This window comes from Archocentrus centrarchus, unplaced genomic scaffold (assembly GCF_007364275.1).
Source record: "Archocentrus centrarchus isolate MPI-CPG fArcCen1 unplaced genomic scaffold, fArcCen1 scaffold_71_ctg1, whole genome shotgun sequence".
Classification (NCBI taxonomy): Eukaryota; Metazoa; Chordata; class Actinopteri; order Cichliformes; family Cichlidae; genus Archocentrus; species Archocentrus centrarchus.
The window spans coordinates 459,531-585,319 of record NW_022060286.1 but is presented as its reverse complement, the minus strand read 5'-3'; the positions used below and the strand labels follow the sequence as shown (position 1 = coordinate 585,319).

Here is a 125,789-nt window from a genome sequence, read left to right as displayed (position 1 = left end):
CCATATAAGGGTATCTGTGATGAGGTGACATGAGCTTGTCATGAACGATTATGTGTTTTATGTTTCATGTATTCCTCAGGATCCACTGAGTTGTTTCCTCTTTCAGTTCTGATGGATCTTCAACATAAAATTTGACTCCAAAGTAGAAAATGTACGGCGGCCAGGCTGGGACAAAAACAGAAAAATGCACTTTTCAATTCAAATCATTTTTTTATATAGCACCAAATCACAACAAACAGTCACCTCAAGGTGCTTTATATTGTAATGCAAAGACCCTACTTTTCTAATCAGATTCTGAGGATAAATCAATAAAATAGATCAGTGAAGTTATTGATGACATGAAGAGCATGAGAATACGCTGATGTCAATACTCACCAAGCTCTGGGTGCTGCGACAGAGTCTTTGAAGGATCCAACCAGACTTGAAAGAAACAAAGACAGTCATGGTGCTGCCACACACAGTTTGGACTTCCTGTTTTTGTTCCCACCCGTCTGCTGCCGATCATCACAGAACTTCAAACCAAAGAACTCATTCTCGACTACGCCGAGCTCAGCGAACACCAGCCGCAGGATGGACACCACCTTTGACGACCTCTGAGGACAGAACACCACATCATCTTCATCTTGGGGTGGCTGTAGCTCAGTAGGTAGAGAAGGTCACCTACTGATCGGAAGGTCAGCGGTTTGATTCCTGGCTACTCCAGGCTACATGCCAAAGATGATCATTTTGATTTACAAAAAACATCTTACATGAATAACATGTTAATTTTCTTTATTCATTATCAATTTTGGATAAACTACTAGCATGTTTAATCATTTGGTAATGTAACCCCCCCACTCCCCACAAATCACCCAACAACCTGCTTTCTCTACCAACCAGCAGCGTTGGCCTGTGGAAGCAGCTGCTGGGCAGTGGGTGTAGTTTGAAAAAATGAAGCGTGCCAAAAAGCGGACACCAACAATTTTTCATTGTTGGTCCACAACACCCCTTGTAAAAAGAAAAATCAAAATGAGGTAAATGTAAATGTATTGTTAGCTGATGATTTAATAACTATGCCGCTGTGTACCAGACACACTATGAATACCGGTTCAGGTATTTTAGCTCCGTTAGACCTGCTGCTCCTAATCTGACAATGAGTCAAAGAAAAAGAAGATAAAAGTGGTTATTTGCACACATGCGGCTCAGTACAATACCTGTAATATGTAATAAACTAAACTCATTATAGAAGTATATAGTTTTACTCAAGTGAACACACACAGAACATTTTATGTATTTAGTTAGTAATGACTAATAATAGTACTGATAACAGGACTGAAGATGAGTCCCAGAACGGTCCAGGATGAGACTCGTTATATTTTAAACACATCAAGTTCAAACCTTTTTCTCTACAGAACGTGTTTAATAGTAAAGATTGCATTAAACTCTCACATGCTCAGTGGAGGACAGACTGCTGTAAATTATTGTATTTATTATATTTGGCCAAATTAAAACAGTTTCTTTAAAAGTGGAACAAGGGGCTGCAAAATTGGTAGTAAAACAAAATAGGTTCATGAAAGATATTTGTTACTGTTGGAAGAAAATGTGAAAAATGTAAGCCTTTTCTTCATTGTTGAAGGTGCAGAGTAAATACAAAGAAAGTTAAATAAATACATAGCAAAAGCATTACAATGTATTTCTAATACATTTCTAATTAACCCAAAATCTCCTGAATCCTTTTAGAAAAGTCAATGATTTAATAAATAAATAAATAGGCAGAGAGCTTAACCCCCCCAATGTTGGACCCAAAGTTACGCCCTTGATGTTAGATAATTAAAGCACTTAGCTTAGTTAATATTGGAAGTGCTTGTATGAATGGGTGTGCATGGGTAAATGTAAAATGTGTTGTATAAGCACTTTGAGTGCTCAGACTGAGTAGAAAAGCACTATATAAGAACTAGTCCATTTACCATCTTCATTGCCTTCATTGCTCAAAGAGACAGAAATCTGGAAAACCTAGAGTACCTCGGCTCTAACGACCCTGTCCTATTGGCCATATCCTAATGGTCCTATTGCCCCTATTTGACCTATTGGACCTATCAGATCTATTGACCCTATTGGAGCTATTGGCCCAATTCTATCAGTCCTGTCAGCCCTATCCTATCAGCCCTTTTGACCCTATTGGATCTATCGGCCCTATTGGATCTATTGGCCCTATCTGCCCTTTTCTATCAGTGTTTTCGGCCTTGTCCTATCACTCCTATCAGCCCTGGGCTACCAGCCCTGTCCTATTTGATCTATCAACCCTATTCTAACTGCCCTATCTTATTGATCCTATCCTACCAGCCCTATTGACCCTATTGGATCTGTTGACCTGTTGATCTGTTGGCCTTATCGGATTTATCAGCCCTGCATCGATAGGTGCTAGCGACCATATCCTATTGCTCCTATTGGCTCTATGCTATAGGTCCAATTGGCCCTATCCTGCCGGCCCTATCGCCCCTATCGGATGTATCAGCCTCATTGGATCTATTGGCATTATCGGATCTATCAGCCCTGTGCTATCGATGCTATTGACATTATCGTATTGGTCCTATCAGTCATGATCCTGGGCCATTGGCCCGGTGTGCCTTATGTATCGTTGAGCTGTATTTTGAGTTATGAATTAGGATTTTAGGTTATCCCGGTTTTTGGTTATACTTATCGGTGTTTTTTTCCATGTCCTCCTGTTTTGTCATTGTTCTTATGTCTGTTTTGTTCTCATGTCTTGCATTCAGTTTGACTTCCTGGTGTTTCCGTGTGTTGTGTTTAGGTTTCTGTTTTGCTCATGTTTAGGTTTCCTCTGTGTCAATCTGCATATACCATGTTTAGTTAGTTCCTGTTTTATTGTGACAGTCTTGTCTCCCCTGTACTTAGTGTTTAGTTTTGCTTCCCCCATCCCGTTTCCGAAATTATGTTCAGCTGTGATCCCACCTGTTGTCACTCCACTCATTACCAAGTGTGTATATATTGTCTGTGTTCTTGTTAGTTCCTGGTCAGTTTGTTGTGTTTAAGTCTTTGTTTCCTCCTGTGCACCTCATGTTTTATGTCCATGCCAAGTAGCCAAGTTTAGTTCAGGAATTGAAGGTTGTGCTGCTGGCTCCCGTCCAGCCCGTGCTTTGTTACACTCCAGTTAATAAAGCTTAAATTCTAAGTGAAGCTTTTGCCTTTGGTGTCCTGTTTTGGTGTCCTCATCCTTCCTGCTAAAGCAGTTCATGACACTATCGGCCCTATGCTATAGGACCAACTGGCCCTATCGCCCCTATCGGATGTATCAGTCCTATCAGCACTATCCTACCGGGCCGATCCCATCAATCCTGTCCTATAGGGGCTATCGGCCCTATCGGATCTAATTTAAAGTATTATTTTTTTCAGCCTTTTTTCAATCAGAGTAATTAAACTTTATTTTCTACTTATGCAGTTTTTAAAATCACCATTAAGACCAAAGATCATAACAGGAAGTTTACAGTAATAATGGGGTTGCAGAATAACTACCCAGCTAACTGCTGTGAGGTGTTTCAAGATGGCCGCAGACTGGTTCAACCCAGAGGAGAGATGAAACGCCCAAACAGGATGTCGGCACTCACCTTGATGCCCTGCTCGACTGACAGCATCAGCTTCCTGTTGTCCAACAGGAGCACTTCTCTGTAAAACTCCTCCCGGTTCCCCTGGAAACAAGCCATCATCTTCACTGAGGCATCAGTCAATCATGAGCAGAGTTAGTCTGATAAAAATGAAGGCCCAGCAGAGTGGATACGTGGGTGAAGCAGTGATGAAGAGTAGGAGGTCAGGTTGAGGTGAAGCAGCTCTGATATAAGCCACACAAAAAAACTGACTGCAGCATCATGGGAAATGAATACAGCAGCTCCTCTTCCTCGCACGCTGCTGATCCTCCTCTTCCTCTCCTTCCCTTGTCCTTTGTCTTTTCTCTCCATCAGCTCTGCTTCTTTTCCTTTTCCTCTTCTTTGGTTTCTCTGGGTTTGAAGGAGATGACTCCTCACCCTCACCTTTGATTGCCTGTTCATATAATTTTTTTTTTATTTTAATCCTTGTTCTTCCATGTCCATCTTACTTTCTCTCAAACTGTCTGAATTAATTTTAGATTAAAAATTTTTTTTAAATAAAAATCAAATGTGTCTATACAGAAGTATTTAAAATAAAACTATTTCAACACAGACCTGTTAAAATGTTAGAAGTTCCATTGATGATCAGATTTATAATCAATCCATTACAAAAAGTCTGAGGCTTCATTCTTCTTTATTGAGCTTGAATCAGATTTTCTGTGTGTGTGTGTGTGTGTGTGTGTGTGTGTGTGTGTGTGTGTGTGTGTGTGTGTGTGTGTGTGTGTGTGTGTGTGTGTGTGCGCTGCATTCACTGCCTCATTAACCTGAGTGCAGGATTAACAGCTGAGGTGCATCCCGTGAACGCTGCATCAACAAAAAATGACTTTCAGTCCTTTTCTGATTACCGATTAATGATAAATAAGATTAATTTAAAGAACATCTGCAGGTTTATTAAACATTTCTTCCCACAATAAGCTTTATTTCACTTTAAATAAAACATTTTTACACAAACCTTCATTAATCTTAATTAATTACAATTTATATTTTTGTAATTATTTGTTTGTATATTTTATTTGCATTTCACATTTATTGCTAATATTTAGTCAGTATTCTGTCTTATTATGTAAGAAAGAAAATGAAAGTTACAGTAATTAAAAATAAAATTAAAGTTTTCTCTGTTGAAAGTGAGTTTTTTTTCTGTGTAATCAGCTGATGGCCTGTTTTTTTTTACAGTGTAATCAGCTGATGGTGGAGTTTTTTACAGTGTGGGATTAAAGCGCTGTTATAAATGTTTCGCTCAGATCAGCGTTGATGCTGCGACCACTGTGTTTTTGTCTTATGTTTAATCACTTTTTTAGTTCTCTGTTTATTTAGATTTTTCCATTCAGGTTGTTTTTTTAATTATAGTTTTTATATTTGTAAAATTTTCATTTTTCATCTTTAAAGTCATTTTGTTTATCTCAGTGTGACAGCATACACATTTTCATCAGGATTTCCACTATAAAAAAATCTTTTCTTAAGAAACTTGTTTTCAGATTTAAATTTTGAATTTAAATCTGAAATTGAGCGCTCTGATTGGCTGCTGAGGTTTGCAAAGGATTAATCATGTCAGCTGACTCTGGCCCTCCCGTTTGCATTCAGATCCTCTCTGTCATCATCCTCCTCTGTTTTGGACTCTACAGCTTCATCACGGTAACCATCAAACTATTGATTATTGATTTCTGGTTCTGACATGACATTATGTCATCCCTCGTCCTCCTCCTTCTCTCTGCAGGGAGCCTCCTCCTCCTCCTTCAGTTGGTGGTCAATTCTTGGAGCCGCCTGTCTGCTCGCCACCGCCTTCGCTGCCTTTCGCCTATATGAGGTCTCCAGGAAGGAGGCGGAGGAGGAGGAAGAGGAGGAGAGATGAAGACGAGCACAGAGGATCATCTGAAGAAGATTGATGACGAGGAGCTTTCAGCTTCAGATCAATGATTCTGAATAATAATGCTCAAGTTTCATTTGTCGCAAACAGCTGATGATGTCACACTTCCTCTCTCCTGATTGGCTGCTGGGTGTAGTACACTGTAAACATTTATGCGCATTCAGAATTAATTCATGTTTTATTTTGATAGGATCATATTTTTGATAGTGTTTTATGTGTGCTCTTATTATTTAAACTGTGTTCATTGATAGAAAATATTGATTCTGATCAGATCAATAAATTTACATTTTAATCAATTATTTCATAAAAACTTCTACCCTGATTCCTTCACAATAAAAGTCAGTCATGTGGTCAGAACTGGGAGTTTCAAAATAAAGTTCAGTAGCAATGTGCAGCTCTACCTCTAAATCCACTCTTTCAGAATAAAAGTCTCTCACAAGGTAAACATAAAATAAAATAAATTACACCTGCAGATTTCAAAGTAAAAGTCCCAGCTACAAACTGTCTTCAGTTCTAGACTTTCACAATAAAAGCTTCACAGTAGAGTAAAATCTGTAAATAGTAAATCAGATAGAAAACTGCTGCTCAGACCAACAGTAGTGATAATATTTGCATGACTCATTAAAATAATCAGTCACTGGGATGGGCTGCTGAGGCTCCGACTAGTCGACAGGAAGTTTCCCATGAAGCTCGGCACCTGAAGACCTGTTGCTATGGTGATACCGCCACACCAAACCTGTGACAGAGATTTACTGCAGTTAGTACTTCAATACATACAGAGTACTATGACACAACCAGAGTACTGCAATACAGATTACTTGAAAATGTCCAGAGTACTGTGATGGAGTCAGAGTATTGCAGTATAATAAGTTACTGTATGGTGACTGTACAGTGTTACTGTAGAATTACCGAAGTAGTGTAGTTTTATCACTGTAGTGTTACTGTGCAGTGTTATTGTTATTATACAGTAGTGTACATTAGTGTCTAGTAATGCTAGAGTACTACAATACCACTTCAATACTGTAGTATTACTATAATACTCACAGTGAAGGCGGGGATGAGCGGCTGGCTGAACTTTGTTTTGAAGGCGTGAAGAAGACGAAGACGATCAACATCAATAAACAATAAATCACCTGAAACAAACAGGAAGTTGAATCTGAGAAAACAAACACGTGTCAAAGAGCGCCCGAGAAATTTTTTTTTTTCATACCACTGTCGTAGTCGCAGTAGATTCCGATTCGCTGAGGCAATGGCCAATCCAGGGTCTTCGCTCGGTTGTTGTGTTTGGCGGCGAGAGAGCTCTGCAGCCATTGGCTGGCATGGAGACACCATGAACCAGCGCTCTTCCCTAACTGGTCAAAGCGTCCCAGGCTGGCCCGATACGCCACACCCACACTAAAAGACTTCCAATCAGCCAGGGGGCGGAGCTCCCAGTAGTGACAACCATCAGTCATCTCCTGGTCACCTGGGAGAAGGAGAAAGAAAATTTTTTAATTAAATGTTTAATAAATTTAGAAAAATTAAAAATTTTATCATAAAAATGAAACTAAAATATTAATGTTTGAAATTTTTTACAAATATATTTAAAATTTAAATCTAAATTAAATCAAATTAATTACACTTAATTTTAAAAATCTGTTTGATAAAAATCTGACTGTAGTTGAAGTAGTGCTGTAATATTAGCCCTGCAGAATGAGTGCAGTATTAGTATTAAGAGTACCCAGCACTGTGTACGACTCCCCGGCAAATCGGTCGCGTCCTCCACGACTGGCGGCCGTCTTGTTGGGCGACGGCGTGGCGCTCCGGCTGCTGAAGCAAACACGTAAGAGCGTTACAAAATGTCGACGTGGCGAGGAGGAAACAGTGAGGTTTAACAGCCAATGAGGTTGTACCAAAGCGATAATGCAGCAGAGAGGAAGATGAAAAGCGTTTTCATTGGTTAAACGATGAAAAAAAAAAGTTTAAGTTATGACATCATTTCCTTCAAACATTTTTAACCCTTGAAGTGCCTCGTTAACAAAAACAGGTGCTTTATTTTGAAATAAAAACACAAACATGAACATTTGTTAAAACAGGAAATTAAACTCTGATGTGATGTCAGCAGTGATGTGAAGATGGCAAATGGAGAAAGTGATTGGTGGTTGCTAGGTAACCATTCAGCCATGACAGTTTCTACCTGAGCGAGTCGGAGAGGATGCAGGACGAAGACTGAGGAAGGACAAAAAGGTCAAAGGTTATTTACTGAGGTATGTGTGTACAGGTGAGACAGGTGAGCGCTGTGACCTCATCACCAAATCATACAGTGATACAGTGAATACACCAGTAAGCATTTAATGAGGGGCGTGGCCTCCTGACTCTCCAATTCTTTTGAATCAGCTGACCTTTGGGGGCGGGGCCAGTGCAGTCAGCAGGTGAAAGAGAAACAAACAAACAGGAAGTGAAGATTCTACGGCGCGGCGGTGTACAGCAGCAGGCGGAAACACAAAAGCCAGCAAAGAAGAGAAGAGGTAGAATTAGCTGTTTCAGAGGAAGTGAGAGTGCCTCCTGATGGACATTAGAGGGGCTTCTGTCGTTACCTGAGCTGTACAGCTAAGAAGATGTGTTACTCTACAGGTGAGGAAAGGGCCTCTTCCTGTCCTTCTCTTTCACAGTAAAACCCCGTGAGCTCCACACTGTTGGTGATGATGAACTTTATCGTGTTTTTGAGACGAGTTCATCAACAAACCAATGACATCACTAACACCTGTCCTCACCTGCTTTTGTTTTCTTTGCCTCTCATTCGGGGATCATGACCTTTGACTCCCTGTGGCTCCCAGGTCACTGTGTCACCTTGAACCTTCAACTCAGTGTGAGCGGTTGAAGCATCAAAGCCAAAGTTATACGCTGCAGAGAAAAACAGATCACACGATTTAAAGCTCCGCCCCTCAAACAAAAATCTAAATGACTCACACTGTGTGCTCACCTGGCGTTTCTATGGCAACAGGGTCTGAGAATTCACCAGCGGCCGCTTTGTTTCTTGCTCGTACTCGAACGATGATGAAGCGTGAATCGAACTTCAGACCTGAAACACAGAAATAAACTCTTCTCTTTGGTTTAAACTCAGTGATGTCATGGCCATGCTAATGCGAATAAGCTAACAGGCTGCAGTAATGACCTCTGACCCCTCACCTGAGATGGTGACCTGCATCTCTGTGATGTCACAGACTTTCTCCCAGCACGCCTCTGCTGCTGCTCGTGGCGCACTGTCGCGTTCCGCTTTCCGGTATTCAAGCTCGTAGCGTTCAGTCGGTCCGCTGCTGCCATCGCTGCTGCTGTCCACCTCGCCGGGCGGTCGCCAGGTGACCGTGATGGCGTTGTCACGGACGATGCAACTGGAGGCATCAATTTGTGGCGGTCTGGGCACTGAAAAAAAAAAAAAAAGTGACCTCTGACATCACAGAACAGAAAAAAACAGGCTGTGTGTCAGCTGACCTGGCAGGAAGTGAAGTCGCAGAAGCCCTGCCCTCTCCTCACTGAAGTCCACAGTAAACTGCGACATGTGGTCCGACACCGCAGGCCGAGTCGTCAGCCGGAAAGCCGGCGCCATTGTTACCCTGGCAACAGTGAGGGGGGCGAGCACCAGTAGAGGAGGCGGGGTTAGGTGTTAGTATTTGGGGGTGGGGTTTGGAAGGTTGGGGGTGGAGTTTGCATGCAAATCATTTGAAAGCTTAATTTGAAGTTTGGTGTTAGTTTGTTAACAGTTTGCAAAGAATCAATGACAACAATTTCAAACAAACATCGTAAACAAAAACAAACAAAAACAAACATCTGACATCATCAAACGTGCACAAACAGCCAATGAAAACAAGCTTTCATTTCCACATAAACACGATAAATGAATGCAGACATACCGCTCTTTGATTTGTTTTGCAGCCTGAAAAACAAACACAAACATTTTAGTTTTTTTATTGGATGAACTGATGCTTCTTCCTCTTCCTCACTCCTCACCGTGAGAAATTCTTCTTCATTGGTGATGATCAGCGTCTGATTGGCAAAGTCGAGAAGCTCCTCACATGACAGCAAAGCGAACTTTCCCTCTGACAGCTGCTTCTGAAAAATCACGGAAAACAAACCAATCGATCAATTGATAAATAAACCTATATAAACAAATGCATTCATCAATATAAATATGAAATATTCTAAATATGTAAAGTAAAAAAAAAGAATAAATTTAAAAACCTGAAGCTCCATCTCCTTCCTTTGCTTCTCTTCTTTGATAATATCACGGAGCTCCGCCCCCCTCTCCTCCAGAGCAGTGTATAACTGCTCAATTTCCGCCTGCAACTCTGACATCACCTTGCATGACTCCTCCTGATTGGATAAAGGTAACTTTAGTTATTTAGCCTTTAATTTGTCTTGCCCCGCCCACCTCGCTCCCGGTTTTGCTTCTTCAGACAATGAATGAGCTGACCTGCAGGCCTGTCAACGTGTGGTCGACTGATTCCAAGAAGTTTTGGAGCTCCTCGCTCTTATTGGTTAAGGTGCTGATGATCCTGCGCAGAGCTTCCTGTTTACAACACATACAAAAAAAAAAATTTAAGACATTTTTCTCAAACCTTTATTTTTACAGCACTTCCTCTATGATGGTGAAGCTCAGCATGGACTAAACCAGCGGTCGAGAATCCTGACCATCATCCTCATACCGTTCGAGTTACCAAGACACATCTGGCGAGACCATTGGCTCCGGATGGGGGGGGGTTAAAGATCTCTGTCCCTACCACACCTGCCAGCTCCACCAATCAGCTGCTGTTGTCTGACCTGCAAAGATCTGCAGCTGCCCACAGACAGGAACCTCACAGGAACCCCACAGGAAGTCCAAACACTCCAACAGAACAGTGAGCGGGACTCAGTCCGCCAAAATAAAAGCTGAGAGCAGAGAAATCTGCTTCATCTGGTCGGTCCAACACCTACCTGGTCAGTTGCCGGTTTGATGAAGACTCTCTAAGAACAACGAACTGATTGAACGACAGGTGTATCAATCTTTGTGTGATTGTGTTGTGTTTCTACTGATGAAGTGTAACATGCTGCTTTTGTAATGCTGTTTTCACAAAATGTCAGTGAAACACATTTGAACTGAGAGGTTCCAGAGCCAGAGACACCGGAAGCTTCTGCTTTTACTTTGAAAATAAATGTGCCTGTAAGGGTTTTATTTTGAAACTCGGGGTGTTAACAGAGCAGCTTCAAGGTCTGAACAGCCTGAAGAATCATGTGACCCCGACCTGCGCTCACCCACTGATCAGTAATTATTGATTCAGAGCTCCCGTTGACACTGATGCTAGCTCGACCAGAGAGAGGAGCTAACAGCTAATACTTAGCAGCTAATCCCCCCCCTGCCCCGCCCTCTCCCGTACCTCCGTGCCCCTCAGCCCCTCCCCTCAGCACTCACGTCAGACTGTGTGAGTGATTGATTACCGATCGATCAGACTAACCTTTTGAGCATCCATCACCTGAGACAGAAGTAGCCGGAGACGGAGCGGACGGAGGCACGGACCGGAAGTGACAACACACTCCTCCACATCCGCATTTTGTGTCACAGTCAAAATAAGAGCGGAGAAACCTGACGTCACTTACTGGGGTTAGGTTAATTGGCTATTCTAAATTGCCCATAAGTGTGAATGTGAGTGTGAAAGGTTGTTCGTCTCTCTGTGTTGGCCCTGTGACAGGCTGGCGACCTGTTCAGGGTGTACCCCGCCTCTCACCCTATGACAGCTGGGATAGGCTCCAGCCCCCCCGCGACCCTGAACAGGATAAGCGGAAGCGAATGGATGGATGGAAACCTGACGTCACATAATGTATTGATTAGCGAGTCTGTGCAATACTGTGCAAAAGTCTTGAGACAGACATTTTGGTAATTTTCTAAGTGCTCTTGAGCAAACTGAGTTGCATTGTTACTGTAGGAAAAGTATACAAATAAAGTTTTCGATTGAACAGTTTTCTGAAAGAGTAGTTGTAAAACAGCTAACTGATCATTTGCTGAGGAACAGTTTATTTGGAGAGTTTCAGTCAGGTTTCAGAATTCATGCCATAGGTATTAAATGTACTGCACTGCAGTGTAGGGTTTAATATTTTTCCCGAAAATGACATGAATCAAATCCCGGGAAATGACGAGCCATTTCCCGGGAATCCCGGGAAAAAGTTTATTTATTTATTTATTTTAATTAGCCCTTCTGTAGCCTGTGTCGGCCTTAACCTATTCTGATATTGTAGAGGTAGCTTTCCAGCTATGTCCTGTTATGCCCAGTAGGGGGCAACGTCGGCTTGATTAACGCAATAAAACCTACATCTGGACATTCGAGTGCTCGAGCTATGCGGTGTTGTATCGTTCCTCAACACTCCCTTAACAAATATAATTCGAATATTCCTCCATTGTACATGGAATTATACCAAGATATTTTACAACTGCTGGTGCAAAACAATACGGCTCAGCCACGCTGTCGTGGCGACATCTGTTGCGCTATATCTCCACCAGTGGAACGCTGTAATAGTCATTGAAAAGTTAACTACCGTACTACACTATAATATGGCATAACACAGGGCCTTGAGTAATGCACCACGACTTGGTCATTGCCATTCTGGCAACAGCAAATTTTTAACACCGTGTCTGAGGGTTAAAGTAGGTTCGCTGTGAATCGTCTTTTGAAAAACTGGCCAATCCTTATAGCCTAAAAAATATACATTTTACTCAACTCCATTTTAAAAGCGAAATATGTTAAAACAATCTATTTCATGATAATTTCTTCACACATTAGGCCCGTATCCTAATTCATGATTGTTAGTAAGCGGCTGCAAACGAGGAAAGGAAACACTCGAAGTTAAACAGATATTTCTTTATTGTTCAGGGCAGGCATATTTTATAGGCTATATAATGCAATATAACAATATATAATAATATAAAATTATATAATACAAAATACCTTAGGGTAAACACATTGCCTACGATTTCAACAAATTAAAGAGGAAAAAAGCACAACTGTGTAATACCTCTATTAAAACGCTTGAGATGAAGGCTGAAGCCTTAAACGGAGGCTGAACGTGCCTGAAATGAAGAGTAATGCTTTTCGCATTAAACGAACCCTTCTCTCAATATTTCCTTAAATTTAACTTTAGCTTTCTTTTCTTTCTGAAAGTCAAATCGACGCGCGCGACTTTTTTCCCGGTTTCCCGTCTAACGTTTCCCGGGAAACGGGAAATGGTTCTGATCGCATTTCCCGGGAATCCCGGATCCCGGGATTAAACCCTACTGCAGTGGTTTGAATCATATTTATCTAATAGACTCCAATTTGTTCATGTAAATGGACCAAATCACCCCAACAGGATCCTTAAGAGTAGAATGGGAGGCAGAGCCTTCAGCTTTCAGGCCCCTCTTCTGTGGAACCAGCTCCCAGCTTGGATTCAGGAGACAGACACCCTCTCTATTTTTAAGATTAGGCTTAAAACTTTCCTTTATGATCAAGCTTATAGTTAGGGCTGGATCAGGTGACCCTGAACCCTCCCTTAGTTACGCTGCTATAGGCCTAGTCTGCTGGGGGGTTCCCATGATGCACTGTTTCTTTTCATTCACCTTATTTACTTTGTTTATACTCCACTCTGCATTTAATCATTAATTGATATTAATCTCTGGCTCTCTTCCACAGCATGTCTTTTCTCTCCCCTCAGCCCCCCCTCAGCAGATGACCCCCCCTCCCTGAGCCTGGTTCTGATGGAGGTTTCTTCCTGTTAAAGGGACTTTTTCCTTCCCACTGTCACCAAGTGCTGCTCATAGGGGGTCGTTTGGACTGTTGGGTTTTCTCTATATTACTGTAGGGTCTTTACCTACAATATGAAGTGCCTTGGGGCAACTGTTTGTTGATTTTGTGTGAAATTGAATTGAATTGAATTGAATTGGAGACCTTCAGAGTTCTTCTTTGGCTGCTCTTCCTCTCATCTTCAGTCCAGTCTGTGGACCTGACCATTTTCACAGGAAGGTTGTTATTTGTTAAGCCTCTGAACTCTGACCTCTGACCTGTGGCTCATTCAGGAATAAAAAGTCTCCAAACTCAGGGATGAACCAGTGTTGTGTCTGCACATAACAGTCAACTGAGCAAAGAAGCAGTTTAAACTGTGTCTTTAGGCTCTTTGTTACTTTCAGCCTGTCACACAAACAAATCATTTGTTCCACTTTGGTTGAATCTGTTAAAAATGCCAAAGATAACTCAGTCTGACAGCATCAAATAGGATTTTTTGCTTCAACAAGCTGATTCCCAAACAGCTGTTAGCTTAAGACTCGGCATATCTCAGCATGTGTACAGTGTGTCCTTAAAAATGTGAGTAAACTGGACATGTGGAGGTCAAAGAAGTGTGAGGCCTAAAAAACTCGACAGCAGATGATCAGAATCTGAAAGTCACATCCTTCAGAAACAGGAATAACAAAGACCTGACAGGACCTGAGAGCTGCATCTGGATCTTCATCAGCTGTTCAGTGAAGCCTCATCAGAAACGCTTTGAGTGGAAAGGCAGTTGTCAGGAAGCCGTTCTTTAAGAAAGGAAACAGGGAGGAAAGGCTGAGGTATGCCACATTACACAAGAACTGGACTGAACATCAGTGGAACAGGTCTGATGGAGCGATGGATCCACATTTTTGGTTTCAAATAATTATCAATATGTATGGAAAGGTCCAACAGTCCGCAGCATCTGCAGAACAACGTGGCGGCTCTGTCATGGTTTGGGCTGCATCTCAGCCAGTGATGTTGGAGATCTTCTCAAAATTGATGGAATTACAAACTCAGAAAAGTACCATCAGACTTTGATGCAGAGTCCCCGTCTGAGCGCATGCTGTCGTTGTGTCCCTGGGCAAGACACTTAACCCACATTGCTTAAGTGTGAATGTGGTTGTGTGTTTGGTGGGGTCAGAGGGGCCATAGGCGCAAATTGGCAGCCACGCCTCTGTCAGACTGCCCCAGGGCAGCTGTGGCTACATTAGTCGCTTACCACCAGGTGTGAATGAATAGTGCATGAAATTGTAAAGCGTCTTTGGGTGTCTAGAAAAGCGCTATATAAGACTAATGCGTTATTATTATTATTAAACGTCATGGCTCGGTCTCCCAGAGTCTGGACTGCAGAATTACTGAAGCAGTGTGGGATCGTCCTAACAGAGAACCAAAGGCAAACATCTAAAGAAGAGCTTTGAACGTCCTTCAAGAAGCCTGGAGAACTGTTCCTGAATTAAAGTAATGACAGGAAGCTGCCCCAGAGGTCACACCAAATATTGACTTTCAAGCTTGTTTTAGCCTCATATACTACATTTCCATGTATTCAATTCAATTCAATTCAATTCAATTTTATTTATATAGCGCCAAATCACAACAAACTGTCGCCTCAAGGCGCTTTGTATTGTGGGTAAAGACCCTACAGAGAAAACCCAACAGTCAAAACGACCCCCTATGAGCAGCACTTGGTGACAGTGGGAAGGAAAAACTCCCTTTTAACAGGAAGAAACCTCCAGCAGAACCAGGCTCAGGGAGGGGGGGTCATCTGCCGCGACCGGTTGGGCTGAGGGGAGAGAAAAGACATGCTGTGGAAGAGAGCCAGAGATTAATATCAATTAATGATTAAATGCAGAGTGGAGTATAAACAAAGTAAATAAGGTGAATGAGAATTGCTTGCAGATTTCCCATTTTCCAAGTAACATACAATGAAATGGTGTGGGTCAAGACTTTTGCACAGCTTCATGTGTGCAGCTTATTGATCAGCTGTTCATTGATGGATCACCTTGTGTGTAAGCAGATCATTTGTACAGTAAAAGTGCATTTACAGGTTGAAAATTTACTGGTTCTTGCTGATGGTTAGAAGATCAGCGGCTGCACACCTGAGCTCCTTCATGTTGGTCCCTCTGACTCAGGTAGCAAGTTCACACCTCAGACTAACATGCTGTCACTGCTTCATGAGAACGTCTGGAGCTCCTGCAGGCTCACAGACAGGTGGAGATGATCAGAGGCTGAATGAGCTCTCACTGAGTTTGCACAAAGTTTCAAAGAGTTTGGGAGGAGCTCAGAGAGACCACAGAGGAAGCTGAAGCTGTTGCTGGGCTCACGTGCACAAGGAACCATCAGAAGAAGCATGAATGTTAATGAAGCGATGAAAACGTGGCAGCAGGGTTTGGTCGAGCCTTCGGTGATCCTCACTGGACTGCCGAGAATCGATGTTTGCAGTTTTAAGATGATTAAAAACATTAAAAGCCCACAGAGACACCGCATGCTGCTGTAAGCAGTCACGTGACCCAGCTGTCAGATCCTCAGGTGAATCCCTCAATCGACACATCACTGTGCGTGACATGTTCTCTCCTCCACGTTTCCAGCTTGTGTCGTTGATGCAGTGTTTGCTGACAGTTTTTTACCCGTTCTGGGTTGAACTCGTGTTTTGCGTTTCAGATATTTCTCGTCTTGAAAGGGTTTCTTTATAAAGTTTGTAATGATTATGTGACCGGATTCCTCCACCTGATCAGTCACTCAGACATAAAATACGATTGGCAGTGATCAAGTCTTCATCAATTCCTGTTTAAAGCTGAAATGAAGCAGCTGAAAAATTTTCCACCAAAAAGCCCTGAAGGTCACGTGAATATTTTAAACTTTATTGACAACAGATTTAACTCGTCACAATCGGAACAAAGACAGGAAATGGATAAATAAAAACAGGAAGCAGTCATCGTGTTGCATTCGTTTTAATGTTCAGATTTAAAATCAGGAACCAAACTCTGCTTGTTTAAATTATGTGCTTCAGTTCAGAGTTTACAGCAATAACTTACGGTTTACAGTGTTATCTGTTTCCACGGCGACACACAGGAAGTCTGCTGCCGAGCCTCAGGGACCGTCTCGGGTTTTCGAGTCGGCAGTGGACTTCCTCAGAAGAAGAGAGAGGTTCTGACAGAACAGGTGATCACCTGAGGGGAGGGGCTGTGTGACTGGCTGGAGGAGGTTGAATGTGATTGTGTATAAGTTCAGAGGATCACTGTGATTGGCTGGGGAAGGGGCTCACTGATTGGATGGATCAACTTGTTTTGGTCAGAACCAAACTCAATTCAAAAAACATAAAAAACTATCGAAGGCGCAGAATCATCATCATCATCATCGTGTCCATGGTTACTGTCATGTTAGGGGGCAGGGCCATGCGGGGTAAGGCGGGGGCGAAGCTAAGCGCTACACATATTCTTTAGTGGTATAAAAACATAAAAAGTTCATGTTAGAGTTTCATTGGAGCTGACAGACAGCTGGCAGGAGCCAATCAGGAGAGAGGAACAGGTGAGGGGGGTGGGGATAGCACTTAAATACACTCACTTCCTGTACAGCTCATTTCATAAACACTTCCTGGCGTTCCTCCATATTTACACAGACGTCACGATGTATGAGCCACGTTCCCCCCCGCCCCCGCTGCTGCCGCCACCGCCCCCCTCTCCACCCTTTGGCTCACGTTTCTTGGTGATGGGGGTGGGGATAAGCGACGGCCGTGTGGGGGTAGTAGAGGATGTTGTGGTGGTGGTGGTGGTGGCGGCAGAGGTGGTGACTTCCACGCTGCTCTTCCTTGGACTCGGTGTGTAGTTGAAAGGGCTGACTCGAGCCGCCACAGCCCCGCTGCGCTGCTGACCGCGCTGTGGCTGGGGCGGTGGTTGTTGCGGTTGGCGTTCAGGTGGTGCTGGCTTGTCATCAAGGCTCTCGCAGCTGCGACGCAGGTTGAGGTTGGAGGAGGAGGAAGATGAGGAAGAGGGGATCTTGGAGGGAGCGGGGCTGTCAATGATGGGCGGGGCGTTGGCAGCCGTGGGTGAGCGAGCAGAGCACGCGGACGATGAGCGGGGATTGTTGACGGGACAGTCCTCCAGACGGACCCACACATCTTCAGGCTTGTCCATGAAGCTGCGGTTGCCTGACGGGTCTCCACCATTCTTCGTCTTCCTCCACGTTCCCTTTGACCTCACAGTGCTCTCCTCCTCGCTCCGCCCCTTCTCGCTGGACTCGGAAGATGCCGACAGCACAGACGATGAGCTTCCTGTCCTCTTCCAGGTGCCCACGCGTGGGAGAGATGTTGAGTGTTTCCCACCACTTGCTCCTCCTCCGCCGCTGCTGTTTTCCCGCTTCCAGGTGCCAGTGCGGCTGAAACGAGATGATGTCACTTCCTGTGGGCGTGACGGGCTCTCAGAGTGTGAGCGGTTGATGTCGTGCCTCCGGGCGGTGGGTGGCAGCGGTGTATCAGGGCTGGACGGCGACTCCAGCGCGGCTGCCACTGCTGACTCCTCCAGCTTCCTCTTCAGTGTTGGACTTGGAGCTTCTTTGATGAAGGTCGACTGTCTCACAAGCGCTGGCTTCTCAGGCTCCGCCTTCTGCTTCTTGGCGGCAGCAGAGCTGCCAACTCTTGATGCAGATTCGCTCCTCGGGATACCGCCACGACTCTTCGGGGCCACACTGGGGTTGGTGTTCCTTGAAGCGGAGGATGATGATGCACTTCCTGGAGATGCCGTGCGTGGCAGCTGCGATAGCTTCCCTCCCTTCTGACTGGGTGCTGGGGTGGAGCGAGATGGAGTGGAATCCCGAGAGGACCCACCCCCTCTGTCTGCATCGCTGCCTCCGGGAGGTTTGGCCACAGCGGCTGCTCGGGGTTTGCTCCTCCCCCTGGCTGCTTGCTCCACCCTCGGCTTGCCCGTGATCAGACTCCTGTACACCTTCTTCCCACCCCTCACAGCCTTTGTTTCCTCATCCTCCTCTTCCTCTTTCTTCTTGGCTTCCAGTGTGCTTCGCTCTCCGGGCTTCAGGATCCTTGCGCCTCGCCTTGCCTTCTCCTCTGGCTCCTCCTCTGCGTTGTTATTGCCTGTCGGAAGGTGGAAGGGCGAGCCGACGGACTTCAGTGACAGGACCGAGTCAGAATCTGAAGAAGGCTGACGGGACAGCGAGGAGGCAGCGGCGGCAGCATTCAGGCTGCTGACGATGGAGTTGGCTCCTTCTTGGATGGCCTTCCAATCAAAGGACTCAGAGTCCGGGGAGGTGGGGCTCCGAGGTGCCTCTGAAGGCTCCTCTTCAGCCAGAATGCTGTCTTCGGCTTTGGAGAGAGGAAGTGGCGCTGCAGCTGTGGAGGGTGCAGGGAGGCTGGCGGCCTTCTTCTTTTTCTTGGGCATGGCAGAGCTGATGCACTCCTGCAGCAGGTCATCCTCTGAGTCGATACTCAGTGAACTGAGTGATGAGTTCCTGGAGAAGCAGACGGGCGTGTCCTCCACATGGAAGGCTTTGGGGGCGTAGCCACTGGCTGCAGGTGGGCGGGGCTTCAGCTCAAGCTGTGAGGGACAGAAGGCCAACACATATGACTGTGAAAAACTTTACTTTAAAAAGAAACAGTACTAACATCATAAATACTTCAATAATATAAGTAATGTAACCTCAGTATAAAATAACAATGTAACCAATATAATCTGTGAACATGCAGTGCATCAAAGTAACCTGATGCAATGTAACCCAGTGTGACTGAATGTGTGGCTGCTTTCATAAACACGAATACTGATAATACTGATAATGTGGAGGTGTTCTGATCATATACAGCGAGTAACTGCTGCTGTTTATGTTTCCAACCCTGAGAAAACTACTCTGTGGGGAGCCAATAATTTTACCCAAGTATCTGGACCCACCTCTGCTGGAGGGGGAGGGGATTCTGCTTCTGCTTTGCCTCCATCTTGCTGCTCTGGCGGTGGTGGCGGGGCAAACTCCTTGTTGTTGTTCTCCTGGTCGATGTCACTCAGCGAGCTCAGCGAGGAATTTCTGGAGAAACAGACGGGCGTGTCCTCGATGGCGAACTTCTGCTTCTCGTCCGTAGCTGTCTGGTTGGTTGGTGGTTTGGTGCGAGGGAAAACGGCCGCAGTCTGCTGCTTCCTCTTCCTGCCTTCTTCTTCTTTTGCCTTCTTTTCCTCTTCATCCTTCTCACCGCCATCCTCTTCATCAAAGTCAAGGGAGCTCAGTGAGTCGTTGCGTGAGAAGCAGCATGGTGTTCCTTCAATAGGCGTGTAGTGGTGTGGTGAGTCAAAAGCGAATCCTGGCTTTGCTTTTGCGGCTGCTGTTGTGCCGACACCATACGGCGTTCGCTGAGGCATCGGCTTCACGGGCGACGTAGGCTTCTTCTTTTGTTGCTGCTGCTGCAGGCTGAGGGGAGATGGGGCTGGAGGAGGAAGAGGAGGAGGCAGAGGTGGGGCTTGTAGGTGTTCACTGTTTGCTGCTGCTCTGATGGGCTTCCTGGGTTTGGCTTTGGGCATGGCGGCACTGATGCACTCTGCAAGGATGTCGTCTCCATTCTCACCCTCAGGAAATCCCGCCCGCCGCCTAGGCACAGAGGTGGGCTGGGCTACAGGTACAAGGGCTGTTGCTGCCTCCTCATTGGGTGGGGAGTCGATAGTTAGGTCACTGAGAGAGGTGGCGGTTGAGAAGTTGAGCGGCGTTCCTTCCACGCAATAAACTCTTGGCACCTCCTCCGGTGGCGGGACGTCCTTCCTCTGCTGCGACTGGCCCCGGCTTTGAGGTGGGAGTAACTTGTAGACAGGAAGCTGACTCGGTTTCCGTGGCGCTGCTTGCTGCTCCTTCTTTGGTTTCCGTGACGATTTAGGCATGGCCATGTTAATGCACGCCTCCAGGATCTCAATGTCATCATCGTCATCTGATTCGTCGAGGATTGGTTTAGGAGGCTCCTCCTTCCTTTCCTCAGCCCCTCCCTCCTTCTCCTCTTTCTTCTTCTTCTTCATCTCTGCTGCAATGTAGGGCTCATCCAGACTGAGCGCGCTCAGACTAGAGGCACGGGAGAAACCATGTGGCGTGCTCTCGGTGGCAAAGTGCAGCAGGACATCGGCGCTGCTCTCCTCCTCATCCTTCTTCTTGGACTTTTCCTCCTCTGTTTTTTGCGGCGGTGGTGGCGTCTTGGCACGGCTCGGTGGCATGGTCTGACCTGGGCTGTCAGGCAGGTCGCTGGGGCTGACCACGCCACTTGGCATGCCGCTGCAGGGCTCGCTGGAGCGCACGGAGCTGGCGATGGAAGAGGTGGAGAAACTGTCGAGGGAGCTGACGGACGTGCAGCGGCTGAACATCAGCGGTGTCTCCTGGGCGTATGGCTGCTCTGGTGGGCTTTTAGGAGTCCTGGCACCTGATGATGTCACATGGTGGTGGTGGTGGTGGTGGCCGTGGTGATGACCACGACGCCCCCGTATGGAGGGGGCGGCGGTGGTCTGACTCTCAGCTTCTTTCCGCTGCTGCTGTTCATGTGCGTCCTTCTCACTGACAGGAAGTGTTGGGTAGTCATTACTGCTGCCGCCACCGCTCCCACCTTTCCTTTTCCTCCCAATGACATCACCGTCGACTTCCTCCTCCGAGGACAGCGATGACAGCGAGCTGCCTCTGGAGAAGCAGATGGGTGTGTCCTCCACACAGTACGTCTGGGTCGATTCCTGATTACTTTTTGGTGCTGTCCGAGTGCTGGCGGGAGGCGGGGGGCGGAGCTTGTTGGCAGAAGCTGATGGGGGTGGGGGCATAGAGGGGGCAGGAGTGTCTTCTGGCTTGAAGAGTGGTTTGCGGGCAGCATCAGCACCGTACTTCAGGCTGTAGTCAATTGGCTGCTCAGGTGTAGAGTCAGTGCCATAATTTGATGTCGCTGCGACAACAACGTAGCGTGGAGGCGGAACTGCTGCGATGTGCCCGCTGCCGGCTGCTGATTCGCTGCCATCGTTCCTCCTCAGTCTAGTGTCCTGCTCGCTGTCGTCATCACTCTCAATGCTGCCACGGTGACTTGGGCTCTGCCGTCCAGAATTCAACTGCTCGTCGGAGTACTTCAGGCTGTAGTTGATGGGCGTGTCCAGCTCGCCGCCGTCATCGTCCGCCATGTGATTGGCACTGCGAATCTTATGGGCCAGGTCAGCCGGGTACTTCCTGTAGACACAGCATTTGTTGGCACTACTCTCGTCAGACGAGTAGAACGGTTCAGAGGACGGTTTGGTCTTCCCTCGGTTGCCATAGCCGTCGGCACTCGTCACACTATTGAGGCTGTCGCTGGATGCCCGCACGCTGGGCGGGAAGACTGAGCGAGTGTAAGCTGCCTCCTCAGTCGTCCTCTTTGATCCGTCTCCGCTCTTTGGGCTCGACAGCACCGGTGTATTTGTGTACGAGCGCGTTGTGCTGCCCGCTCCTCCTCCAGCACCGTTGCAGCCCCGCCCTTTCCTGTGTGCCGCCTTGGGGCTCAGGTTGTCGATGTTATCGAAGGTCTCTGACAGCTGCTGTGCATCTAGCTCCTCAAATAGCGCCTTCTGTTTACGGGCTTGAAGCGATGGAGCACCGGCGCCAGGCGACACCACGCTGGCGTCCTTGTAGCGTGCTGGGCGGTTGGCCATCAGATTACGCAGGGCTGCAGCACTGCCCATGGCAATCATCTTGTGGCGTGAGTGGATGAGGTTACGCAGCATGCCCACCGCACCCAGCTCCCATAAGGCCTCCTGGTCTTTGGCGTCACGGGCGGAGAGGTTCCAGAGTGTGCCGCAGGCGTTGGACACGATGGTGAGGCTGTGAGATTTCAGGTGTTGCAGCAGCGTCGGCAGGCACCCATGTTCCCGCAGAATCTGCCTGCAAGTTGAGGAGCGGGGAAAAGTCAGAGGAGAGGCTCTGAGATCACAGCTGAAGCTTTGTTTACCTTGTTTGTTTGTTTACCTGTGCGCCTCGTTGGTGGCAATGAGGCTCGACACATTTCGCAGGATGCCGCCGCCGCTCTCGATTATGGCAAGCGTGTTGGTGTGGCTGCGATGCGTCAGTGTTCCCACCAAAAATGCCAGTGCGCCATCCACAGCGCAGATATCTGCCTTGTTCTCTGTGCAGTGAGCCGACAGGTTCCAGAGTGCGCTCAGCACGGACTTCAGGGTCGACTCCTGAAGGAAGAGAAGAAGAAGAAACGGTTTGAGAAACGCTCAGTGCAGACACATTTAAAAAAAAAAAAAAAAAAAGCATTTACCTTCTGAACTTCGAGAGCACAGCCCATCAGTGCTCGCACACTGCCCACCTCACGCAGTGTCTTCTTACTGTTGACATCAGCGCGCCACGACAGGTTCCTCAGCACGCTGGCTATCACCTGGAAACACAGCGAGCTATGAGTTCACCTGAGAAACAAATGAAGCAACTTCCTTCCTGCTGTGGAATGAAGGCAGAGCAGCAACCACATACAGGGGGACTACTCTGGTGACATCACAGGCTAGAGGTGGAGCCACGAGTGCTTACCTGCTGCAGGTCCTCACTCTCAGACTTCAGCTGAGCAACCATCGCTCTCATGCAGCCCTTCATAGAGCACAGCGTGGCCTGATGGGAAAAGACAGCAGCAGCATCATAATGCTGTCATCTGATTGGTTAATCAGTCTATAGAGTAAATTAACATCCTCCCACCTTATTGGCTACGTCTCCAAAGGTGAGATTGGTGAGGGCCATGCCGGCGTAACGCCGCAAAGTGATGCTGTAGGGATCACTGCTCAGACCGAACATCTCACAGTCCACCTGCAGCAGCTCCGCCACTGCCTGCAGACCACCTACAGGGATGGAAAACCCACAGAGTGAGAAAAGTACACAGGAAGAAGCATGATGACCTTGTGACCCCCGTGAAACTCACCGAGCTCGTTCATGGCGTGTCGATGCTCTTCATCGAAGGAAAGCTTCATAAGGACACAAACCGCCGGACAGATCTGATGATCCACGGGAGACGGCACTAAGCACACAGCACACATGTTACACACACACACACACACACACACACACACACACACACACACACAAAAAACACCTGCTGACTGCTTATTGGTTGGCATGTGTATGACATCACTCACTGGGATTGTCCTCCTGGTCGATGCCCCTCTCGTGGTTCTCCTGCCAGGTCCAGCAAGCCTCACAGTAATGGCGCACCTGCTCCAGCAGGTGGAGCACTCTGATCTCCCTCCTGCCCCTCTTATCGTCGGGCTGACTGTGCACGATGTTGTGGAGCGCTGCTGACGCCCGTGCACGTGCCTCCTTACTGCCGCGGGAGTTACCTAGGCAACACAAACGGGTGAAGACACCTGACAATAGGTGTGTTTATCACTGCTGTTCAACTTGACTGTTACCTAGTAACAGGGAGTCCTTGTCGTTGCCATGCAACAGTTGGATGAGCAGCGGGAGGCAGCCGGACTGACGCATGGCGATGCACGAGTCCTGCGAGCTCGACATGGCGAGCAGCGTCCGCGACATGTCGTCCTTATCGTGAGTCCCCAACATGGACAGCAGGCTGTACACCATCTCCACCTGTGGGGAAGGGGGTGAAACAGGTGTTATTAGTAGGTGAAAACTGGTTCAACACCACACCGCTAAAATAGTTTTGTTGCTGGGGAGACTTACTTTCGTTCCCAGGTGGCTGGTGATTCGTCGAGGCACAGAGTAGCTTGTCTCATTGGAAGGGTCGTGGTCCAGTCGGGTGCCTGTGCTCTGCAGGAAGAGCTATGGTTTTAAAATCAGAGAAGAAGAAAAGGCAGCCCTGGTAAGTGACAGACTACAAGGTGCTCACCTGTGCTCCAGCCGATCCACTGCTTTCGCTCACCCCCTGAGCACCTTCAACCTGGAGAGAGTGGAGACAAAGTGAGGTGCTGCCCGGGTAACAGGTAAGAGCGTGAGGTGAGGTGAGGTGTTGGTGTGCAATCCTTACAGGTGAGGTTACCTGCAGCCGCACTCCCAACCTCAGGATGTCTTTCTCTATCTGCTGAATCCGAGCCACACGGGTCTGAAACATACAGTGTAAAGGTGTGAACATCACAGAGTCACACAAGTACAGGTAAATGTACAGGTGAGCTCCTAGAATACAATAGAATAGAATGTAGGGCTGCATAAATTGATTATTTTAGTAATCGAGTATTCTATCGATTATTCCATTGATTAATCGAGTAATCGGATAAGAAATACTTTTTTTATTAACAGTTTATCTGCATATTTTAACTTCCGTACTGCAGTTTTTTGCCGTGTGGATGGAGCAGCTACAAAGTTCTCTTTTCTTCACCTTAACACTTGCTGATCAGGTGCTTGATGAAGGACCTCCAGCTGTTTCACAGATTTAATGGTGGTTACTAAAAGAAAAAGCTGCTGTTTTGGACGCTGGAAAAACGTTTCCTTTTGCACTATTTGAGCTCACCGTCTCTGTAACAGCTTCGCCTCTTTGCGCTTGCGCAGTTCAAACCGCTGCCTGCTATGAGTGTTCTGAAAAACTAGTAGCTGCGGGAGCCATGGCGCATGTGTGAGTAATGTTGTAATGCTTTATATTCACAAGCATTCTCGAAAATACGTTTCTACTGCAGGTCTGTATTTAGTCACTAATAAGGGATTAAAGTATAAAAAATATTTTGACGGAGCCTCTCGGTCCTGGGGGGCAGGCCTTCTGGTATCGAACCATCACTAGTGCTAATGGCCCGCGCTCGCTAGCAAACCAGTTCTGGTAGCTACAGCTGAAGTAAAGACAAAAATAACAGCTGAGATTGTCAGCGAGCACAACACACACAGAGAGCAGTGGAGGCGTGGAAATGCACGTCAGCGATAGTTGCCACCCGTCCCGTAAAGTACGGTGTTACGTTCCCCGTAAAAAGTCTAGGGGGTTCGGGGGAAGTAACAAAAAGTGACCGGGTTGACAAAAGGAGACATGAGCAAAATTGGTAAAATAAAAGGTCTTTATTAAGATTATAACAAAAAGAGATGGACACGCCACTATCACCTTCAAACAAAGGAAAAGAAAACACAGGAGTTATTTAACAAACATAAAATGACCACCTAAGGCAAGAAGCCTCATGCACAAAAACAAAACACCACCCTCCTGTCTACTGAGCAGGAGTAAGAAGCTGTAGCAACACACCGTTCACAAGTTGTGCCACAAAGGCAGGCTCTGGCATTCACTGGCCTGGATCTCTCCTCTCTGGCCTTAAGTACCCCAGCTTGATTGCTGAGTTGGGTCAGCTGTTCCAAAAGGGGTGGCACCCAAGGCTGGAAAGCACAAGCCACACCCAGTGGGCCAGGAAGCCACAGCAGGCCCGGCTAGGGCCGTAACACCCCCTCCCATAAATACAAACCAGTGGTTTGTTATAGAGGGTCTCACACACACCCACACACTCTAAGTCAAATGTTCAAACAAGTTGTCAGATGTTTGCCATGCCATTTCAATATAGAAATTCTACCTTCACCAAACACCAAAGTGGCGATTAGGCATAGCACGTGGGATTGGCCAATAGCTTCTCAGTGGGCCCAAAACACTAAAAGACGTTTGCCCAATGTTGCCAAAGTAAGGTCCCACAGGACCACCAGCAGGTTTTTGAGCCAGGGCAACAGGACAACAATGGGGGTTGCAAGGAGGCCTCATGCAAACATTCTTCATTTGCTTCTCTACCAGATCAAGGCAATTGGCATGCGGGTTAGCCAGACCTGCAGATCTAAATGATTGAGGTTCAGGCAACACATCACAGGGTGGATCAGATGGACCAGGCACGTGGTTGACCAGTGAAAGTGCAGAGTTAGCGAGCCTCTGAGACTGTGACACTGAGCAATGTGGCTGTTTTCTGTCACGCCAAGCGTCTTTGTCAGTTTGAGAGCCACGACTCACCATCTTTCTCAAGATAGGCTCTTTCTTTGTAGAGCGTGCCTGCTGTCTAAGTCTTAATTTTGGACAGCTGGCAACAACGTGGTCAGATTTACAGCAAAAGAAGCATAGTTTATTTACCTTTGCCACCTTGCCAGTCTTAGGCTTTGCAAAAGGGTCATTGCTGGCCCTCTGAGGTGCACTATGAGAGGGGCGGTGATTTTCTGCAGAAGTCATTTTGTGGGACAAGGTAAACTCATCTGCCAGGGTGGCAGCCTGCTGCAAAGTGGAAACCCTCTGTTCACTCAGACACAACGCGATACACTCAGGCACGGAGTTCTTTTTTTTTTTTTCACTTCCGGCGCCGCGCGAGCAGGCAGCCAGTTTCAGCAGCTCCGCACTAATTCCGTGTTTTTTCTCATTTTGTTTAGTATTAGATGTGTTTTTGTGTTTCTGTATCTTCTGCTCTTTTTCCTCATGATGGAGCAGACTTTTTTCTGGAAAACTTTGTTTTTATTTACCCTTTTTATGGTGTTTATGTTTGAAGACTGCGAGAGTGGCCACGCTCCTATTGTTTACTCTTGGGACCAGCTGATCTCCATCGGGAGCTCCGCTGTGCCTACTCCTGCAGAACGACTCGATATTCCCCGCGAACTGAGAAGGAAGAGACGCGGGAGACGTGTGGGCATAGGTCGTTGTTGCCAGGGGAGAAGGTACAGGCCCGTCATCCCGTCCATCATCATGGTAAACGTGAGATCTCTTCCCAACAAAGTGGACAAGCTGGCGGCGCTAACGCGACATCAAAGGAGCTACCGGGAGAGCAGCCTCATGTGCCTGACGGAGACGTGGCTAACCGAGCTAACCCCGGACTCACACATAAACATGGACGGCTTTCATTTGATCCGTGCCGACAGAACCAAGGAGAGTGGTAAGAAGAGGGGCGGGGGTCTGGCTGTGTTTGTAAACGATAGATGGTGCAACTCCAGACATCTATCCATCAAAGAGACGCTCTGCAGTAAGGACATTGAACTGCTCGCTGTTAGTATGAGACCGTACTATCTTCCTCGGGAGTTTTCACATGTTATTGTGATAACTGTGTATGTGCCGCCCTCTGCTAACGCTGCTGCAGCCTGCGAAGTCCTCCATGCTACTACCAGCAGACTCCAAACACAGCACCCACAGGCCCTCTTTCTGATCTCAGGGGACTTTAACCACGTCTCCCTGTCCTCCACTCTCCCCACCTTCACCCAGTATGTCACCTGCCACACCAGGAATACCAACACACTGGATCTACTGTATGCCAACATCAAGGAGGCATACAGCTCATCGCCTCTGCCTCCCCTGGGGGGCTCAGATCACAACCTGGTTCATCTCCAGCCTGTGTACAAACCCTTGGTACACAGAGAACCAGTTGTGACACACACAGTGAAGAAATGGTCTGAGGAGACTGAAGAAGCTCTGAGAGACTGCTTTAGCTCCACTGTGTGGGAAGAGCTTTGTGCCCCTCGTGGGGAGGACATCGACAGCATCACGGACTGCATCACTGATTACATCAATTTCTGCGTGGAAAACACTGTGCCCACCAGGAGGGTACGGTGTTTTTCAAACAACAAACCCTGGATCAACTCTGAAATAAAGGCTCTCCTGAAGGAGAAGAAGAGAGCCTTTAGATCAGGAAATAAGGAGGAGCTGAGAGCCGTGCAGAAGGATCTGAGAAGGAAAATCAGGGATGGAAAAAACATCTACAGGAAGAAGATGGAGGACCAGCTACAGCAGAGCAACATCAGTGGGGTTTGGAGGAGTTTGAACTCAATTTCAGGCCACAAACCAAGCCCTAGGATTGTGGGAGACTTAGAGTGGGTGAACAACCTGAACCAGTTCTTTAACAGGTTTGACCAGCCACCCACCCCTCCCCCAGCCCAGTCCCCCCTGCTGTCAGCCCCACCATCTTTAATGACTGCCAACCTTTCTTCTTCTTGGGACCTCACACCTCTCAGCTCTCAGCCATCACCCACCCCCTTCACTTCTGAGGACTCCATCTCACAACCCCCATCCCCCACCTCCATCTTGTCCATCTCAACTCATCATGTGAGGAAGGAGCTACGTAAAATCAAGGTGCGAAAGGCTGCTGGTCCAGACGGCATCAGCTCCAGGCTCCTGAGGTGCTGCGCAGATCAGCTGTGTGGCATCATGGGATACATGTTCAACCTGATCTTGAAGCTGGGGAAAGTACCACAACTGTGGAAGACCTCCTGTGTGGTACCGGTACCAAAGACCAAACATCCAAAGGATCTTAGCAGCTACAGGCCGGTAGCCCTGACATCGCATCTAATGAAGACCCTCGAGAGGCTGGTCCTCAACCATCTACGCCTCATGGTGTCGTCTTCGTTGGACCCGCTGCAGTTCGCCTACCGGCCTGGCATCGGGGTGGATGACGCCATCATCTACCTCCTGCACCGAGCTCTGACCCACCTGGAGAAGCCTGGAAGCACTGTGAGGATCATGTTCTTTGATTTCTCCAGTGCTTTTAACACCATCCAGCCAGGACTTCTGAGAGACAAGCTGGAACTGTCAGGAGTGGACCACCACATCTCCGAGTGGATACTGGACTACCTCACTGACCGCCCACAGTACGTGAGGACACAGGGCTGTGTCTCTGACAGGCTGGTCTGCAGTACGGGGGCCCCACAGGGAACTGTGCTGGCACCGTTCCTCTTCACCCTCTACACTGCAGACTTCTCCATCAACTCCCCACGCTGCCATCTGCAGAAGTTCTCTGACGACTCTGCCATAGTTGGCCTCATCACAGGTGAGGATGACTCAGAGTACAGACAGTGGACTCAGGACTTTGTGGGCTGGTGCCAGCGGAACCACCTCCTGATCAACGCCGCTAAAACCAAGGAGCTGGTGGTGGATTTCCGCAGGCGCAGACCCACCACACAGACACCGGTGAACATCCAGGGAGTGGACATTGAGATAGTGGACTCTTATAAGTACCTGGGTGTTCACCTGAACAATAAACTGGACTGGACTCATAACACTGATGCGCTCTACAGGAAGGGTCAGAGCAGACTCTACCTGCTGAGAAGGCTGAGGTCTTTTGGAGTGCAGGGGACACTCCTGAAGACCTTCTATGACTCTGTAGTGGCATCAGCCATCTTCTATGCAGCAGTATGTTGGAGCAGCAGCTTGTCTACAGCTGAGAGGAAGAGGATAGACAAGCTCATCAGGAAAGCCAGCTCTGTCCTAGGATGTCCTCTCGACTCAGTGCAGGTGGTGGGAGACAGAAGGACTCTGACCAAAATAACATCACTGATGGACAAGGTCTCCCATCCCATGCATGAAACTGTTGCTGAGCTGGAGAGCTCCTTCAGTGACAGACTGCTGCATCCTAAATGCACAAAGGAGCGTTACCGCAGATCCTTCCTCCCAGCAGCTGTAAGACTTTATAACCATCACTGCTCCCAACAAAAACCACAATAGCCTACACAATGTAGGATAATATATAATATACTGTAAATAGTCCGGCCTGTTAAGGTTCAACACACAGGCACATCATGTACATTGTATATAGTGTTATTATTAGTAGTATTAAGGTTAATCTTGTTTGTTGATTTTATATATATTCTTTTCTTAATAGTGTAAATTATTATATCTTTATTTATATTTATAATAACTGCGGCTGCTGTTACACCCAAATTTCCCCTCTGTGGGACAATAAAGGCTGTTTCTTCTTCTTCTTCTTCTTCTTCTTAAAGTCCTCCACAAGCATTAGCTCACACAAAGAAGCCAAATCACTAGCCTTGCTTGCAGAGCACCACTTACTAAAGAGTTTTCTCTTCTCTCTGGCAAAGTCTCTGTATGTTTGACCAGAGGTTTTCTGAAGCCTTCTAAAATGCTGCCTATAAGCTTCAGGCACACATTCATAGATTGTCAGGATGGCACTTTTTAGATTTGCGTAAACTAAACTGTCTTCAGCAGACAGGGCAGAGCAAGCTTCCTGGGCCTTGTCTGTCAATCTACACATCAGCATGATAGGCCAGACTTCCTGAGGCCAATGCAATGCAGTTGCTATGCGTTCAAATGTAATGAAAAAACTCTCAACACTTGACTCACAAAAGGTTGGAACAAGATGAATATTACTACTCACAAAGGCAGTCGTGGATGGCTGTACACCATCAGAAACAGGACCAGAACCTACCTGCTCCAGCTTACACAACTTGACCGCTGCCTCAGCCTCCATTTTCATTTGTTCCAGCTCCTTCATGAACTGAAACTCCTTTTTTGGTCCACCCAAACAAACGGAAAGGTGTGCCAGCCACTCTAACTTTATTTAAACAATTAGACACAGTCCAACAAACACAAACTAAAGCAAACTTGAGATTTTAAGATGCGGTTTGCTTCTTGACACACCAAATTAAAGCACCACTACACAAATCCTCACTCACAGGCCAGCAACCATTAAACAGCTTAAAGCTAAAGCAAGAAACTTAAGACAACCCACAGTGATATATATGGCAAAACCCCATAACACAACACAGACTTACCCAGTTCCTAAACACACCAAACTTTGCCTGCTTGTCTTCTGGAGGTTACTGGGCTCGAGGCGACTTGAAAGGCAAGAGCTTCAGCGGCAGTAGCCCTGAATTGCCTACCCCCAACAGGGAACTAATCCCCACCCAGGATTACTCCGAAAATAAGAAAACCAATATAACAAAAGAGTGTCCGAAGAAAGAACTTAAAAAAGCTCAGCTGGACACTCACCTAACTTAACTGGGAAGTCGTATTGTCTGCAGTTAACACTACGTCAAACACTCCACCATCTAATCATCCTAAAAAAGTCAAAATAAGGCTAATGTCAAACCTTCTGTCAGATCCCGGACGAGCCCCCACTTGTTACGTTCCCCCTAAAAAGTCTAGGGGGTTCGGGGGAAGTAACAAAAAGTGACCGTATTCCACGGAGTCCCGTAACATACGGGGTTCTGTGTTTTACGAGACAGATGGCAACTCTAGTGATAATCCACTCTGTGTTAAAGGAAATCCATCGCAGCGACGGAGAGCTTTTTAGAATCTGTGTGCGTGATTCACACTCCAGTCCAGTAGGTGGCAGCAATGCAGTTCTATGTTGGTTTGCCAGCCACCAATAAACCCCAAAAAAAAGAAGACGGAGCACTAATGCTGCTAATGCTAGTGAGGAGCACCGCTTACACGGAGACAGCTGAGCGCTGCAGAGTTTAAACGAAGCATCGACACAGTAAATTTGTGTCGATAATTTTTTAGAATCGATTTAATCGAGTTAATCGATGAATCGTTGCAGCCCTAATAGAATGACTTTATTGTCATTATACAGGATGTACAGTGAGATTGGAGGGCCACTCCTGTTCAGTGCCATGCTGTAGAAAGTCAAACTTTCTAAAATATAAAATAGAACTTCTAAAAATATACAGAAAATAAAACAAGTATGTATAAAAATATAAACGCTGTAAAAAATAAAACAAGTATATACATATAATAATGAAGGTGGTGAATACTGCACTTGGTGAATGAATATTAGATATTACACAATAAAGGAGTGATAGATATTGTTCAGTATGAATGACATAATATTGCACAGAGATGTGGGTGTTGCACAGTGAGAGTGGGTGAGTTCAGGGTGGTGGTTGCTCCTCCTACCTGAGCTCTCCTCTCCATCTCCTTACAGGAGCCCAACTGCTTCTCCATCGCTGTTCGGAGTTGATGAGCGTCGTATTCCAGCTGACGGCGTTTTAAGTCCGTCTGCAGAGAAAACTGATGCAGACGCTCTTGTTACTAACCACTCACCTGACTCTAGCCCCACCCACTCCCATGCCTTTCTGGGTGTTCCACTAAAGCTGTTCTTACATTCCCAGTGAGCGGCAGACTGTCGATCCTCTTGGTTAGATCCTGTAACTGAGCGTAGTACCAGTCCTTCTCCTTCTCCTCCTTATCCAGCTCAGCCAATAGGAGAGACCTGCCGAGGGCAGCAGCCAATCCCAGTGCAGGAGAGAAAAGGGGGGCATTTAGGAAACAAGAAATTATGCAAATAAAGAGAAACAAACAGAAATCCGTGAAGTCTGAGCTGCAGCATCATATTTTGCCTTTAGATATTCTGTGCACTAGTACTACATTTGTTACATGCAAGTACTACTACACTAGCAATAGTGTTCTCAGCAGTACCTCTGTAGTAGTACTCTATATAGTCGTACAGCAGCAGTAATAATCTCAATACTTGCGTAGTCCTCCATGTGCTCTCCATAGTACTCTAACTACATGCATCATTACCTCTCCTTCTCCAGCTCCTCAAGGCAGCGGTCATGGCTGTCTCTGCCCGCAGACGGCAGCCCTCTCCTGGGGAAGGCGGTGCTCGTTGAAGGGCCTGGAGCACCAGCACCTCCTGCTGCTCCTGCAGGAGCTCCTGAAGAAGAAGAGGCTGAGTTGGAGATGGAAGAGGGGACCAGGGAAGGCCTGGACCTGGATTTAAAGCCGGCTGAGTCCAGACTCAACTCTGAGGGCAGAAAAAAAACCCCAAAGAACCCACAGTGAGCATGTGCAGAGCTGGTTTATCCTCTACCTGTGTCCAGGTGTGTCAGACTCACCTTTCAACCTTCCAATGAGCTCCAGCTGAGAGCCACACGCTTCCCCAGACTCTTCTTCTATGGTGCCTTGCAGCTGCTTCAGCACTTCCTGTTGACAAGTGGGGAGACAGAGAGGGTCACATCACTTCCTGCTCTAACCCCCCCCTTAATATTCTCTCTCTCTCTCACACACCCACAGAAAAATACAGTCTTTCTGCAGGGCTTTCAGAATAAAACGCGTCCCTTTCAGAATAAAGTGACAGTCACTCACCACAATGAGTCGACAGCGTTCAAACAGCGACATGATGGCAACCAACAATACTCAGACCGTCTGTACTCATCGACACAAAACAGGAAACGGGAAAAAGGAAGTGAGGGCGTGTTTGGAGAGGACGGATGGGCCAATAACGGAGAAGAAAAACTGAACAATAAAAATCCAGCTGAGAGATGAGAAAGTCAGAAACGCTGAAAACATTAAAGAAAAATTCAAATACAGGAGGAAAAAAGTGAAGAAACGAGCGGAAAATACAATAAAATCATCGGACAGAGAGGAAGAGGAGACAACACAAACAGGAAGTGAAGAATAAGAAAAACCAGGAGAAACGTGAAGGAGAGACGAGCGCGGACAGAGCGCCCACTCTGCCAGGTTTCCTTCAAATCACTCCAAGATCCTATCACTCTGACGCCTCACTCTGACCAACAACAAGCTCATTCTTCCCGCTCCGCAGCGCGTGATTGGACAAAAACAGCATTATGGCTATTCTGGGCTGGAGGGTGAGCGACACCCGCTCCATATCAGAGAGAGAGAGAGAGAGAGAGACGCATGCACACACAGAGTCTGTGTTTCTGCTCGTCGCCTCTTTTATAAATAAAGCTTTGCTCGTGGAGTCAGCTGACTGATGACCTCAGATTTTCTGGTCTCAGTGTGGGTGTGGCCCCACCACTGCATTTCATCCACGCATATAAACTTCATAACATACGTGTACTGTCTTGTGACGAATTAAAGAGCCCCACCATAACCCCAGAGTTAGGGTTAGTGCAGGGGTGTCCGAAGTCCGACCCACAGGCCAAACACGGCCGGAGCTCGGAATTTATATGGCTGCGCGTTTTGCCAAAGAATGTGTTATTTTTGGCCTGCCGGCAGAAACAATGAACACAACTCAGCATGCACATCCTCTTTTTAACTCATTGAGGCAGTGTCATGAATAAGATGGCTGCCAACTGCTTCAAAACCTCAAAAAGAGGAAGACTGAATACTTAACCAATCACAGCCCATGCTGTGTGATGCCGTGCAGTTTGGGTGGGGGTCATAGGTGACACAGAGGGCTCTGCAGATGTATGGTGTCAATTTGACACTTAATGGGTTGTGAGTCAAATGAAAGCACTGATAAAGCAGCAGTGAAGTGGCCATGGTGATCCATCCATCCTCTTCCATTTATCCTTTTCAGGGTCAGGGGGGGCTGGAGTCTATGCCAGCTGTCGTAGGGTGAGAGGCAGGGTACACCTGTACAGGTCACCAGCCTGTCGCAGGGCCGACACTAGGGTTTAATCCCGGGATCCGGGATTCCCGGGAAATGCGATCAGAACCATTTCCCGTTTCCCGGGAAACGTTAGACGGGAAACCGGGAAAAAAGTCGCGCGCGTCGATTTGACTTTCAGAAAGAAAAGAAAGCTAAAGTTAAATTTAAGGAAATATTGAGAGAAGGGTTCGTTTAATGCGAAAAGCATTACTCTTCATTTCAGGCACGTTCAGCCTCTGTTTAAGGCTTCAGCCTTCATCTCAAGCGTTTTAATAGAGGTATTACACAGTTGTACTTTTTTCCTCTTTAATTTGTTGAAATCGTAGGCAATGTGTTTACCCTAAGGTATTTTGTATTATATAATTTCATATTATTATATATTGTTATATTGCATTATATAGCCTATAAAATATGCCTGCCCTGAACAATAAAGAAATATCTGTTTAACTTCGAGTGTTTCTTTTCCTTGTTTGCAGCCGCTTACTAACAATCATGAATTAGGATACGGGCCTAATGTGTGAAGAAAGTATCATGAAATAGATTGCTTTAACATATTTCGCTTTTAAAATGGAGTTGAGTCAAATGTATATTTTTTAGGCTATAAGGATTGGCCAGTTTTTCAAAAGACGATTCACAGCGAACCTACTTTAACCCTCAGACACAGTGTTATAAATTTGCTGTTGCCAGAATGGCAATGACCAAGTCGTAGTGCATTACTCAAGGCCCTGTGTTATGCCATATTATAGTGTAGTACGGTAGTTAACTTTTCAATGACTATTACAGCGTTCCACTGGTGGAGATATAGTGCAACAGATGTCGCCACGACAGCGCAAGTGGCTGAGCCTTTATCAATGCTGTGGAGATGAACCGTATTGTTTTGCACCAGCAGTTGTAAAATATCTTGGTATAATTCCATGTACAATGGAGGAATATTCTAATTATATTTGTTAAGGGAGTGTTGAGGAACGATACAACACCGCATAGCTCGAGCACTTGAATGTCGAGATGTAGGTTTTATTGCGTTAATCAAGCCGACGTTACCCCCTACTGGGCATAACAGGACATAGCTGGAAAGCTACCTCTACAATATCACAATAGGTTAAGGCCGACACAGGCTACAGAAGGCCTAATTAAAATAAAAAAATAAATAAACTTTTTCCCGGGTTTCCCGGGATTTGATTCATGTCATTTTTGGGAAAAATATTAAACCCTAGCCGACACAGAGAGACAGACAAACATCCACACTCACATTCACACCTATGGGCTGTTTAGAATCACCAGTTAACCTAACCCCAGTAAGTGCATGTCTTTGGACTGTGGGAGGAAACCCACGCAGACACAGGGAGAACATGCAAACTCCACACAGAGAGGCCCGGGCCAAGGTGGATTGGAACCCAGAGGTAACAGTGCTAACCACCCTGCCACCGTGATTGCTAAACATGGCAAACCTTTTTTAAAAAAAAGAAAAAGTCTATTAAAGACTGGGCTATGAAAATAGCAGAATGCATTTGTCCCAAGAAGAAGGCAAAGTTAGCTAATGCTTGTCTGCACTACACACTTCCAGCTCTGTGGGAGGTCATGGCTGGCTGTACGGTGCGCAAAACAAAGTGGTATGCAGTAGTTAGCGCTGCTGAGGTGGGGATTTCGCTGCTGCTGAAAAGGACATGTTGCTGTTTGACCCTGATGACCTCCAGCTCACCTGCAGCTGGATCTGACTGAGCTTCAGTGTGACAGCAACACCAGCATCTCTCCCTCAGCTTTTTACCGGAGTCGTGCCAAAAAGTGATTTTTGGTATTTAAAGTGATGTAAATGAGTTTTTGGCCTATAATTAGTCAAACATCACTCTCAGGAATGAGATCAGTTCATTCTGAGAGAGAAAGAACTCTCCTGTCACTGGGGCCGCTTTCCCACCAACAGGGTTCTGGAGCCGGTGCCTTAATTTGAACCGTTAGGTGAGTTTTCCACCACCGAAACACTCGGTGCTCGACCGAAAAACAGCTTCAACTCCGGCCCTGCAAACTAGCTGGTCTCGAACCAAGAACGTGTGACAAAAGCGGCAGAAGGGCGTGACTCTGCCGTCTCAACATCAAGTTTTCTACCATATTACATGTGTATTAATGAGAAAAACAGAGCGATGTTCACGGCTGTGAATTAGGTTGGGCTCTAAGGCTGAACTTGCTGCTTTGTATCAGTTCATATCACAGATAAAAGGACACAAAGTGCGTACTTGTCCTCTTGCTCTAATCGCTGTCTGTTTCCCTCTGTGCTGCACACAGATGCTGCAGTAGTTTGGTTTGGACCCTAAAACGTATTTGCAGCACAGAAAGGGGAGCGTGTTCTCCCACGTTTGTGCGCTTCGACTTCCGTGTCCAGACGAGGACCCGCCCACACTCATACGTAAAGGAGCAGTTCACAGAAACGCGGTGGGAACGCGGGCCCGTTCTTAAGCGTTTCGCCGGTTCACGGAAACCGACACCAGCACTGGCACGAGCACCGGCACCTCGGCAGGGGAAACATAGAAAGGTAGAAGCTGCAATCATATTCTTTATTTATCAGGTGAAAACGATCAACAAATCTAACATCACAGAAACATAAAACAAACAAAAGTTTTTGTCAGCTGGATCAGATCAAGTTTCCAGACATGAACAAAGAAAATGTTCAGCTTGTTTGGCTCCATGTTTGTGTGAGCAGATTTTCTCTGCTCTGAACTTCAACAACAACTGCTGAGATCCAGACTCAGTGACCCCGCCTCCCACTGCTCTGAAGCCACACCTGCCCTGTGTACCTGTGCGCCCTTCACGTCAGTGTCAGCAGCTCACCTGTTGCTCTGTGATCAGAATCACACTGCAGCATTTTACAGTTTCTGTATGTTATAAATTTCAGCTGGAAATTCAGAGCTTTCTGCTCTACATTTGGTTCCTTCATGTTTGTTTGCTGCACAGAAATGAAAACATTAAATAATATTTAGATGCATCTTTGATTCTTTAAATGATGTCATCAGGGACTGTTGGCCCTCGGGCACTTTCACATTGTCAGAACTGGCCCTCCATGAAAAATGTTTGCATCCCCTGGGTTAGGGGAAGTCAGCCATTTTCATAACGGGACTACGTCCATCTTTTCTATACAGTCTGTGGTCAATGCTGGCTCATGGGCATAGCGCCACCTGGTGGCAACAAGGAGTCAGCTTTATGTGGGAAACACGAGTGACCCTCCAGAACTGGATGAGCAGCTGCAGCGCAGAGCGGGGTCTGATCAAAGTGATCAGCTATTGGCCGATAAATCACAGCAGGTCGATAAAGTTTAAAATGATGAACAGAGTCACTAAGGCTGAAGAACTTTATCAGGGTTTATACAGGAATCCTAGAATTCAGTTTACTACCTTTTTCCAATAGAATATTGGGATACTGGTTTGCTGCTGAGGTGTGACAGTGATACTTGTGCTCGTAGCTGACCTTGAGGTTGCAGTTTCAGTGCTTTGTGTAGCACCAACAAACAAAACAGGGATGTGCTCCCACACGCGCGAATCCGCTGCTGGTGAACGGTGGATGCTCGTGTGATTTGATCGCTGTCGCGCCGTTCCAGGTCAAATTTATATTTTTTCTGCACATTTTACAAAACACCTCTTGATTATTCCCCATAACCGGCTTATAGCCAGTCTTTGAATGCCGGGTCATCGAGCCAAAGTTGTGAAAACTTACATTTTACCATGACGAGGTGCAAAATGACTCGCTAGTCTCAGCGTGTTGGCGGTTGCTACTCCGTGCATGCGCACAGCGGAACCAATCGAGTCTATCAACGTCAGCTCAGGTCCAGCTGAGTAGTAATATTTTATACAGATTTTATAGTTAAATGAACTTTAAACAAAAAGTCTGCATCAATGGAAAAGTCAAAATATGTTGAAGGGGTGATGAAAAATTTAATACCAAGTCAAATTCTGTTACCTTTTAATAGCCTAAATTTGTACTCATTTCATTTACTACCTTTTACTACCCCGCGGAAACCCTGTTTATTTACATCTTGCCCGTTTGCAGTTTTTAGCCAGAAAATAGTTTGAAGGAATGTTTGAACTTCTGATGATTTATGTGGCATGAGCACCTCTGTCCACAGCGCGCCTGACTTTAAATATTACAGATTAATATCCTTCAACCTTTATTTAAACAGTCACACACACGCTCAGATAAGAGCATCACACCGCAGCACCTGCTCAGGTGAGCACTCACCTTCATGTTGGAGGCCTCGGTCTCCAGCTTGGTCAGGTGATTGGAGTTGTCCTGCAATTCCTGCCTCAGGTTGGAGTTCTCCATCTTTAACACCTCCACCTGCCTCAGCAGTTGGTCATACGACGCTGCCGCCATATTGGACCTGAGTGTGACCTGCAGACAGATGGTAGCCAATCAGAGAGCGTGTCATCAATCCATTAGAGCCAGTCATTGATCAGTAAGGGTGTGGGCGGGGTCAGCAGCAATCACTGTAGACGCTCAGATGTGTGTTTGAGAGGTGGGGTCAAACTTAACCACAACCCCTGAATTCAGATATTAATGAAGATTTACTGAAGGGGCTCCAGCAACTAAAAAGTAATAAGCCCATTGATCTGAGCTGCAGCAGTAAATGCCAGAAACATCTGGATCAACACCAGAACCACCACAATGATGCTATATATTCGGAAGCCCCACCCACGCGGGCAAAATCCCTCACATATCGCCTTTATTGAAGATGATGATGAAGAGCAACAGCTGCTAACACCAGCTGTCTTCCCCGCACTCTGCAGTGCAGACGCCTGTCCCTCCGACAATAATTATCTTTATTATAAAACAATAATGCAAAATAACTTTCTCCATAGAAGAATGAGACATAATCAATAAAGTTGATGGAACGCATTTGTCTGTGTTTTACCAGCATGAAAGGCCAGTGAGAATACATGAGTCAATCATGTGGGCGGGACAGTTAAATACTCAAGAGGAAATGACACCAGGAAAGAACGTTTTGTCCGGTTTTGGAACTTAAAACAACAATTAGGGAGGCTAAGAACAATGACAGGAGGAAGCTGGTGGAGGAAGCAACTGAAAAGGAGACCCAGAGAAGACGAAGGAGGCCCGAGGAAACGAAGGAACCCAGCAATGGCCTGTGCCAGTGCTGGGGTTGGTTTCCGTGAACTGGCGAAACGCTTAAGAACGGGTCCGCATTTCCACCGCGTTTCTGTGAACTGCTCCTTTACGTATGAGTGTGGACGGGTCCTCGTCTGGACACGGAAGTCGAAGCGCACAAACGTGGGAGAACACGCTCCCCTTTCTGTGCTGCAAACACATTTTACGGTCCAAACCAAACTAGATTTGATTTGATTGTAAATTTTGTACTAAATTTAATATTTATCTTACTATTTACTATTTTGTTGTTACACCTAAAATACTTATTTTATCTATCACTTTTTTTTTTGACTGCAAGAGCAACTGTTCAAGTGGCACACCGCAATCTCATGTATACTTGTATACCATACCATATGTAATGACAATAAAAGAATCTTGAATCTTCTGCCACTTTTGTCACGCGTTCTTGGTTCGAGACCAGCTAGCTTGCGGGGCCTGAGTTGAACCCGTTTTTCGGCCAAGCACAGGTTGAAATACTGGCACTGGAACCCCGTTGGTGGAAAAGCGGGCAAAGGGACCCTGAGGAAACGAAGGAAGCCAGAGGAAACGAAGGGGCCCCGAGGAAACGAAAGCTGTCAGAGGAAAGGAAGGAGGGCCAAGAAAACGAAGTAAGCCAGAAGAAAAGAAGGAAGCCAGAGGAAACGAAGGAAGCCAGAGGAAACGAATAATGTCAGAGGAGATGATGGGGCTCCGAAGCAACAAAGTGACGGCAGAGGAAATGAAAGCTGTCCGAGGAAAGGAAGGAGGCCCAAGAAAAAGAACAAAGCCAGAAGAAAAGAAGGAACCCAGAGGAAACAAAGGAGGCCCTGAGGAAACGAAGGATGTCAGAGAAGACGAAGGGGCTCCAAAGAATCAAAGCGACCCCAGAGGAAACGAAGGAAGCCAGAGGAAACAAAAGGGCCCCGAGGAAACCAAAGAGGCCCGGGGAAAGGAAGGGGCCCAGAGGAAACGAAGGATATCCAAGGAGATGAAGGGGCTCTGAGGAAATGAAGGAGACCAGAGGAAACAAAGCGACCCAAGAGGAAACAAAGCAAGCCAGAAGAAACAAAGGTACCCCGAGGAAATGAAGGAGGCCCCAGGAAACGAAAGCTGTCCGAGGAAAGGAAGGAGGCCCAAGAAAACGAAGGAAGCCAGAGGATACAAAGGAGGCCCAAGGAAAGGAAGGAGGCCTGGGGAAAGGAAGGGGCCCAGAGGAAACAAAGGAGGCCCGAAGAAACGAAGGAGGCCCAAAGAAACAAAAGATGTCAGAGGAAAGGAAGGAGGCCCGAGAAAACGAAGGAAGCCAGAGGAAACAAAAACTGTCCGAGGAAACAAAGGTGGCCCGAGGAAATGAAGGAAGCCAGAAGAAAAGAAGGAAGCCAGAGGAAACAAAGGAGGCCCGAGGAAATGACAGAAGTCAGAGGAAACGAAGGATGTCCAAGGAGACGAAGGGACCCAAGGAAACGAAGGAGGCCCAACAAAACGAAGGAACAAAGGAAGCACCGTTACCTGCCCCTACTAGCCGAACAGCTGGTTAGCACAGAGCCTGAGGCGGCTGATCAAAGGAACTTTGAATTACCAATAACGCGACCGTTTGTCCTATCGGAAAAATTCAGTTTCTGAAAGCTGAGAAACTGCACTTCACAACCAACATAGGGTATTACTGTGGTTTTATTACGGTAATTATTGCCGTAAGTCTGCGAATGGCGGCACTTTTGAAGTACACTGAGCCGATTATGTTCGGGGGTATAGGGTTATAGTTAACAATGATAACCTTCATCCATTAACACATTGTTCGGGGACTTATGCATGATGATGATATTAAACTGGCATTAGCTGTTAGCTTGCCTCTATCTCATCTGTTGCCGTGTTGTGTTTTGAGCCGCATACAAATTATGTCAAGACACTACTGCCCGCGCTGCTGTATCGACTCCACCCACACTGAGGTGGTCCTCAATTGCAATGGAAACACAACACGACCACAGACGAGCCTCACGGGGACGACACTGCTCTCGGTGAAGCTGTCGCTTCTGTTTGCATGTTTCTGGAGTTTGTGCTGAGAATATCTACATGTTTTTGTCTACTTGTTTCCCACGATGAAGTGCAGGTTTTCAATTTTATTTTGCATTAACATCCACATTATTTATCTGGAAATATAAATTAGTTTCCATGTTGTTTGGTCTTCTGGAACACTTAAAGCTTTTGAATGGCCAGAATTACGACTAGGTTATTACAAACACCTGTGTCATTTACAGGTCACCTTAAGCCGACCCTCCAAGTCCCTGTCGTCCTCAGCCTCCCGGTCACCAGCGATCGATCTGTTCCAATTGATCATTCTGAGTATCTGACAGTGTTTTATTTCACTGCTGCAGGCAGCTCATCAATAACATGTTAGATCTGTACCAGCTTCTAATCACATGATCACAGGCAGAAAGCACGAAGAACCTGTGACCCTCAGACAGATCCACCTCACTTCCTGTTTATCCAGCACCTTCCCAGGTGGAGGATCAGCTGCTCTTTCATAGCAATAATCCAGGACAGAAAGACAAAAGTGAGATCCAAACACATGCCACAGGTGACAAAGAGAGGGCGGAGCCTCACAGGATGACCTACACAAACATTTTTACCTCCTGTATTAGTAAACAGCTGATCCTTACTGACCAATCACAGAGCTTCATCTATTTCACATCCACAGCCAGTTCAGAATCACCAGCCAACCTAACAAGCACGTCTCTGGGAGGAAGCTGGAGAGCCCATGCAAACTCCATAAAGAAGGACCTCAGCCAGCCAGGGTTCAAATCAGGAACCTTCCTGCTGTGAGGCGGCACGCTAACCACTGCAGCAGCACATCATGAGACACAGCAGGAGCATAAACCAGAGCAGCACCAATCAATAAAAATCTGATCACACTGATCAGGACAATCAGAGAAGGTGAACTCAATCTGAAAGAAAGACTCCTACAATACTACATGCAGTACTACCAGAACACTACAGTAGTACTACAGCATGTGATACTGGCAGAGTTCTTGATCCTGATCTCCTCCAATCAGCTGCTCATCAGTGTTGATGTCAGAGTGATCAATAATCAGAGGACAGAAAGCAGCGTCTCCTCCATCCTGCACCAGCCAGACGCCATTTTCTCTCCCTCCTCCCTCCATCATCTCTGCACCTCCTCTTCATCCCTCCATCACCCCCCATCCTTTCAATCTCTTCTCCCCTTCCTCGTCTCCCTCCTCTTTCTTTCCTCTTTCCTCCCTCCTCCTCTTCCTCAGTTACAGCACAAACAGAATGAATTAAATCCTCGGGAGCACTGAGAACGGCAGACAATGAAAGCACCCCCCACCCCCACCCCATTCTCCCACCACCCTTCTCAAGCCTCCTCCTCACTCCTGTCGTCTTCCTCTTCTCAATAGACAAAGGGAGGAGAAAGGATGGAGGAACGGTGGATAAAGACAGAAAATGGCAGCTCACCCCATCGCGCTCGCCTCCATCAGCCTCCCTCTCTCTCGGTCTGAGAGACAGAGCGCAGTCAGCTGGGCTCACAGGCAGCCAATCACAGATCAGAGACACACACACACACACACACACACACACACACACACACACACACACACACACACACACACACACACACAGGGAGAGGAGGGAGGGGCAGCCCCCACTGCTCCCAGGATGCTTTGCAGCAGGCTCTGCAGGCAGACTGACCGGGTTACTGGCACACACACACAAATGTAAAAAGGTGAACTTTAATTTAACTGACAAACATTCAAAGAAAGTTGACCGACTCATTTTGTAAACACACATATTTGAGGCACAGGCGTCGGGTCAGAGGTAAAAGCAGACTGGAGAGCACTCAGAATATTCCAGTAACACTAGTTTGGAAGGCTCAGCGTTTGTGCACATCACACTGAAAAATTCAGAGGTGTCTTGGTGCATAAACATCAGTAATTTCCCTCCACGTTCCCTCTTCCCCCCTCATCTCTGGCGACGCTCGGTAGACTCTACACTGCAGCCCCGTTTCCACATTTTGATGCGATTCGGCCTTCCGTTTACACGGAGACGTTTCAGAAATGATCTACGTTTACACGGGGACGGCAGAGACGATGGAAACGCTGTAGTTCCCACTGCCAGGCCACAAGTTGGCGATGTGTTTTTTTGCAAAGCTTGTTTACGCAACATGCGCATGTGTGGAGGGACTCAGTTGAATGCGCGGCAAAGATTTGTTCATTATTTACAAAAGGGTCAATGTGAGAAGCTTTGTGTGGACTGACAACGAGGTTGGATCACTGCTGCACACAACACTAAATTATAAAACTGCAAAACACAGGAAAATATTGACTGGGAATCGTGCCACCTGAAGTACGCAGATATTTAAGTTAGATTAAGTTAGGTTCAAAAGACTGAGCAGCACAAGAAGCACTAGTGAATCCACCATTGCGATTGTTGTTGTTCTTTTAGCACATGCGCGGAAAACTGTGGTGGTCACGACCATAGTGCGCATGTGCAAGTGCCCCCCCGTTTCCAAAACGCAGCGTATTCGTCCATTTTGGGGTGGCTGTAGCTCAGGAGGTAGAGCAGGTCACCTACTGATCGCAAGGTCGGCAGTTCGATTCCTGGCTACTCCAGGCTGCATGCCAATGTATCCTTGGGCAAGACACTTAACCCCAAGTATGAATGTGTGTGAAAGTTAGATAATAAAAGCACTTAGCTTAGTTAATCATGGAAGTGCTTGTATGAATGGGTGTGAATGGGGTAAATGTAAACATGCTGTATAAGCGCTTTGAGTGCTCAGACAGAGTAGAAAAGCGCTTTATAAGAATTAGTCCATTTACCATTTACATGGAAACACAGGCCGGAGCGTTTCTGAAATGCTCCACTCTGGACCCCATTTCCAAAACGCATCGTTTTCACTCCGTTCTCGTGTAAACGGGAGGCCGAAACGCATCAAAATGACGCTGTTTTCATTTTGAAATGGTGTCGTGTAAACAGGGCCTGTGTCACATCAGCAGCAGCTCGTATTTCTGCCTTCAAAGTCTGGTCCTACTCGACGGTGCGTTTTTGCCTCAAGTGGTGAAACACGCTTGTTGTTTCCACCTTTTCTTGCATATTTTGCATAGTATTGTGTTTTGTTGGGGGTTGCTGAAGTCACTCAAAATTACTGGGGTGGCTGTGGCTCAGGAGGTAGAGCAGGTCACTAACTAATCGGAAGGTTGACTGTTCAATTCCTGGCTGCTCCAAGCTGCATGCTAAAGTATCCTTAAGCGAGATACTGAACTCTCCAACACACCAGCCCCATCATCGGCCTGACTAGGGGTGTGCGATATATATGTCTACAATAATATCGTAATTGCCATGTTAACGATGTGCGAGCTGACATTATTGAGTATGCTAATTAGGAAAAAAACAACAATCAAATCCCTCGGCTCCACGCGTTCAATACTTTATGCTTCAGTACAGGCTGCTGCGCATGTGCATTGAGAGCGCCCGTACTGTGCGCTAGCATAACTGCCTAAACAACACACCTAAACCTGGAAATGAGTGAACATACTGCGCCAGGGGAAGAAACGCAGACATCACCAGCCTCGCACTCTACCGCCTTCCTAGGCGAGGAGGTGGTTTGGAGTTTGCAGACTGTAAGAAAGCAGACAGCTCGATAACTGACCTCTTCCATCAACGAGTATGAGGAATATGAAAAGTTTCGGGAACTTGTTGTCCAAGACAAACCACGACTAGTGGAATAAAGAGAAAAATAATGGATGGATGGATGTTAACATCCTTTAAGTTAAAGTAGGTATGTTACAATCACTGCATCATAAGCTAGTGACGTTCTGGGAGCTCACCTGTTTGGAGCCTGGGATAATACACTGAAGCAGTCTTGCAGAAAAGCGGGTTTCTGATCAGATGAAGGTGTGTAGTTTCTGTGATTTATTTTGCTATAATGTAGGGGAATCCCCCTGGACAGCCTCTTATTTTATTTTTATTTTTTCTCCTTCTGTCAAGTCTTGAGCAACTGCTTTTGAAAAACTCGCCGAAGTTTTTCTATTTACATTTGTCATGCCCAGGACACTCTTGAAAAAGAGATTTTAATCTCAATGTGTTTTTCCTGATTAAATAAAGGTTAAATAAAATAAAAAATAACTTAATGTCTCAAAAACACTGATTTAAGTCCTATATTTTACCAGCTTGCACTTCTTGTATGAACATATTTTTAAATAATGCAAAATATCGTTTATTATCGTTATCGAGAAAACTGCAGAAAATATCGAGATATTATTTTTTGTCAATATCTCACACCCCTAGGCCTGACACCAACCCCATCATCGGCGTGACACCAACCCCATCATCGGCGTGACACCAGCCCCATCATCGGCCTGACACCAGCCCCATCATCGGCCTGACACCAGCCCCATCATCGGCGTGACACCAGCCCCATCATCGGCGTGACACCAGCCCCATCATCGGCCTGACACCAGCCCCATCATCGGCCTGACACCAGCCCCATCATCGACGTGACACCAGCCCCATCATCGACGTGACACCAGCCCCATCATCAGCCTGACACCAACCCCATCATCGGCGTGACTCCAGCCCCATCATCGGCGTGACTCCAGCCCCATCATCGGCCTGACACCAGCCCCATCGGCGTGACACCAACCCCATCATCAGCATGAAATATAATTAGCCCAATTATCAGCACAGAATCAGAAACATAATCAGCATGAATGACTGATATTATGAGGTAAGATCAATAAAAGCAGCTGATGTGCCAGCAGTGAGTTGTTTCTGAATCTAGTCTCTGGAGCTTGAAAAATCTACTGTTTCTGAATCTACTGTGACCTTCAGCTCCACCTGGTTCAGGACTGAGAGCCCACCTTCTGTCAGGAGCCAGAGCTCATCCTCAGAGAAACCTTCAGGTCTGAGGAGGAGATGGAGGTGAGAGCATGCTAACAGAGGAGGCGCCGTGCTCGGTAAACATCCTCCAATCACGACAGTAAACACAGAACCTTACCATTATTGGCCCAGTACACTGACAGTACACACATAACTGCAGTATTACTGTCACAGTCCGCCTAAAACTGCAGTATTACAGTCACAGTACACAAAGAACTGCTGTATTTCTGTTATAGTACACCCAGAACAGAAGTATTGCTGCCACCGTACACAAAGAATTGCAGTACCCGCATAACAGTACACACAGAACTGCAGCATTACTATCAGAGTACACATAGAGCGGCAGTATTTGTATACAGTAAGAGTGTGAGGTGTCAGCCCTACTGCAGTGGTACTTCTGGGACTCCTCGGTACAGGAGCACTCGCAGTACTGCAATATCAGTAGTACTTGCAGTATTTGTCCTGACAATAGCAGCAGCTCAGTTAGCCGTTAGCTGACCCGGCTAACCCGCTGCTTCAACGCCTCCTTACCAGAACCGGTCCGGGTCAGAGTCACCTCCGCCGGTCATACAGAGTCTCAGTTATGCCAACCAGAGGCCGGTACCGGCACGTCCTCTGAGCGTCCGAACACCGACAGCCTGCCAAAACAAACGGTTAGCACGGAGCTAGCACGGCTCGGCCGCTCTTACCGCCCCGGTTTAAAGTCCACTTCAGGCGGCAGCCTCACACAAACATCCCGTAGACCCGCAGCAGGAAAGGAGCGGGCCGTCAGAAGTGGCGGAGGCCGCTCATCGTCCGGTCAGAGCGGGAAGAGTCGAGTTGAACAAACTGGGGCGAAGTTTGAACTTTGAGTCGTTTTTGTTATGGAGGACCCGCAGCTGCTGTCGCCGCCATCTTCCTTCTGTGTGTGTATGTGTGTGTGTGTGTGTGTGTGCTGGGGGGTGGGCTTCCTCCTCTGCAGGTATGTTTCCTGTTTCCTTCTCCTCACTCAGGTGAGCTCAGGTTTGAGCCCCGTGCTGAATTTTCTATTGTAACGCTGTACAGTTAAGCTTATAGTAACACACACACAGCTTTCTGAAGACCTTCAGAGTTCTTCTTTGGCTGCTCTTCAGTCCAGTCTGTGGATCTGACCATTTTCACATGAAGGTTTTTGTTTGTTAAGCCTCTGAACTCTGACCTCTGACCTGTGGCTCATTCAGGAATAAAAAGTCTCCAAACTCAGGGATTAACCAGTGTTGTGTCTGCACATAAGTCAACTGAGCAAAGAAGCCGTTTAAACTGTATTTTAGGCTCTTTGTTACTTTCAGCCTGTCACACAAACAAATCATTTGTTCCATTTCTTTGGTTGAATCTATGAAAAAATGCCAAAGATAACTCAGTCTGACAGCATCAAATAGGATTTTTACTCCAGAGCTTTTAGCTGAAGACTCTGCATATCTCAGCATGTGTGCAGTGTGTCCTTAAAAATGTGAGTAAACTGGACACGTGGAGGTCAAAGACGTGTGAGGCCTAAAAAACTGTTAAGCAGATGAACAGGATCTGAAAGTCACATCCTGACAGGACCTGAGAGCTGCATCTGGACCTTTAGCTGATCCAACACAGTACTGCACTCCAACGAAGCCACAGCAGCCATATTATTGGTCAGATAATTGCATTAAAAATGCTCCAAAAGACTCCAACAGCTCAAACACAGTCCAGAGGTCCAGTTCAGGGACACCAATTAGCTGAGGTGAAGCCTAGCAAACAGCATCCACCTGTCAGTCAGAGAGGCTTGGAAAGTTTAACATCGGAGTCTATGGGGGCTGACTCACCGCTGCCTCTGCCAGGCAGTATGGGCAGAGTGTGTGTCTCTGTGTGTGTGCAGCCCTTCAGGCTGCTTGTGTTTAAAGTTTGATCAAACAGAAAAAAAAAAAAGAATTTCTTTTTTTGTATTGTAGTTTCCCTAGTTCAGGAGATCATTCAGTATCATTGATGATCACACTGCTGTTTTAGCTGTCACTGTGACAGAAGCAGTGACAAACTGAATCTGATCAGAGCTGAAACATTTTCAGTTATACATATTTTAACATATTTCAGTTTTAAGTCCCACAGGTGTCACCTTCCATCACGTTTCCTTCGGAAAGCGTCTGTTTCCGGCTTTTCCGGCAGGAAGTGGAACCTCGCGACGTTATTGGTGTTTGTGCTTTTAATGTGAAAGGCCGCGTAGGAAGCGGCCCCTTCTAAAGATGGCGGCCGGCGCAGACAGCTCGCTGGTTTACGCGCCGCTCTGAGGATTTTTGCGCCGTTCTCTCGTGCCCGCAGCTCGGTTCTGACGTCATGAGCAGCCCGGTAACTGGCCGCGTTTCCAGATGCCGCGTGTGAACCGGACGGCTGTGTTGGCGCTGCTCATCGTTAGCAGCTCCGTGTTTCTGCTGTTCCAACTACACTACTACCGGAAGTACTTCAGCAAGGTGAGCCGTACCCGGGTCAGTGCCTGTACATGAAGCTGTTGCTACGTTTCCACCGAGTAGTGATGGGAAGTTCGGCTCTTGTCAGAGAGCCGGTTCTTTAGGCTCGGCTCCCAAAGAAGAGCCCGCACTTTCGACTCCCAAACGGTTCCTTATTTGTTATGATTTGTAGCCTCATATTTTAACCTAAATAAGCAAAAATGAGCCCTTTTGCCTTCAGTCTTTTTATGATAAACTATAATTTTGTGCATTTTGTCCTGTTAAAAAAATTCTTTTAACATTTTAAATAAACTTTTAATGGAACAAAGGAAAAACAAACACACTGCAGACAAAACTACAATATCAACAGCAGTACCAAAATCTTAATTGAAACACTGTATAAGCCTTTAGTGAAGATTGGTATTCAAGAAAATCAGATGCCTCAGTTTGGATGGGCTGATGCGATTCCTTCTGTCATTTATTATCTGCCCTGTTTTTGAGAATATTCTTTCAGAAGCGACTGATGTTGCCACAATACAAAGTCTCCCCTCCATCACCTTCACCAGGCGTGGGTAGATTGAGGCCTTGGCCTCCCACCAGCTCAGGGGGTCTTCTGCTCTGTGAATGAGAGGCTCCTCAAGATAGGATCGCACCTCCATCACAGAATCTGCTGCAGGATTTCTCCTTGCAGCATCTCCAGTTGCTCTTGCATCAAAGAGTTTCCATACAGCAGAGGTTTGTGGTTCCTCCTCCACTGCTCTCTCTGACTGTGGAGCTGACTGGCTGCTAGAACTGCATCTTGCTGTTGCTGCTGCACATATCCTCTGAAGTGCCTCATCAACTGCTCTGTTGTCATTGAATCTGAGCTTTTTAAATGTAGGATCCAGTAAAGTAGTTTCTGAGAGGACAGTGTTGTACTCCATGCGCAGAAATTTTTGGTCCATAGCTGAAGAAAGAGTTGCAACCAGTTCCTTTACTTTCTCCATTGTTACTGTCTGTTGGTAGTTGGCTGTCGCTCACTGCAGGCCTTTGCAAAGCAGGAGCATTTTGGAGGCTGTGACATAAGTGAAGGAAAGAAAACAGCAACTTTTAAAATTAGGCTTTTTATTAAATTACATGGCATATTGCTTTTTTAATGATTTTCTATTACAATGTGCAATATACAATATGTGACTGAACAGTAGTAGAGAAAAAAAACCCAATTGTTTAAGGTACCTGTTCGCACCTATCTCCACAGTGACCTCCTCAAATGGTTGCAGGACGGTGCAGATCTCTTTCACTGTCTGCCATTCCTCTTGACTTAAGGTATTGACAGGTGTGTTGATGAGGGCCAGAGTGGAGATGATGGCATCTTCTGTTTCAAGAATGCGTTTCAGCATGTAAAATGTTGAGTTCCACCTTGTTGCACACTCCTGTTTGGGCCTCAGTTCGGGCATCCCCATCTGGCGCTGGGTGGATTTCAGCCTCTCTGTGGCCACTGTGCTTTTGTGGAAAAACTCCACAATAGCCTTCACTTTGTCCAGGGCTTCTCTAATCATTAAGTTTATTGTATGTGCAAGACATGGGTGGTGGGTCCACTTCAGACTTTTTATGGCTTTGGTGATGTTTGCAGCATTATCACTCACACAGCACACCACTTTGTCCTCCACTTGCCACTCTTTTGCCACCCTTAATAGCTCCTCTGCCAAGTTTTCTGCTGTATGTCTGTCAGTAAACTCAAAACAGTCCAGGAGGCAAGATGTCATCTTATAATTTTCAATAAAGTGGCAAGTGAAAGAGCAGGTGGTTCTGGAGGTCCAGCAATCAGTTGTCAGGCAAACTGATTGAGCATTTTTCACCCTTTCTTGCCATGATGCACGTTCTTTGTCATAAAGTTCTGGGATCATGGTTCGGGACAGTGTTTTTCTACTGGGTAAAGTGTACGTTGGATTTAGGGCTTTGACAAAAGTTCTGAAACCTTTGTCTTCTACAATGGAAAAAGGCTGGAAATCTGTAGCAATCATTTTTGCCAACTCCTCATCAATACTGTGCTGTTTTGCTGGGTTCATCTCTTTTGGTATAAACTCACTTATTTTGCTCTGCCTTGCAGTAGGACGGGTTATTGTTGAGAGAGCAGTAGACGCCACGACAGCTGTTGGTTCGGGACCAGACTCACCAGGGTCAGTAGATGGCGACCTAGCTTGCCCTCTCTCATCCAACTGCACCGAGGGATGAACAGTTTTAATGAGGGTGTAGGTTTGTGGTGGAACTCGCTCTTACTGTAATTTTCAGTTTGCAGTGACGGCACTCTGCTCTGTTGTTTCCAGTGTCTTTAAATTGCAGCCAAATGCTGCTTCTTTTACGCTCATCACTCATATTCTCGTTTTTCTGTACCTCTGTCTCTCGCCGTCTTGCTAGGTGCGCCTGAACTACGCTCACATACGGTGGAACATCTGTCTCCCCCCTCTGCTTTAACATAATGGTATAATCCCGTGCCCCCCGCCCACCCCCCATATGGTTGGCTCCATGGTGTGCCCATCAGTTCTGCCCCTGTCCTCAGACCTAATGAGAAATTGGAGAGCCGGCTCTCATTCCCTGGGAGTCGGCTCTTCTGATTCACTACCAAGCACTGGCTCTTAGGCGAATGACACATCACTACCAGCGAGGAGCTGACGGTGCTCGTGCCAGTGCCGGTTTCAATGAACTGGTGAAACGTTAAGAACGGGCCCGTGTTCCCACCGCGTTTCTGTGAACCGCTCCTTTACGTGTGGGCGGGTCCTCGTCTGGACACGAAGCCGAAGCGCACAAACGTGGGAGAACACGCTCTCCTTTCTGTGCTGCAAATACGTTTTAGGGTCCAAACCAAACTACTGCAGCATCTGTGTGCAGCACAGAGGGAAACACAGACAGCGATTAGAGCAAGACGACAAGTACGCACTTTGTGTCCTTTTATCTGTGATATGAACTGATACAAAGCAGCAAGTTCAGCCTTAGAGCCCAACCTAATTCACAGCCGTGAACATCACTTCGCTTTTCTCCTGTAATACACATGTAATATGGTAGAAAACTGGATGTTGAGACGGCAGAGTCACGCCCTTCTGCTGCCGCTTGTCAGGGGCGCAGCTATATACTTTCTGAGGTGTATGCAGACACATTTTTAGCCCCCCCCCCCCCCGCCAAAAAAAAAAACAAAAACGCACACACACCCTCTCAAGGTTTACCAGTGATGGTATAGTTACCTTGAAAAAGTAATCCAATTACTGATTACAGATTACTCCTTTAAAAAGTAACTTGGTTACTTTAGTGATTACTTAATTTTAGAAGTACCTAAGTTAGAGTACAAGTTACTTTATTAGTTACTTTCAACAGCGGCTGGTCTTATGCCAAAAAGTGATCGTCTGTCATAAAGTGATCCTGATGTTTCTGTGTGTTTTTATGTGTAATGTCTTTGCCTATGTTGGTAAATAGAGTGCAGTCAGCATGATTTATGAAGGGCTTATATCTAAAATGCAGAAATAATCTGTTTTTCAACAAGCTTTAGGAGTCTGTGTTATTGTACCTACATTATAATCAATCCAGACCTTTTTGGACACTTCAAATATCTTTATAGATCTGTGATGTTATATTTGTTGTGATTTCTGCAGCTTTCTGAGACAGATTTCTGTTTAAAAACACATTTTTAATGTCAGACAGTTTTTACCTTGATTAAAAAACAAATATATAAAAGTCACTTTGCCAAAAACCGATCGCAGCTTCTACCTTGTGATAGAAATGCTGTTTCTCACTCAGAATGACCTGATATCATTCATGAGAGATATGTTTGATATATGCTTCAGAGATTATAGGTCATCAAGTCATTTACAGCCGTTTAAATACAGGGAATCACTTTATGGCAAATACCCAAAAATCACTTTTTGTCACAACACCGGCAGTAGCCCCGCTGCCTCATAAAAATGACATCCAGGAAACAAGAGCGAGTCAGCGTGTTTAAGGGCAGCATTTCCTCTACTACATACTGTCTGACCAACTTCTCCAACTCTCTCCCCCACTTACTGGTTTGTACCGAAGTCCAGCTTTTGTTGTTTGGGTGCTGGGGGGGCTCCTGCATTAGCCGCAGCTTTGCTTCACCTCCTGTTGGGACTCGCTCTGTAAGTGTGACTGTGCCATGACTCCAGATGTTTCTTCAGTTTTGACGTAATGTTTTTGAAGCTAGATAACACTTTGTCGCCAGCACAGACTGCACAACTAACCCTGATGATGTCATCTTAAACTCACAATGCCTGTATTTCAGCTAGAAAACGCGCATCTCTCTCCTCCCTCCATGGTTTGTTTGTGTTGCTGTGCTGTTATTGTCCTCATGCTGAAAACGGGACTTAACTGTCGCATCGGCCAGACGTCACTCCCCGAGACGCAAGAAGAAAGCAAAAATATATCTTTGTACTGAGGAAAATGACAACAATAGTAATGCTATCACATGGATAAGTAACTTTAATCTGATTACTGGACTGCAAATAGTAACGCATTCGATTAATGGTTATCGAGAAAAAGTAGTCAGATTAGAGTAACGCGTTTATCTGGTCTGGTGCTCTTTCTACTTCACTGATTAAAATTGGTGGCTCCACCTCGGCCTGAACTTTGACTATTTGACATCTTTCAGGGATTCTTTCTCTGTTGGTCGTGATGGTTCCATCCTGCTCTTTCAATGCTGATATCAGCACTTTGCACCCTTTTTATTGGGGTGGCTGTAGCTCAGTAGGTAGAGCAGGTCACCTGCTGATCGGAAGGTCAGCGGTTCAAATCCTGGCTACTCCAGGCTACATGCCAATGTATCCTTGTGCAAGATACTTAACCCCAAGTTGCTCTCCGACCGTTCTGTCAGAGTATGAATGCGTGTGAGTGAGTGTTAATTAAAAAAGCACTTAGCTTCGTAAAAATGGAAGTGCTTTTATGAATGGGAGTGCATGGGTGAATGCAAACAGGCTGTATAAGTGCTTTGAGTGCTCATACTGAGTAGAAAAGCGCTATATAAGAACTAGTCCATTTATTATTAGTAGCTTTCTTCAGGCGTCTTCCTCCTGGACTGCTTCTTTTGTTCTCTGATATCTGGTCTTATCAATTTCCTGATGGTCTTGCATATTTCGACATATTCTTTGTCCTCTCTTGTTGTTCCTCTGCTCACCATCTCTCTCCTGTTGTTCAATAAATCTTTGAGCTTAACCTTCAACTTTTCCCTGTTGTTCTGCGCGCTCTCCTGGATGGCTTCTGCTGTCTTTTCTGCCATCTCCTCTGTGTCACTTCCAAACACCTCAAATCAGTTCTACAGCTTTAGTTGGCATTCAGCCTTCTTCTGGAACAGCACATCAATGTTATCTCTTTCCAGTTCTTACCATTTTTTCATCTATGAAATAAAAAAAAATTGGAAATTAGTCAGTTTTTCATTGATTCTAAATTACATACTGGACAGAGAAGATGTAATGCAACAAGGCAGCAGGTGTGATTGATACCCTCCCTTTGTTTGGTGTACTGCATATTTTGAATAATGTTTTTTCCACAGTAGATGGGCTTAATAGGGACAACTTCCCTGGGCTTTAGGAACACCCTTTTACAAGAAACAGGAGAAGCTGGTGTCACCAGGAGATAAGAAACACCCCTCTTGAGTGTTATATGTGCATAACCATGGAATAGGTCTCTTACAGTCACCGTGGCTTTGGCCAGAAACGTCGTCTGAGCTCACCTGTTGGCTTTTTGACAGGTTGAATGTTGCTGGTGCTGCATAAGTTTATGTTTCAACTTAAAACTGACTCAGTTTCATCCTGTTTTCTTGATCAGAAAGTAGTTCATTAACGCCTGTAATGCTCCGATGTCCAAGCCGAATTCCTTTACCTGGCAACCGAGAGATCGGAGAAATTAATTGGCTGTAACCAGGGGTGAAAGTAAGCCGGTCCGGTACTGCGTACCACTAAAAGATTCTGCGCCAGTAGTACCTGGAAGAGGGAGAGCGCCTGTCTGCCGTCAAGCCGTCATTCACAACCGGTCACGGCTGCACTTTGGATCAGAATAGATCCACTGGCAATAATCAGTCTAAAACACGACTTAATTGCTTAATAAATAGCTTTTTTATTTTATTTTTTTTCTCATTTCAAATTGTTTCTGAACTGTTCTGGAGTCTCAAATCTCCAGCTTCTCTCCCGTCAGAGCTGGAGGCTTTCCTCAGTGGCCAGCCTTTAAGATGTCCACGCTACGTTTAATGTCTGTCTGCTCGTTACAAGATCCATCCATCCATCCATTTTCTTCCGCTTATCCGGGGCCGGGTCGCGGGGGCAGAAGCCTAAGCAGAGAAGCCCAAGCTTCCCTCTCCCCAGCCACCTCCTCCAGCTCATCCGGAGGGACCCCAAGGCGTTCCCAGGCCAGCCGAGATACATAATCTCTCCAGCGTGTCCTGGGTCTACCACGGGGCCTCTTGCTCGTTACAAGATATCCCAGTTAAAAGCAACGAGAGATTAATTAATTGTTTCATGTTATTCTGCTCAATTTCAACAACACAGCATAGCTCAAAAACACTGCTCATGACCAGAGATTTCATTTACGCTGCATGAGAGCGCATTCAGCTCCAAACACAGTGGATGCCAAGAGGACTGAGCTTTGACAAAGTTTAGTGGTTATTTCTGTCCAGAAGTTTTATATTGGTGGACAGGGGGGCGTGGAGGTGGTCATCAGTTCTGTTAAGTGTACAGTGTATGCAAACATCCCAGTTATTTATATTTATTTTGTGTGTGTAAAAAAAAAAAAAAAAAAAAGAAAAAGAAAAAATGAATTATTTACACACACACACAGTTTTTGTCATAGTACTACCAGGAATTTAAAAGTACTTTCACCCCTGGCTGTAACTTAATAATTTTGGGTACTCAAACCTGTCAGCTGATTCAGTCTGAATGAAACAGTGAAGCGGGTCAGACGTCATCAGTGACGTCGACTGGTAGCATCACTACAGATGACAGTGAGACCTTGTCTGCTCTGCACAGGCAGTCACAGGTTGCTTGTGAAGCTCCGGTGCAGGTGTGTGCAGGTAAAGATTTCCTGTGATTTCTTCAGTGTAGGAAGAGAAACCTTCCTTATAGCAGGCATTGAGACGGTCTCAGGTGTGTGTACCTGCATGTGAGGTTAAGAAGCACAGACGGGTATAACATCAGATGACTGAGTCAGCTGATGTTTAGAGGTTGCTCCTCCCAGCAGGATGAAGATGAACTTCATCATCATCAGCCTCCCTGCCACAGGTGTAGTTTGTTTGGTCTTACCTGAGGCTACCTGTGAGAAAGAGATGTGGTCTTTCTGACTGCCGCACACCTTGGCAGTGATGTCAGTGACCCATCCACAGAATTGCTGCTTTATTAATACCTGAGGCCCACCTTCTGCAGCTCCATGGCGACATGTCACCTGCGCAGGATTAACTCTGGTGTGAGGAAGATGGCGGCTCGGTCGTGCTTTGGCTCTGTAGCGTCCGGGGGAGTACCGCCCCCTCCAGCACCGCAAGGGCACAGGCTGAGCACGGTTGCCATGGTGATGCTCTCTTTTTTGTTTCTCCTGCAGCAGCCCGGCCCTCACAGCCTCAGCCCAGCAGACCTGACCGCAGGTCACCTGACAGCCAGCACCGTCCAATGGGTGAGTCAAAGCTGGCAACAGGACTGGTGTTAGCTTAGCAACACTCTGAACCTTCCTATTAGCTTCCCTTTTAGTGTCACTGTTAGCCTGCCTGTTAGCTTCCCTAGCTGTGTCCAAGTTCAGGGGCCGCATCCTTCCAAGGACCTGACCTACGTAGATCGGGTCCTTCGCGGCCCACGAAGACCACATAGGCTGGAAGAGAGCGGCTGTGAAGCTGGACGGTCTAGCCTTCATATCAGCATCACTCATGTCACCTAGCAACCATGACGATGTGAAGCACAGCTGTGGAAAAGCAGCTGTTATAATGGAGCTGAACTTTTGCTCCTTTTTGTGATTTATTTAATGCCATCTATAATTCAAAATAAGCTGTTAAAACAAGTATAACACATTTATACATCAAGGAATGCAGATGGGTGAATGATTAATGTATTATATATTAACAGCTCTCTAGTGAGACATTAATGTTTAATAAAACTGTCCACTCATGAAGCTTAACTTTATTTCAGCCAAATTGATTTTCTCAGGAACCACTGAACCACTGAAATACACCAAACATCAGCTGTTAGAGAGAGTGAGTTATATCTGTGTTTAACTTCCACTCAGCGGCTAAAGCCAGCGGGGATTTGAAAAGGATGTGCGGTGAGCCTCGATAGCCCGGTCAGCTGACAGCTAGTGAGGCGAGCTGCTGGTAGAGCAGCAGGAACGGACATCTCCGAAAACATCGGCGCACTTTTGGCAATTAAGCGATATCTTGATAAAACGAGCTGATATTTGAGGCTTACACATCGACATTCTTACCTGAAAACATCTCAAACATTTATTTTGTGTCACACAAACAGTCATATTTCAAACTTTTTGGCCACTGTCCTCCACCATTTTTGTGTTTGAGTTTGGATGCACAATGAATCATGGGCTATGGTAGGCCACAAAGGATACACCGGACCCATCCTCCAAATTCAGTGGAAAAGGAGGATGATTTGTTGACCACATTTGGAGGAGCCTTTTAAATATGGACAGTTTCTGTCACCTCACTGTGCAGTAATCGGCCTCCAAATGCAGCCTTCGAAGGATGCAGCCCCTGAATTTGGACACAGCTCCTGTTAGCCTTCCTGTTAACCTGACAACTTCCCTGTTAGCATCACTGTTAGTGTGCCTCTTGTCTCCACCCCTTCCTGTCCTGATCATTGGTACTGTGGTAATGACACTTCTGTCCCCCTGCAGCAGGTACTGAAGAAGTTCCTGGCATTAGCGCAGCGCTTCAAGCTGCCGCTGTTCCTCGCTGACACTGCCGCGCTCTCGCTGCTTTCCCAGGATGCTTTGAGGCAGCGTGCCCAGCCAGAGCGTGAGCCGCACTGCAGCTTCCTGTGCACAGGCCGACCGATCACGTCGTTCGCACTGCAGGCCAGCCAATGGAAGCATGATGTGAGTGAGGTATTCGAGGTTCTTGGAGAGCGCGGGAAAATGCAGAACCTCTCATGTCTGATGTGTTTGTTTGTACGTCAGTCTGGCTTTCTGTTGGCTGCTGAGCAGAAGGGCTTCGAGCTGATGGAGCTGCGCGGCGTGGACCCACGACTCGCCAGTCTGGATACCCTATCGGGAGAGGACATCCCCCTGCACTTCCTGTTCCGCCTCCACGGTCACGTCATACAGGTGGGTTACCACGTAACCATAGTCAGAGTCAGCTGACAGAAACAGCTGACAGTGTTACTTGTGCTCCCTGCAGGTGGTCTTCCTGTACGAGCGCAGTGGGAACTACCTTTGGCACGGAACGCTGCGCCTCAAAGGCGACATGGACCAAAGCTTCACCACCTTCAAACTACTCGACTATGGGCGCCACGCCGGAGCTTACGACAGGTGCTGGCATCATGTGACCATGCCACATATATAAATGTGACAACAAAGGACACATTTGGGGTGGCTGTAGCTCAGTAGGTAGAGCAGGTCACCTACTGATTGGAAGGTCAGTGGTTCAATTCCTGGCTACTGCAGGCTGCGTGCCAATGTATCCTTGGGCAAGATACTTAACCCCAAGTTGCTCTCCGACCGTTCCGTCGGAGTGTGAATGTGAGTGAATGTTAGACGATTAAAGCACTTAGCTTAATTAATTAATCATGGAAGTGCTTGTATGAATGCGTGTGCATGGGGTAAATGTGAACGTGTTGTGTAAGCGCTTTGAGTGCTCATATCTGAGTAGAAAAGCGCTATATAAGAACTAGTCCATTTACCATTTACCATTAATGAACTTCCTGTCATGCAACGCTCCCTGCAGGCCACAGCTCATCCTGACCGTCCTCGACGGCATCGACATTCGAGTCCCCCGAAACGTTTCTCGCTTTCTGGCCCAGCAGAAACACTCCCGCTTCCTGGAGTGCCATTACCGTGATGCCCGCAACTTCTTGCAGGTCCGACTGAACACATTCTTTTATTGTGAAAGGGGGGGAAGCAGGAAGTGAAAAATAAACCCGAATACATCAGTCATTTTTTAACTTCTTTTTTCACTCTCGCTAAGGTCGTGTGATTTATTCTCTCTGTAGCTGTATCCTGACGACTCATCTGCGACAGCGGTGGATTTTCGGAGGAAAGCGAAGGCGTTGCTTCATTTGGCGGCTCGAACTTTAACTCACCTCGATGTCCCGTTCTGGCTCAGCAGCGGCACCTGCCTGGGTAACTCCACCTCCAGACATACCTGTGATATACCAGCTTTGATTTTGAAGGCTTTTATTTTGACAAAGGCTGTGCATCTGATTTCCTGTCACTGATCAATAAAAAATATGCAGCAGGTTGTACTGTAAAAATCAGCTAAATTTGACATGCAGTGACCCCGGTGTGGTGACCTTGCCCCTGTGACCCCGCAGCAGTGATCAGCCAAAATGTTTACATTTATTTAGGGGGCTTTTATTATGAAACATTCAGGTGTTTGTGGCACCTGTTAAAGCTGTTAGAGCAGAAAGAGTGAAAATCACATGACTGGATTACAGAGGTGGGAAGTAATGAAGTAGAAATACTTCGTTACTGTACTTAAGTAGATTTTTCAGGTATCTGTACTTTACTTGCGTATTTATTTTTCTGAATACTTTTTACTTTTACTCTCTACATTTTTACACAAATATCTGTACTTTCTACTTCTGACATTTTCTAAACAGACTCGTTACTTTAGGTTTAACACGTCTGATAAAAGTTTGCAGTTCTGGTCACTACGCCATCAAACAAACGATCTGAGCGTAAACGGAGGAATAATAACACATAAGAGACAATTGTAATGGCGTGTCCTCCATCATCGGGGCTTATCGCGAACAAAGGGATTAAATATAATTTATGTATCATTTATAGCACTATAATCAGGGCTAACAGTAGGCCGATGTCCGTAAGTTGAGGTTGCGGTACTTCAGCATTTAGCTAGCGCTACAGAAGAGGAGCGAGCATAAAGCGAGTAACATGTGGCGGGTAATTTTAAATTCAACGTTTCTAAATGCTCAACAAATATCAGCACAAAATGTGTCGCAGTTTGTCACACAGTGTGTCTGCTAGCTAAAGGAACAGCTGCTGTATTTACAGGGAGAGCAAAGAACGAGAGACAACTTCACTCAGATGGAGAAAGAGGAAGGAGAGAGCAGCAGCAGCAGGTCAGCTGATCACAGCCTGCACACCAACATCATTTACTGCAGCTCACAGTAGAAAGTTGTGATTCTTCTCCCCATGCAGAGCCACTACAGCTGATCTTAGGGTTCCTCCAGCTTCTGAATCCCACTGTAACCCCTGAGTATCCTCATGTTGGTGTTTAGGTGGAGGCACAGTCACCCTCTACTATGGAGGCCACAGAGAACAGAGCTGTGTTTAAATTCACTTTCACAGTTTGTGTCCTACAGAACAGATTCAAGCTGAGAGCATTCATTAGGATTAAAACTTAGATTGGAATAACATTTGTATTCTCATGTATTATTTTATATTATTACAATAATACATAATGAGGTTCGGTTTGTTTTACACAAAAATAGCAGGTAGAAACGTCCTCCAAAGAACTACTTTTACTTTCTTACTGTGTACATTTCAGAGTCTTTTTTACTTTTACTTGAGTAAAGAAGTTGAACCAGTACGTCAACTTTTACCAGAGTAGTTTTTAACACAAGTATTTGTACTTCTACTTAAGTACAGAATGTTTGTACTTTTGCCACCTCTGCTGGATTAAAGCAGAGCCAAATTAGAGCTGGTCATGTGACCAGGTGGTTATTTTAGCAGAAATAAACACCGACCGTTTGTCTATCGTCAGGTTTCACCTGTCAGGCCGTAAACTCCTCAAGCAAACTTTATTGAAATGGCATCAGAGAGAGGAAGTGAAATCCAGTGGTCATCGTCATTATGTTTAGAACAGATGTGTCAGGTGTTCTGACTTCCTTTTGCCCCTGTAAGAACCTCTGTCTGCAGGCCCCTACCTGTCGGACGAAGCTCCTCCTCTTGTCCTCCTGCAGGACACCGTGGTCTCGGCAGCAGGTTTTAACATTCTTTTTAGCTCCTGCAGTGTAGCAGGTAACCAGGTGAGCTGGGACTCATTCAGCTGTGCTCCTGTAGGTCACACAGAGGTCAAACTGCTTTTTGAGTTTGTAAAGACTCAAGGTGCTGACATCACCTGTAATCGGGGTCACCTGTGGTTTAAACACCCAGGTAAATCAAACCTTAATCAAAAAGACTAATATGCATGTAAACCTGTCCTTATACCTGTCAGCGTGTCGTCCCCTGCAGGCTGGTTCAGGCAGTGCAGCATTATTTCATACAGCCGTGACGTCGACATCGGCATCTTCATCACCGACTACAGACCTGACATCATCACGGCGCTCACGGATGCCGGCCTGATGCTCAAACACAAGTTTGGAAAGGTTTCAAATCTTTCCTTTGAGTTTTTAAAACCAGGAATCATCACATTCAAAGTTTTACTGCAAAGCCTGTCTCTTCTTGTGAAGTTAACTGTCCTTTATTTTGAAAGCCTTTTATTGTGAAGTTTAGTTTCCTGTCCTTTATTCTGAAAGCACGTGTTTTATTGTGAAAGGTTGAGGACAGTCTGGAGCTGTCATTTCTGAGCGATGACATCAAACTAGATATCTTCTTCTTCTATGAGGAAGGTGATGTCATGTGGAATGGTGGGACACAGGCAAAGAGCGGCAGGAAGTTCAAGTAAAATACTCTTTATCGTAAATATTCCGAAGGCACCATCTTTACTCTGATTATTCCAGTGTAAATAAATGTTTTACCTTCTGTGAGGTCAACTCTGCTGACGTTTAAATGAAAAAATTTTGTTTTCAGGTACGTCTTCCCGCGCTTCTTGCTGTGTTGGGCGGAGCTTCTTGAGCTGAAAGTCCGCGTTCCCTGTGAAACGCTTGACTACGTGAAGGCGAACTACGGTGCTTCCTGGAACATCCCGGTGAGGGTCTGGGACTGGAAGTCATCGCCGAGCAATGTGCAGGAGAATGGGGTGTGGCCTGTGGCAGAGTGGGCGGAGCTTATCCAGGTGTACTGACTGATATATTGAGAAATGGCCCCAGCCTCTCACATCTTTGGCCCCTCCCACCTCCTCACGTAAAGGGAGGAGTTGATGACCCCCCCCCCCCCCCCCCCCCCTCAAAAAAAAAAACAAAAACAAAAAAAACAATAAATGTTTTGGTTTAAATTGTGCCCCCTGTTGTTTGGAACATGTGACCTTTGTATTATAACAGGAAGTGATGCAATCAGTGATGTTTCCCTGTTTGCATGTCCCAGGCCATTTCGGGCACCTGGGTGGATTGGTGGTGAAGCTGGCGACCGCGTACATACGTTGCCGTGCGGGCGGCGCGGGTTTGAGTCCCGGCCCGTCGCCAGTTTGCCCGCGTGTCTTCCCCTGTTTCTTTCTCCCATTTCCTGTCTCTCTCCAGTACCGATTTAAAAAAAAAAAAAAAAAAAAGCCACTGTGGCCAAAAATGCAAAAAAAAAAAAAAAAGTGTCCCAGGACATTTCTCAATATGCATACTTGTGTACTTGTGAAACTTCATCGGTCTCAGCCCAAGTACTGTTCCAATTCAAAGTACACATAAACCAAGTACGCTCAAAATACCCGGATGTTTTCTTGCTCCGCCCCTTCTATTGATGCATCAGTGGTGACCTGTGTGGACTTGTTGCAGCCAAGTATCCCAGAAGGCATTTAGAATAAAACTCAAATGCAGCAATGGTGGAGGAGAGCAGCTAAAACTGTGAGTAACGTTTGAAATATTTCTGCTTCTGTGACACAAAATAAACTTTTACAATGTTTTCAGGTGAGAATGTAGATGTGTAAACCTCAAATATCTGCTTGGTTTATTGAGATACTTAATTGCAAAACTGCTCCAGTGTTTTTGAAGCTTAGTTCCTGCTGCTCTAACAGCAGCTCTCTGCTTGCCGGGCGGTCAAGCTCACTATACCCGGGGAGAACGCCCGGCACATCGTTTTCAATACTCCCGCTGGTTTTTGCTGCTGAGTGGAAATTAAACACAGGTATAACTCACTCAGATGATCTCTAATGGCTGATGTTTGGTTTATTTTGGTGTTTCATTTGTTCCTGATCAAATTGGTTTGGCTGAGATTAAAGCTTCATAACTGGATAGATTTATCTAACTTTGATGTCTTCCTGGAGAATATTTCATTCATCTTTTTTCCCCGATGTACAAATGTGCTACACTTGTTTTAACAGCTTATTTCGAATTAAAACTGAAACTAAAAGTATTTTACTCAGGAAGGAACCTGAGAGGCTTTTCACCGGGAACGGGAATATCGCAGCGGGATGTTGATGCTGTTTATAGAGATCGTGAAGACTGCTCCAGAAATGATCAAATTATGTTTTAAATATTTATTCCACTCTATTCTAAATGCCATCTGTCTGTTGTAAGTGTTGGGAGTCTTCTGGAATAAAAATATAATTTTAACATCTGGCCTGTTTGTTTTTGTTCAGGCACCAGCTGAGCTGTGTGTGTGTGTGTGTGTGTGTGTGTGTGTGTGTGTGTGTGTGTGTGTGTGTGTGTGTGTGTGTGTGTGTGTGTGTGTGTGTGTGTGTGTATCTCTTTATATCTATAGTTCAGTTTACAACCTTTTACTACCTATTTTTACTACTTCTACAATATTTTTACTACCAGCACGAAATCGAGCAGCAGCCTTTTTGGGGTGGCGGTAAGACCTCATACATATTAATATTCCAAACACATTTCAAGAAGTAGCGCAGTGGGTAGACGCTCGCCTTGCAGCTGGCGGGTTGCCGGTTTGAGTCCCTGTCCCTGTGCTGTGTTGTGTCCTTGGGCAAAGACACTTAAACCACATTGCCTAACGGTAGTGCCGGTCTCTGGCTGCGTGACTGCAGATGCTCGTCTCTGGAGGAGTGATCTGGAACAATCATTTCCTTGTGCGCACAATGACAATGAGTTGAATCTATCGAAATTTGTTTTTTTAAGAATATAAACAAAATGCAATGAAATTCAAGTTTCACAAGCCGATGATTAATTTTCCCATAGAATATTGGGATAGTGGTTTGCTGCTGAGGTGTGACAGTGATACTTGTGCTCATAGCTGACCTTGAGGTTGCAGTTGCAGCGCTTTGTGTAGCACCAAAAAACAAAATAGGGATCTGCTCCCTGCCCGCGAATCCACTGCGGGTGAACGGTGGATGCTCGGTGTGATTTGATCACCGTCACATTGTTTCAGGTCAAATTAATATTTTTTCTGCACACTTTACAAAACGCCTCTCGATTATTCCCCATGAACAGCTTAACCCTCTGGGGTCCGGGGTATATTTGGCCATTTTTGACTACTTTTGTTTTTAGCTTCATAGTTAACCTTAGAAACTGTTTCTTGCCTTGTTTGGTATCAATTTTTTTTTTTCAGCACGACCTCATGTGTGTGACTGTATAGTTATTCTTTCATTTTGACATACTGTATTAACACATTGGACTTCTAATCACATAAAAACATAAAATCAGAGTAGAAAAAGTAAAAAATTTTTACTGTAAAAATCACAAACATGCTTAATGAATTATTTTTACAATTAAAATGCAAATATAAGTTGTAAATTTTCAAAACTTGTGTTAAAATATAGTAAATAATAAAGTTAAATACAACTATTCACATTAAAATGCAGGAAAGGCCTCAGGTGTTTTTGTGTACAGCTATTTGCAGAGCAATCAGGACTCACATTTAGATGCTACAAAAATTATTTATGCCACCTCAAAAACAGTTTCTGAGGGGCCCATCACAGGCAAAACTTGCCAGTAATGTCTCTTTTACCACTTTTTCACCTGTTCCTCAGCGGCCAAATGCACCCAAATGCATCGTGTTACCGCATAATTTTCTGATTGGTTGATAGGGGGCATTTTTCCACCAATAGGAAGGGGGTTGTCGGGAATTATTTTGTTTTGTTTCGTTTTTATTAGCAAGCACTTCCTGTTAGCGAAACTCACGTTTTCGCCGTTTATTTCTGCACAAAACGCGCATCGAAGGTGAGGACAATATACAGGAAAACACGGCATAAATTATTGGTCATAACTCTGGTTTTTACTTGGCCTATTTACGTAATTTAAAAACCGGTACATAGTTTGAAGTCTGCACTTTCTGGCAGCAGCGTCCCGATGCTACGTCATCTAAAATCGGCGATGTCATTTTGATGCGCCAGCGCGTCCGTGGACTCCAGAGGGTTTTTTTTTTTTTGTTTTTGTTTTTTTTTTATTGGTAACACAGACATAAAAATAACAACCACGACTATACTCATAAAAACAGGTCAATTTCTAACAGGTAAAAGAACAAGAGACCCAACTCCTAAAATATACAGTAACCAGTAATATATCATAAATACTTAACAAAATAAAGAAAAAAAATTGAAATAAATAAAATATACAAAAATGAAATAAAAATAAAATAAAAATTAGGGGGTTACAATTGAGGCTCTTCCATTATTTCGTACAGTTTTATGGCATTTGTTTTATGCATCATATCCAGACATTTTTTGAACATGGAGAGTTCATTTTTAAGAGCAGAGAAAGAGAGGGAGCACTTTGCAAATCTGCATTTGTGTATGTAATATTTTGTTATAATAATTACAGTATTGACTAGAAATTCCATATTTTTATCTTTGAGAAATAATCCAAACCGAATATCTTGTAGTGAGAAGAAATCTACACACATGGCCTTGGAGGACAGGAAGTTGTGGAGTGAATCCCGTAACTTATAAACTTCGCTACACTCATAAAACAAGTGTTTAGTTGTTTCCAACTGTGTTTTACAAAAGCCACAATTTGCTACTTCAAATTTAAATCTCTCTCTTATGAATTCGTTTGAAGGATAAATGTTGTTTATTATTTTAAATTGTAGTTCTTTATATTTAGGAGGAACTGGAAATTTTAGATATTTTGTCCTAATTTTTGATATTGTAGATTTGTCAAGGTTTTGTAAGGTAAGTGTGTTTTTTGTTCTTCCTGGGTACATGTTGTTTATAGAATATTGATTTAAAAACTTATTGCTACATTTTTTATCCACAATATCCACATAACCAATTTGAATCTTGCGTAATGTTGGTGTTGTGAAGTTGGAAAAATTGTTTTTAACTGACTGAATGAGGACGATAGGGATGTTTTGTATTACTTTTTTATAGTTTGCTGTGGAGCAATCAATTCCATATTTGTTTTTGAAATCCTCCCAATTAAGAATATCTCCATTTTCATCCAATAAGTGAATAATTGACCAGATTTCTTTATTCCACCAATCTTCCATAAATATAGATTTCCTCCCACTCAATATGGCTCTGTTATTCCACAATGGAACATCATGCGGGCTGAAGTTGTGTTTAAACATAATTTTCCACTGTAACAAAACTTGTTGATGGAAAGTAGAGAGCTAAAGAGGTAGTTTAGATAATTCAAAATCACATTTCAATAACAACTCAATGCCTCCAACTTTTTGAAAAACATATGTTGGTATTACAAACCAGATAAGATCACCATTCTTTAACAGTGACTGAAGCCATCTGATTTTCAATGTTCCATTTATAATTTCAAAATCCATTGCCTTGATACCACCTTCTTCGTAATTTTTTAACAAATCACTTTTTCTGATGTAATGATGTTTGTTTTTCCAAATAAAATTTAAATTAATTGTGTTAATTTCCTTTATTTGCCTTGGAGGGACAGCTAAAGAATATGCAGGATATATGAGCCTGGATAGGGATTCAGTTTTTGTTAGCAATGTTCTGCCAAACAATGTCAAATCCCTTTGAAGCCAATTGTTCAATATCCTGCTGCATTTATCAATATTATCTTGTAAATTTTTCCTGTCACTTGTAGCTTTGCACTTCGTGATCCAGATTCCTAAATACTTTATCTCATTTTTGACTGGTATATTGAGAATTGAGGATTCAGAGCAGTTATGAATACTCATAATTTCACACTTATTTATATTCAGCTGCAGCCCTGAGGCTTGAGAGAACAGCTCCATTTCCTTTAAAACCAACGGTATTTGCTCTTTGTTCTTTAAAAAGAGTGTTGTGTCATCTGCAAATTGGCTTATGATTATTTTAGCTCATTTATTTCCAACCCTTCGATATTAGAGTTTTTTATAGTTATTGCTAGTAGTTCTGTGACTATAATGAATAAAAGAGGTGAGATACTACAACCCTGTCTAATTCCTCTCTCTACTGTAAATCTAGGGCATGTGCCATTAGGCAGAGAAACACAGCTGTTTATATTGGTGTTTAACAAAGTAATTATATCAATAAACCTGTTACCAAATCCAAAATGTCTCAATGTATTGATAATAAATGTATGTTCCACAGAATCAAATGCTTTGTGAAAATCTAAAAACAACATAAACCCATCATCTTTTATTAGATGACCATAATCAATAAGGTCTTGAACTAAGCGGATGTTATTATGGATGGATCTGCCTTTTAGAAAGCCAGATTGAGTCTGGCTAATTAGTTTAGGTAAACCAGTTTTTAATCTAGTTGCCAAAACTGTTGTAAGGATCTTATAATCTGTATTCAAAAGTGTAATAGGTCTTAAATTATTTAAAATTTTTTTGTCCTTACCAGGTTTTGGGATGAGTTTTATTATACCTTGTTTCATTGTTTCCATAAGTTCCTTCCTGGTAATACAGTCTTCTATAGCCTGAAACAACAAAAGTTTTAGGTCCTCCCAGAAATATTTATAGAAGTTAGCTGTTAGTCCGTCTGGCCCAGGGGCGCGATCAGATGCCATCTTTTTTATTGCAAAATCAAATTCAGAGATTCTTAACTTTTCATCACAAATTTCTTTAAAATTTTCATCAATAATTGGAATTAGATTTCTTACTTTATCAAAAAAGAATGAAGTCTCTTGTTCTGTATGTGAAGATTTGTAAAGACGGCTATAGAAGTTAAATACTTCATCTGTTATTTGTTGAGGCTCTGAACATTCCACTCCATCAATCATAAGACTATTAATTGCATTATATTCTTGTCTACGTTTTTCTAAGTTGCAAAAGAAGGCACTGTTCTTTTCTCCCTCTTCGATCCATCTGGCTCTAGACCTTATGTAGGCACCTTTTGCCCTATTCATGTATAATCTGTCCAAATCAGACTGTAATTTGTTTATAGTTTCTTTGTCCTCATCACTCCAGCTCAACTTACTATAAAGTGACATTAGATTTTTGACCACCATTGTTTCGTCTGCTTTAATTTTACTGTTTAAATCTTGTCCAAATCTAATTGAACATTTCCTGATGCTATATTTCAAGTATTCCCATTTAAGAACTGGTTTTTCAATAGTATTGTCATTCGTTATATTTATAATAAGTTCCTTAATAGATTGACAATATTCCAAATTTGTGAGAAGCTTGGAATTAAATTTCCAGTAATTATTAAATTTACTACTACTGTTCTGTTTTTTTAGTTTTAAATTGATAATGCAGTGATCACTTAGCGGACTGCTTGCTATACTCGTTTCTATAGCATAGCCTAAGATTGCACCAGATACCAGCCAATAATCTATACGTGATCTGCTTTGACCATTAGGTTTATGCCAGGTAAATTGTTTAACTCCAGTATGTAGCATTCTCCAAACATCTGTCAGTTTTGCGTTGTTAACGAAGTCTTCAAGAGTAGGATTTTTTGTTTCTCCTGACAGCTGTGTAGGCCATCTATCCATCCATTCATCTGGGGCCAAATTGAAATCCCCTCCAATTATAATATGATCCGTAGAGAAATTAGCAGTTAACTCTGTTATTGTTATTGTGATCCTATGTAACAGATTCCTATTGTATTGATCGTTGTTATACCCATAGATGTTTAGCAAAATTATTGGAACACTACCTACATCCAAGACACAAGCAACCCAATGTCCGTCCTCATCTGCTTTTGTACTCAAAATTTTACCTGGACATCTGTAAAAACAGATGGCAACTCCAGCCGAACGATTTGTCCCATGACTAAAGAGGATTTTATCTCCCCATTGTTGTGACCAGAACTTCTCATCAGATGCCTCAGAATGGGTTTCTTGAAGAAAGGCGCAGTGTGCTTTTTGTCCTTTACAAAACAGAAAAGCCGCTTTTCTTTTACATGAGTCTTTTAGTCCCCTTGTGTTGAAAGAAATAAAAGAAAGATCAGTTTTTAACTTAAAAATAGAACACATAAACACGTTATAAGTTTAGGAGAGTGGGAGAAAAAAAAACATGAGGTAGAGGCCCCCTTAACAGAACTGTCCACCACCTTTCCATAATTATTACTGCTTCATCTCAGACCCCAGCTGGATGGATCTCCATAATACGTCTGCCTTCGATGAAACCATAAGGTCCCCTGAAACCTGCCGCTTTGCTTTCTTTCCTCGCACTTTCAATTCTTGGCCACAGCGCTTGCCTCGCTTTCCAATCTTCTGGGGTCAAATCTTCTGAGAAGCGAATTCCTTCTTCTTTGCAAACAGGAGAAGTTTTAGTTCTTCTCCAGATGTCATCTCTCACAGCTCGTCTCACAAACAGGATGATGATTTGACGATTCTTGCTTTGCATTTTGCGACCCACTCTGTGAACAACATCAACTTCTTCGTTCATCTTTGTCGCTAAGTCGGGTGCAATTTTGCACAGAAGCCCCACAACTTCCGCTCGGACGTTCTCAGTAGGCTTTTCCTTTTTTCCTTTTATGCGCAGACACCACCGTCTTTTATATCTTTCACTGTGTAGGACTCCTTCCTTCAGACTCATATTTTCTTTGGTGAGCACCTCCACTTGTTTCTCCATTTCTATTATTTTCATCTTGCACTCTTTAAGCTCCTCAGAGTTGACCTGTACTGACTTAGCGATAGCCGCTAACATGGCACTGTGCTACTTCATTTGAATGCCAACTTCTTCCATGCGGTCATCTACTTTCTGTCCTAGAGAGGTTATAGCGTTCAATATTGCCTCGGTGTTCATTTCTTCCTGGGACGTACCTTTCGTCTTTTTTTCCATGTGTGTTTTCTTCTCAGGAGTGTTGGTCGGGGTGCCAACCTCTCTCTCCCGTTTGTTTGATGAAGCTGTCTCCATCGGCACGGTGTAATCGTGTTCACTCCCGAAGCTTGTATTCGGCAGGGTTTTAACTGTTGAAGGTGTGGATTTGACGTTTTTCTTCATCTCTCATGCTGGGTTCTGAATTACAAAGTTTGTGTTGGTGGTTTATGCATAAATTAACTTTTAAATCGGGACCTCTTGAGGAGCTCAGGAAAAACAGTCTGCCAGGTCCGCCATTCCCGGAAGTCCTCACCACTCCAGAGGGTTAAGCCAGTCTTTTTTGAATCCCGGGGCCCTATTCCAGGAAGCAGGTTCAACAAACTCTGAGTTTAAAAACAGACCCTGAGTTTGTTTTTTTTGTTTGTTTTTTTATTCATCCATACAAAAAGTAGATTGCTACAACTTCACACTAACATAAGAAAGAGAAAAAGGAGAACAAATAGAAAAACAAGAAAAACAAAACAAAAAACAAAACAATGACCATTTCACATTAAAAGATCTTTTAGATAATAACTCTTAAATAATACCTCCTTACAAAAGTCAGATTTTAGTAACAGGATGACTATATTATATATTATATTATAGAGTCCCATCTGTCCAGCAATAACACACGGGAGGTGTGGCAGGGCATTCAGAGCATCACAAACTTCAGAGGCTGTGATGTGACTGCAGGAGACCTGAGTGTGTCACTAGCAGAGGAACTTAACTGTTTCTTTGCTCGCTTTGAGATGCCTCAGGACCACCCATCTGCTCCAGTCCTGCCCCCCCCACCAGGCTGCACCCCACTCACTGTCCAGGAGCATGAGGTACGGCGCGTGCTCCTGGCAGTGAACCCCAGGAAGGCTGCCGGACCAGACGGAGTACCTGGCAAGGTGATCAGAGCGTGTGCCCACCAGCTCACCCTGATTCTCACCAGGATTTTCAACCGCTCCCTGGCCCAAGCAGTCATCCCCCCCTGCCTAAATACAGCCACAATCATCCCCGTGCCCAAAAGGTCATCTGTCACCAGCCTAAATGATGTGGCCCTCACACCGGTAATCATGAAGTGCTTTGAGAGGCTGGTTCTCCAGCACATCAAAGACCACCTGCCCCCCACTTTCGACACCCATCAGTTTGCATATCGTGCAAACAGATCCACAGAGGACGCCATCGCTGTAGCCCTCCACTCTGTGTTGAGCCACTTGGAGCAGCAGCAGAGCTACGCTCGCATGCTCTTTGTGGATTACAGCTCAGCGTTCAACACAATCATCCTGGACATTCTCACCACCAAACTGCACACCCTGGGCCTCCCCCCATCTCACATGTTCCTGGATCAAGGACTTCTTAACCAACCGGCCCCAGACTGTGAGACTTGGCCCCCATCTCTCCTCCACCCGCACACTGAGCACTGGCTTCCCACAGGGCTGTGTGCTGAGCCCCCTCCTGTACTGCCTCTACACCCATGACTGCAGTCCGGCCCACAATAACAACCTCATCGTCAAATTTGCTGACGACACCACAGTGGTCGGACTCATCTCAAAGGGAGATGAGGCAGCTTACAGAGAGGAGGTCTTGAAGTTGACAGCCTGGTGTTCAGAGAACAACCTGGTACTGAACACCATGAAAACCAAAGAGATCATCATCGACTTCAGGAAGCACAGGACTGACCCAGCTCCCCTCTACATCAACGGCGAGCATGTGGAGAGGGTCCACACCTTCAGGTTTCTTGGTGTCCTCATCTCTGCTGATCTCTCTTGGTCAGATAACATCACAGCTGTTATCAAGAAGGCTCAGCAGCGACTTCACTTCCTGAGGGTCCTCAGGAAGAACAACTTGGACTCAAACCTGCTGCTGACCTTCTACCGCTCATCCATTGAGAGCCTGCTGACGTACTGTATCACAGTATGGTACGGCAGCTGCACTGAGGCAGACAGGGTCAGGCTTCAGAGGGTAGTCAAGACAGCACAAAGAATCGTTGGCTGCCCTCTCCCCTCCCTGATGGACATCTACACCTCTTGCTGCATCAGCAGAGCCAGGAACATCATCAAGGACAGCTCACACCCTGGCTTTGACCTGTTTGACCTGCTGCCCTCTGGCAGGAGCTACAGGAGCATCAAAGCCAGAAGAAACAGACTCAAGAACAGTTTCTTCGCCAGAGCAATCACCACCCTGAACTCACACACTCACCCACATCTCTGTGCAATATTAGATTATTCATACTGAACAATATCTAACATTCCTATATTGTGTAATATCCAGTATTCATTCACTAGTGCAATATTCATTCACCAAGTGCAATATTCATCATCTTCATTATTATATGTAAACACGCATTTACTTTCTTACAATGTACAGATGCACCAATTTTTGTATATATTTTTATACATTCTATTTTTTGTATATTTTACACATTGTTTATTTTCTGTATATCTCGATCATATTGATTATACTAGATTATAATATTTTTATAATATTTTTATTTTCATTTTAGAGAGTTTGATTTTCCGTTACATGGCACTGAACAGGAGTGGCCCTCCAATCTCATTGTACATCCTGTATAATGACAATAAAGGCATTCTATTCTATTCTATTCTATACAAATATTCACATGGATTTATTAGAATCTATAAGCAGAATGAGATCACAGTATAATTATGAACAGAAACAGACCTGGACAAAAAAAGAACCTGGGGTTTTTAACAAATCAAATTCTTCTATAAGTAAGAAAAGTTTAGTTGCAGGGGCTGTATTAATTTTTTTAAGGATTTCAAAAATAATGAAAAGTCATTTTTTAATGCTTTTTCATTTGGAATCGATTTTGTGCAACGACATTTATGGATGAAATACTTGGCAAACAATATGACATTATTTATCAAGTATTCAGCTTTTTTGTTTTTTATGGATATACCATATTTGACCCCCTTCCAGGTAAAAGTATCTATATGAAGAGATTTAGACAGCAACCAGTTATGTATTTCCTTCCAAAAGTTGCATACAACCTCGCACTCAAAAAACAGATGTTCTGTTGATTCCAACAATGATTTACAAAAATAACAATTCTCCATTTCAAATTTGAATATTCTTATAATAAATTCCTGCGAAGGATAAATTTCATTTAAAATTTTAAAATGGATTTCTTTGACTTTAGGAAGGATTGGAAATTTCAGGAATTTAGTTCTGATGGATCGAATTTCTTGTTTCTTAAAGTTTTTTAAATGATGTGTTCTTTTAGAAGATCCAGGATAGAGCTCATCAATTAAAAGTTTTCTCAAAAATAGGTTATTACATTTTTTCTCTACAAAGTTTATGCCATTGATGAACACTTTATTTAATCTGGGAGTTGGGGTCTGATCTAAGTTGTTTCTAATTAGATTAATCATTGCAGCTGGAATATTGTCAACTACGCTTCTATAGTCATTCAATTCAATTCAATTCAATTTTATTTATATAGCACCAAATCACAACAAACTGTCGCCTCAAGGCGCTTTGTATTGTGGGTAAAGACCCTACAATAATACAGAGAAAACCCAACAGTCAAAACGACCCCCTATGAGCAGCACTTGGTGACAGTGGAAAGGAAAAACTCCCTTTAACAGGAAGAAACCTCCAGCAGAACCAGGCTCAGGGAGGGGGGGTCATCTGCTGAGGGGGGGCTGAGGGGAGAGAAAGACATGCTGTGGAAGAGAGCCAGAGATTAATATCAATTAATGATTAAAGGCAGAGTGGAGTATAAACAAAGTAAATAAGGTGAATGAGAAACAGTGCATTATGTGAACCCCCCAGCAGCCTAGGCCTATAGCAGCATAACTAAGGGATGGTTCAGGGTCACCTGATCCAGCCCTAACTATAAGCTTTATCATAAAGGAAAGTTTTAAGCCTAATCTTAAAAATAGAGAGGGTGTCTGTCTCCTGAATCCAAGCTGGGAGCTGGTTCCACAGAAGAGGGGCCTGAAAGCTGAAGGCTCTGCCTCCCATTCTACTCTTAAGTATCCTAGGAACCACAAGTAAGCCAGCAGTCTGAGAGCGAAGTGCTCTGTTGGGGTGATATGGTACTATGAGGTCTTTGAGATAAGATGGGGCCTGATTATTCAAGACCTTGTAGGTGAGGAGAAGAATTTTAAATTCTATTCTAGATTTAACAGGGAGCCAATGAAGAGAAGCCAATATGGGAGAAATCTGCTCTCTCTTTCTAGTCCCTGTCAGTACTCTAGCTGCAGCATTTTGGATCAGCTGAAGGCTTTTCAGGGAGCTTTTAGGACAGCCTGATAATAATGAATTACAATAATCCAGCCTAGAAGTAATAAATGCATGAATGAGCTTTTCAGCATCACTCTGAGAAAGGATGTTTATAATTTTAGAAATATTGCGCAAATGCAAAAAAGCGGTCCTACATATTTGTTTAATATGTGCATTGAAGGACATATCCTGGTCAAAAATGACTCCAAGATTTCTCACAGTGTTACTGGAGGCCAAAGTAATGCCATCCAGAGTAAGTATCTGGTTAGACACCATGTTTCTAAGATTTGTGGGGCCGAGTACAAGAACTTCAGTTTTATCTGAATTTAGAAGCAGGAAATTAGAGGTCATCCAGGCCTTAATGTCTTTAAGACATTCCTGCAGTTTAACTAATTGATGTGTGTCATCTGGCTTCATTGATAGGTAAAGCTGAGTATCATCTGCATAACAATGAAAATTGATGCAGTGCTTTCTAATAATACTGCCTAAGGGAAGCATGTATAATGTAAATAAAACTGGTCCTAGCACAGAACCCTGTGGAACTCCATAATTAACCTTAGTGTGTGAAGAAGACTCCCCATTTACATGAACAAATTGGAGTCTATGAGATAAATATGATTCAAACCACTGCAGTGCAGTACCTTTAATACCTATAGTATGCTCTAATCTCTGTAATAAAATGTTATGGTCAACAGTATCAAAGCTGCACTGAGGTCCAACAGGACAAGAACAGAGATGAGTCCACTGTCAGAGGCTGTAAGAAGATCATTGGTAACCTTCACTAATGCTGTTTCTGTACTGTGATGAATTCTGAAACCTGACTGAAACTCTTCAAATAAACCGTTCCTCTGCAGATGATCAGTTAGCTGTTTTACAACTACTCTTTCAAGGATCTTTGAGAGAAAAGGAAGGTTGGAGATTGGCCTATAATTAGCTAAGACAGCTGGGTCAAGTGATGGCTTTCTAAGTAGAGGTTTAATTACAGCCACCTTGAAGGTCTGTGGTACATAGCCAACTAATAAAGACTGATTGATCATTTTTAAGATTGAAGCATCAATAATTGGAAAGACTTCTTTGAACAGTCTAGTAGGAATGGGATCTAACAAACATGTTGCTGGTTTGGAGGAAGTAACTATTGAAGTTAACTCTGAAAGATCAACTGGAGCCAAAGAGTCTAAACAAATACCAGCAGTGCTGAAAGCAGCCGAACATGAAGAATAATCTTTGAGATGGTTATGAATAATTTTTTCTCGAATGTCTAAAATTTTATTTGTAAAGAAATCCATGAAGTCACTACTAGTTAATGTGAAAGGAATACTCGGCTCTACAGAGCTCTGACTCTTTGTCAGCCTGGCTACAGTGCTGAAAACAAACCTGGGGTTGTTCTTATTTTCTTCAATTAATGATGAATAGTAAGATGTCCTAGCTTTATGGAGGGCTTTTTTATAGAGCAACAAACTCTTTTTCCAGGCTAAATGAGCATCTTCTAATTTAGTGAGACGCCATTCCCTCTCCAGCTTTCGGGTTATCTGCTTTAAGCTGTGCGTTTGTGAATTATACCACGGAGTCAGGCACTTCTGATTTGAAGCTTTCCTTTTCAGAGGAGCCACAGTATCCAAAGTTATACGCAGTGAGGATGTAAAACTATTGACGAGATAATCGACCTCACTGGGAGCAGAGTTTAGGTAGCTGCTCTGTGTGTCTTTAGCCTTTTTCTCCTGTTGGTTCTTTTATGGTGTGTTCATTGGCATCCGGTTGTCTCTGCTCCGCTTGGCAGAGGAGCTAGCAACCTCCATCGGTACAGCATAGTCGTGCTCCACTGCATTTCCCGCATGTCCAAACGGGAGGGCTTTTACCCCAGAGGGGTTCTTGGTGCTTTTCATCTAGAAGCCGGGTGAGTATACTACACTTAAGATCTTATATAGAGGAGATATAACTGTAACATCAGTATCAATTCGGGACGGTGTTCGCAGCTTCAGTAAAGCGCAGACGCTCCACTCGCCATTCCACCCGGAAGTCAAACAGACTCTGAGTTGACCAACTCTGAGATCGGCAACTCCGAGTTTCCTGTTCCAGAACAGCTGATCAGAGTTAGTTCAATCAACTCTGAGTGTGGTCACCCCGATTTAGCGCGTGAGTAAGTAAAGAAAGCCATCATCAATGGCGCTCTGATACCAGGATTCACCATGGCAATGGGTAAATAAAGGGCGGAGCCTCCATTTAAATCCGATGATGGAGGATCGCACGTGTCCGTGTGGAGCATGACGAGTCACTTTAATCAGCCTGACCCACTCTGACATCATCACAGACAGAATAAAAGTTTGTTATCAAAAATATCATTTCTTTATATGTCTGCTGTCATCATTTACACAACTTGAATCTTCATCAGATGAATCCGAATCCTAATTTTACATTTGATTTATAAAATCTAATAATTCAGCCTGACGGACAAACTGCAGGAGACAGAAAGTGAAGATAAAACTGTGGAGAAACAGCTCAGACTGAGTTTACTGACCGACCTGTTAGAGACTGAGACAGCAGCAGACCTCAGGTCAGTTTGTTACTCAATAAAAACCTTTTCTGCTGCAGTTTATGACAGTTCAGTTTATGACAGTTCATGTTATGGTTATTTGTTTAAATAATTGTACAGTAAAAATGGAATCTATTGATGAATAGCACCCTCACTTTATTTTAATTGAGAATTTAATTATTTCTGCCATTACTGGATAAAAATGAGATTGACAGAAAAACTGCTTTAATGGTTCCAGTTTAACCATTTTAATCTGATCTAGGATCAGCTGAAGCTGATCAAAGATCAGATTCACTGAGAGATGGCAGCTCTCTGACAGCCACAGCAGAGATGTTTCACTGAGTTACTGTTACAGGTCAGAGTTCAGTCATAGTTTCACATTTAGCTGAAAGCATTCAGAGCAGCTTTCTGAGTCTGCAATGAACGTAAAGTTTCACCAGTAAAGACAAACATGCTGTGATAAATGCCTCAGCTTTATAGGATTTAAATATTTTGGTACATTTTGGGAGGATGAGACATTTCAATTAAAGAATGCAGATTGTGTCAGGAAAATGAATCCATTATGAACAGATCCAGACTGGATGAGCTAGAAAATAACTGTACCCTGAACTGGATCTGGGCCTTATCAGGTCTGAATCCGTAATCCTGATCCGTTTGGATCTTCCTGCTTAGGTTAGGGTCACAGAGTCTGTTACCATGGTAACTGACTCAGAGTTGGAGTTAGCTCTTCCTGGAACTGAAAATCCGAGTTTCCTCGTTTTAGGGTTAACAAACTCGGAGTTGTAACCAAACCTGCTTCCTGGAATAGGATAGGTTTATTAAAGTTGTGTAAGATCTTAATTAATAGTTAAGCTATATGTGATATTTAACTTGTTGATATGTACATTTTTGTCCAAGAAAAAAAAAGGCCCCAGCCTCTCACATCTTTGGCCCCTCCCACCTCATGTAAGGGGAGGAGTCCATGAAACAAACTTCCTTGTTTTAAACATGACATTGTACACAGCTCCAAATAAAACCAGCAGGAAATTTAATCTGATCAGATATTGTTTATTGATTAGGAACAGAACCGACTCCATTCATTTTCCCCTCTGTTTTTACTCTTTATGGCGCAATGGAAATATCAAAGTCTCATCAGTTTATTAGGTCAATAATAGGCTTTGACAGTTTCATTGTCACATACTCTGTGGGTCTCGTCTCCACCAGATTCCATTCATTTTCCCACTTTTTTTTACTCCTGTAGTCTCATTACTGAACAGTGATAACAGCCAGTGTGATTTCCCAACCAGGCTCCATCCATCCATCCATCCATCCATCCATCCTCTTCCGCTGATCCTGTTCTCACCGTTTTTACCTGTACAGCGCCAGTTGCAAATCAGTGATAAACAACGGAGTCAGTGTCATTTCCCAACCAGGCTCCATTCATTTTAACACCGTTTTTACTTTCCTAGTTCCAATCTTTCAGTCCTGGTTCCGGCCCGCTCGGTTCTCAGTCCCGTGTCACTCCGCCGCCGGTTCGGGCTGCCGCTCCTTGTGGACCACGATCCCCTTGCCGATGAGATCGGGGATCTCCACGGCAAGCCACGGTCCGAGTCCGAGCGCCATGAGGTGCGCTAGCCCGAACCGCGGCGCGTTCCGGGCCCAGAGCGGAGCGAAGTGTTCCGTCAGGCAGATTTTTCCGCCGCGATACATTTTGGCGGTCTTCCCGTCCAGCTCCGGGACCGCTACCTCGGGCGCGGTGTCCGGGTACGTCACCGGGATGTCGAACTCCAGCCGGAACTCGTAGCGCAGCAGCTCGTGGATGTACCAGCACGTGCCGGTCCAGCGCGTGCCGTCCGCGTTGGACTCGAGGCGGAACCAGTCGTTGTCGGCCGCCTTGTTCTGCTCCACGGAGCGGATCAGCGCCTGGTACTCCTCCTTCAGCCGCTGCGGCCACAGCGCGCGGTCCCGCGGCCCCGCGTGCGTTCTTAGTAGTGGGATCTGCGACACGGCCTTGCGTGTCGCCTCGTCTGCCATGCTGCGTGCAGAGGAAGGACCGGGTCTGTAGCTCAGTTCCGACCTGGTTCGGCTCGGGATCGGATCCTTCACGGCTGCTCCGAGGACTGACGTGGACTTCACCGAGAGCGGCTCCAGGCGGCAACCTCTGCTTCCGGTTCCGGTTTTCACAACAAAATCCTTATTTTGTCGCTTTTTTTTTTTTTTTAACCGCTTCTAACTTTATTTATAACCAGCAGGCGGCACTCATCAGGAAAACGGTACACCTGAGCAGCGATAGATGCGTCACGGGAATGAACGTTAAACGTTAAACACGGGGATGATCAATGCGTGTATACAGGCAGAAAGGGCCTTACACGAAAAACTGATCAGTGAACGATATCAGTAATCAATCAGTACGTTAGTGACGTCAGAGAAGCGTAAACCAAAAACACAGCGTCCCGTTTATTTACTATCGTTTACACTTGATTCGTTTGCACGTGTTAAAGCTGAGCGAGCTGACCCGGAGGTGTAAGAGCAATATTGACGGTCCTCCTGAGGTGATTGGCTGCTGCTGCTGCAGGTGTCCCTTAGCCAGATAAATCCACCCTTTGATTGGATGAGGATGTTTTCCTGCTTCCGTGGCAATCACCCACCTCAGTCATTTTTAAAAAAAAACTTGATTTCACAAAATTACGGTACAGTATGAACAGAATTACAACACCAGAAAGAGTAAGATATACAAGCAGCTGGACAATAATAACGTAAAAACGATATAGAGATAATCCTAAACAAAAGACAGAGTCAACGTGTTTACCCATCTCCAAATGGGAAAAAGACTTTCCACTGTGTTTAGATCCTGATTATTGGACTCAGATTTGTAAAAATACATTTTCAATGACAAAAAATAGCAATTTACAACTTATTCAGTACAAATTTTTACACAGAACCTATATCACACAGCACATGTTGAATAAAATGGGCTTTTCAGAGTCTGAGATTTGTACTCAGTGTACTCAAAACACTGCAGACACTTATTTTCATGCACTGTGGCTCTGCTCACCGGTCCAGAATTTCTGGCTTGAAGTCACACAAAAACTTTCCTCTATCTTGGGCTGCAGAATCCCATTATCTCCTCACTTGTGCTTGCTAGGTGAAATAACTTCAACTAATCTTCCAACCAAACAAGCTAAAGCTACACTCACAGCTTTAGTTATTGCAAAGAAAACAATACTTGTTAACTGGAAAGATAAACAATTGCTTACTATTAATCACTGGTTAAATCTCCTGATTGAGCACATATCAATGGAAAGAGTATCTGCCTCCTTAAAAAACAGGATGACACATTTTATTAAAACATGGTCTCCATTCATTAACTCTTTAAATAAAACTCTAGAATCCTGATTTTTGCCTGTCAACGAATATCTTAATGTACATTGCTAAGTATTTTGATGTTATTATTGTTATTATTATTGTTATTATTATTATTGTTGTTGTTGTTGTTGTTATTATTATTATTATCATTATTATCATTATTATTAATGATTGTTGATGATGATGGTGGTGATAATAATGATATGATAATAAAGTGGATGGTTGACATTATCACTACCGGCATTACACATTTGTGTGTTTTGAGTTATTAACTTTTCTAATCTGTGTTGCAGCTACAGGATCAGGAGCTTGTTGTTGCTTTCTCTCCCCCAGTTTGCAGACAGCAACTGATCACTCAAGGGGTCCCAGCATGAGTTAATTGGGCTTTCTAGCCTTTAGGATTCATAGGGCACCCTTATGTTCTGATGGGGGCTGTATGGTCGACCTGTTCTGCATGGGGGGTTTGGGCACCTGGATGATGGGATTCTGGGCACTGTGGGGGTCGTGGGGCCCTGTACGGGCCTGGATCTCTGGGGGGTACGGGCCGGGCCTGTTGGGGCGCCCTGGTTGGCCCTGGGGTCGGGGCGGTCGGCTCTCTTAGTGCCGTCCGGGCGCCCCTCCTTCCTCGCCCCTGGCTCCCCTTGGGGGGCGGGGGTGCTCTCTCTGGCCTGGGGGCCGGTCGGGGGTGGGGCAGTTGGGCCTGTTGGGTGGACTCGGGGCTGTGCTGCCCAGGCTTCGGGGGTGTGGTGGGGTGGGGTGGCGATGGAGGGGGGGAGACCCCTTTCTGGGATTGGGAGAGGGTTGAGGGGGTTGTCCGTGGTGTCTTTGCGTGAAGCCTGGCCACGTACAATTGAAGGTGCGACTCCTTCCCATGGCCCCGTGTCCTTCTTCTTGGTTGCTCCGCCTCCCGGTGGTCTCTGGCTTCCTTCTCGCCCTTGATCAGTCCTTGGAGCCCTTTCACGCTCTCGACCCTGTCTCCTCACTGTGATTTCTGCCTCTCTGGGGATCCTTGGGCGGTTCCTCTGGGCCTGCCCCGCCGGCGTTGACCTGCGGGGGCCGGGCCTTCCCCTGGTGCCAGGACTGGGGGGGGGGGGGGATTTGGGGGGGGGGGTGGACAGGGGCCCTTCCCCTCTGTTCTCCCCCCGGGTCGGATTGGCTTCACTTGTCACTCTTCTTTTAATGCACAGCACTAGCTTAGCACACACATACACATAAGATCATAATAATTGTATTTATGTAGAGCACTATATATCTCAGGTGTTGGGAGCAGGCCAGATTGGTAATGGGAGGCCACATAGCGGGTCTGGCCATCTACAGGAATGCGGATCGGCCCTCACCCGCCTCACTTTCCCATACCTCACCTGCCTTCCATTTTAATGCATCTCACACTCACTTTACACGGGTAGGTGGGACTCACTTAAAAATAAATAAATTCCAATCAGGCAATTGGAAATGTGTAAGTTATGACAAATTATAGATGTTCCTCAGTCGGGAAATTGGGGAACAAATTTGAATCATAAATACACAGACTCCATATATTATACATGACAAAAAAAAAAAATAAAATAATAATAATTAAATTAAAAAAAATATATATATATATGAAAAATATAATTGTTTAATTTAATATTCAAAGGAATGGTATGGGTGACTAACACTATGGTAGGGGTTGAGTGGCAGGTGGGCTGAGTAGTATCCTGGGGGAGTCTTGGGGGGTTTGGAGCAGTGCTTACGGCCCCCTGCATCTCTTCTTCCTTTCCCCTGCTGTCTCTCTCCTCCCCGGTGCTGGTGGGGTTCGGTCCTCTGGGGTTCCCCCGGAGTGGATGTTGACCTGGTGGACCTGTCCGTGTCTCTCTGGAGGGGTGGCTGGTCGCGGTGGGGGTGTCAGGGTGGCAGCGTGGGGGCTCCGTTTTTGGGTCTGTGGGCGGGGTGGGGGAGATGCGGGCGTTGCGGCTGGGAGATGGGTTGGGGTATATAGGTCTTGCTGGCTGGGCTATGTGGCTCCTCCTCTTTCCCTCCCCTGCTCCACAATCTCTCCGTTTATCTGCTCCCCTCCCCCCCTGCCGCGTGTGCCCGTGTGATGCAGGCTTGTCGTCTGCCCTGCGGGCCTGATGCCCTGCCCCTGTGCCTGGCTCTCTGGGGCGGAGTGGGTGCCCTTTGCTCTGCCGGGGGGCGGTGGGTGTGGGGGGCTTGGGAGACGTCCTGTGGGCCGGATTGTCCTGTGCTGCTGGGGCTGAGTCTGGGCGTCCGGATTGTCCTGGCTGCTGTGCCTCCTGGGTTCTTGGGTTGGTTTCACTGTCCCTCGGCTCGTGCGGTGCTTTGGGCTCCTTTTCTGGGTGCCTGTGCCGCCTGGGTGGGGCTGGGTCGCGCTCTCGGCCTCTGTTGGCCTTGTAAAGACCCTTAGACTCTGATGTAGACATTCCTGCATGTTTCTGCCCTGGCACGGGGGTTTCCACTGCTTCTTGGCCTTTAATGCAGGTTGCTGACACTTGGGTTCTTGTTGCCATCCTGTGTTGTGATGTTTGGACTCACGACACTGACTGATTTGGTTTCTCATACTCTTTGTCCTTGTTTAGGGGTCTGGATGCAGATTGTCACTGAGGTGTTTTCATTCTTGTTTATTATATTCTTTCTTTCTTTTTTTTTTTTTTTGTAAAGGGGAAGAAAATAAAAATTTTATGAGTTGGGATCACTACGTTAAATTTGGAAGGGTGCACATGCATGCCCTCGCAAGAGCATGAACACGGACACGTATATGTACAGGGACATGCAAGCATGAGCACACACACATACACACACACACTCCAAAAAAAAAAAAAACAACAAAAAAAAGAGGGCCAATGATGTATTAAAACACTATCAACTGGCAGATACCCCAGCCTGTAGCAGACAGCATAAATATATATATATTTTTTGTTTGTTTGTTTGTTTTTCGAGTTTCCTGCTTGTTCATGCTGCATGGCTGGGGTGGCTGTCAGATTTTCTCTGAGGCCCCAAGAAAAAAAAAATCCTAAACAAAAGACAAAAAATAAATAACTAAAATAAGATAGAAGTAGAGAAAGACAGAACAAATGAAGAGGCAGACATTCTCATTTGAGGTATTCTGAATAAAATTAGGGCTGATAAGCATTTCTTGTTTTCTTTTACATATTTTAGTGAATTAAAGTAGAGTTTCATTTTAATTAAAAAAAACCTAAATAATGGGGTTGTTTGTGACATCTTTGCTTTATGAATGTGAAATTTACCCAATAACATAAATAGGCTGACAATGTTATGTTCATTATTTTGAGAAAATAATGAAATATTTCTCTAAATCTTTCCAGAAAGTATCACAAAAAGAGCATTTATAAAATAAGTGAATGATAATCTCAGGTTCAGCTTTACAGAAGGTGCATTTATCATCAGCATCTGAGAATCTAGAAATATATACAGTATATTTTTTGGACAGTTTAAGACTCTGTTAAACAGCAAAAATTTAAAGGGATCATCAAGCCACGCTTTGCGCCAATTTATTCCTTTAAACTGAGAATTCCCAAAGGCCTTACCCCGTGGTGTTAACTTTCTTTTGTTATAAAAGCATTTCCAAACATGTTTATTGGTACATTTATAGCTTAAAAGCTGAATTCCATTTCGGTAGCTTGAGCACTGCGGATCAAAAGTTTCACACTGTTTATCATATCCTTTCATTAATTCAATTAAACCACTAGGAATAGAGTCGATTACAGATCTATATTCTTTGGGTTTGATAGGAACGACTTTTTTCTGAAGAAAGGTTTCGTAGGACAATAATTGACCTTCATTGTTAAAAAGGTCTTTTATAAGTATTATGTTTTTATCAACCCAGTTTTGGAGATAAAGTGACTTATTCCCTTTAGTAATATACTCATTGTTCCACATTATCGTCTAGTGCGGAGAGAAGTTGTGTGAGTAGCACAGTTTCCATGCCAACAAAGCTTGTTGATAAAACTTAGACAGACATAAAGGAAGTTTAGAGACATTATAATTACATAATAACAGAAAATGAAGACCTCCTACTTCTTTGAATATACTGTGAGGGATGAAATACCATAAAGAGTCGGGTGCTTTCAGACATTCCTTCAACCGTTTCACCTTAAATGTGTAGTTCCAGAGCTCAAAGCCACCCTCCTCTTTAGATCCAGACAGAACGGGTGCTCATGTTTTTTCCACACAAAGCTGATAAAACTGTTATTTATGTCCTTGCAGGTTGAGTCCGGAAGACAAAGAGAGAGAGCAGGCTACTCAGCATGACAATCCTTCTGCTTCCTATGATGGAAAAGTCTCTCTGGAGCCACATGTTTGAATGGTTTTCCTTTTATTCAGGTTGGGGGAGAAGTTGAGAAGCTGTCGTTTCATCGGGTCCTTACAAATATGAATTCCAAGGTATTTAACACAATTTTTAACAGGCATGTTATGCAGGGTTTTATCCTCAGTCTGAGGAAGGCACATGAGTTCACATTTAGATTTGTCTGGTTTCAGACCTGATGCAGCTGAGAACATGTCTATTAGGGATGTAGCATGTTCAATCTGCTGTTTATCTCTCAGAAATAAAGCAGTGTCATCAGCTAGTTGAGTTATTCTTATTTCGTTACCAAAAATAGGTCAACCTTTAAGGACTGGGTCATGGAGGATGTGTAATGAAAGTAATTCAACTACAATCATAAATAAAAAGGGGGACGGGGGCACCCCTGACGAACAGATCTCATGACTGGAAATCTTTGTGTTGTATATGTAATAACTCTGCTATCAATATTCTTATAAAACATTTAAACATAAAGAGCAGAGGGAGCGTCGGGCTCCCCGCCAGCGCTCAGCCTGCAGCTCTGATGGCATTTTGTGGAATTGCTGCAGTGAGAGTCCTCCATCGGTGGCTTCAGGTGGCGATGGTCAGGTGAAGACCCCACAGTAATGCACACGTCTCCCAAAGGTCAAGCATGCTCTCCTCCCACATGTTTACACGCTGTGGTGCTGCATGACCCTCACTCCTCGAATACAGGTGAACTCCTCAGGTGTATCTCAAGCTTCAAGTGACCTTTAAGTGGTCTGTGACCTTTATGGTCTGTGACGTGTTGCCTGTCGGTCGCTTCTCCCGCTTACCTGCAGCTCCACTTTCTGCACTTCGCAGACTCCGTCCTCCGGACCGGCAGGTGGCGGTCGTTCATCTATGCGCTGCCACCCGCAGCGGTAGAAGAAGAGGCTGCTCCGTAGACGCAGTCCGCCATTTGGTGTCTCGGAGGCTTCAGAAGCTTCTTTTTCTTAGAAATCGGCCAAAGATACAGTTTCACCTGCAGCGATACCTGCGCACGAGGCAGCAGCGCATCATAGCGGCGGTGATGGCGGCCGACCGGCGCGAGGACAAAGGTGAGGCGGGAGGCCCTTTGTTAGCATTAGCATTAGCCCGTGAGCTGCCTTTGTTTCATTGGGGCTAGGGGCAGATCGATAACTGCGGTGATAATCAATACCGAGAGCGGCGCGTGATCAGGTAACGTGTATGTCCTGGCTCCTGCTTACTGCGCCAGTGTCTTCAGAAAACTGCAGATTTTACTGCTGAGGCCGCTGTGAGCACACCTGAGGACAGGTGGAACCGGAACCCGGTTCGCTCCGGCCCGCAGTGAGTTCTGATGTGTGCGGGACCAAAGACTGATCTATAATAATGGCGCACCTGTTTACAGGCAAAACACAGAGCTGCTGCCCTCTGATGGGCTGAGATGTAATCTTTCCTGTCAGTGAAACGCGATCAAAGCGATCAGGCCTCCAAATGTGAAGAGTCATGTCAGAGCTTACTGTGGCTTTACCTGCGCAATCACCGTGGCAACTGATGCTGAATGCCTCACCTGGTCAGGAGCAGGTGATGCTCAGCTTTCAGTTAAAAATCATAAGGAAGTGGCACATTTTCACCAGTTCTGTTCATCTGCATCAGTGAAACCGTGGATCAAATGATGGTTTATGCGACCTAAACAAACTCAGAACTTCCTTGCAAACAATAACAAAAATAACTTTTGATGAACACAAAGCCACATTTAACTAGAAAACACAAAAATGATGATCAACTGATCAGTCTACAGATCACCAGAGACGTGTGTTAATGTTTCCCTGTTAAAACACCTTCCTCAGAAATAAGCTGACACAATCATCCTCTAATGATGAGAATTGATCACTATCCACTGATCACCTTATTATCGCCTCGTGCTCATTCATTCCAATATTGTGGCAGTTCCTGATAATCAGCAGGTCAGACCTGTGGTGCTCCTGTTTATGGTCAGCTGACAGGAGCCGGCTAATCAGCAGCAGCTGGTTATAAGCTAACATGATGCCAGCTAATATTAGACTGAATGTCCTAAAAATCACACTTTCCTCTGATGAACAGTTTGATTACATTTTCCCATCATATGAGAGATTATTGGCTAAATGTCCGAGTCCTTAACAATGTTGGAGCCACCTTGAAGAAGCTTTCAGCAACCCCGGCTCACAGCGGCTCACGGCGGCACTGACTGAAACAGCAGCAACAGAGAAGGCCTGGAAACGGTCTGGACAGTCCAGCAGCTGATTGGCCGGCGGTGTGCCGGGCTGAGAATCTGCAGAGCATGCTTTCATTTTGTCCAGCATATTCACAAAAACAATTGATATTTTGGAACTCTGGTGTTATTTCATCACAATTTGCAATCTACCTCATTTTCTCCCTTCCACGCCCCAACTTTGTGTGCCGGGCAGATATTTATTTCTGGCTGGAGCGCCGGATGCTGCTCCTGTCTCCTAGCTACAGAGCCGTGCCAGGAACAGGAGGAAATCCTGATTTGTGATTAGTTTTACTTTGACGGGAGAAAGATGAGCGTGATGTCTGAGGCTGAGAGAGCACGGCTACGAGTCCTTCAGCCCACACGTTTGCTAATGAAGCTCAGGAAACTACAGTCAGTTCACTTTGACAGCACTCATGTAATACATGCTATATTATCTGTGCCATGTATTTAAAAAAGGATCAGGGGTAGAGGGTGACTCAGTCTTCAGTTTCAGGTCCATGAATTTATTTCCAGTTTAAGATAAGATAGATAAGATAAGATAGTGTTTATTTGTCACATGCACAGTTATACACAGTACAATGCACAGTGAAATGTATTTTGTACCTGCAACCTTATATACACACACATATAAATAAGAAGAATAAAAATAAAAAAAGTAATTCACACTATACACTATACTCTATATACTATACACTATACACACTTTTTAAATTATAATATTTACATTGTGCAATAATGGTCCAGTTAGGGCTCAGAGTTGAGCAGACGGATGGCTTGTGGGTAAAAACTCTTCTTCAACCTTTCAGTCTTAGCCCTCAGGCAGCGGTAACGCCGGCCTGATGGGAGCAGGGAGAAGAGAGAGTGTCCGGGGTGGCTGGGCTGTTTTAGGATCTTCATGGCCCTCAGCCTGCACTGCTTGGTGTAAATGTCCTGCAGGTTGGGGAGGGTGGTTCTGATGGTCCGTTCAGCTGAACGAACCACCCTTTTTAGGGCCATGAAGTCCTGCTTGGTGCAGTTTCCCATCCAGGTGGTGATGCTCCCACGCATGATGCTCTCGATGGTGCAGGTGTAAAAGTTCCTGAGCACCTTGAGTGGGAGCTTGAAGTCTCTCAGCCGCCTGAGGAGGTAGAGACGCTGTCTGGCCTTCTTCACAGTGATGTTTATGTGATGAGTCCAGGACAGGTCCTGTGAGATGGTCCTGTGACCAGTTTATAGCACTTTGTATCTCTATGACTGTCTCAGAGGCAAATATTAATATTCCAACCACTAAACCATAACTAACTAAAGCTTCCAGATAAACAAAGGACAGTTTGCCACAATGATAACAAAAAGTGAGTTAAAAAGCTGGGATTAAAAAGATTGTGTATGTTTCAGATAAAATCAAGGTAAACCAATGCAGTAAATGTTCTTTAATTGGATGAGAAAGTCCTGCAGTATCATTAAACAGGGTCTAACAGAGCGATCACACCGGGTATTGAACGCCCACTGATTGTGAACAGGTCGGGTACCTCAAAGTGTATAAACGGGGTTCTAGTCAGAAAAACTTCACAGGTCTGCGTTATCAAACCGGGGGGGCAGGAGCCGCAGCTGCTAGCTAACTAGTGACTAGTCGGTACAAGACGTACTAGTCATTTAATTGTTAACATTTTAATTGATGCCCATGGTGGTAAATTGTTGGGTCCTAATGTCATTCAAGAGGGGCTCAGAGTAGGGCTGAGGCGGTCACCTCCTGGTTGAGGTGTTACGGCCACACTCTCTCGACTGGTGCCTCAGTGTCACCCCCCCACGATGAGCTGGAGGGCTGGGCCCCCGCGGCCCAGCCCCAGATTAATGTAAGAAGATGGATGATTTATTGTTTTGTTATTTTAGATTTTAACTGTTATAATAAGCTGGGTTAATTTGTCAGCTTTTATTAATACATGAACGTCATGGTGTCTGAGTGTTTCTCAGTCATAGACTAGTCGGTCAGTCAGAATTTTTTCCCTCGTTTAGTCGACTAAGGACCGTCCCTAACAAACACAGACAGTGACACCAGCACGTGTTTCTGTCTGTTTCAGACGGAGAGCTGAACGTTCTGGAAGATTTACTGACTGAAGCTCCGGATCAGGACGATGAGCTCTACAACCCCGAGACTGAGCGTGACGTCAGCGACAAGAAAGGTACAGACAGCACTACTGACGACACTACAGGTGGTATTTCAGACAGAAAAAGATACAGACAGTATTACAGATGGTACTGCAGACAGTAATACAGCACTGCGGGCGTTTCTGACATCAGTGACAGAATCTTGTGTGTGTCTTTAAATCCTCATCTCTCTCTGTCAGGTACAAAGAGGAAGAGTGAGCGCTCTGACAGCCAGGATCTAAAGAGGCTCCGCCCCTCGTCGGGCCATGGTACTTCCAGGTCATCGTCCTCCAATAAGAGGGCTCCAGGGCCGTCTCTGTCCTCTAAAAAGGCGTCCAGCCCCCGTGGCCGTCACTCTACTACCTACCGTCATGAATACTACGAGGAAAGAAAGGGGCGGCGAGGGGCCCGGGAGGCGACCAGGAGCCGCGGAGGAGAGGACGCAAGACGACGAGAGTCCCAGAGAGGCCTGGAGGGTCTGAGTCAGGTACTGGTTACTGTACAAGTACGCAGTTAACTGCTTTCAGCCAGTTGTGTTAACTTCCTGTTTATCTTCAGAAGTTACGCCGTGATGAGCGACGGGCAAGTCCCTCCCCTCATGAGGAGGACAACCAGTCAGAGGAGGAGACAGGAGCAGATTATGGCTCAGAGCAGGTGTCAGGCAGCTCCTCCCCTGCCGCCTCCCATGTAGAGGAAGAGGAGGAAGAGGAAGAGGATCAAGAGGAGGAGGAGGACGAGGAGGAGGAGGGCATGGAGGAAGAAGAGGAGGAGGATGAGGAGGAAGAGGAAGGAGAGAAGGAGGAAGAGGAGGAAGAGGAAGAGGAGGAGTATGACCGCCGTGGTGGGGAGGGCAATGACTACGACACACGCAGCGAGGCTGGCGATTCACGCTCCGCCTCCTCTGTCAGCTTCTCTGATGATGGAGAGTCAGCTCACTCAGGCTCCGCCTCTGAGGCCTCAGGTAACCACAGACAGAAAAACACCTTTTTGCTCTTTGACGAGTGTTTAAGAAATGACATAATGTTTGTCTGCTTTTATTTTGAAAGGGTCTGAGAAGAAACGGGAGAAACTGTCATCGTCAGTCCGAGCTGTTCGTAAAGGGATGGAGAGTAAGGACAATATTCCGTGGTTACTTGCTGGTTACTCAGAGAGTACTGAGGTGAAAGTAATCAGATTACAGCTGTTTCCTGTGTTGTTGCAGATCCAACCAGCAAACTGCGTTACATCCTGAGAGATGCTCGATTTTTCCTCATTAAGAGCAACAACCATGAGAACGTGTCACTGGCCAAAGCCAAGGTACCCGTCGTTTCCTCTTTTTGTTCCGCTCGTCTTTCCCTGTGTAATTCTAACACCTGAGGATAATTTTGGTGTCTGTGGCATGTGTAGGGTGTTTGGTCGACGCTGCCGGTGAACGAGAAGAAGCTGAACGCCGCCTTCCGCTCAGCTCGGAGCGTCGTCCTCATCTTCTCTGTGAGGGAGAGCGGTAAATTCCAAGGTATCAGGAAGTGGTTGTTGAAGCATCACTCGGTGCTGTCTGTACACTTCGTTCTCTCTTCTTCACTTTGGCCTGTTTTGTGTCATTCTCAGGTTTTGCTCGTTTGGCGTCCGAGTCTCATCATGGCGGCTCTCCGATCCACTGGGTGCTCCCTGCCGGAATGAATGCCAAGATGCTGGGTGGAGTCTTCAAGATTGACTGGCTCTGCAGGTAAGCAGCTCCGTTTCCACTCCTTCTCTACTCGTTCCCGGTGGGTGTTGAACTTCTCTGAGCTGATTTCAGTCTCCAGTTCTGTTCGAAACTTTAAATGGACGGAACTACTAGAAGCATGTGGGAGGCTGAGCGTTCGATGGCCTCAGATAATTTGGTTCGGTCGTCTTCATCTGATGATGAGGTCCCAGTTGTACTGGGGTGGCGTTTCTGGTTTGCAGCACCAGGCATAGTTTGTGTTTCTCAGCCGAAATGGTGGAGAACCATCTGGGTCCAGGCCCTTGTTAAATTTACAACACCAACTTTTTGTGCACCTCCCTCTAACAGGGCTTTCAAATTGTTTTGGAGTAGCAGGGGGGCATGCCAAAGTAGCATTATGACTGAGACCGAAGCCATGACGGCAGCAGACGATATGAATAGTCATACGGCAGCTGTGAACCAATCAAATTGCTCAGATTGAAAGAACGTAAATATTGCCACGTGCGTCCACATGGCGCTGGAAATGGAGACGGCGGACGGTGCAAAAAAATGTTTTAGGAAAATGAAAAAGTAGACGGCACAGAGCGGTGGAGTAGGTGGAAAATGCGCCTGCCGCCGGCATAATTTGAAAGCCCTGCTCTAAATGGGCTACCTGTCGACAGGCCGCACGTAATGGTGCCGGCTGCTCGCGTGACCACGCCGTCCCTTCTTTGTAGGTTCACTGAGCTTACTCGTTACACCGCAGTCTCCACATCGGACGGCTCTGAGTATCTGGTCTAGCACAGTGGTCCTCACTCTTTTCACAATAAGTGTCACCTCAGAAAATATTTGGCTATTCCAATAACTCTGACTGCTGCTGTGCCAAAAAGGGATTTCCAGTGTTTTCTCTGTATTTAAGCTGCTGTAAATGACTTGTTGATCTATAATCTGTGACACGTGGGTCAAACATCTCTCTCATGAATTATATCAGGTCATTTTGACTGAGAAACGTTTCTGTCACAAGGTAGAAGCTGCAATCACTTTTTGGCAAAGTGACTTTTATATATGTGTTATTTATCAGGATAAAAATATTGATAATCATTGATATTAAAAATGTCTTTTTAAAGAGAACTCTGGCAAAGAGGGCAGCAGAAATCACAACAAACACAACATCACAGTTCTATAAAGATATATAAGCAACATCGGCTCCTCACAGCCAACGTGAGGTTGTTGTGGTAATTTCACTCACACTGATGCAGGAAGTCTGCAAATCCACGCCTTTGGATAAATCTGGACGTCCATGTGGGTACAGGAAAGCCTGGTGCACTCTCAGAACAGTAATAAAAATGGTACAGGAAAAGGTGGAGTCCTGCTACAGAGGATTAAACACCAGGCATATGTGGAGTGGGCTAAAGACCATAACAGACTATGAGGGGAGGAGCTACAGCGTGGGTGAGGTGACTGTTTCTTTACCTGAGGAGCTGAACACCTTCTACGCCCGCTTTGAGGAGCACAGTAAGCCGGAGTTTCTGACAGAGGAGGACAGCTGTCCTCTTCAGATCCCTCAGGAGGTCTGTGGCTACTTTAAAAAGTAAACACATGGGAAGCTCCCGGACCGGATAACATCCCAGGTCATGCTCTCAAAGCATGCGCTCATGAACTGTCAGCTGTCTTCAGACATCTTTCACCTCTCCCGGCTCTTGTCTGTAGTCCCCTCATGCTTCAAGAGGACCACTATCATCCCAAAGAAACCTAATGTGAGCTGCCATAATGACTATCACCCAGTAGCACTCACTTCCATCATAATGAACTGTTTTGAGCGTATAGTCAGCGCTCACATCACATCTTCACTGCCTGCTACACCGGACACCTTTCAGTTCACCTGTAGGTCAAACAGACGCACAGGTGATGTACTGGCTCTGCACCCCACCCTTTCCCACCTGGACCAGAAGAACACGTGTGCGGATGCTGGTTCTTGACTACAGCTCTGCTTTCAGCACCATAAGTCCATCCAGGCGTATCATGAAGCTTCAGGATCTGGGCATCAGTGTCTCCTTATGTAACTGGATCCTGGACTTCCTGACAGGCAGACCACAGGTGGTGCGGATTGGCAGTGGCACGTCATCGTCACTGATGCTCAGCACCGGTGCCCCCCAGGGCTGTGTTCTCAGCCCCCTGCTGTAGACCCTGTTCACCCATGACTGTACGGCCACATACAGCTCTAACACCATCATTAAGTTTGCAGACGGCACCACCGTCATCGGCTGCACTTCAGAGGGAGACGAGTCTGCTTCCAGAGCAGAGGTGAGAGCCCTGACATCCTGGTGTCGGGACAACAACCTGCTGCTCAGGCCAGACCTGCACCAACAGATTCAGGGACAAGCTATCAGGATACTGAGCTGCTTAAAAGAATGCTGGACATTTGCACACAACAGCTTGTATATACATGATATTTTGCACAATCAGTGTACACTCTGCACATCACTACACCATCACTTTGTAGTACAGCTGCTACAGTGCGTGTGTGTGTGTATATGTATATATATATATATATATATATATATATATATATATATATATATATATATATATATTCACACACACACTTATATTCTATTTAAGTGTTAGTTCATGTGCAAAGTTGCTTTTGGTCTTACATGTGAAATACTGAGTGTCCTGAGCCTAAGAATTTCATTGCCAGTAGTGATGTGCCATGGTTACCTGTACATGGTAATAATAAACTTAACTAACTAACTGGTTGCCTGCTCATCCACTGAGCCGCCCTAGTGTCCGGTACTGTATATTTTAAAAGCCCTATGACAGCTGGGATAGGCTCCAGCCCCCCCATGACCCTGAACAGGATGTGCGGAAGCGAATGGATGGATGGATGAATTATTTAATCTAGAAAAAAAAAATTCTTGGAGACTTCTCATGTACCACCAGTGATTCATGTGCCACAGTTTGAGAACAACTTTTATGCCTTTGGCTTCCTCACGTTAGGTGAAGGTGCACAACGCTACACTCCAGCGCTACCGCTCCATAGGTTCACTGCAGAAGTGTAGTTCAGGTGTTAATGCTGCTGCCCCCTGCTGGCTACTAAACTCAGCTTTTTTTTTTTTCAGGAGGGAGCTCCCTTTCATTAAGACCGCCCACCTTTCCAACCCGTGGAATGAACACAAGCCGGTGAAAATCGGACGTGATGGACAGGTCTGCTTCAGTTTCCTTTGGTGTTCTGTCACGTGACGTAGAGCTGCGTTTTAATGCTTCATCTTTTTCAGGAGATCCAGCCAGACGTCGGCGCTCAGCTCTGCGCGCTGTTCCCATTGGATGAGAGCGTGGACATGCATCAGGTGGCTCGTCGCATTCGTCATAAGCGCCGGACACCGTCGGAGCCACGGCCTCGGGGCCGACCGCCACAGCGTGAACCGGGAAGGTTAGCCAATCACCAAGCTCCTCCTCCCGCTTCCTGTTCTTCTTCTGCTGCTGCGACCACGGCACCACCTGCTGCTGGACGACGGAGACAGCCGCTGCCTTTAGCTGGTGGCTAGCTTTCCCTTAGCTGGCGTTGCTGGCTCTCTGGTTGTTGTTTTTCCAGTGTGGAGCTTCCCCGGAGCAAACCCTCGCTCTGCGTCTTTGGTCGAGGTCTTAAAGTCAGGCAGGAAGTGAAATCCTCAACAAGCGTTAAACAGCTGACGTCGCAGAGGACGTTTAACCCTTCGTTTGAGTTTAATTTCCTTTGACGTTTGAGCTCTTTTTGTTTTATTTTGTCATTTTTAGCTGATTTTTGTTTTTCAGGTTTGTAGTCTTCATGTAGCTGAGCTGAAGTTTGTTGTTGCTAAACTTTGAAGCTCTTTGTCTTCGCAGGATTTTGATACTTCGGAGGTTAAAAAGTGAAAATGTTTAGCTGGACTGAGGCTGACCCTTTCAGAATAAAAACAGAAAGGACGAGCGTCACTGGCTGGACTGACGGAGGAGGAGGGGTGGGGCAGGCGGGAGGGCAAGCAAGGTAGTAAGAACAGGAAGTGAGGGAGAGGCTGAGCCCCCAATGGACTGTTTCAGGTGCTTGACAAGGTGAACAGGTTGTGAGGAGGGGGTGGGGCCTCTGGACTGTATCCTGTGAGGTTGGTGTGTTGGGAGTGGGGCCTCAGGACTGTATCCACTGAGAAGGGGTGGTGTGTAGGGGTGGGGCGTCCTCTGGTTGAATGAGGTAAAGTTACAGGTGCTTAAAGGACTAAAGTAAAAAAATAAATAAATAAAAAATCCCCCTGGACTGAAAAAGGTGACCCCTCCCCCACATGAAAGGACTGTCACATTCCCCTTTCCTCCCACCGGCGCACACACACTGAATCAGGACTGCGAGCTGGTTGTCGGTGTGTGTGTCGCTCTGATGGACGAATCAAAATGTGAGCATAAAAATAACCAAATGGACGGAGCGACAGAAAGACGACACAGCTTGTCGTTTGTTTTGAGGACTGTTGCTGGTTTGGAGGGGGTGGGTGGGGCTCACAGGGGCAGGGCTTTGTGTATTGATTGACAGGACTGCACCATCATCATCATCACCCCTCACCCTTTCAAATTAAGAGGGTTTATAAAAAGCCTTTAACATGGACTGATGAGGAGAAAAACTGTTTTTTAAATCAAAAGTGTTGCCCCTTCCTCATATGCAGCAGAAGCGGTATGTTGTCCCTTTTAGAGGTTCTTCTTCTTTTGTTTTTTTTATTGTGTGTGTGTGAATTTGTCAGACTGCAGATTCTGTTTTCAGCCTTTGAAGTAAAATCATTAGAACAGGAGATGCTCAGAGCAGATCATTTAAAAACAGTTAAACTAGACTTTTGCCTCTGCAGGAAGTACCTGTCCTACGTGGACCAGGAACCGCCCATGTAGGACAGGTACCTCTTAATATAGCACCGGCCATCTTGGATCTGTCACACTGTGTTTCGCTGTCTCAGTTCCAAAGCTACCTTCATCACTGAAGCTCCCGCCACTGTGCCGCTGGTTTAAATGCTGTCACTAAATTACATCACTTCCTGAGTCGGGCCCCATAGAGTGTAGGACCAGAACAGGGCCTTTATCAGCCTCAGACTGTCATACATGTAAACATGGCATGTGCAGACACACAAGCCGTTTCCACACACGAACTGACATTTACGTCAATGTCTGCAGAGTCAGTCCATCTTTAACCTCCCAGCTTCCTGTTACCAAGCCTGTGTGATCTCTGATTGGTCCAGGTAAGAGTTGGGTAACTTCACACCTGAACCACACAGGACTGAGGCTATTTTCAGGTGTACCTGTGGAAATGTCCCCACCTGATTGTGATGCAGTCAGTTGGTGTGTGAAAACGGCCTCTGTGACTCCCTTTGGACACACCTGCGGGGTTTTTCTTCTTGTGTTGCAGTCTGACCCGAGGGAGTATCCAGTGCGGTTTAATGTGTGTGTGTGTGTGTGTGTGTGTGTGTGTGTGTGTGTGTGCGTGTGAGTGAGTGTATCTGAGCGCACGCGTGTGTCTTACCTGTGGACTTGTTTACGTAGGCGTCGACCTGAAGAGTACGACCTCCACGGCAGGAAGCGACCGCGACCCGACGGTCCACCGGACTTCAGCCAGCGAGCAGGTTAATGTGCAGCTCCCACTTAAACAGCTGACATAGATTTTCAGGTGCAGGTGTCAAACACACCTGTTACCTGAGCTGTTCTCAGTTCTGCTTGCACTCTGACTTGCTGCTTGCTGTCACCTCACACTAACTTGATGTATGCTATTTTTAGGGTTTATCCAGGACCTGAGGAACCAGCCAGTGGACAGGTGAGACACGCCTGGAATCAGGTTAAATTTATTCAGTGTGCCTCTAAGAGCTTGAGTAGATGTAATTCCATCACATCTTCGAGTATCTTGGACCAGACAACCAGAACAGAAACTGCTATTCCTCCTGACTCTGAGGTTCAGCTAACAGGTGGGCTCTTCTGTCCATAGACCATCCCAGGTATATCCCCAGGTGTGAGTCCCCCCTAATTGGAGCATAACCCCCTTCTTGAAAATGGTAACCATCACCCCAGTCTGCCGGTATAGAGACCAAGACAGCCCCACAACATCCAGCAACTCAGAGCGTGTTCAGAAAGTTATGCAACTACATCGGAGACCTCAGGTACCTCATCTCCACACTCCGCTTCCTCTATGGAATGCTTTGGAGTGGAATTTAGGAGATCCTCAGAGGTATTCTTCCACCTCCTGACTATGTTCCCACTTGGGTGTGATGGAGGGTGGCTGTAGGTCAATAATATGAAGGTTGGTGGTTGGATCCCTGGCTGCTCCAGTATGTTTGCCAAAGTGTCCTTGGGCAGATATGATGTTTATGTGAATGTTAGAAGAAAGTGCTTGCACGAATGTGTGAATGAGGCTTGTTGTATAAAGCCTCCCTGTCGGTACCTGCCTCCAGAACACATCTGGTGTTCACCACCTGGTTCAGGAGCTACTGCCATAGCAGGCTCAAAGCACCTTACGGCCGCACTTCTCTGCAGTCGCCTCCACAATGGCGGTGCGTGACACGGGCCTCTTTGTGTTAGAATGCAGCTGAAGTTCTGCTGGAGAAAAGAGTTGAAGATCTCTACCAAGATGATCCCAATACATCCTCATACATTTGGGTACACCGCGTTTGTCCAGCTTCCTCTCCCACCGCCCGATCAAGCTCACCTTCAAGTAGTGATCAGCAGACAGCTCAGCTCCTCTCTTCACCCGAGCGCCCGGACAGAGGTGGCAAAAGTACTGACATTCTGTACTTAAGTAGAAGTACAAGTACTTATGTTAAAAAATACTTTAGTAAAAGTCAAAGTACTGGTTCAACTTCTCTACTTAAGTAAAAGTAAAAAAGTACAGGCTCTGAAATGTACTCAAAGTAAGAAAGTAAAAGTAGTTCTTTGGAGGATGTTTCTACCTGCTATTTTTGTGTAAAACAAACCGAACCTCATTATATATTATTGTAATAATGTAAAATAGTACATGAGAATACAAATGTTATTCCAATCTAAATTTTAATCCTAATGAATGCACTCAGCTTGAAACTGTTATGTAGGACACAAGCTGTGAAAGGGAATTTAAGCACAGCTCTGTTCTCTGTGTCCTCCATAGTAGAGGGTGACTGTGCCTCCACCTAAACACCAACATGAGGATACTCAGGGGTTACAGTGGGATTCAGAAGGTGGAGGAACCCTAAGATCAGCTGTAGTGGCTCTGCATGGGGAGAAGAATCACAGCTTTCTATTGTAGCTGCAGTAAATGATGTTGGTGTGCAGGCTGTGATCAGCTGACCTGCTGCTGCTCTGAGGTTTACTGCTCTGTGTGGATGAAGTGAACTCACAAAGATGTAACCCAGTATTTCACAGCTCTCTGAGCAGATCTCCATCCCCTACACTGACAGCATACAGGCTGTAGAAATGTTGGATTCAGTGAATGAATCTCAGCATCAGCAGCTTTGATTCAAACTCATCTCTGCTGCACTGATGTAACCTGTAACTCTGACCATCAACACAGCCTCTGTGCACCAACACAGAGCTTTACTGTAAATACAGTACAACAAGATAACCTGTTTATTACGTACTAAACTGCAGTATTTTCATCCAATCTTTGAATTACACAAAGTCAGCATACTTCAGTTTATTTTCCAGTCCTTACCTTTAAATCTAACCTCTCTTCTTCCTCTCCTGTCCTCTTTCTCCATCTCTGAGTGAATTTCTCTCTCTTTGCTCTCCCTGAAATGCAGCAGCTCTTCTTTTAGCTAGCAGACACACTGTGTGACAAACTGCACACACTTTGTGTGTTTGCTGATATTTGTTGAGCATTTAGAAACGTTGCATTTACCTGCCACACGTTACTCCCTTCATGCTCGCTCCTCTTCAGTAGCGCTAGCTAAGCTGTTTATGTGCCGCAGCGCAACTTACGGACTCGGTCCGGCCCGATTATAGCGCTATAAATGATACATTAATTATATGGGTTTGCGTATTTAATCCCTTTGTACCCGATAAGCCCCGGTGATGGAGGATACGCCAGTACGATTGTCTCTTATATGTTAATATTCCTCCGTTTAGGCTCAGATCGCTTGATGACTGACGGCGCACTGACCGGAAACGCAAACTTCTCCCTTACGTGTTAAAAAGTAACGAGTCTGTTTTGAAAATGTAAGAAGTAGAAAGTACCGATACTTGTGTAAAAATGTAGGGAGTAAAAGTAAAAAGTACTCAGAAAAATAAATACTCAAGTAAAGTACAGATACCTAAAAATCTACTTAAGTACAGTAACGAAGTATTTGTACTTCGTTACTTCCCACCTCTGGGGATCGGCCTGCCGGCGTTGCACCAGCACTCATCTGGGGTTGAGGTACCTCGCCAGGAATGTTGGTGAGAAACCTCTCCACCAGGATTAGGTGGAGATGGTGATGGATGGGTCGATGAAAGCTTTTATTTTAAAATTATGATTTTTCTTTAAATAAAACATTTTGAATTGAAAGTTTCACGTGAACCTGTTTTGTTTCCAGGCGATTTTCCGGCGTGAGGCGAGACGTGTTTCTTAACGGGGTGAGTCGTTTCACTTCATTGATTTGTTATCAGTTTATTGATTAGTGTGTCAGTCTTGAATCCAGCAGAAATCTTCTCTCCATAAAGACATTCAGTAATCATCACCGATATACAGATAGTAAACATTGATCCAAATCAATGTGTTTCAGACAGAAAGAGCTTTACCTGTTCGTTTGCCTGTGCTTCCTGTTTCAGTCCTATAATGAATACATGAGGGATTACCACCACAGCGTCGGCCCTCCGGCTCCCTGGCAGACTCTGGTAGGACTTTGTTATTGATCGTGTTCTGATTGATTGGCCTGCGAACATTATTTGGAAACAGGAAACTGTTCCTGTGTTTTCAGATAATGTTGGCTGAGAATTTTGAGAATAAAATGCGTCATTGAAGACTGAACTAATGATGTCACGTGTGTGTCTTCAGGCGGGCTATCCAGGTGTGGAGCAGCCACCCCCCCACCATCCCCCCTACTACCACCACAGCCACCCCCCACCCCCCCCTCACCAGGCATACCACCATCACCACCACCCACCTCTGCCGCCGCACGAAGCCCCGCCCCCTCGCTTCAGAGACAAGCAGCGAGCACCACAGCACCGCGCCTTCACGTCCAGCCCGGTGAGTTCGATCAGTCTGATCAGGCATATTGATCGGCAATTGGCACAGCCCCTCACTCTGTTCTTGTTCCCATCATGCAGCATGACTATGACATGCGAGTGGACGACTTCCTGCGGCGGACGCAGGCCGTGGTGAGCAGCCGGCGGGAGCGAGAGCGGCAGCGTGAACGGGAGCGAGGCGGCCCACGCCGTGACAGAGATCGGGAGCGAGCAAGGGACAGAGACAGAGAAAGAGAGAGGGACAAGGAGAGGGGGCGGTACCGCAGGTGATGTGATGATGTCACGTCCTGTTAGCCTGCACTGTTTGTGACTGGTTTCCTGTTTTTGTTGAAAATTATGAATAAAAAAAGCTGAGTGATGACATCAGTTTTATTTGAATAAAGTGAAAACTTGTACAAATAAAGTTTTGTTCCAAGCTTTTATTTTGAAAGTCTGCATCACATGACTGTGTCACACCCTGCTGAAGCTCCACACTTCAATTCCCAGAATCCTCTTTTTTTTTTTTTTTTTTTTTTTTTTTTTTTTTTTTTTTACACGAGTCTGGTGATGCCAAACATGAGGGTGGAGGTCCTCTGAGGGGCCGTCACTCAAATCTACAAGGGCACATGATAAGTTTTATTTTGACAGTGTTTCTGTATTGACTGCTCTTTTACTGTGAAAAGCTGGACAGTGTTTCCTGTTATGTCCTTCAGATTAAATGTTTTAAGTCTGAAACTCCTCCTGTTTCACTGTTTTCTTCCTGTTAGTGGCATTTAGATGTGTGCTGCACACCAGGGTTATTCTAGTTAACGAAAATGAGAAAAATAATGAAAACTGAAATTGAGAAAACATTTTTGTTAACCGAAATAAAAATTAATTAATAGGAAAAATGATTACTAAACCTTATTGTGAATTTACAAAACTGAAATTATAGATAAAATGACCTTCGTTTTCATGTTTGTCGTTTTATGAAATGATATGAAATATGAAATGAAATACAATATGAAATAATTTTTTTCTGCTCTCTGAGATTAAGTTGGGAGCGCCATCAGACAACTCTGTGCGTGCTCACCCCGCTGGTCTGCAAATTAATGGCAGCGGTCTGCAAAGAAAGCAGCAGTGTCCAATATGGAGTTTCTTTGACTACAGCAGCACAGAAGTGAGTGTCTTGTTGTGGATGATGAAAACGTGAAACACTTCTCAGTCAGGAAAAACCACCAACATCAAAGTTCACCTGAGAAGCGCACAGCAGCTACAGAAACCGCTTTGATCCTACAACCTAACCTGACGTGCACCTCTGAAGAAATGTGACTACTGGTTGGGTCCACACAGCCCACAATGTTAGCTGCGCTTCCATATGGAACGACTCAGCACGGGTCGACTCGACTCAACACAACTCACCACGGTCGTGTTGTGTTTCCATTGCAATTGAGGACCACCTCAGTGTGGATGGAGCCGATACAGCAGCGGGGGCAGTAGTGTCTTGACGTAATCTGTATGTGGCTCAAAAGACAACACAACAATGGATGAGATAAAGGCAAGCTACCATCTAATGCCAGTTTAATATCATCATCATACATAAGTCCCCGAACAATATTTTAAAGGATGAAGGTTATCATTGTTAAGTATAACCCTATATCCCGAACATGTCATAATTGGCTCAGTGTATTTCAAAAGTATTCCTGCAGTTTAACTAATTGATGTGTGTCACCTGGCTTCATTGATAGGTAAAGCTGAGTATCATCTACATAACAATGAAAATTGATGGTAAATGGACTAGTTCTTATATAGCGCTTTTCTACTCAGTATGAGCACTCAAAGCGCTTATACAGCCTGTTTGCATTCACCCATGCACTCCCATTCATACAAGCACTTCCAATTTTACGAAGCTAAGTGCTTTTTTAATTAACTAACACTCACATGCATTCATACTCCGACAGAATGGTCGGAGAGCAACTTGGGGTTAAGTATCTTGCCCAAGGATACATTGGCATGTAGCCTGGAGTAGCCAGGACTTGAACCGCTGACCTTCAGCAGGTGACCTGCTCTACCTACTGAGCTACAGCCACCCCAGGTGGCTACAGCAGTGCTTTCTAATAATACTGCCTAAGGGAAGCATGTATAATGTAAATAAAATTGGTCCTAGCACAGAACCCTGTGGAACTCTATAATTAACCTTAGTGTGTGAAGAAGACTCCCCATTTACATGAACAAATTGGAGTCTATGAGATAAATATGATTCAAACCACTGCAGTGCAGTACCTTTAATACCTATAGTATGCTCTAATCTCTGGAATAAAATGTTATGGTCAACAGTATCAAAGCTGCACTGAGGTCCAACAGGACAAGAACAGAGATGAGTCCACTGTCAGAGGCTCTAAGAAGATCATTGGTAACCTTCACTAATGCTGTTTCTGTACTGTGATGAATTCTGAAACCTGACTGAAACTCTTCAAATAAACCGTTCCTCTGCAGATGATCAGTTAGCTGTTTTACAACTACTCTTTCAAGAGTCTTTGAGAGAAAAGGAAGGTTGGAGATTGGCCTATAATTAGCTAAGACAGCTGGGTCAGTGATGGCTTTTTAAGCAGAGGTTTAATTACAGCCACCTTGAAGGTCTGTGGTACATAGCCAACTAATAAAGACAGATTGATCATTTTTAAGATTGAAGCATCAATAATTGGAAAGACTTCTTTAAACAGTCTAGTAGGAATGGGATCTAATAAACATGTTGCTGGTTTGGAGGAAGTAACTATTGAAGTTAACTCTGAAAGATCAACTGGAGCAAAAGAGTCTAAACAAATACCAGCAGTGCTGAAAGCAGCCGAACATGAAGAATAATCTTTGAGATGGTTATGAATAATTTTTTCTCGAATGTCTAAAATTTTATTTGTAAAGAAATCCATGAAGTCACTACTAGTTAACGTGAAAGGAATACTCGGCTCTACAGAGCTCTGACTCTTTGTCAGCCTGGCTACAGTGCTGAAAACAAACCTGGGGTTGTTCTTATTTTCTTCAATTAATGATGAATAGTAAGATGTCCTAGCTTTACGGAGGGCTTTTTTATAGAGCAACAAACTCTTTTTCCAGGCTAAATGAGCATCTTCTAATTTAGTGAGACACCATTCCCTCTCCAGCTTTCAGGTTATCTGCTTTAAGCTGTGCTTTTGTGAATTATACCACGGAGTCAGGCACTTCTGATTTGAAGCTTTCCTTTTCAGAGGAGCCACAGTATCCAAAGTTATACGCAGTGAGGATGTAAAACTATTGACGAGATAATCGACCTCACTGGGAGCAGAGTTTAGGTAGCTGCTCTGTACTGTGTTGGCACTGAAGAGCATAACAATGAAGGAATTAGATCCTTAAACGTAGTTACAGCACTTTCAGAAAGACTTCTACTGTAATTAAACTTATTCCCCACTGCTGTGTAATCCATTAAAGTAAATGTAAATGTTACTAAGAAATGATCAGACAGGAGGGGGCTTTCAGGGAATACTGTTAAGTCTTCAGTTTCTATGCCATATGTTAGGACAAGATCCAGAGTATGATTAAAGTGGTGGGTGGGCTCCTTTACATTTTGAGAGAAGCCGTCTCTCCTAACAAGACCAGGTTTTCTCCAGAAACCAATTATCTATGAAGCCAGCGATTCAAGGAGAACATGTGGCTAAACATGTCGCTCCTGGTCTGATTGGGGAGGGGCCCAGAGAAAACTACAGAGTCCGACATTGTTTTTGCAAAGTTACACACCGAGTCAATATTAATTTTATATATATATATATATATAAAACTATCAATTATTCCATTGATTGATTGATTGGATTAGAAATACTTTTCTCGTTTTAACAATTCATCTCCATATTTTAACTTCCATACTGCAGTTTTTTTGCTGTGTGAAACAAACAGCAGTGGATGGAGCAGCCACAATGTTCTCTCTTCTTCATGTTGGCACTCACTGATCAGGTGGTTGATGAAGGACCTCCAGTTGTTTCAAAGTAAAGGTTTTAACGGTGGTTCCAGGAAAAAGCGGTGCTGCTTTGGACGCCAGAAAAACATTTCCGTTCGCTCCATCCGAGCTTTTTGCGCTTGCTGCGCTTGCACACACTGCACATAAAACAGCTGCTGCTGTTGATGAAAAACTGTTGTCGAATGATGTGGGTTGAGGTTGAGATCTTGGTTATTCGATGGCCTAACTGGTACTGGGTGGACAATCATACTTCTGATTTATATAAAAATGATAGAGTTGATTGTGAAATGTAACAAATAATGTATGATTTCTACTTAAAGTTGATAAGTGTGTGTGCAACACAGAAATGATTCAAGCATAGCATGTTAAGGAAGTTGTGTAATCTTGGAGATCACTGAGCAGGGGAAATGAGGAACGGAAACCTGTTGCCTAGGAATAAGAAGGAACAGAGGGGAAAAACAAGTTAAAAATAGTCTTAACTGGAAAGTACCAAACAAGCCATGTATTACGAGAAATATCAAGGCCAAATACCATAATTGGTAATCAAGCAGTGGAGTGATAATTTGTCATGATGATGTTTTAAAACTAGGATGTGTCTTAGATGTAAGCTATAAAAAGAGATGCACAGAAGCATCGAGTGAGAATTTACGGAGCCCTTCCCAGCACCAAGACAAGTCTGCACCTTGGACCAAGCCAATCCATATGTGGACAGTTAATTGACTTCCAATGTCTTTGTGAGAGTTCTCCCTGCATTGTCAGATGAAGATTGGAAGTACCTAAGCTGTTGGATTTCTAAAAGGACATCCGATGAACAGTAAGGATTATAAAAGAAGGACAGTCAACTGAAGGAGGATGACATCTCTCTTTTGGACTTCTCCTTTTCCCCCCAACTTCACTGAGGCAGTAACGGACTAGACGTTGGGTGTGGTTGCTTCTGGCCAGGCACCCACTTGGAGTCTTTTCCTCCAAAAAGGATTTTAAACGATTGGACAATTTCAAGCCCCTTCATCATCAACCCAGCTCATAAGTATTTACTCTGTTCAAGAAATGTGATTGATTTACAATAATTATGAGATCTGATATTTAGGAGTGATTACTGCATGTTGAGAATTGATTAAGGATTGATTCAGAGCTAAATGCAAACTGCTTGAGCTGAAAACCTGCATAATAAAATTTGACTCTAAAAAGTCAGTAAAATTCGTTGAGAATTCATTCCCTATTTATGCAACAGTAAAGCCATAGACAAGTTAAGCTATAACATCAGGTTCTGTTTTGGACACACTAGTTTCCAATAATCCACTTCAACCTACTTATGTCCCTTGGGCTCACTGTCCGAGCCGATAAAAGAATCTGGTCGGTAACAAGCGCACTGATCAAAGGGGCTGGCTGCTATAACTAATTGGACTGTATTCTGGGGTCGGCTGTGTGAGCCTTCTTGACCGATCGCATCAGAGTACAGAGGAAGCGGGGCAGATGTTAGGATTATTAGCAGTTAGAGCCAGACGAGCAGCCCCGCCACAGCTTAAGTAGTATCACTGAGTTACAGGAGAGGGTAATACCCCACTGACAGAAGTGATCAGGACCCTCTGAAACGGAATAGCTGTCACAGAGGTAAAATACCTGTGGGATCTAACACTGTGAACATAATTTTATAATGCTTTTTATCTTGATGCTTCTGTCATGACGCTGTTGGATATATTCCGAACCAAAAAAGGTGCGTGTGTGATGTAATCACGCAAATGCATCCTCGTGTTAGTGGAATCGATGAGCGTAATCATTAAGCAAGCAGACTAACGATTCAAAGGAATTGAATTACTGGGAACCGGTTCTCGATTCCCATCACTAATTATAAATGAAACGTGCTTTGTGTCTATCAGTTGTTTGCATCTAATATTATTAGATGCAGATACATTGTAGGCTCAGCAACTGAGACGAGAGAATCCCCCGCCTGCTCCTTTCCTTCTGTTACAACCTGTGTCATGAGGAGTGAGGACCTCTAAGCAGACACCAGAGACGTGGGGTAAACTCAAAACACAACTTTAATGCTGGAGATAGGGTCGCAGACACACAAAGGGCGCAAACTTAAACTGACTGACTGAAGACCGCAGGACGAGTACTGATGACAATGACACGACAGGGACTGACTGGAACACAGACAATATAAACACACTAGGTAACAAGGGGATAAGGAACATCTGGGAAGGAGACACAGGAAGGAAAGCTAAACAAACTACACTAGAAATCAGACAGTACCAAACTAAGACAGGAACTACATGAATGAACAAAACCCGGTACAAACTGGAAAACATAACAAGGACTCAATGAAAACAGAAACCAAAAGAACTAAACACAAAATACTGGGCACATGGACCAGGATCATGACAATCAATGTGTGTGTGTGTGTGTGTGTGTGTGTGGGGGGGGGGGGGGGGGGGGGGGGGGGGGGGGGGCGCTCATCCCGCCCTAGATGAGAAGCTGCCCTGGGCGGCTGCCCATGTCGCCCATATCAGGAACCGCCACTGGCTATGAAGGATCATTTGTTCTTTCAGTTCTCAACACACACAGACACAAGCTATTTTCTTGGGAGTGCTACGGGGGTGCTATGACTTTTCCAGGGGGAGCTATAGCACCCCCCGGGTGCTGCCACTGTCCAGAGTCCTTAATGTCCGAGACCAAGACAAGCCCGAGACCATCAAAAAGTGGTCTAGAGTACTGCAACACTACCTGGTGGTGTGATTTTCTCCTCTTCTGTTCACGTTCGTTGTTGTTGTGCAGGGTGAAGCCGTGGCATGTGCCGTGTTTCTCCTCTCCCTGTGTCTTGACCACTGTTTAGTTCTTTCTGTGTGCCAGTCCTCCTAGATGTTAAGTCTGCGTGCACCATGCTGGGTTACTTTCTGTTTTTCAGTCTAGTTTTTCATCCCCTCTGTTGTTAGTTTCATTTGTTTCACCTGTTGTTCCCTGCTGTTTCCACTTGACCTGATTACCTAGTGTGTGTACTTAAGCCCTCAGTTTGTCTCTGTTCTTGGTTGGATCCTTGTCTGCCTAGCCCTGAATGTTGGCTACTGCTGTGAGCAGTGGCACAAAAAGGGGGTATATACTATATGCAATACATATAGTGCATACCCCCACTTCACTTTGGCGACCCCCCTCTTGTGCGGTGCCAAAGCGAAGTGGGGAAACTATTTCTCTAGTTGCATTTTCTGTAATTAACAGCTGTGCCTAAAAATGTGTCCGCATACATCGCAGAAAGTATATAGCTGTGCCCCTGGCTGTGAGTGCTATATTTTGAGTTTTGTGTTTTCGTGTGTAGTTGGCACCTGTCGAGTTTTGCTATTTTAAGTTATTTAAAAAATCTTTCTTCAAGCCTCGAGTCTTGTATTGGGGTCCTCTGCCATACCTGCCACAGCAGAAAGTGACACGTGACTGTTTCTGTATAAAAATACAATGTTACCTTCAGTAGTCTTGCATTGTGTTCAGTATGGTGTTGAAAGTCAATCCAGTATCAATTCATTAAGTATTTATAAACATGAATGTCAGTTTTATGACCATGAAGGGTTAGGATGTAGACAGCAGGCTGGAATCCATGAACAGCGTGCACATGTTTAAGACTGATTAGAGATTTTTTTAAAAAATAAGCCCAATTACAGGAAGAGCTGGTGGTGTATAAAATACTGTCAAAAAATGTACAATACATTTCAGTGCAATATTATGTAAATTTAAAAAAGAAGTGTAAGAATGGATCCCTGTGGAAAACCATTAGTGAGAGAAAACTTTGAGTCTAAGTTCTACCAAACACAGCAGCATTTAATGCGGCGTGTTAATATGTTATCAATCTGTTATTGATAATTGGTTATCGGTTTGGCTGGAGCTGCAATGATATCCAAGATGGCGCCGCGAATGGATGCCCTGGTACTTCGGTGCGCTCTGTTTTGTTTGTTTTTGTGCGTTATTTCTGTGTCTGGACACTCTTCTGGGTATTCTTACACCAGAGAAGAGCTTTTCAACATTAGGTCCACAACACCTTCGGATTTATTTCCTGTTTTTGTCGCATCTGCGGCGGATTTATTACACACTCTGGCCCAGAAAGTGAGACGCCGAAAGAGAGGGAAGCGCGCTGGCGTCCTTGTGAGGCTAAGGAGACGTGGATTACGCACAGCCTTACCTGGGATTTTCCTCTCCAACGTGCGTTCACTTAGGAACAAAATGGACGAACTGACACTGATGAGGAGCATGAATAGAGACTTTTCCATATCCTGTGTGTTATGCTTCACGGAGTCATGGCTGTGTGAGGAGATACCGGACTGCGCGCTCCAGTTGGAGGGATTTCATCTCCTCCGCGCAGACCGGCAAGCTGCGCTTTCCGGCAAGGCTACAGGTGGAGGAGTCTGCTTCTACATAAACAGTGGCTGGTGTACGGATGTGACAGAGATTGCTAAGCACTGCTCTCCCTCACTGGAATATCTTTTCATTCACTGTAAACCGTTCTACTCTCCGCGGGAGTTCGCTTCATTCATACTGGCCGCTGTTTACATCCCGCCGGACGCGGACGTGCACGAGGCCCAGTGCGCACTCACAGAGCAGATTCTGTGCATGGAGCGGACATACCCGGACTCTCTTATCATCGTACTTGGGGACTTTAATAAAGCCAGCCTGAGACAGGAACTTCCCAAATATAAACAATATATCACATGTCCGACCAGAGAGGAGAAGACACTAGACCACTGCTACAGCACGATAAGCGGGGCTTATCACGCAGTGCCCCGCGCTGCACTCGGCCTCTCTGACCACGACATGATCCACCTGATCCCCGCGTACAGACAGAGGCTGAAGCTCTCAAAACCTGTGGTGAGGACAACAAAGCAGTGGACCCGTGAGGCTGTGGAGGAGCTCCGCACATGCTTCGAAACTACAGACTGGGACTCAATGAGGGCTGCCTGTGACAGTCTGGATGACTACACGGACACTGTAACCTCGTATATCCACTTCTGCGAGGACAGCATTGTGCCATCACGCACCAGGGTGTGTTATAACAGTGACAAACCCTGGTTTACTCCCAAACTGAAGCAGCTGTGGATAGAGAAGAGGGAGGCTTTTAAAAGTGGGGACAAAGACTGCTACAAAGAGGCCAAGTACAGGTTTAGCAAGGAAGTGGCCACTGCTAGATCACATCACTCTGAGAATATACAGCAGCAGATCTCAGAGAACGACGCGGCCTCTGTATGGAAAGGTTTTAGGCAGATTACCAACTACAAGCCTAAAACCCCCCACTCCACAGACGACCTACAAACTGCAAATAGACTGAACGAGTTCTATTGTCGTTTTGATGGTCAGTTCAGCAGCCTTCACACCTCCACCAGTCCCAACTACAATACAGCCAACACAAATATTCACCCCCCAACCTCCCCCACTCCCCACACCTCAGAGAAGCCCACATCATCAAGGACTCCCACCCCAGAGTCCCCCTCCTCCCCCACCCCCACAGTCTTTTGTATTCAGGAGGACCAGGTGCTAAAGCAGTTCAGGAGTGTCAAAGCTCGCAAAGCTCCAGGTCCAGATGGTGTCTCACCTGCCACACTGAGACACTGTGCTAACGAGCTTGCCCCATTGTTCACGAACATCTTCAACTCCTCACTGGAGGCTTGCCACGTGCCTGTCTGCTTTAAAACCGCTACCATTGTTCCTGTCCCCAAGAAGCCAAGGATCACTGGACTAAATGACTACAGACCTGTGGCACTGACTTCTGTGGTCATGAAGTCATTTGAGCGTCTGGTGCTGTCCCACCTCAAGTCCCTCACAGCCCCCCTTCTGGACCCCCTGCAGTTTGCCTACAGAGCCAACAGGTCTGTGGACGACGCCATCAACCTGACTCTGCACTTCATCCTACAGCATCTGGACTCCCAGGGAACCTACGCCAGGATCCTGTTTGTGGACTTCAGCTCTGCCTTCAACACCATCATCCCTGATCTCCTCCAAGACAAGCTGTCCCAGATGAACGTGCCAGATCCCATCTGCAGGTGGATCATTGACTTCCTGATGAACAGGAAGCAGCACGTGAGGCTGGGGAAGAATGTCTCGGACTCCCGGACCATCAGCACCGGCACTCCTCAGGGCTGTGTCCTCTCTCCTCTGCTCTTCTCCCTGTATACCAACTGCTGCACCTCTGACCACCAGTCTGTCAAGCTTATTAAGTTTGCAGACGACATGACTCTCATCGGACTCATCTCAGACGGGGACGAGTCGGCCTACAGGATGGAGGTCAAACGTCTGGCGTCCTGGTGCAGCCACAATAACCTGGTACTGAACGCCCAGAAGACAGTGGAGATTATAGTGGACTTTAGGAAGCACACAGCCCCTCTACCCTCCATCATCCTGACTGACACCCCCATCACCACAGTGGACTCTTTTCGCTTCCTGGGAACTACCATCACCCAGGACCTCAAGTGGGAGCCCACCATCACCTCTGTCATCAAAAAGGCACAGCAGAGGATGTACTTCCTGCGGCGGTTGAAGAAATTCAACTTGCCAGCAAGGACCATGGTGCAGTTCTATACTGCCATCATTGAGTCCATCCTCACCTCCTCCATCACTGTGTGGTACGCTGGAGCCACCACTAGGGACAAACAGAGACTACAGCGCGTTGTGCACTCTGCTGAGAAGGTGATTGGCTGTAACCTCCCATCTCTCCAGGACCTGTACACCTCCAGGACACTGGGGCGTGCAGGTCGGATCACAGCCGACCACTCTCACCCTGGGCACAGACTTTTTGACCCTCTCCCCTCAGGCAGGAGGCTACGGTCCATACGGACCAGAACCTCCCGCCATAAGAACAGTTTCTTCCCCTCTGCTGTTGGACTCATGAACAATAACCCTAAGACTGTTACCACCACCCTCCACAAACGCTGATGACCCTATGTCTATGCACCTGTCTGACTGCACTGATGTACATATTAGTGGAATATAGTCTACATTCTTTTATCTTTTAATTAGTCTCTGCACTGTATATTTTGTAATTTTGTAATATTGTGCTATAGTTATAGCTCTAATATCTCTGTATATTTGCAATTGTATACTTGTATATTGTCTTATAGTTTTTGTACTTATTTGTTTTTTTCTGTAAGCACGAAGTACCGCAGCAATTTCCTAATGCTGTGAACCTGTTCACCCATATGGCAATAAAAACCTTCTGATTCTGATTCTGATTCTGATAGCATGTCATCTACCAATCAAAGGGTTGATGGTTCAATCCCTGGCTCCTCCTTGGGCAAGATGCAGTATCCTGAGTTTCTCTCAATGCATCAGAGTGTGAATGTTAGGTTAAAAGTACTTAGGCAAAGAAAAAGGTATATGTATGAAAGTGAGTGTGACTGAGTGAATGAGGATTGTAGTAAGTGTTTTGAGAGGTGCTCTGAGTGCTCAGATAGAGCAGAAACGTATTAGGTACCAGTCAATTTAATACTAATAGTGTGTTAGTCTGAGGCATGTATTCACTGACTGAGTTACAGTATGAGCTCATTTCAAATCCTCTGCTCCAATCTTCCTTCAACTCTTTAGCTTCTAAGGTGTGAACTCTCTGATGAATGGGATGGAACAGGATATTACATCAGAGTAGTGGCGTGTCGTGACTTTTATGGTGAGGCGAACAGAGATGATGAATACCCCAGAGCAGTGAAGGCAGAGCCAGCTGCAGCTTATCGAACATTCTGGTCTCCCATCAGTCTCCTATCACAGACCAGAGGTTTATCCATAATGCACAAATCTGGTCTTTAAGTCCAACGTCATTTCTGGGTCTAAATGTACCTAAATAATCAGCAGTGACAGAACCAGTGTTCAGTGTTCACTATTACAGAAGATTGTAACATACCTTATTAACTGTAGCCATTTCCTCTTCTCTTTCACATTGGTAAAATGACACCTGAGTGTGTTTTTTTTAGTCAGATCAGTTATAACAACTAGGGACACAGCACTGTGGCATATTGATCATGTGACAGTTTGGACCTGGAAATGGAATTCTACATCATCCCTTAAAAACAAGATATCCAACAGCTTCAGTCAGCTCCAGTGATTCTACAAAAATCAGCATGCGCTGCAGATTTTGGTAGAATCAGAAGCAAGTAGAATCGAGCCTGCTTCCAGAGACATTAGCCAACTCTAGCCACAAGATGGCAGTAATTTAAGGAATAGTATGAACAAAAAATAAGATAAGCTTATTGGACAGAACACTGTCTGATATGCAATAAGAGAGATCACTGACTTTGACTTTAGCTAATGTCCACTTTTAAATTTCACTGGGCAAGGAGTGCTCAGCTAACCAAGACAGAGGCAGTCCTGCATCATATTAAAATCATATGAAATTCTAAAAATGTAATAAAAAAAAACTCCTTTCAGTCCTTCTTCTCTCTTCTTGCTCGCCATCTGCACCGCTGCAGGAAGCTGCGTATGCATGTCCACCACAAAGCAGCAGCGGTCATCAAGGCGACCAGCAGGGCAGCACCAGTGTCCAAGCTGTGGTACTGGAACCAGTTCAGGTCATGTGATGCTAACCGTAGGTGCCGTGCTCCACCATGTCGCATCACAAACTCCACCCAGAAGACGGCGGTACTCAGTACTCATGCACTGTTTCTTTTCATTCACCTTATTTACTTTGTTTATACTCCACTCTGCATTTAATCATTAATATTTATTAATCTCTGGCTCTCTTCCACAGCATGTCTTTCTCTCCCCTCAGCCCCCTCACAGCAGATGACCCCCCCTCCCTGAGCCTGGTTCTGCTGGAGGTTTCTTCCTGTTAAAGGGAGTTTTTCCTTCCCACTGTCACCAAGTGCTGCTCATAGGGGGTCGTTCTGGCTGTTGGGTTTTCTCTGTATTATTGTAGGGTCTTTACCCACAATACAAAGCGCCTTGAGGCGACTGTTTGTTGTGATTTGGTGCTATATAAATAACATTGAATTGAATTGAATTGAATTATTTGATATTTATTGTGATGGTCACATTAATCTTAAAAATACATCTGATTAGTTTCAAACTCGTATTTTTATGGGTCATTATTTTAATTGTGATAAGAAACAACAAGGTGATCTTAACAGGTGTGCAGGCTTGAACAGGTGAGGTAAAATTTAAATAATCATTGACTAATCGATAAAATAATTGACAGATTATTTGACTACCAAAAATTATCTTTAGTTGCAGCTCTAACTACATATAAGCTTGATCAAAAAGGAAAGTTTTAAGCCTAATCTTAAAAATAGAGAGGGTGTCTGTCTCCTGAATCCAAGCTGGGAGCTGGTTCCACAGAAGAGGGGCCTGAAAGCTGAAGGCTCTGCCTTGCGCCTTTGCACAATGTCAAAACATTTTCATGTATCACTAAAAATTTAAAAACTCCTTTCAGTCCTTCTTCTCTCTTCTTGCTCGCCATCTGCACCGCTGCAGGAAGCTGCGTATGCATGTCCACCACAAAGCAGCAGCGGTCATCAAGGCGACCAGCAGGGCAGCACCAGTGTCCAAGCTGTGGTACTGGAACCAGTTCAGGTCATGTGATGCTAACCGTAGGTGCCGTGCTCCACCATGTCGCATCACAAACTCCACCCAGAAGACGGCGGTACTCAGTGGTGTAACCGGCTGGTCACGCTGCACCGCTGACAGACGCTGCATTTTGGTCCTGTAGCTGTGCATCATGGGGAACAAACAGGAAGTCACACAGCTGTGTCACTGTTAAACAGTGGTACACTTTTAGTGTGAAGTACTGGTGTCAAAGACAGGAAAATTAAATTAAGTTTTCTAATTCAACAGGAAGCCGGGACTTTTACTTTGAAGAGGAAAAATTTCAACAATGAAAACAAACAAACAAAAACAGGAAATGTAAAGACAAACTGTGTCACAGTAAAATCACCCCTACCTCGGCTGGTTTATGACGGTGTACAGCGCCTCTGTCAGCTCCTCAGCTGTCAGATGGTTGAAGTCGAGGACGATGGCGGCATCGAGGCGACTCATACGGGCAAGATTATCATGCTGGTCGCCAAACAGCGGGATACCGACCAGAGGCACACCATGAAACACGGCTTCATACAGACCATTAGTGCCGCCGTGAGTCACGAATGCTCGTGTTTTGGGGTGACCTGAGGAGGAAAAAAATGGACTTTTATTTTGAAAGGGAATCACAAATCTGTATAAAAGCCTCATTAGGCTTATATTTTGAAATCCTATGACAGGATGAATGAGTCATACCCAGCAGGTCATTCTGAGGGATCCAATTAGAAATCTTTGTGTTTGAAGCCAATGCAGTTGGAGCATTGCCCCGGTAACGCCAAATCACCTGAAATGAATGAAACACACACCAGGTGGTAGGGGAAGGAAACCCCCAGGTAAACAAATAAACCCCCAGGTAAACAAACAAACAAACTCACAGTTAAACAAAGAAACCTCCTGGGACCTGTTCCAGGAAGCAGGCTTAGCTTTGCAACCCTAAAATGAGGAAACTCAGGTTTTCAGTTCCTGAAAGAGCTAACTCCAACTCTGAGTCAGTTACCATGGTAACAGACTCTGTGACCCTGACCTGGCAGGTTTTATCCAACAACCTCTGAGTGTCTCTGACTCCGCCCCTCCTGCTGCACCTGAACCACCTGTCTGACACTCCCATTCATTTCCTCCTTCATAAAGTCTCTGCAAAGCGATCAGAGGAGCGAATTCATCTGCAGACGTTTATGTTTCTACAAACACTAAAATCCCAGTTAGAAATTAGTTTGTTATTTTTGTACCATGAAGCTTTTACAGTCATGACAGCGATGATGTCACAGATTTATAATGAGGCAGCTGCAGCTGTCAGACTGTCAGTCAGTTCCTCTGAAACATTTACTGCAATTCTTGGACCATTGCTGTTTTCTCTATATTTGTTGCCCCTTGGTTCTATTCTCAGAAAGCAGAAAATTGCTTTCCACTGTTATGCCGACGATACCCAGATTTATATGCCCCTAAAACATAGTGATGCAGACTCCATACAGACCTTGACAAAGTGTCTCGATGAAATCAAAGCTTGGATGGCTTTGAACTTCCTGCATTTTGATGAAAATAAGACGGAGGCGATTGTTTTTGGTTCGGGCGTCACTGGGGCTCCAATTTCTGTGGATCTGGGTCCTTCATCCCAGTATGCAAAACCCATGGTCACAAATTTGGGAGTTAAGATGGGTGAGAGTCTTAGGTTGGAGGGTCAGATTACTGCTGTGGTGAAATCCAGTTTCTTTCACCTGAGACAGCTCGCCAAGATTAAAACCATCTTGTCGAAAGATCATTTTGAAGCAGTAATCCACGCCTTTGTTACGTCCCGGCTGGATTACTGTAACTCTGTATATTGTAACTTGTATATTGGCGTAAACCAGTCCTCATTGGCTCGTCTTCAACTGGTCCAGAATGCCGCCGCACGGCTTTTGACTGGAACACGTAAGAGGGAGCACATTACCCCTGTTTTATCTTCATTGCACTGGTTGCCTGTTTATTTTAGAGTTCATTTTAAAATCCTTTTATTTGTTTTTAAGTCTTTAAATGGCCTCGCCCCATCGTACCTCTATGAGTTACTGCACCTACACTCCCCTTCCCGCTCGCTCAGATCAGCTGATAAACTGCTCTTGGACGTGCCGAGGACTCAGAGGAAGCTTAGGGGGGACAGAGCCTTTGCAGTGGCAGCCCCTAAACTATGGAACTCGCTGCCATTGCATATTAGACAGGCCTCCTCACTGACAACTTTTAAAACCTCTTAAGCCCCACTTATTTCACCTGGCTTTTGACCAGGTTTGAGATGCTGATTTTAGTTGTTGTGTATTTATTTTGTATTTTATTTTACCTAGTTATTATTACTATTATAGTTATTATTATTATTATTATATTACCTATATACTGTTTTATTATTTGATTCTTGATAAACTATGTATGTTATTGTTGCTTTTATCCTATGTTATTTTTATTTATTTATTTTTATCTGCACTTCCCTTGTGTACTGTTGTCTTGTTTTCTTTGTTCAGCACTTTGGTCAGTGCTTGCTGTTTTTAAAGTGCTTTATAAATAAAATTGGCTTGGCTTGGCAGTTACTGTAGCATCACTGTTACATCAGACTGATCTGGATGAAGCTTTAGACACAGAACACACTGATCAATGATCGATCATTGGTCATGTTGTAAAAGCTCAGTGATGGACAAATGTCTGGATACTTGAGATAATAGGAATGTTTAAGTGAAGATGAGGCTGAAATGATTTTAAAACTGAACTAAATGAATTTAAAGTAACTGAAAAAAAAAAAAGTTTTGCAGTCTGAAATTCAGAGTATGAATCTCAGCATATTTTCCACTGAAAACCACCTAAACTGGTGATCAGAGGCTCTATAATGGATCAGCAAACCGTGTCCCAGTCCACCTGCACAGCAGGAGGATCCAAAGGGATCAGGATCAGGGATTCAGACTGTTCATAATGGATTCATGTTCCCGACACGATCTGCAATCTCTATTAAAATGTCTCATCCTCCCAAAACTGCACTGAAATATTTAAAACTTATAAAGCTGAGACATTTCTGAGAACATGAAACTGTGGGGAGGAGTCAAAGAGATACCTGTCAGGAGCAGGTTAGGCTCACAGAGTCTGTTACCATGGAAATTGACTCAGCACAGCTCTCTTTCTGGAACAGTTTCCTACATTTTAGGATTACAAACCCAGAGTACTTACCTAAGACTGCTTTCTGGAATAGGGCCCAGGTAAACAAACCAACAAACTCACAGGTAAACAAACCATCTGAGCTTCTTGTACCTTCATCTGGTTTTTGATGATTACTGCAGAAAGTAATCAGTAATGTGATCAATAGCTGCTGATAACCCAGTCCCTGAATGTTTTTGAGTGGATGGAGCTTCTGACCTTCTGTGGGATTTGTCCAAAGGCAGTGGCGATGACATTAGCGTGCTCCATCGTCAGGTTGGTTACCATGGAGCCAAAGGAAACCACGACTACGCCAGCATCGCCTGAACTCTGCACAAACTCCTCAAGGTCCTGGAAGATGTGACATTATTAATACATCATCATTCATCTTGCTATTTCAGAATAAAAGTACTGTGAGTCTTCAGAGCTCACACCTCCGGCAGCTGATTGGCCGGTTTGCAGTGCAGACCGCCCACATATTTGAAGTTGGGCGGGATCGGCCGTGGGGTCTCAATGTCCCAGAATGTCCTGATGAGCCACACATCAGCCTTTCCCAGAGTCTCACACACACTGCTGGCACTTCCTGTCCACACAAGAAATAAGGAACATGACTTCAAAATAAAAGTTTGTGTTTGGTTACTTTGATTTCTTAAACTTCTTGAGTTCAGAAAGATGATGAAATCAATATAATGTGACCTCTGACCTTTGATCTCACTGTAGTATTTATCTGGTGACAGCTTCCAGGCCAGTTCGGTTAGCAACGATGACGCCACGTACGTTACCATGTTGATCAGCCTCTCCGTGAATGTCATGTGGTCGCTGTAGGGCAGAGGAGCTAACGGGACATAAGATGGTGGTGATGGGGCGTGACCACAGTGTCGCTCCATGACGCTGCCAATGCTGAAACGCAGTGAGAGGATGAGCGGCACGCCAAGCACCTCAGCCACCAAGTCGCCGCACATTGCCATTGGGTCTTGCAGAACGGCGTCAAATGTGGCATCTTTCAGAATCGCCATCAGCTGCTCGTTCTTCAGCATCCCATCACACTGCTGCCTCCCAAAGTCTAAAGTGCGCCCCATGAAGTAGTTCATTTTCATGAACTTGTGCAGCAGTGAGGAGGCGTGTGACTCGTACATGGAGAAGTGGATGAATTCCTGCATGATGCTCAGATACTCCTCCTTGCTGTATGACACCTGCAGGAGGAAACACCTGATCAGATCACTGATCAGTTACAGCCCAGTGACACTGTGTAAAGTTCAGGTTATCATGAATTGCTGTGTGGAGGGCAGGTTGTGGCCCCAAATGCAGGATGCACGAGACAGGAATGGGATCTAAAGAAATCAGCTTTTGCCAAAATACAGAATAGAAAATAATAAGGAGCAGAGATTCACAAGGCAGAAACACAGAGCACACAGGATGAGGGACAATATGAGAGAAAAGTGAGGAAACATGAAAGCTTAAATACTCACATGAGGAAATTAGGGAGAGAGTACACAGCAGAGGAAAACAAGACACAGGTGAACAGAATCTAACTTATGAGACAAGGGGGAAGCAAGGGACCAGGACAAGTCCAAAAACAAAGAAGCAGCTGGGTTAAGAGGCTAAAAAGAGGGTACAAAACAGTTCTGGAGGCCAACTAGATGACCAATAATGGAGATAACTCCTGGGGACTGCCAGGTGGACAGCAGTGGAGACCCTTTGAAGGCTTGATTTAGGACCGACAATGCTGACAGAGACCCTTGGGTGGCATGGGTGGACACCAGTGTCAAAGGAGGTGATGGGACATCTTTGGTGGTTTGGCAGGGGGCCCAGCAATGAAGACCCACTGCAGAATGATGGAGAGCCTCTGCAGGTCAGTGATGTAGATGCACTCTGGAGGCACAGCCAGAGGGCAGTGTAACATAGTTAAAAATATTCAAGTTAAACCTTGCTAACCTTGATCACAATGCTGGAATGTAACCACACGTTGGAAATGGAGATAACCACCTGCCAGCTGTAAAACAGAAGAAAATACACTCACACCCTTTCTATGACCTTGTGTAGCAGTAATAAAAGGCAGACCCAGGGAGAAAGAGGGCATCAGACTTCGTGAACTGATGAGGAAATTGTATTTGTGGTCAGGGAGACATAATCTGGTCCGGATCTAATTGCATTTATTATTTGATGTAATAATAAATGCAATTAGAAATGAATTGAGCGCCTCCTGCATTTTTCATCGAACGAACATGCGAGTTCCATCTTAGGGAATTCAGCATTGTCTACAAGAGATAACTACTCTACCTTATTATCCTTTGCCATAAATGCAGTATGTAGCTGTGCACTGATGGTCACAACATGATAGGATTTTGAATATATATATATATATATATATATATATATATATATATATATATATAATGTTCTACTTCCAGTTCTCTGCTTGTTGTAATAACATGTTGAACTAAAAGTAACGGTTCAGTTTGTAACATGTACTTAAAAGTATTTAGGATAGTATTTAGGAGCGTGTGGAGAGGGTCCACACCTTCAGGTTTCTCGGTGTCCTCATCTCTGCTGATCTCTCTTGGTCAGATAACATCACAGCTGTTATCAAGAAGGCTCAGCAGCGACTTCACTTCCTGAGGGTCCTCAGGAAGAACAACTTGGACTCAAACCTGCTGCTGACCTTCTACCGCTCATCCATTGAGAGCCTGCTGACGTACTGTATCACAGTATGGTACGGCAGCTGCACTGAGGCAGACAGGGTCAGGCTTCAGAGGGTAGTCAAGACAGCACAAAGAATCGTTGGCTGCCCTCTCCCCTCCCTGATGGACATCTACACCTCTTGCTGCATCAGCAGAGCCAGGAACATCATCAAGGACAGCTCACACCCTGGCTTTGACCTGTTTGATCTGCTGCCCTCTGGCAGGAGCTACAGGAGCATCAAAGCCAGAACAAACAGACTCAAGAACAGTTTCTTCGCCAGAGCAATCACCACCCTGAACTCTCACACTCACCCACCGTAACTGTGCAACACCCACATCTCTGTGCAATATTAGATTATTCATACTGAACAATATCCAACATTCCTATATTGTGTAATATCCAGTATTCATTCACTAGTGCAATATTCATCCTCTTCATTATTATTTGTATACACTTATTTACTTTTCTTACAATGTACAGATGCACCAATGTATGTATATATTTTTATACATTCTATTTTTTGTATATTTTATACATTGTTATTTTCTGTATATTTCTTGATTATACTAGATTATAATATTTTTATTTTTATTTTAGAGAGTTTGATTTTCTGTTGCATGGCACTGAACAGGAGTGGCCCTCCAATCTCATTGTACATCCTGTATAATGACAATAAAGGCATTCTATTCTATTCTATTCTATTATTTATTTTTTTAAGTATTCTCATTTGGAAATTTAATGCACAGATTGTCTGAGTATTTCATTTTGTTGACATACTTTAACTGGTATATGATCACAGTGCCAATGTATTCAACACAATACACATTATAAATTGTTTTGCACACTGTAATGGAAAAGCATTATGGGTAATTCTAACAGAGGATTCTCACTGGTTGCCCACAAGAGATAACTATCTTATTATCCTTTGCCATGAATGCAGATACTGAATGACTGCTGAATAAATGCAGATGCTGTTAACTTCTGAACTGACTGGCTCCAGATCAGTTATTCAAAGATCGAGAAGATATCACACACAGGTCACACTAGCATAGGAGGATAGGACCCATAGGCTCAAGTTTTGGCAGCTTTGAGGACCAAGGGCTCAGAACTCACAGGATCTGGATCGACAGGCTCAGGTGGAGCAGGACCCACTAGCTCAGGACTTTCTGAGGATGCAGGAAACTTAGGATTTTCTGGGGGCCTCATAGCGCGCAGGGCTCGTAGTCTCTTCAGATGACTGGGGCTGTGGCAATTCTAGCACAGGATGCACAGGTTTCCTCAGGATACTCAGGTTGTGCAGGCTGGGGCTGTGCAGGGCTCACAGCTGACTCCTTTGACATCTGGCACTGTCTCAGCTGATTCCTCTGAAGACTGAGAGCCATTTTCACTGTTATGCAGATGATGCCAAGCTTTATCTATCCATGAAGCCAGATGACACACATGGCCCTACAAATTTTAGAAACATGGGGCATATTCCAGGAAGACGTATTGAATGATGAAATGAATCGGAGTGTCAGACATGTGACATTGGAGTGTCAGCTCTGAGAAAGACTCCGAGTTTGTTGGATAAAATCTGCCACCGAGTGGGTTAGGGTCACAGAGTCTGTTACCCTGGAAACTGACTCAGAGTTAGAGTTAGCTCTCTTTCTGGAACTGAAAACCTGAGTTCCCCTCATTTTAGGGTTAACAAACCCAGAGCTGTTAGCTAAACCTGCTTCCTGGAATAGGCCCTTAATGTCGAAGCAGATGGCAGTACCTTGGCCACCAGTAACACTGTGAGAAATCTTGGAGTCATGTTTGACCAGGATATGTCCTTCAATGCACATATTAAACAAATATGTAGGACCGCTTTGTTGCATTTGTGCAATATTTCTAAAATTAGAAACATACTTTCTCAGAGTGATGCTGAAAAGCTCATTCATGCATTTATTACTTCTAGGCTGGACTATTGTAATTCATTATTATCAGGCTGTCCTAAAAGCCCCCTAAAAAGCCTTCAGCTGATCCAAAATGCTGCAGCTAGAGTACTGACAGGGACTAGAAAGAGAGAGCAGATTTTTCCCATATTGGCTTCTCTTCATTGGCTCCCTGTTAAATCTAGAATAGAATTTAAAATCCTTCTCCTCACCTACAAGATCTTGAATAATCAGGCACCATCTTATCTCAAAGACCTCATAGTACCATATCACCCCAACAGAGCACTTCTCTCTCAGACTGCTGGCTTACTTGTGGTTCCTAGGATACTTAAGAGTAGAATGGGAGGCAGAGCCTTCAGCTTTCAGGCGCCTCTTCTGTGGAACCAGCTTCCAGCTTGGATTCAGGAGACAGACACCCTCTCTATTTTTAAGATTAGGCTTAAAACTTTCCTTTATGATCAAGCTTATAGTTAGGGCTGGATCAGGTGACCCTGAACCCTCCCTTAGTTATGCTGCTATAGGCCTAGTCTGCTGGGGGGTTCACATAATGCACTGTTTCTTCTCATTCACCTTATTTACTTTGTTTATACTCCACTCTGCATTTAATCATTAATTGATATTAATCTCTGGCTCTCTTCCACAGCATGTCTTTTCTCTCCCCTCAGCCTCCTCAAAAAAGATGACCCCCCCTCCCAGAGCCTGGTTCTGAAGGAGGTTTCTTCCTGTTAAAGGGAGTTTTTCCTTCCCACTGTCACTAAGTGCTGCTCATAGGGGGTCGTTTTGACTGTTGGGTTTTCTCTGTATTATTGTAGGGTCTTTACCCACAATACAAAGCGCCTTGAGGCGACTGTTTGTTGTGATTTGGCGCTATATAAATAAAATTGAACTGAATTGAATTGAATTGAATTGAATTGAATTGGCTCCTTTCGATGTGGAGGAGCAGCAGCTCTATTCTGAGCCCCTCCTGGATGCCGGCACTCCTCACCTTATCTCTAAGGAAGAGGCCAGCCACCCTTCGAAGGAAACTCATTTCTGCCGCTTGTATTCGCGATTTTATTCTTTCGGTCACTACCCAAAGCTCATGACCACAGGTGAGGGTAGGAACGTAGATCGACCAGTAAAGCTTCGCTTTTACACTAAGCTCCCTCTTCACCATGACAGATCGGTGCAGCGTCCGCATCACTGCAGAAGCAGCCCTGATCCGTCTGTTGATCTCCCGCTCCCTTCTCCCGTCAATCGTGAACAAGACCCTGAGATACTTGAACTCCTCCACTTGGGGCAGGGACTCATCCCTGAGCCGGAGAGGACACTCCACCCTTTTCTGGCTGAGGACCATGGCCTCAGCTTTAGAGGTGCTGATTCTCATACCAGCTGCTTCACACTCAGCTGTGAACCGTTCCACTGCGAGCTGGGGGCCACCCCCTGATGAAGCCAACAGGGCCGCATCATCTGCAAAGAGCAGAGATGAAACTCTGAGGCCACAAGGAAGAAGCCTTCCGCCGCCTGGCTACGCCTAGAAATTCTGTCCATAAAAATTATGACCAGAATCGGTGACAAAGGGCAGCCCTGATGGAGTCTGACACCCACAGGAAACGAGTCCGACTTATTACTGGCTATACAGACCAAGCTCTCACTGCGGTTGTTCAGAGACTGAATGGCCCGCAACGACGAGCCAGACACCTCATAGTCCCGCAGGACCTCCCACAGGATCCAACTCAGCACCTGGTGGTGAGTTGGTGGCGGGGGAAGATGCTGGACAGACCTGGTGCACCTAAACTTATTGTGAGGGTGTCCTGGGAATGCTTGGCAGAAGCCCCAGTCCGGGAGATCTTCAACTCCCACCACCGGCAGAACTTCGACAGCATCCTGAGGGGGGCTGAGGACATTGAGTCCGAATGGACCATGTTCTACACCTCCATTGTTGAGGCTGCTGCTAGGAGCTGTGGCTGCAAGGTGGTTGGTGGCTGTTGTGGTGGTAATGCCCGAACCACATGGTGGTCACCTGAGGTGAAGAGAGCCATCAAGCTGAAGAAGGAGTCCTACCAGGCTTGGTTTGCCTGTGGGACTCCAGAGGCAGCTGACAAGTATCGGCAGGCCAAGTGGAACGCAGCTTGGGCAGTGGCCGAAGCAAAAACTCTGGTGTAGGAGGAGTTCGGTGAAGCTATGGAAAAAGACTCTCAGACAGCATCAAATCAATTCAGGTGGCTCAGGAGGGGAAAGCGGTGCTCCACTCACGGTTTATAGTGTGGGTGGGGTGCTGCTCTCTTCAACTGAGGCTATAGTCGGACGGTGGAAGGAATCCTTCGAGGACCTCCTGAATCCCACTGACACGCCTTCTGTAGTGGAAGCAGAGTCTGGGGACGAGGGGGATGACTTGCCCATCACTGGGGGTGAGGTCACTGAGGTAGTTAAACAGTCTGAGCTTGGGTGAATTTATTGGGATGTCCACTCTTGGCAATATAGTGGGATTGTGTTAGCACACACCTGAATGCTCAAGACCTGCAAACTGCTGAAACTTCTGCTTTCATAGATCTGCTCACACTGATCAATGAAACTTCTGCTTTCATAGATCTGCTCACACTGATCACGGTCAGCTAATCAATGCATTTGATTTTCAACACCTGGCTGCTACTGACCCTCTGAATTCCTGTGGAAGGAGTAAGGGTGGACTTAGTTTGTCACATGATTGCATACAAAGTTGACTAATTGCTCAAGAAGAAACAGGAGGGAGCAGGACACAGGTGAAGCTTCTATAATTATTAACAACAATTAAGACATGAACCAAAAGTCAATTTCCCCAAACCAAAATAATTACTCAAAGTGGGACAGAAAACTCTGCAATATCACAAATGCTCAAAAGCACTAGAAAAATAATGAAATAAAAAAATAACCAGAGGAAGGAAAATAAAAAAATAAAATGCATTATTTCTCAGAGGTAGATAAGCAGTCAAAATCTTCATGGGAGGTGCCACAGACCCCCACCTAATATTAAGCAATGCTTTAAAACTTAAAGTTTAAGGTCACTGATATCCTTGGAAATAATCTGCAGTAATTAGTAGTTATTAGCAGTGATTGGAAGTGATCAGCAGTGATTAGCAGCAATCAGCAGTGATTAGTAGTTATTAGCAGTGATTAGCAGTGATTGATCTGTGGCTCTGGGTTGTTTCTTTGGGTGTCACTACAACTACAAACACGCTGCATAAATGCCAGCCTTACCTTGAAGACCAGGAAGTTGAACTTGGCGGCCTCGTAGCTGTTGTTGTAGTTGATAGATGGCGATGCATCGGGCACTAAGACGGTGACAGAGTGGTTCCTCTTCAGTAGCTCTTCTAAGATGGTCCGCATGTTCAACCAATGGCTGAACTCTCCTGGAAAAGCCAGAACATGTCCGCCATGTGCCGGAGCGACAGGAAGAAGGAGCAGGAGTGCGAGGGGAAGAAGAAGGAGAGGAGGAGACGTGGAAACCCGCATCATGTGTGAAACAACAACAAGATCCTGAGTTTGTGAACAAATTAAAGTCAGACTGCAGCTGCAGGTCCAGAGTCCAAACTGCAGAGGGCAGCTACAGATGAGAGCTGCGCTCTGATTGGACGGCAAACTGTAATCTACTGCTGTAAAACACAAAATCATGTTTACTCACACGTTCCTTTAAGTACCAATCCTGAACCTACCTCTGAGCCTGAAAACACAAAAACCTGTTTATTCATGGCCTGGATGTCACTCAGAGTCTGATTTCTCACTTTTATCAGAGTTAGTGCTCAGGTCAGATAAAATCATTACAGTGGGGGATTTTAACCACAGCCTCAGCACTGCATTTCATTCAGTATTAGACTGAATCTGTGAAAACATAAATAAACCCACTGACAGTAACATTTACAATAGTGGACTACACAGCACACAGAAAAACTCCAGTACAGAAGAAAATTTCCACATCCTTTATTTTCACAAGTTTCTCACTGAGATCAGGACCAGAGAGACCTTTGTACAAACATGCTCAGACAGGAGACAGCCAGATAGGTAACACACAGATACAGCGATTAAAACATGTTTGCATAACCTCTGAAATAGGAGAGGGTTATGGAAGTACTGTGTTCAGCTGTAAGTGGACATGACTGGCTAATCAGTGCAGTAAAGTTTCATAATGACTGTGCTGCTCTCTCCTGTTTGTCAGAGGGACCGTCCCACCTTTTGACATACAAAGGTGAGCGAGCACATCGCATGTGATTAAAAAACAGCGAAGCTTCAATGCAGACTGTTTCTGTATAAAAATACAATGTTACCTTCAGTAGTCTTGCGGTGTGCTCAGTATGGTGCTGAAAGTCAATCTAGTATCAATTCATTAAGCATTTATAAACATGAATGTCAGTTTTATGACCATGAAGGGTTTGGATGTAGACAGCAGGCTGGAATCAGGCAGCCCCATGAACAGCGTGCACATGTTTAAGATTGATTCGAGATTTTTGACATTTTTTAAAATAAGTCCAATTAAGGAAAGAGCTGGTAGTGTATAAAATACTGTCACCTGCATAAAAATGTGCATTACATTTCAGTGAAATATTGATTATGTGAATAAAAAAAAGAAGTGTAAGAATGGATCCCTGTGGAACACCATAAGTGAGGGAAAACTTGGAGACTAAGTTCTACCAAACACAACACCATGTGATGCAGCCTGTTAATCTGTTATCAATCTGTTATTATTAATTGGTTATCAGTGTGGCTGGAGCTGCGATGATAGAGCAGGTCATCTACCAATAATTCTAAAAATGTAATTAAAAAGAAAACTCCTTTCAGTCCTTCTTCTCTCTTCTTGCTCGCCATCTGCACCGCTGCATGAAGCTGCGTATGCATGTCCACCACAAAGCAGCAGCGGTCATCAAGGCGACCAGCAGGGCAGCACCAGTGTCCAAGCTGTGGTACTGGAACCAGTTCAGGTCATGTGATGCTAACCGTAGGTGCCGTGCTCCACCATGTCGCATCACAAACTCCACCCAGAAGACTGCGGTACTCAGTGGTGTAACCGGCTGGTCACGGTGCACCGCTGACAGACGCTGCATTTTGGTCCTGTAGCTGTGCATCATGGGGAACAAACAGGAAGTCACACAGCTGTGTCACTGTTAAACAGACCCTTTTTCCACTGACCATGTGCCATTGCCAGTAGTTTTTTCCAAGACGA

At 45.1% G+C, this 125,789-nt stretch overlaps 7 protein-coding genes across 15 annotated transcripts; 2 read left to right on the top strand and 5 right to left on the bottom strand.

The window, feature by feature from the left end:
- Window positions 1-4,420: 4,420 nt before the first annotated feature.
- Window positions 4,421-11,087, bottom strand: fsd1l (fibronectin type III and SPRY domain containing 1-like). Of its 2 annotated transcripts, none has more exons than XM_030725749.1 (13): window positions 10,971-11,087; window positions 9,953-10,048; window positions 9,721-9,852; window positions 9,490-9,591; window positions 9,393-9,415; window positions 8,974-9,095; window positions 8,671-8,904; window positions 8,465-8,563; window positions 8,256-8,385; window positions 7,223-7,311; window positions 6,713-6,967; window positions 6,547-6,635; window positions 4,421-6,238 (listed from the first exon to the last, which is right to left on the bottom strand). In XM_030725749.1, the coding sequence occupies exons 1-13, from the start codon at window positions 10,983-10,985 to the stop codon at window positions 6,137-6,139; spliced, it is 1,488 nt and encodes a 495-aa protein (XP_030581609.1). In that variant the 5' UTR covers window positions 10,986-11,087; the 3' UTR covers window positions 4,421-6,136. The 2 variants fall into 2 exon arrangements, with proteins under 2 accessions (XP_030581609.1, XP_030581610.1); XM_030725750.1 differs by having other exon boundaries at window positions 7,223-7,308.
- Window positions 11,088-16,221: 5,134 nt separating this feature from the next.
- apc (APC regulator of WNT signaling pathway) lies at window positions 16,222-47,184 on the bottom strand. Of its 3 annotated transcripts, none has more exons than XM_030725726.1 (18): window positions 46,957-47,184; window positions 38,474-38,626; window positions 32,754-32,841; window positions 32,440-32,662; window positions 32,020-32,128; window positions 31,813-31,926; window positions 24,232-24,306; window positions 24,094-24,144; window positions 23,928-24,014; window positions 23,657-23,834; window positions 23,384-23,584; window positions 23,170-23,265; window positions 22,950-23,089; window positions 22,788-22,865; window positions 22,525-22,641; window positions 22,227-22,441; window positions 19,181-22,142; window positions 16,222-18,832 (listed from the first exon to the last, which is right to left on the bottom strand). In XM_030725726.1, the coding sequence occupies exons 2-18, from the start codon at window positions 38,606-38,608 to the stop codon at window positions 16,898-16,900; spliced, it is 6,804 nt and encodes a 2,267-aa protein (XP_030581586.1). In that variant the 5' UTR covers window positions 38,609-38,626; window positions 46,957-47,184; the 3' UTR covers window positions 16,222-16,897. The 3 variants fall into 3 exon arrangements, with proteins under 3 accessions (XP_030581586.1, XP_030581587.1, XP_030581588.1); XM_030725727.1 differs by having other exon boundaries at window positions 24,244-24,306; XM_030725728.1 differs by lacking the exons at window positions 38,474-38,626; window positions 46,957-47,184 and adding an exon at window positions 33,004-33,051.
- Window positions 47,185-48,452: 1,268 nt separating this feature from the next.
- fktn (fukutin) lies at window positions 48,453-63,254 on the top strand. 4 transcript variants are annotated; one of them, XM_030725737.1, is made up of 10 exons: window positions 48,454-48,717; window positions 56,263-56,331; window positions 57,553-57,753; window positions 57,835-57,981; window positions 58,055-58,185; window positions 58,601-58,733; window positions 58,866-58,995; window positions 61,069-61,202; window positions 61,373-61,497; window positions 61,627-63,254. In XM_030725737.1, the coding sequence occupies exons 1-10, from the start codon at window positions 48,616-48,618 to the stop codon at window positions 61,838-61,840; spliced, it is 1,386 nt and encodes a 461-aa protein (XP_030581597.1). In that variant the 5' UTR covers window positions 48,454-48,615; the 3' UTR covers window positions 61,841-63,254. The 4 variants fall into 4 exon arrangements, with proteins under 4 accessions (XP_030581598.1, XP_030581597.1, XP_030581599.1 ...); XM_030725739.1 differs by having other exon boundaries at window positions 56,260-56,331; window positions 57,640-57,753; XM_030725736.1 differs by having other exon boundaries at window positions 56,260-56,331.
- Window positions 63,255-77,593: 14,339 nt separating this feature from the next.
- ufc1 (ubiquitin-fold modifier conjugating enzyme 1) lies at window positions 77,594-79,034 on the bottom strand. Its single transcript, XM_030725746.1, has one exon. The coding sequence runs from the start codon at window positions 78,578-78,580 to the stop codon at window positions 78,065-78,067; it is 516 nt and encodes a 171-aa protein (XP_030581606.1). The 5' UTR covers window positions 78,581-79,034; the 3' UTR covers window positions 77,594-78,064.
- Window positions 79,035-80,307: 1,273 nt separating this feature from the next.
- On the bottom strand, window positions 80,308-82,419 carry LOC115777760 (proline-rich protein 2-like). The gene is made up of 2 exons (XM_030725735.1): window positions 81,569-82,419; window positions 80,308-80,992 (listed from the first exon to the last, which is right to left on the bottom strand). Exons 1-2 carry the CDS (start codon window positions 82,417-82,419, stop codon window positions 80,308-80,310), a joined length of 1,536 nt encoding a protein of 511 aa, XP_030581595.1.
- A 2,687-nt stretch (window positions 82,420-85,106) lies between these two features.
- On the top strand, window positions 85,107-100,070 carry ythdc1 (YTH N6-methyladenosine RNA binding protein C1). 2 transcript variants are annotated; one of them, XM_030725748.1, is made up of 16 exons: window positions 85,107-85,291; window positions 88,506-88,607; window positions 88,773-89,059; window positions 89,134-89,533; window positions 89,619-89,681; window positions 89,774-89,868; window positions 89,959-90,067; window positions 90,160-90,277; window positions 93,358-93,442; window positions 93,514-93,668; window positions 95,765-95,844; window positions 95,996-96,032; window positions 98,755-98,794; window positions 98,990-99,055; window positions 99,216-99,407; window positions 99,488-100,070. In XM_030725748.1, the coding sequence occupies exons 1-16, from the start codon at window positions 85,264-85,266 to the stop codon at window positions 99,674-99,676; spliced, it is 2,046 nt and encodes a 681-aa protein (XP_030581608.1). In that variant the 5' UTR covers window positions 85,107-85,263; the 3' UTR covers window positions 99,677-100,070. The 2 variants fall into 2 exon arrangements, with proteins under 2 accessions (XP_030581608.1, XP_030581607.1); XM_030725747.1 differs by having other exon boundaries at window positions 89,131-89,533; window positions 99,488-100,069.
- Window positions 100,071-111,727: 11,657 nt separating this feature from the next.
- On the bottom strand, window positions 111,728-124,185 carry LOC115777756 (UDP-glucuronosyltransferase 2C1-like). 2 transcript variants are annotated; one of them, XM_030725731.1, is made up of 8 exons: window positions 123,833-124,185; window positions 116,722-117,211; window positions 116,453-116,601; window positions 116,238-116,369; window positions 113,571-113,658; window positions 113,242-113,461; window positions 112,910-113,010; window positions 111,728-111,909 (listed from the first exon to the last, which is right to left on the bottom strand). In XM_030725731.1, the coding sequence occupies exons 1-8, from the start codon at window positions 124,088-124,090 to the stop codon at window positions 111,731-111,733; spliced, it is 1,617 nt and encodes a 538-aa protein (XP_030581591.1). In that variant the 5' UTR covers window positions 124,091-124,185; the 3' UTR covers window positions 111,728-111,730. The 2 variants fall into 2 exon arrangements, with proteins under 2 accessions (XP_030581591.1, XP_030581590.1); XM_030725730.1 differs by lacking the exon at window positions 111,728-111,909 and having other exon boundaries at window positions 112,648-113,010.
- Between the last annotated feature and the right edge of the window lie 1,604 nt (window positions 124,186-125,789).

Coding starts and splice junctions, on each gene's coding strand:
- fsd1l (XM_030725749.1), bottom strand. Junction 6,968..7,222: donor GGAGTCGTACACAGTGCTGG/GTACTCTTAATA, acceptor TCCTTCTCCCAG/GTGACCAGGAGATGACTGAT. Junction 6,239..6,546: donor CGCTCATCCCCGCCTTCACT/GTGAGTATTATA, acceptor TCTCTGTCACAG/GTTTGGTGTGGCGGTATCAC.
- apc (XM_030725726.1), bottom strand. CDS start 38,608: ATGGCGGCAGCGTCGTATGACCAACTGCTGAGGCAGGTGGAGGTGTTA. Junction 23,090..23,169: donor ACACGCCATGAACGAGCTCG/GTGAGTTTCACG, acceptor CCATCCCTGTAG/GTGGTCTGCAGGCAGTGGCG. Junction 22,143..22,226: donor GCCACCAACGAGGCGCACAG/GTAAACAAACAA, acceptor CTCAACTTGCAG/GCAGATTCTGCGGGAACATG.
- fktn (XM_030725736.1), top strand. CDS start 48,616: ATGCCGCGTGTGAACCGGACGGCTGTGTTGGCGCTGCTCATCGTTAGC. Junction 57,982..58,054: donor TCCACGGTCACGTCATACAG/GTGGGTTACCAC, acceptor TGCTCCCTGCAG/GTGGTCTTCCTGTACGAGCG. Junction 61,498..61,626: donor AAGAGCGGCAGGAAGTTCAA/GTAAAATACTCT, acceptor TTTTGTTTTCAG/GTACGTCTTCCCGCGCTTCT.
- ufc1 (XM_030725746.1), bottom strand. CDS start 78,580: ATGGCAGACGAGGCGACACGCAAGGCCGTGTCGCAGATCCCACTACTA.
- LOC115777760 (XM_030725735.1), bottom strand. CDS start 82,419: ATGGCAACAAGAACCCAAGTGTCAGCAACCTGCATTAAAGGCCAAGAA. Junction 80,993..81,568: donor CACTCAACCCCTACCATAGT/GTTAGTCACCCA, acceptor CCCCCCCCCCAG/TCCTGGCACCAGGGGAAGGC.
- ythdc1 (XM_030725747.1), top strand. CDS start 85,264: ATGGCGGCCGACCGGCGCGAGGACAAAG. Junction 89,534..89,618: donor CTCCGCCTCTGAGGCCTCAG/GTAACCACAGAC, acceptor TTATTTTGAAAG/GGTCTGAGAAGAAACGGGAG. Junction 99,056..99,215: donor CGGCTCCCTGGCAGACTCTG/GTAGGACTTTGT, acceptor GTGTGTCTTCAG/GCGGGCTATCCAGGTGTGGA.
- LOC115777756 (XM_030725731.1), bottom strand. CDS start 124,090: ATGATGCGGGTTTCCACGTCTCCTCCTCTCCTTCTTCTTCCCCTCGCA. Junction 117,212..123,832: donor TCAACTTCCTGGTCTTCAAG/GTAAGGCTGGCA, acceptor TTCCTCCTGCAG/GTGTCATACAGCAAGGAGGA. Junction 116,602..116,721: donor ATACTACAGTGAGATCAAAG/GTCAGAGGTCAC, acceptor TTGTGTGGACAG/GAAGTGCCAGCAGTGTGTGT.